Source organism: Homo sapiens, chromosome 17 (assembly GCF_000001405.40).
Source record: "Homo sapiens chromosome 17, GRCh38.p14 Primary Assembly".
Classification (NCBI taxonomy): Eukaryota; Metazoa; Chordata; class Mammalia; order Primates; family Hominidae; genus Homo; species Homo sapiens.
Window position 1 is genome coordinate 35,931,237 of NC_000017.11, and position 140,600 is coordinate 36,071,836.

Sequence of the window (140,600 nt, forward strand, 5' to 3'; positions counted from 1 at the left end):
CAGATGATGTGAGAGGTTGGAGGTACGAGTGAGAAGGAGAGATTAATTTTGAAAAAAGAAAAACAAACAAACAAACAAACAAACCCACAAAGAATAAGTCCAAATAAGGCACCAACATTGGAGCTGATGGTGTCTGAGAAGGGTAGGTGTCATAATCAGCTACGTGGTGGAGGAGTGTAATCAACTGGTGGGTTCATCATACCCACTGCCCAGAAAAGCTGATTTACTGAGACAGTGTTATTGAAATAGGCAAAGAGTTTCATAAGCACAGAACCAGCTAAATAGAAGACTGGAGTTTTACTATTACTCAACTTAGCCTCCCTGAAAATTTGGAAGCTGGTGTTTTTTAAAGGGTAATTTGGCAGTCAGGGGGCCAGGGAATAGGAAATGCTGACTGGTTGGGTCAAGGATGAAATCATAGAGAGTCAGAGCTTGTGTTCTTGTGCTGAGTGAATTCCTGGTTGGGGGCCGCAAGACCAGATGAGCCAGTTTGCCCATGTGAGTGGTGCCAGCTGGTCCATCAGAATGAAGGGTCTGAAAAATACCTAGAACCCCAATATTAGGTTTTACAATAGTAATGTTGAAAGCAGTTAGTTAGCTTGGACACAAAGCAAGGGAAGGGTCCCCGGAGAGATCCCGGCTCACAGGGTCAGTGCCTTACCCCCACATAACATAAAAAGCAGCCTGGGAAAAAATTCAAGCTACCAGCACCCATAAGAGAACTAGCATAGGGTGTTGTGCCTGGAGACATGCCCACGGCTGCACAGATGGAAAAACCTCTGGCCCATTTGGATAAAAGCTTGCACAAAACTTCAGCTCACTCAGACAAAAGAACAAGGCCTGGCATAGAAATGCCTTTGTCCTTTGTATAGTCAGTGGGCTCCCAGGATGAAGTTGCTTCTACTTTTGTGGGCATGGGCATAGTGGGCTCCGGTGAGTTCCAGTGGGCACTCTACTTTCCTTTTTGGACCTGTAAGTCCAGCCTCTATGAATCATCACTTCAGCCCCTGATAGGTCTTGGGCCAAGCTAAGCAGCATCTAAGAATCATTTCAGCTCCTGATTGGTCCTGGGCCAAGGCTCCTTGCCAAGCTGAGTTCTCCAAGACAGCTGTCGGACTAAGCACATTGCTTCCCCTTCCCAGTCCATAAAGACCCCAGCCTCACAGGGGACACCCGTTCTGGCCCCCACGCTCTGCTGGCAGAGAGCTTTCTTCTTTCGCTTATTAAACTTTTGCTGTAACCCCACCTTTGTGTCCACGCTCCTTAATCATCTTGGAGGTAGGACAAAGAACTCCGGGGGTTATATCAGACAACTACAGAGTGTTATATCTTGGTGCATTGCTGAGACTACAACAGTGTTTTGTATAGGAGCAACTGGAGAGGTTAGGAATCTTGTGGCCTCTGTCTACATAATTTCTGAGCCATAATTTCTAATCTTGTGGCTAATTTGTTAGTTTTACAGAGGAGATCTGATTCCCAAGCAGGGAGGTGGTTTGTTTCAGGAAGGGACTATTATCTTTGTTTCAAAGTTAAGCAGCAAAAATTCCTCTCATAGTTAGCTTGGCCTGTGCCCAGGAATGAGCAAGGGCAGCTTGGAGGTTAGAAGCAAAATGGAATCAGTTAGGTCAGATTTGTCATAATTTTTATAAAGGCAGTTTCAGTAACACAAGAAGTAAAGTGAGTCCTACTACTGTTTATTTTAATCCTAGAATGTCAGAGCCAGAAGAGACCCTACAGGACAAGTCTCTTGTGATTTCTGAATAATGATCCTCAGACTCATGCTGTGATAAAGTTTTCACCCCTACTCTACAAAATGAGGACCATATGGAAAATATAATCAGGTTTTTTATAATTTCATAAAATAAAGTAGATTCCACTCCATTCTTCTACAAGTATGACCTCCCTATAATGTTGATACTAAAAATTTTTCTATGAAAAGATGCTAATAGAGGATAGTTGCTTTAATGCTCTTACTTGGACATTAAAATTAAAAATTAGAAACCTCGGCCGGGCCTGGTGCCTGACATCCATAATCCCAGCACTTGGGAGGCCGAGGCAGATGGATTACTTGAGGTCAGGAGTTTGAGACCAGGCTGGCCAACGTGGTAAAACCCTGTCTCTACTAAAAATACAAAATAGCTGGGCACGGTGGCTCATGCCTGTAATTCCAGCACTTTGGGAGGCTGAGGTGGGTGGATCACCTGAGGTCAAGAGTTCGAGACCAGCCTAGCCAACACCGTGAAACCCCGTCTCTACTAAAAATACAAAAATTAGCCGGGTGTGGTCGGGGGGCGCCTGTAATCCCAGCTACTGGGGAGGCTGAGGCAGGATAATTGCTTGAACCCAGGAGGCGGAGGTTGCAGTGAGTGGAGATCATGCCACTGCACTCCAGCCTGGGTGACAGAGTGAGACTCCATTTCAAAAAAAAAAAAAAAAAAGATTAGCTGGGTGTAGTAGCACACACTTGTAGTCCCACCTACTTGAGAAGCTGAGGTAGGAGAATTGCTTGAGCTTGGGAGTTGGAGGTTGCAGTGAGCCAAGATCCTGCCATTGCATTCCAGCCTGGGCTACGCAGTGAGACTCTGTCTCAAAAAAAAAAAAAAAAGAAAGAAATCTCAGGTTTAATTATTTTTTACATTTTATCACCTGTGAAATACAAAAGTCTGGCAACTACTGAATAGTCAAATCCCTCCTTCTATAGTAGAAACAGCTAAGGCTCAGTGGTAGAGAAATAAGTGGTCCAAGATAAAACCCCAGATTGGTCAGACACTACTGACGGTGGCTATGTGTAGGACATTCCTTCAACTGTCACTTTTCTGATTTTGCCTTTTCTTTAAGCATGTTCTACTCCACCTCAGCACCCTCCAGGCAAACCAGATCCTGTCCAGAGCACCTTTTTTTAATCATCTAGATCCTAGCTTATTCTCCCAAAGCACCCCCAAATTATTGGTATCTGCCACTATTTCTCCATCCCATCACTACTTTCTCCACATCAATACCAGACCCCACCCATTGCCTACTTCTGAGTTTTCTCTTTTACTTCAAAAATTGTTCTTTGGAGGAATTACTTGGATGCTGATACTGTTTCAAAGCAATAATTATGGATTTTACTATACATTTAATTACCTATTGTAATGTTTGTGGATGTCTCTGCTTCTCCACCTAGATTATGAACACCTAAACAACAATAGCTGTGTTTTGTCTTCCTTCTACTACCTAGTACACTCCCACTGTCTTAGGTACTCAAATATATGTAGACTAATGAATAAATGGACACAGTCTTTGCAGAGCGAGTGCTTTAATATTTCGATAAATATAAAGATTTCTTTATTGTGGTCCTCAGTTTACAAATAACAGACAGGAACCAGGGGACTGGGTCCAGATGGGAGTAAGGAGGAAGCCAAGAAAACCATTTATTCCTGGGGCTCTGGTCAGTTTTAGTTGTAAATGGGAAGGGAAGAAAATAACATGAAGTGGAGGCAGTAGGAAGAAGAAATGAAGAATCCCTGAGTGAGGACAGGAGTCTTGGAATGACTCCACGGTGCACCCGCACCCTGTTTCATCTCAGGCGGCATCCTGTCAGCCAGTAGAAGAGTGGCCGGCCTGAACAGTGCAACCTCCATTCTACCCTGCGGAGAAAAAAGACATGGTTCTTGCCTCACACTCAGTAACTCTTCCACACACATGACCCAGTTCTTGGTGAGTCTCGCATATGGAGCAACGCCCAGAATCCCCGTCATTGCTAGCTAGCCCTCTGGTCTGTCCTCCACTGTCCCCTCTGACGAATCCTGTAAAACTCTCTCATCTCTGGTGTTTGCCTGCTTCCCTGGATCAACGTTTCCACATTTTAAAATCCTCATATCTCCCTGAAGGGGTGAGCACTGTTTTACAGGGCTGAGAGTTACTTATTAAAAAAAAAAAAAAAGTCCCAGGTACAACCATTGATTCTCCCTCCAGAAAGGATCAGCATAATCATCGCTGTCAATTCTTTTCTGTGGTGTTTTGAGTATGCAGGGGATTTGACTCCTTCCACAGTTGCCTGTAGAGGCAGCCATTTGTGTTACTTATATATCTAGTTTGAAGCTCAGAAAAGGTGACTATCTGAATGTCCACCGTTGGTGAGCTCACAGCTATGTGGGTGTCTGCCCAGCTGATGAATGCCACATTTTTTTGTTGTCGTTTTTTGTTTCTTTTTTTGAGACGGATTCTTTCTCTGTCACCCAGGCTGGAGTGCAGTGGCGCGATCTCAGCTCACTGCAACCTCTGGCTCCCGGGTTCAAGCGATTCTCCTGCCTCAGCCTCCCATGCAGCTTGCCTTAAGGAGCATGGACAGAAAGCAAGGGAAAGGTCCCCAGAGAGATCCCGGCCCACAGGGTCAGTGCCTCATCCCCACATAACACAAAAAGCAGCCTGGGACAGGCACCCACCACAACGCCTGGCTAATTTTTGTATTTTTTAGTAGAGACAAAGTTTCACCATATTGGCCAGGCTGGTCTCGAACTCCTGACTTTGTGACCCACCCACCTCAGCCTCCCAAAGGGCTGGGATTACAGGAGTGAGCCACTGCGCCCAGCCGCCACATTTTTTTTTTTTTTTAAACAGAGTCTCATTCTGCCGCCCAGGCTGGAGTGCAGTGGCGCGATCTCGGCTCACTGCAGCCTCCACCTCCCAGGTTCAAGCGATTCTTCTGCCTCAGCCTCCTGAGTAGCTGGGACTACAGGCAGGCGCCACCATGACCAGCTAATTTTTTGTATTTTTAACAGAGACGGGGCTTCACCATGTTGACCAGGCTGGTCTCGAACTCCTGACCTCAAGTGATCCACCTGCCTCAGCCTCCCAAGGTGCTGGGATTACAGGCGTGAGCCACCATGCCCGGTCCACATTTTTAAATAAAAAAATATTGTCAATTATGGCCACAGGGCCCGAGCGGCAGCCATAATTGTATTGCTTAACTCCTCCCATCCCTACAGTTGATTGGACCAAGGGGGCACACATGGTCCAAGTGGAACCAATCAGATTCTCTATCCCAGGAACTTGGACTGGGACTGAGCCTAGCCAGTCCCTATGGTTGCTTAGGACTTTAGCTTATTAACTTTGCAGCACCCTTTGTCCTTTAGACTGTGGAGCAGAGAAAGTCTGCGGAGAGAGAAGTGAAGCAAATGCACCAAGAGAAGCTGAAACCTGCCATGGACAGTGTGCTGACAATTTCCAGCCCTGGTTCCATGCTCTTCCTGAGGCCCAGCTGCAGCCCTTGAGTGGGCTCAGTGAGACATCTGGGCCTCTCAGAATAAATTTCCCCCAGCTAGCTCAAGTTGTTTTCTGTTACTGCAACCAGAAGAGTTTTGTTTAATACAATATCATAGAAGAACCAGATCTCAGAGTTCCAAGCCCGTCCGCTATCCCACATCTTTCTAGACACTGCAAGGGCGTGCCCGTGAGTCCTTGCCTACTGCCCTTTTCTCTGTCACGTCCTCCTTCGTGGGGCTCTGCCCGCTGAGTCCCACCGTGTCCTCCTCACCAGTTGTTCATCCCCCGTGCTCCGGACACAATCCTTTTTGCGCAGTGGATGCCTGCAAGAAGGTTGGGATTCAGCAGATCTGAAAGGGAGGAAGAGAAAACCTGTGAGGGCACAGAAGACAGCCCCAAAGATGGAGGCAGACACCAGCCCTCCCTGGACAGCCCTATGCCACCTAGAGGCTTCCAGTTGAGGCAAAGGCTGTCTCCCAGGGGGCCCATTTAGACATCCCTACAATGGCTGCTAGAGGTTCGAGGTGAAAGGGGGTGTGGGCAGAAGGGGCAAGAGGCCTGAGATTTGGGCCTGTTCACTACTATTCTTCCTAACCAGGGTAGATAGTGGTTCACTCAAAGTTTGTGGGAGGTTTCCAGGGAGAGGAAATGCCAAAACACCACAGAGGTATGTCCCGCCTAGTGAGCGGGGGTCTTCAGGCGAGGAGCCGAGGGACATCGGTCAGTGTGCGAAGGCAGAGGTGAGGGGCAGAGTCATGGGCCCTGTCGAGCCTCCTGGATCAGCTCTGAGGTAGGGAGTTTGCACTTGGTCTTTGGTCAGATCATTAGCTAAAGAGGGTACTCCGGAATGGTTAAGAGCCTGTGAGGCCATTAGTCTGGCATTCAATGCTGGTTCTCTTTTTGAGCCTCAGTTTGCTGTTTTGTAAAGTAGGGATCATAAATGGTTTCTACTGCATGAAAGTTGGATGAAATAAGCCAAGTATGTAAAGCACTTAGTGTATAATATTCTCTCAATAAACATTGGCTGCTGCAACTGTTCTACTACTACCAGCTGTATACGGAGCCTTCCTGGATCCTACTCAGGGACTCTATAGAATCTCCTAACTGGATGGGCATTAGGGACACTACTCCAGCCCTCTGCTCAGTAAAGGGATTCCCTGATTTTTTGAACCATATTTCTGGGGCCATTCCCAGGCTGTGGGTGGGAAGAGAAGTTCTGTGAGCAGAGCCTGGTTGCTGCTCTCATCTCTCCCACCCTGGGGCCCTGGCCAGACCTTGACAGTCTACGTGGCAAAGGTTTTCCGAGTAACTCTTATAATCGTTGCACCAGTAGTGGCTGTTGATCTGGAAGAGGCCATAGTCAAAGCTTCCGTCTGCATTTTCATTTATCTTTGATATGTTGAACTTGCTTTCCACAAAAGCCAGGCACAGCCCTTAGAGTAGGGAGAAGAAGGTCAGGATTTAGAGGGGACCAAGCTGAGTGAGAAGGGAGATGGAGGAGAAAGGGAGGCAAGGTTTCAGACAAAAGGAACAAGGCCTGGGAGGCAAGATAGGACTAGAGGGCTTGAAATCTCCATTGACTTGCCCTCTTATCCTGTGGTCCATCCACCCACTCATAAGTACAATTACTCATCTGTCCATCTATTCATGTGTTTTGCACTTACTGAGCACCTACTGTGTGCCAGGAACTGTGCAAAGCCTAGTGAGGGACATTTCAGTTGGGTCAAACACAGATGCTGCCTTCAAGGGGCCTGTATTACAAGCTTAAAAATATGTACCTAAGCTTGTAATACAGGCCTTGTAATAAGCTTGTATGTACAAGCTTAAAAATATGTACAAGCTTAAAAATATGTATGCCGGGCGCGGTGGCTTATGCCTGTAATCCCAGCACTTTGGGAGGCTGAGGCGGGCGGATCACGAGGTCAGGAGATCGAGACCATCCTGGCTAACACGGTGAAACCCTGTCTCTACTAAAAATACAAAAATTAGCTGGGCATGGTGGTGGGTGCCTGTAGTTCCAGCTACTGGGGAGGCTGAGGCAGGAGAATGGTGTGAACCCAGGAGGCAGAGCTTGCAGTGAGCCAAGATCGCGCCACTACACTCCAGCCTGGGTGACAGAGCGAGACTCTGTCTAAAAAAAAAAAAAAAAGGTACCTAAAAAACCCACAAAGCAAGATTAAAGGACAAAAGTGTTGCAAGACAGGTGCACACAACTCCTGGGCAAAAGGGAGATATCCCTTCCATGCAGGAGGAGAAAGCCTTTGTACTAGCTGTCCCCTCTGCCTAGAGTGTTCTTCCCCCAGACATTTGGGTGACCAGGTCCTTCATTTAATTCAGTGCTGCTTAATGTCATCTCCTCAGAGAGGCCTTCCCTGACTTCCCCATCTAAAGAATTCACCATTGCTCCCCCTGCTTTATTCTTCTTCATAGCATTGGTCACCACCAGGCAGTACGTTATGAGTGTGTTTGTTGCTGCTCTCTTCCCCTAGGATGTGAACATTATAAGGGAAGGGAATTTGTTTATCTCTACAGCCCCAGTGCCTAAAACAGTTGTTGGTACATAATAAGTGCTCAGACAATAACTTGAGTGAATACAGCGTGTTGGGAAAGGCTTTTTTGAAGGGGGCTGCTTTTTGAACTTGGCTTTGAAAGATGAACAGGAGAGAAAGAAGCTGGCCATATAGGACATGACTAGCAGAGGAGAAATGGCTGGGGAGGGGCGGATGGTACTCACAGTCACTCAGGGAGTAACCCTCAAACCCATCCAAGTCCTCCAGCTGCAGCACCTGGGCCAAGTCACAGCGACTGATGAGGCTGGCCTGATTTAGGGCAAGAAAGCTGCTGACCAAATAGATGAGTAGCGCCTTTGTCATCCTTGGAGGGGAGGAGGTGCAGCTGAGGGCTGATGGTTCTTAGGGTCTTGCAGACTTTCTGCTGATCTTCTCTGAGAGCCTGGGGAATCTGGAGAGGGCAGCCAGGTTTCCTTACTCACTCACTGCTCCAACCTGGCTGTTTCCAATCTCTTTTCTCTTGTTTATTATTTTATAGATTTTTATTTATCATGGAAAATTAAACCTTTAAAAAAGGAAAGAGAATAGTATCATGAACCTCCATATACCCACTTCTGAGCTTCAACATTCAAAAACCAAGGCCAATCTTTCTTTGTTGTTGTTTGTTTTTTATTTTTTTATTTTTTAGAGATGGGGGTCTCACTCTGTTGACCAGGCTGGTCTTGAACTCCTGGCCTCAAGTGATCCTCCCATCTCAGCCTCCCAAAGTGCTGGGATTACAGGTGTGAGCCACCACACCTGGCCAATCTCATTTCATCCATAGGTCCTCTTATATGGGCACCCAGCTATGGGTAGTATTTGGGTATTGGGATGGGGAGTGAGGTTGGCAAAGGAGATTACTGAAGACTATCTTCACCAGCATATGTGTGTGTGTATCTGAGCATGTGCTTTTAGAAAGAGGGCCAGGACACTGGGTGCTAATCTCCCCACAACCCCACTCCCCCAGACACATGACACATGATTTTTCCCAAGGGCATACCCTGCCTGGTACAATTCTTGGTGGGCTGGCTGTAGACGTAACCTTCACTTTCACATTGTGTATGTGTGTGTGCGCGTGTGTGTGTGTTGAATAGCAAGGGCCCTAGATTCACACTGCCTGCTTTCAAATCCTGGGGTGCTATGTGACTTTGGGCAACATACTCAACCTTTCTGGGCCTCATTTGTAAAATGAAGATATGCTAATACCTACCTAAAAGGGTTGTTTTGATGATTAAATGAAATAATGCCCAGATCTTGGTTCACATTCCACACAAAAGGGAACCAGGACTCTAGGAAATATGGCTGATTCCCAGGCTGGAGCAGGAAAGGGTTATGAGATGTCTGGATTATCTTGCTGTACAAGAAATTTAAAAAGTGCTCGAAATATGTATTGGGGCATGTCAAATGGACACAAGAGCTAGCTCAAAGGGGCACCGACTGGCCAGATCTGAAACGATGTTTTTTGGTAACAGCATTATTGAGATATAATTCATGTATCATACAATTAATTCAGTTAAAGTGTACAATTCAGTGGTTTTCAGTATGTTTGCAGAGTTGTACAACTACTACCTCACTTGATTTTAGAATATTTTCATCAATCCAAAACAAAACCCTGCACCCATTTAGCAGTCACTGCCCATCCCCCACCTCCCAACCCCTGGCAACCACTAATCTACTTTCTGTCTCTATGGATTTGCCTCTTCTGGACATTTCATACACACGGAGTTACAGAAAATATGGCATTTTGTATCTGGCTTCTTTCACTTAGCATAATGTTTTGAAGTTTCATTCAGGTTGGAGCATGTAATGATACTTCATTCCTTTCTATGGTTGAATAATATTTCATTGTATGAATACACCATACTTCGTCTATCCATTCATTAGTTGATGGACATTTGGGTTGTTTCTATTTTTGGCTATCATGAATAATCCTACTATGAACATTAACATACTAGTTTTTGTGTGGATATATGTTTTTATTTCTTTGGAGTAGAGTTGCTGGGTCATGGGGTAACCCTAGGCTTAAGCTTATGAGGCCTACCAGATTTCCAAAGTGGCTGCACCATTTTGCATTCCCATCAGCAGTGTATGAAGGTTCCAATTTCTCTACATCCTCACCAACACTTGTTATTATCTGTCTTCTTGACAAAAGGTATCCTAGTGGGTATGAACTGGTATCACCCTGTTGTTTTAATTTGCGTTTCCCAGATGGCTACGGATGTTGATCATCTTTTTATGTGCTTATTGGCCACTGTATATCTTTGGGAAAATGTCTATTCAGAACCTTTGGCCAGTTTCAAATTGAGTTGTCTTTTTATTACTGAGTGGGAAGAGTTCTTTATATATTCTGTATACTAGACCAGCATCAGATATATGGCAGATATTTTTTTCCCATTCTGTGGGTTGCCTTTCACTTTCTTGGTGGTGTTCTTTGAAGCCCCAAAGTTTTTAATTTTGATGATGTGCAAGTTATCTATTTGTCCTTTTGTTGGGTGTGCTTTTGGTGTCATATCTAAGAAACCATTGCATAATGGTTTCCAACCCAATCTGGGACAATTAGACCATCAGAATAAATGACAGTAACAGATTATACATTAAATGCAATAGGAATCCATGAGCCCATAATAATAATAAATTGACAAAAAGATACATTGTGTGGAGCTGAAGCAGAGACCTCTTCCTGACAATAAAAGGCCAACCGATAAGTGTGGAGGAAGTCATGGAGTTGAAAAATAATCACCATTTTGCAACTATCATAGATTGGTTTGAGAACAAATCATCATTGCATGCTAAATCTGAGGTGGTGGGAAGAATGCTGAAGAACTGGATATATCATGATCTTATAGGGTCTCCCCACAGATTGCTTATTAGTTGCACAGAAAGAAAAAACAAAACAGTATACAGTGGATAACCAGACAGTATTTTGACCTTGCAATCAAAATTAACATCTCCAAAGACGGACAGAGGGACATTGTGTGCCTCCAGATGTGATTCCCAAGGAGGACACATCGCTTATGCAATATTCCGTCCAGGGATGCATAGGCTATGTCTAATCCTGAGGAAACATCAAAGCCAAACTCACTGAAAATCTGTAAGATAACTGGCCTGTATTCTTCAAAATGGCCAATGCCATGAAAACTGAAAGACTGGCCAGGCATGGTGGCTCATGCCTGTAATCCGAGCACTTTGGGAGGCTGAGGTGAGAGAATTGCTTAGGCCAGGAGTTTGAGACCAACCTGGGAAACAGCAAGACCTCATCTCTACACTAAAAAGAAATAATACTTCCAATAAATCTGAAAACCTGGGACTATTTCTGTCACTGAGGGAAGGTGTGTTTTTCCCCTTAACTTAGGTATATGCTGCTGAGGGGGCAGAAGCCTGAGTTCTTCCACCCGCCGCCTTCAAGTGTCAGGCGGCTTCTGCTTGGACAAGATGGCTACCCTGGTGGGCTTGTTTCTTCTCTGGTCTTGTTATAGGAGGCAGAAAGAAACTACTTAGGTAGACAGTTAGGGTAAAGTGAATCCCCAGCAGAAAACTTTCCTTTTAACGCAAAGCAGCTCAAAGATAGCTCCCTTTCTAACCTCACGCAGTTCAAGGAAATCACTTTTCTTCTAACAACAACCAGCCTGAAAGAGCAAAGGGTAAAAACAGATAAGAGCTCAGGCACAGAAGGATGGGGGAAGTCTCCTGGGTAATCACCAAACTTCACACTTATACAATGGGCCCCAGTAAAACAGTGGGCCTTAATAACTACATTCCTTTCTCTTTAGGCGCGCTAAGATAGGGAAGCTAAAAGCAGAATCGATGGGTATGCCTACAGCTGCAAGATGTGTGGGAATAGACACAGAAACTCTCGCTCCCAGATAAGCAAGACAAAGAGACACAGACTAAAAGTTGATGTGGTCGGGAATGGGGTGAGAGCCTATTAAAAACTCTGCTCTATACAGATAGCACACCTGGTCCCAACTGAACCATCGGGCTCTAGGAGGATAAGACATCCCCTCCTCATGAATGCCCCTCTCTAGCCCATTTATAAAACCCTGACGTTTTTACTACCACCTGGCAACCTGCCTGGGACCTCTGTCTGTGACAGAGAGCTGTTCTTTCCTTTTGCCTATTAAACTCCTGCTCCAAACTCACTCTGTGTGCGTGTGTGTCTGCGACCTCGATCTCCTTAAACGTGAGACCACGAACCTTGGTATTTACTTCAGACAATGAGGCTGCTTCTGTCTCTTGTTCTATCTGAGACTCGTTCCACACCAGCCTGAGCTTCGGGCCATTCTTTTGCTTCTCCCATCATTCTACCCCCAGAGCTGACAGATTTGGCAAATAAAATTTACAAGATGCCCTGTTAAATTAGAATTTCAGACAAACAACCTACTCCACACTGACTCAGGAGGGTCCCTCAGAGATAGATGTCACTGAGCCTCGGGAAGCAGGAAGCTCCATCCCTGCCCATTAAGCCCCCTCTCAGGGTCCCCTCAAGGAAGACAGTGGCTCCAGAAGGTATGTTCCCACCCCTTCCACAGCTTACCTCTCTCCCATCCCTCTCTGACCCTGGGTTCCACCTGGCCCAGAGATTTCTGGGAGGATCTGTAGAACAAGGCTGTCTACAGTAGGAGCCTCTTCTTCCTCACCACATACACTTCAGCCCTGCCCAACTAACAGCTCTCCATGTTCTAAAGAAGGCTTCTGGAACCCCAGTTCTGTGACGTCATCCATCTCCTGGAAATACACTGGTTTTAACCAGGCAAATTGGCCAAGCATCAGGCAGAAGTAGCAGCTGGGCCTGGGAGGACAGGTGACATCTGTGAGGAAAATGGCCGGGTGGGATAGGGTGGAGAGCACTGGCTGTTTCCTTCATTTTTGGGAACAGCACCACCTTTGGGGGGACTCCTTCCCTCATGGGGTTTTAGTGGGGGCTGCCAGTCCTGGGGTCCTGCCCCCCACCACCCCCCATAAGCATAGGAATGCTTGTGTGCCAGTCACTATATTTGTAAACGGAAGCTGGTGGAGCTGCTCAGCTTCCAACAGGAAGCCCATGTGTGCAGGGCCAGAGGACATAGCCCATCTAAGGTGCTAAGCCTCCGTGAAGAGGGAGCGGAGTCTGGACGGGATTCCAGCCCCAGGGTCCACCCTTTCTGGGACCCAAACACACCCTTCCCCTCCCTTCAATTCTGAGATTCAATAAATGTCCCCACTCACAGAACAAGTTTGAGTTGGGTTTCTGTCACTTGCAGCCAAAAGAGCCAGTTGTAGTCGGCATGGGGTCAACCATCTGTGATATGGTGACCTGACACCCTGTCCCCTCCCTGTGAAGGCCACAACATCCCAACATCATTAGTCACCGAGGAAGTCTGGGAGAAATTTCTACCAACTGTAGCAAAAAAGAGGCAAGGGAGAAAACATCTTGTTACTGACGGCCCACTCTTCCCTCTGAAACAGGGAGGCAGGATCTGACAGAAAAATAGGACAAGGGGCTTCTGAGTGGGCAGTGCTGCCCCGTGCCCCTCCAGACTTCTCTTCCCAGCAGGGCAGCAGTGCATGGCACCCTGGGATAGAAGGCCTGCAGGGGCAGAGGGGAGGCTGAACATGCTGGGGGCACCACTTTATGAGAAACCATTTGTGGCCAAAAATCTACATGGGCTTCAGATGACCTGAATGAACTCGTCTCTGTAGAGTGAGAGTCCTGGGCAGGAGGAAAGGTTTCCATAGCCAAGGACCACATGCTTGGAAATTTGATCTCTGAAACTTAAGATCTGAGAGAGGATGGTCTCCCAAGGAAGTCACATGAGCCTCAGTTTAATCCTGTTGGTTTGCAGAAGTTTCCACTCCCTCTGGAGGCTGGGTTGGGACCTCCTGCTGGGCTGCAGAATATTTAGTCTCTTTGATAGGCTCTGAAGTTATGGTCATTCAAAGGGGGTCCAGAGGGACCCTCCACCTCCAGCCCCCTAGCTGTGGCAAACATGGGTAGATTCCTACCCATTCAAACAACTGGAAAACCCAAGCTGGGACCCATGAGTCAAGTCAGCTCAGGGCAAGAGGACAGATGGATACCATAGGCCATCTGTCTCAATATTTGCAAGTTATAAATTAAACTAACAGACTGTTAAAGTATGTCCTACCCTCATACTCTGACAAATATTCCTTTAAAAGGATAAAATTTTAAAATGTGTATGAAGCTATGATTTGTATTTTTTTTTTTTTAGAGATGGAGTCTCACTCTGGAGTGATCTCGGCTCACTGCAACCTCTGCCTCCTGGGTTCAAGCAATTCTGCCTCAGCCTCCCGAGTAGCTGGGACTACAGGTGCATGCCACCATGCCTGGCTAATTTTTTTTTGTATTTTAGTAGCGACAGGGTTTCACCTTGTTGCCCAGGCTGGTCTTGAGCTCCTGAGCTCAGGCAATCTGCCTGCCTCGGCCTCCCAAAGTGCTAGGATTACAGGCGTGAGCCACCACGCCCGGCCGATTATGTTATGTTATGTATGTTAAAGTATGTCCTATCCTCATCCTCTGACAAATATGCCTTTAAAAGGATAAAATTTTAAAATATATATGAAGCTATGATTTGTATATGACAGAAAGTTAGCAAAATGTCAAAGATCATGAAATTTCATGTTTATTGCGCATGTCTGGGTGCTCTGTTGATGGGCTGACAATATTGGGATGAGTAATAAAGATGTGGAATTTATAAATTACTGAAACTATTCCATGAAATGTATTTTTCTTATCTTTCAGCAAAATCGGTAATTATGTTATTATTATCAAGATTTGAAAATACATGTAAGGATTAAAACAATCATATTCAAAGTACAAATATCTTAATATTTTCATCAAAATTATGTTTATGTAAAAAATTTAATTTTATCAGGAATATTTTCCCAAAAGTTAGTTTTCTTTTCAACTATTGAAAAGTATCCATTAAACCAAAAGGCAACATACAAATTAGAATTAGTCAAATTTTTACGTCAAAATGATTGAAATAAATCCATTTTATTTTGATTTTTGAAAACTTGATTAATTTTTATTAATTTTAAATTCATAATTCTAGCATTCAGTGACCACCAATGTAAAGAACAGGCATCATGGTTTGTCTGAGGGCTAGACATAGATACAAATTTTAGAGTAATGTGTAATGTGATTTGTTTAACCCTTTTTCTGTTTGCCCAGAGAATACTCACTGGTGGCACCTGCAGCTGCAGTGTTTACCCCAAGATAACTTTGCCATGAAATATTTAACACAAAGGGTAAATGCTTGAGGGGATGGATACCCCATTCTCCATGATGTCTTTATTATGTATTGTATGCCTGTATCAAAACATCTCAGGTGCCCCATAAATATATACACTTACTATGTACCCACAAAAACTACAACTAAAATTTTAAAAAGTAATGAACTATTGCCACACAAAACAACATGGATAAAACTCAAAATAATTATACTGAGTGAAAGAAGCTTGACAAAAAAGAGTACACACTGTATGATTCCATTTCTAGAAAGCACTAGAAAATATAAACTAACCTATGATGATAGAAAGCAGATCAGGGCAGGGTACAGTGGCTCACACCTGTAATCCCAGCACTTTAGGAGGCTGAGGTGGGCGAATCACTTGAGGTGAGGAGTTCGAGACCAGCCTGGTCAACAAAGTGAAACCCTGTCTCTACTAAAAATATAAAAATTAGCCAGGCCTGTTGGCACGCACCTGTAATCCCAGCTACTCGGGAGGCTGAGGCACAAAAATCACTCGAACCCAGGAGGTGGAGGTTGCAGTGAGCCAAGATCATGCCACTGCACTCCAGCCTGGGAGACAGAGCAAGACTCCATCTTAAAAAAATAAATAAATAAAATAAAAACGAAAGAAAAGAAAAAAAGAGAGCAGATCAGTAGTTGCTTGGGGGTGGGGAGGTAGAAAGAGCAGGAAGCAGGATCACCAAGGGCAACAAGGAAACTTTTTGTGGGAACGGATATCTTCACTATCTTGATTGTGATAATGATTTCAGGTGTATACCAAGGGTCAGATGTTACCAAATTGTAATCTCTATATATGCACAGTTTATTATATGTCAATACCTCAATACATCTGCCTAAAATGTTTAAAAATTACTGTAATTATACAAAATATATTTTATGAAAAGGAAGTTATGGGTGGGCATGGTTGAGAACCACAGCATCAGATAGATTCAGAAGTGGGGGAAAAGCATCTCCCACTTCCCCTTCTTCAGGCCAGCGTGCTGTGCAATTTATCCAGTGGACACTAGAGGACAGCAGCGACTCAGGTAGAGGAAGTGGGCGTTTCAGGGCTTGAATGCTTAGAATTCTCTGCTCTGTGCTCCCTATCCTGGGCGGTGGGCGGTGGGCGTTAATACCCCCATAATACTCAGTTACCGCTGGGACTTGGGCCCTGGTCTGTGGCTCTTGATTCCACCTTGTTGGTCCCCCAACACCAGGAGAGCTCTCTGTGCTCCCAGATTTTTTTTTTTTTTTTTTTTTGAGATGGAGTTTCGCTCTTGTTCCCTAGGCTGGAGTGCATTGGCGCGATCTCGGCTCACCGCAACTTTCGCCCCCGGGTTCAAGCGATTCTCCTGCCTCAGCCTCCTGAGTAGCTGGGATTACAGGCATGCACCACCACGCCTGGTTAATTTTGTGTTTTTAGTAGAGACGGGGTTTCTCCATGTAGGTCAGGCTGGTCTCGAACTCCCGACCTCAGGTGATCCACCCACCTCGGCCTCCCGAAGTGCTGGGATTACAGGCGTGAGCCATGGCGCCTGGCACTCCCATTTCTTTTTAAAAGGATATCCTGACTCCAGTGAGACAGCAGCCATAGTTCCCTGTCTGTTATCTGCAGGGCTGATATGGAGGATTGCAGATGTCACCAAAGAGTTGTGGTTCTCAGGCTGGGCACAGTGGCTCACGCCTGTAATCCCAACACTTGGGGAGACCCAGGCCGGTGGATCACATGAGGTCAGGAGTTCGAGATCAGCCTGGCCAACATGGCAAAACCCATCTCTCCTAAGAATACAAAAAATTAGCTGGGCCTGGTGGCACACGCCTGTAGTCCCAGCTACTCAGGAGGCTGAGGCAGGAGATTTGCTTGAGCCCAGGAGGTGAAGGTTGCAGTGAGCTGAGATTGCACCGCTGCACTCCAGCCTGGGCAACAAGAGTGAGACTTGGTTTCAAAAAAAAAAAAAAAAAAAGTTGTGGTTCTCAAGGGCCTTTGGAAGGCCTCCCAGCTTGCCTGAAATCCACGATTATAAAGCCCGTCAAAGTTGCATCATCAGACGCTGCAACATCACAGGTTAGCATGTCCCTGAGAAAACGACACACTGAAAGGTAATTTTTATAAGAAATAGGGAAAAGAGAGAAGGTTCAATTGAGGGGTAGGAAAATATGATGGTGGAGCCCCCTTACGGTGCTGCAATAGAAGCTTCCCCCCAAAAAGCAATAGTGGTCTGGGCGCTGTGGCTCAGTCCTGTAATCCAGCACTTTGGGAGGCTGAGGCGGGTGGATCACTTGAGCTCAGGAGTTCGAGACCAGCCTGACCAACATGGCAAAACCCCGTCCCTACTGAAAATACAAAAATTAGCTGGGTGTGGTGGTGTGTGCCTGTAATCCCAGCTACTCGGGAGGCTGAGGCAGGAGAATCACTTAAACCTGGGAGGCAGAGGTTGCAGTGGGCCCAGATCATGCCACTGCACTCCAGCCTGGGTGACAGATAGAAACTCCATCTCAAAGAAAAAAAAAAAAAGAAAGAAAGAAAAAGAAAAAAAAGCAAATTGTGAGCATACATTGAGCCATCCCAGTGTGTGAGGCATGATGCGGAACACTCTATGCAGGCAGTCATCTCATCTTCACAGCACTCTTACTAAATAAACTGCAGAGAGGTGGCGGGGTGCAGTGGCTCACGCCTGTAGTCCCAGCACTTTGGGAGGCCGAGGCGAGTGGATCATGAGGTCAGGAGATCGAGACCATCCTGGCTAACACGGTGAAACCCCGTCTCTACTAAAAATACAAAAAATTAGCCGGGCGTGGTAGCGGGCGCCTGTAGTCCCAGCTACTCCTGAGGCTGAGGCAGGAGAATGGCGTGAACCCAGGAGACGGAGCTTGCAGTGAGCCAAGATCACGCCACTGCACTCCAGCCTGGGAGACAGAGCGAGACTCGTCTCAAAAACAAAACAAAACAAAATAAACCACAGAGAGGTTAAAAAATGCCTAAAGGTCCAGGCGCAGCTCACATCTGTAATCCCAACACTTTGGGAGGCCAAGGTGGGTGGATCACTTGAGCCCAGGAATTCAAGACCAGCCTGCGCAACATGGCGAGGCCCCATCTCTACAAAAAATTACAAAAATTAGCCAGGTGTGGTGGCCTGTAGTCGCAGCTACTCCTGAGGTTGAGGGAAGAGGATCCCTTGAGCCTGGGAGTTTGAGGCTGCAGTGAGCTATGATTGCACTACAGCCTGGGTGTGAGAGTAACACAGTCTCAAAAAAAAAAAAAAAAGAAAAGAAAAAGAAAAGCAGTTGTGGACACACATTGAGCCCTCCCAGTGGGTGAGGCACAATGCCAAACACTGTATGAAGGAAATAATCTCATCTTCACAGCATTCTTACTGAATAAGCTGCAGAGAAGTTAAGAAACGCCCAAAGTCACAGAGCTGATAGGAGGCAGTGCAGGATTTGAATCCAGATTTGACACTAACGTATGGATCTAGCTACTGCTCTGCAGTACCCACTTAAAGGGAAGTGTTTTTCTTTCTTGGTTATTTAGTTCATGTGTTAAACTGGTTGGTGTTGGTAGCAGATGGTGAGTATTATAGTTCAGCCTTCTGGAGAAAGCTTGTCAGGCTTCAAGAGAATGTTAAGCATCTATGATGGTCCTAGAGGGAGGTTCCCCTCTCCACCCCTTCACTGCTTTACATGGAGCACTTATAGTGTGTGAGGTTCTGTGTTAAGGATGATACTTTCATAATGACGGTATCTGAAAGGCAGGTGGGCAGAGGCCAGCAACAAGGAATTGAAGGGTCAGTGATGTAGCAATCCAGTGACATTGTTCATTTGCACACACATGGGTCTGTCACATGCAGCCCAACTCACCTGGAGTCCTGAGAAGGTAACCAGACCAGGATGGAGGCCCAGGGAACTCACCAGAAGTTCTCAAGCATCAGAACACGGTGAAAGCATCCTGGTAGGCAGATAACACATGCCCACGGTTTGTGAGAGAAAGTCCTCCAGCAGTTTCTCTCCTTCCCCTTGGCTTTGACCTGGCATACCTGGGATCAGGCAGTTGATTCTCCAGGCCAGGTGCCTCAGGGAGGTGACCCTTCCTGTTCTGGGTTCTGCAGAAGCCAACAGCTCTGGGCTTGTGCCCATCAAGCACTCTTCTGCCCATTTTACTCTCTCGTGGATGCATGGTGGTGTTGATACAGGCCCTGAGTTAAAGGCTCCATGGCCGCCCATGACAGGAGGACAAAGCAAAAGAAAGCCAGAGTTAAACAGGCCCCTTGGGTCCCCTCCTTCACTTCATAGATGGGAAAACCAAGGTCTGGGCAGGGAAAGGGATTCAGCCAAGGCCACAGCGCACTGATGGCCACGCCAGGGTTAGGATTCCCAGCACAGTCTGTTTCTCTCATACTCCGCAGCCTTCTCTAATAATAGATTTTGGGTTGGGTTCTTCTTTATCAAGCGCTGGTCACACATTATCTCTATCTTTCTTAAAACAATTGTTCTTTAATATCATTATATATTCAGTCAGTGTTCAAATTTTCAACTGTTTTATGTCAAAAAGCCTTTTCTAAAGTTGATTAAATCAGGATTGAAATAAGATGCACACATTATGATTAGTCGATGTCTTTTAAATCTTTTAATCCATGGATTCCTCTTTCCTCTTTCTCTTTTTCCTTTTATTCTTGAATAAGCCACATCATGCCTAAACACCTGAAATCCTTCTCATTAAAGAGAAAAAAAAACACCACAGGAAACGTTACTACATATATAAAGATGAAGATAGGAATTGCTTGTGAGTGAAGCAATGAAGTCTGAGCACAATGTGGAAACTGGAAATCAGAGGTTGCATTTTAAAAATCTCCACTCTCTTCTTTAGATAGATTGGTGATTATTTTACCTATTTCATTTTAACTATCTTAAACACAACGTAAGGAACCTAAAGAGAAAACTTGTCAGCAATTGATCTGTCCTTTCAATGAACAGTGAATGCCACGGCGTATGTCTACCTGGGTACAAATCTCCTTTGCTAATAAGCAAACAGTGAACCTCTAAATCAATGTAAACTTTCATCATGTTTCACTTCAGTTGATTCCACACGTTGAGGCTAAGCACAGCTGAGCAAATCAGCTGTAAAATCCTAAAGTAAGAAGATATCATTTTAAAGATAAAAATTGTGATATTTAGGCCAGGCACGGTGGCTCATGCCTGTAATCCCAGCACTTGGGAGGCAGAGACGGGCGGATCACGAGGTCAGGAGATCAAGACCATCCTGGCTAACATGGTGAAACCCCATCGTCTCTACTAGAAATACAAAAAAAAAAAAAAAAAATTAGCCGGGCGTAGTGGCGGGCACCTGTAGTCCCAGCTACTAGGGAGGCTGAGCCAGGAGAATGGCGTGAACCCGGGAGGCGGAGTTTGCAGTGAGCCGAGATCATGCCACTGCACTCCAGCCTGGGTGACAGAGCAAGACTCCATCTCAAAAAAAAAAAAAATTGTGATATTTAGACAAAGCATTCTTTTACTGATTTCATTTAAAAAACCATCTGTGCTCTTGGCTGAACGTTGTGTGAATTTGATCCTGTCATCACAATGCTAGCTGATTATTTTACACACTAGTTGATGCAGTTTCTTCATAGTGTCACTAGTCTTTATATTTTGGTGTATTTTTGCAGTGGCTGGTACTGGTTTTTCCTTTCCGTATTTGGTGCTTCATTCAGGAGCTCCTGCAAGGCAGGCCTGGTGGTGATGAAATCCCTTAGCATTTGCTTGTCTGGAAAGGATTTTATTTCTCCTCTGCTTCTGAAGCTTAGTTGGGATGGATATGAAAATCTGGGTGGAAAATTCTTTTCTTTAAGAATTTCTTTCTTTTTTTTTTTTTTTTTGAGGTGGAGTCTCACTCTGTCACCCAGGCTGGAGTGCAGTGGCGCCATGTTGGCTCACTGCAACGTCTGTCTCCTGGGTTCAAGCAATTCTCATGTTTCAGCCTCCAAGTAGCTGGGACTACAGGCACAAGTCACCATGCCTGGCTAGTTTTTGTATTTTTAGTAGAGACGGGGTTTCACCATGTTGACCAGGCTGGTCTTGAACTCCTGACCTCAGGTGACCCCAAAGTGCTGGGATTACAGGTGTGAGCCACCATACCTGGCCTCTTTAAGAATGTTGAATATTGGCCCCCACTCTCTTCTGGCTTGTAGAGTTTCTGCTGAGAGATCTGCTGTCAGTGTGATGGACTTCCCTTTGTAGGTGACCTGACCTTTCTCTCTGGCTGCCCTTAACATTTTTCCTTCATTTCAACGTTGGAGAATCTGACGATTATGTGTCTTGGGGTTGCTCTTCTCAGGGAGTATCTTTGTAGTGTTCTCTGTATTTCCTGAATTTGAACGTTGGCCTGTCTTTCTAGGTTGGGGAAGTTCTCCTGGATAATATCCTGAAGTGTGTTTTCCAACTTGGTTGCATTCTCCTTGTCACTTTCAGGTACACCAATCAATTGTACATTTGGTCTTTTCACATAGTCCCATACTTCTTGGAAGTTTTGTTCATTCCTTTTCACTCTTTTTTTCTCTAATCTTTTCTGCATGCCTTATTTCAGCAAGATGGTCTTCAATCTCTGATATCCTTTCTTCCACTTGATCACTTTGGCTATTGATACTTGTGTATGCTTCACGAAGTTCTCGTGCTATGTTTTATGTTCCTTTCTAAACTGGCTATTCTAGTTGGCAGTTCCTGTAACCGTTTATCAAGGTTCTTAGCTTCCTTGCATTGGGTTAGAACATGCTCTTTTAGCTCAGAGGAGTTTGTTATTACCCACCTTCTGAAGCCTACTTCTGTCAATTTGTCAATCTCATTCTCCATCCAGTTTTGTGCCCTTGCTGGAGCGGTGTTGCGATCATTTGGAGGAGAAGAGGCATTCTGGTTTTTGGAATTTTCAGCGTTTTTGCATTGGTTTTTCCTCATCTTTGTGGATTTATGATCTTTGAGGCTGATGACCTTTGGATGGGGTTTTGTTGGGGGGTTGTTTTTGTTGATGTTGTTGTTGTTGCCGCTTTCTCTTTGTTAGTTTTTCTTCTAACAGTTAGATCCCTCTTCTGCAGGTCTGCTGCAGTTTGCTGGATGTCCACTCCAGACCCTGTTCACCCGGGTATCACCAGTGGAGGCTGCAGAACAGCAAAGATTGCTGCCTGTTCCTTCCTCTGGAAGCTTCATCCCAGAGGGGCACCGGCCTGATACCAGCCGGAGCGCTCCTGTATGAGGTGTCTGTCAACCCCTGTTGGGAGGTCTCTCCCAGTCTGGAGGCACGGGGGTCAGGGACTCGCTCGAAGAGGCAGTCTGTCCCTTAGCAGAGTTGGTGTGCTGTGCTGGGAGAATCCTCCTTGTGAGGATCAGCCACTCTCTTTAGAGCCGTCAGGCAGGAAAGATTCAGTCCACTGAAGCTGTGACTGCAGCCGCCCCTTCCCCCAGGTACTCTGTCCCAGGGAGATGAGAGTTTTATCTGTAAGCCCCTGACTGGAGCTGCCACGTTTCCTGCAGAGATGCCCTGCCTAGTGAGGAGGAATCTAGAGAAGCAGTCTGGCCACAGCCGCTTTGCTGCACTGTGGTGAATTCCACCCAGTCCAAACCTCCCAGTCTCAGCACTGTCAGGTGAAAACTGCCTACTGAAGCCTTGGTTATGGCGACCGCCCCTCCCCCAACCAAGTTCCATTGTCCCAGGTCGACTTCTGACTGCTGTGCTGGCAGTGAGAATTTCAAGCCAGTGGTTCTCATCTAGTTGGGCTCCGTGGGAGTGGGACCCGCTGAGCAACACCACTTGGCTCCCTGGCTTCAGCCCCCTTTCCAGGGGATATGTAATATTCTAAAGCCTTTATTGTTATTTTTACAATGCTCACAGCATCTTCACTAAGTATAGACTCCATCTTAAGAAGCCACTTCCTTTGCTCTTCCATAGGAAGCAACTCCACATCTATTCAAGTTTTATCATGAGATTATAACAATTCAGTCACATCTTCAGGCTCCACTTGTAATTCTAGTTCTCTTACTATTTCTGCCACATCTCCAGTTACTTCTTCCACTGAAGTCTTGAACCTCTCAAGGTCATCCATGATGGTTGAAATCAATTTCTTCCAAATTCCTAGTAATGTTGATATTGACCTCCTATGAATCACATCTTCTTAATGGCATTTAGAATGGTAAATCCTTTCCAGATGAAAATCTTGGAAATCCTTTTCAGGCCGGGCACGGTGGCTCACGCCTGTAATCTCAGCGCTTTGGGAGGCTGAGGCAGGCGGATCACGACGTCAGGAGATCGAGACCATCCTGGCTGACATGGTGAACCCCCGTCTCTACTAAAAATACAAAAAAAAAAAAAAATTAGCCAGAGGTGGTGGCGGGTGTCTGTGGTCCCAGCTACTTGGGAGGCTGAGGCAAGAGAATGGCATGAACCCGGGAGGTGGAGGTTGCAGTGAGCTGAGATTGTGCCACTGCACTCCAGCCTGGGAGACAGAGCAAGACTGAGTCTCAAAAAAAAAAAAAAAAAAAAAAGAAACTCCTTTTCAATTTACTTTGCCTAGATCCATCAAAACAATCACTATCTATGGCAGCTCTAGCCTTATGAAATGTGTTTCTTAAATTACAAGACTTGAAAGTAAAGTTACTCCTTGATCCATGGGCTAAAGAACGGATGTTGTGTTAGCAGGCATGACAACAACAATAATCTCCTTGCACGTCACCATCAGAGCTCTTAGGTGACTAGATGTACAGTCCATGAGGAGTAGTATTCTGAAAGTTATGTTTTTTCTGAATAGATCTCAACAGTGGGCTTAAAATACTCAGTAATCCATGCTGTAAATGGATGTGCTGTTACTCTGGCTTTGTCGTTTCATTTATAGAGCACAGGTAGAGTAGATTTAGCATCATTCTTAAGGGCCCTAGAATTTTTGGAGTGGTAAATGAACACTGGCTTTAACTGAAAGTCACCAGCTACATTAGCCCCTAACAAGAGAGTCAGCCTGTCTTTTGAAGCTTTGAAGGCAGACATTGACTTCTCTATAGCTATAAAAGTCCTAGACAGCACCATCTTCCCATAGAAGGCTGTTTTGTCTACACTGAAAATCTATTGTTGCTCTCGAATGGCCCTGGCCAGGAAGATGAGTTGCGTGTGTCACTTCAACTGGCCATAGTGGTGGGAATGGAGGCAGTGGGGCCTGTGTGGCCGCCTGGGTTTGTGAAATGGCTGCTGGCATTTCTGAATTCAGTGGGGCTGATTGCAAAGGAGACCCAAGAAACAGTGCCAAGTTAGATGCTGATTACTCACTTTGAGTCCTTTATTGTGGAGTCTGTTCATTACTAACACACACACAGACACACACGCACACACATAACATATCCATACACATATCACATTTTAAAATTCTGTTTATTTTTTCTTCCAACTTTTATTTTAGGTTCAGGGAGTGCATGGGCAGGTTTGTCACATGGATACATTGTGTGGGGTTTGGTGTACCAATGACTGTCATCCATGTAGTGAGCATAGTACCTGATAGGTAGTTTCTTTTTACCTTCTTTCTTTTTTTTTTTTTTTGAGATGGAGTCTCGCCCCATCCCTCAGGCTGGAGTGCAATGGCGCCATCTTGGCTCACTGCAACCTCTGCCTCCCAGGTTCAAGAGATTCTCCTGCCTCAACCTCCTGACTAGCTGGGATTACAGGCCCCTGCCGCCATGGCCAGCTAATTTTTGTATTTTTAGTAGAGATGGAGTTTCATCATGCTGGCTAGGCTGGTCTCAAACTCCTGACTTCAGATGATCCACCCACCTGGGCCTCCCAAAGTGCTGGGATTACAGGCATGAGCCACGGTGCCCGGCCCCTGATAGGTAGTTTCTTGATCCTCACCCTCTTCCTACTCTCCACCCTTAAGTGAGCCCCAGTGTCTGTTGTTCTCTTCTTTGTGTCCATGGGTACTCTATGTTTAGCCCCCATTTCTTAGTGAGAACATGCAATATTTAGTTTTCTGTTCCTGTTTTAATTTGCTAAGGATGATGGCCTCTAGCTGCATCCATGTTGCTGCAAAGGACATGAATGATTTCATTCCTTTTTTATGGCTGCACAATATTCCATAGTGTATATGTACCACATTTTCTTTATCCAGGCCACCACTGTTGGGCATCTAGGTTGATTCCATGGCTTTGCTATTGTGAAAAGTGCTGTGATGAACACGTGCACACATGTATTTATGGTAGAACAAATTATATTCCTTTGGGTATACACCCAGTAATGGGATTGCTGGGTTGAATGGTAGCTCTGTTTTAAGTTCTTTGAGAAATTTCCAAACTGCTTTTTAAAAAATAATACATTTAAAAAATCCATTCAGCTTGGTTGGTTCAAGTTGGTTCCACAGCTTGGCTACTGTGAATAATGCTGTCATGAACATGGGAGTGCAGGTATCCCTTTGACATTGATTTCCGTTTCTTTGGATATATACTTAGAAGCAGGATTACTGGATTATGTGATAGTTCTTTTTTCAGTTTTTTGAGGAATGTCCATGCTGTTTTCGATAATGGCTGCACTAATTTACATTCCCACCAACAAAGTAAAGAGTTCCCTTTTCTCCACATTCTTGCCAACACTTATCTTTCATCTTTTTGGTAAAAGTCATTCTAATTGGTGTGCGATTATATCTCGTTGTGGTTTAATTTGCATTTCCCTAATGATTAGTTATGCTAAGCATTTTTTTCACGTACCTATTGGCCATTCGTATGCCTTCTTTGGAGAAATGTCTGTTTAGGTCATTTGCCCATTTTTTAATCAAGTTGTTTTCTTGCTGTTGAATTGTTTGAGTTCCTTTTACATTCTGGATATTAACTCCTTACTAGACGTATGGTTTGCAAACATTTTCTCCCATTCGGTGGATTGTCTCCTCACTTTGTTAATTGTTTCCTTTGCTGTGCAGAAGATTTTTAGTTTAGATGTCATCCCATTTGTCTGTATTTCCTTTTGTTGCCTGTACTTTTGAGGTATTTTGTCAATATTTTATCTCAGTTTATCAGTTGTCTTTGTCTTTTGACTTTGTGGTATTTTTTTGGTCATGCAACATTAAAAGTTTTATTTTTTATTTTTTGAGACAGAGTCTCACTCTATCACCCAGGCTGGAGTGCAGTGGCATGATCTTGGCTCATTGCAGCCCCGACCTCTTGGGCTCAAACAATCCTTCCACCTCAGCCTCCCTAGTAGCTGGGACTATAGGCATGCACCATTACGCTTGGCTAGTTGTTTTCTTTTTTTTTTTTTTTTGTAGAAACAGGGTCTTACTATGTTGTCCAGGCTGGTAAATTTTTTTCATGTGGCCAAATTTGTCAATCTTTTCTTCTGTTCCTCTAGATTTAGATCTTAGAAAGCCTTTCTCTTCACCAAGGTTAAATAAAAAGTTACTAAGTTTTCTTCCATTAGTTGCATGGTTTTATCTTTAGATATTCAGACCCTTTAGATCCTTAATCCATTTGTGTATTCTTGAGCATGGTGTGAGATACGAGTTATCTATATGGTTACTTAGTTGTCTCAGCTCATTTAATTAAAAAGCCCACCTTTATCCCAATGATCTGAATGCCACCTTTGTCATACACTAAGTGTTGCATGCCCTTGGGTCTAATTCTGAACTTTTTGTTCTATTCCACTTGTTTATTGTCTATTTGTGTACTAGTAACACACTGTTTTGATTTAGGCTTTATAGTAAGCTTCAATGGGTGGTAGTAAGAGCCCTGTTGTTTAATTAACTATAGCAGAGTTGAGGGTAATGCTTAGCTTTGTTATAATTCTAGATCTAAATAGCTGTATCTTGTAGATTGTTACTATTCAATTATAGATTACTGATTACTTGAGCCAAAGGAGGTTAGGGCCAATACCAAATACAAATTTTAAAGAAAAGTGGCTAATTTATTTAGTTCATCTGGCATTCCTAGAGAAACAGATCTGGCACAATATAAACAGTCTATGTACATTCAATCCCCAGTTTATGAAACTCTCTCAGAGGATTGGTGGAATTCCATATTCTCTAACAAGATTCATTCCTGGGGCACATGAATCTGATTCTGATTTGACTTATACATTCGTCGAGAACCACTATTATGTATAAGCACCCAGCTGAATGCTGCAAGATTTCCTAATGGAAAATACTGGCATTTTCACTCATTTGCAAATATTAATTGAACATTGTATGCCAGGCATTGTGCTAGGTTCTGGAGCTATAATAATGAATAATATAGTTATGACCCTTGTCTACCCTCCACAGTTTAGCAGGAAACAGAGGCAATTAAACAAGTAATAATAATAGTGTGATAAGTACTAGAAGAGAGGAAATATAGTGTGCTGGGGCAACACACAGCTGGGGCACCTTAAGGTAATTTAGGAGAGTCAGAAAAAGCTTCTTAGAAGAAGCAATATTTAAGCTGAGACATGAAGGAGGACAAGGAGTGAACCAAGGTGTGGTAGTTTTCCAGGCAGAGGAAAACAGTGTGTGCAAAGGCCCTAAGGCAAGACATAGCTTTTTACTTTCAAGGAACTAAAATCAATTTCTGTGTGGTTAGAGTATAAGTGAGTGGGGAATGATGGAAGATAGGGCATGGTAGGGGTTTTCCACCTGCACTGGTTTTGCTCCCCAGGAAACATTTGGCAATTTCTGGAGACATTTCTTGTTGTCTTAACTAGGGGTTGAGACAGTGCTATTGGTAGTAGACAGAGATCAAGGATAGTTCTTCTAAATATCCTACAGTAGACAGGACAACATCTGCCTTGCCCTTGCCCCCCTCACCCCCGCCCCCACACACAAAGAATTATGTGGTCTAAAATATCTGGTCCTGGCGAAAGCAAAGGTCCTTTCATTACAATTCATATAATATTTTAAGAAGAGAGTTTGGATTTCATTCAAGGGCAAGGAGGAGCTATTTGCTGGCTTTAAGTAGCAAAAGCAAATGTTTTAGAAAGATTACTCAGTACAGAGAATTGACTAGAGTTTCTTCATTCAAATATTTATGTGCCATGCATTGTGTAGGAGCTGGGGATACAGTGGTGAACATTTAATCACTGACCCATTCCAGTGGAAGAGGTAGAAAATAAAAATAATATGGAAATTAACGATGAACAACAAGGCTGTTTTCCCATATTCAGTATCCCAAATGTAGATGAAATCTGGGTCTGAAAATAAAACTTCAGTATTAATTTTTAGAGAAAAGCCCTAGACAAATTTTATAAAACATCATCTATGGGGTATTTGTTGTTTAGTTTGGATCTCATTTCTCCTAAATGTAAATATTTAAAAAAAAATCGCCACAACACAAATAAAATCTTGTTCTTCATTATTGTTCTTCATTTTCTGTGTATGTATGTGTGTGTGTTTCTGGCTTACTTTTCCACATTATGTTTAAAATGCTTAATATTATAGGATTACTGAAATGATTACTTCTTTGGCTGACAGCTTTAATAGTGACAGCAACAATTTTGGGAACCATGATCATTTGACACCCCCCAGTATAGTACAGAACTTGTCTCTTGGCAAGGATGACATTTAATTTTTTCTTACATAGGTTTCCTTGGGGGAAAATAAAAACCTTTGCTTTTTGTATCTCTGTGACTCTTCTTAAAATTAGCTATTTTCTAGAATGAGCTCATTTCGATATATTAGCTTCTTAATCTAAGCAGTAAATCAGTGACAACTTGTTTAATGTGTTGGGAACTTCTAGTTGCATAAAAACCTTTTTTAAAGAACTTTAGGTCAGCAAAATGACTGAAAGGTACACCTTCATTATAACTTTCTTGCTTCGAAGCCACAATCAATGATGGATGGATTTTCCAGAATAGCACTAAACAAAAATCCTTCCTGCCACACTAGAGAGGCAGCATCGCGTAGTGGTTAAAAGTATAGACTTGGAGGCTGCCTGCCTCAGTTTAAATCTTGACTCAGTCATGTACTAGTTTATGGTCTCAAGCAAGTTATTTAATCTCAGAGCCTCTGTTTCCTCATTTGTAAAATGGGGATAACAATAGTATTCACCTTATAGGGGAGAATACTGACTCTGAATCCTAGCTTTGACATTTATTAACAGTATGACGTTGAAAAAATTAATCACTGAAGCCACTGTTTCTTCCCCTGTAAAATGAGATAATAATGTACCTCATAGGGTTAAGGTAAAAATGAAGAAATGATATAACAAATATAATGTAAGTAGCACTAAGCCACAATACACATTAATTCTTCTGTAGACAGAAGCCAAGTTCTCCTTGTCTTGTGAATTCTGTGTGTATTCCCACAGGGTAGCAACAGATTCAAAACCTAGAGAAACCACTCGGATCACTGCAGCCTCCGCCTCCCAGGTTCAAACGATTCTCCTGCCTCAGCCTCCTGAGAAGCTGGGACTACAGGCGCCTGCCACTGCGCCTGGCTAATTTTTGTATTTTTTTGGAGACAGGGTTTTGCCATGTTGGTCAGACTGCTCTCAAACTCCTGACCTCAGAAGATCCACCAACCTTGGCCTCTCAAACTGCTGGGATTACAAGCATGAGCCACCGTGCCCAGCCAGAAATCTAATTTTTGACTAATACGAGTTGTAGAAGGAGAGAATAGAGGAAAGGGTGGTGAGGAAATTATCATAAATAATACAAAAGCATTACTCAGAATTAAAGAATATCCTCAGGGCTTGCTACGTACCAACAGAATAAATGAAAAAAGACCCAAGAACAATGGTGATAAAAATAAGATTCTAGGCCGGGAGCGGTGGCTCACGCCTGTAATCACAGCACTTTGGGAGGCTGGGGGTGGGGGCGGATCACGAGGTCAGGAGATCGAGACCATCCTGGCCAACACGGTGAAACCCCCGTCTCTACTAAAAATACAAAAAAAATTAGCCGGGCGTGGTGGCGGGCGCCTGTAGTCCCAGCTACTTAGGAGGCTGAGGCAGGAGAATGGTGTGAACCTGGGAGGCGGAGCTTGCAGTGAGCCAAGATCGCGCCACTGCACTCCAGCCTGGGTGACGGAGCAAGACTCCGTCTCAAAAAAAAAAAAAAAAAAAAAAAAATTCTAAAAGCTTCTGGAGAGAAAACAAGGTATATATAAAAGATTGGGAATAAGAATAGTACCAGAGTATTTAATAGCAATATTGGAAGCTCAAGACAATGGAACAATGCCTTCAAAATTGAGAAAAAATAATTTTTACCCTAGAATGATATACTGTGTCAAACAAATAAGCAAGTATGAACATAGAAAAAAGATGCTTTTAGAAACAGTAAGTCTCAAAAAACTTACGTCCTATGCATTTTTTTATTAGGAAGCTACTGGAGGATATGTTCCACCAAAATGAAGAATCAAATCGAGAAACAATATGACATAGATGAAACACAGAAGAGAACTGACAGGAACTTCCAGGAGAACAAGGTGGAAAGCCCTCAGAGTGTCCTAGGCCCAGACTAAGCTCGACGGAGGGCTCTAAGACGGATGACTCATGAAACCCCATCTCTACTAAAAAGACAAAAAAAAAAATTAGCTGGGCGTGATAGTCCCAGCTACTTGGGAGGCTGAGGCAGGAGCATCGCTTGAACCCAGGAGGTGGAGTTTGCAGTGAGCCGAGATCGCACTACTGCATTCCAGCCTGGCGACAAAGCCGGACTCCTTGTCAAAAAAAGAAAAAAAAAAAAAAAGAAAAAAGAAAAAAAAGATGGATGCCTGCCAGGTTAAAAAGAAAAAACGTAACTGGTAATGTGGAAAATTGTATTGAGAGACATTTTACAAAACTACATTAGGGTTATGAAATGACTTAGCCAATGATGTGAAGAAAAATAAGCAAATTTTAAAACGAGGCATTTCATAAACCCCTAGGAAAAACAAAGTCGTTCAAGAAGGAAATGTTACCCTTGGCTCCAGGGAGAACTATATTTGCATAGTATTAATACTGAAAATACTATAATATGGTTCAGCCAAAAATCATGAAATAATTGTGTTGGGATGGTGGTAGGAAGAAGGAAGGTAAAAGAGCTGTAATTTCCATCATCTATAATAAGAAGCAATAGTTAATATGTAAAATAATAAAAGTTTTAGCAGTATACAAGTAGAATTTAGAAATATCGAGGTGAAAATCAGAGAAACTTCCTTAAGAGTTGAAAGTGGCTGCCTTTGGGGAGAAGATGGGTGGGGTAGAGGAAGAGAATTGCTGGTTTTGAGCATTATTTGGTTTTCTATGTGCTTATGTTATTTTGAGAAAAATATGAATTTCAAACCCAAATGTATAAAAGATATTATGGACAGTGTAGTATAGCAGGAAGAGTTTTAAGTTAGGAATGAAAATTAAAAACTGTTGATTACTTATACCCTGATGTTGGGTAAAACATATCCCTTTTGGCCAGGCGCGGTGGCTCATGCCTGTAATCCCAGCACTCTGGGAGGCCGAGGCGGGCAGATCACCTGTGGTAAGGGGTTTGAGACCACCCTGGCCGACATGGCAAAACCCCGTCTCTACTAAAAATACAAAAATTAGTCTGGGATGGGGCCAGGCGCTGTGGCTCACGCCTGTAATCCCAGCATGTTGGGAGGCCGAGGCGGATGGATCACGAGGTCAGGAGATCGAGACCATCCTGGCTAACACGGTGGAACCCCGTCTCTACTAAAAAATACAAACAAAATTAGCCGGCTGTGGTGGCAGGCTCCTGTAGTCCCAGCTACTCAGGAGGCTAAGGCAGGAGAATGGCAGGAACCCGGGAGGCAAAGCTTGCAGTGAGCCGAGATCGTGCCACTGCACTCCAGCCTGGGCAACAAAGCGAGACTCCGTCTCAAAAAAAAAAAAAAAAATTAGTCTGGCATGGTAGCACGCACCTGTAGTTCCATCTACAGCTACTAGGGAAGCTGAGGAACGAGAATCATTTGAACCTGGGAAACAGAGGTTGCAGTGAACCGAGATTGCACCACTGCACTCCAGCCTGGGCAATAGAGCAAGACTCCGTCTCAAAACCAACCAACCCACTTCTTTGGGTCTCAACTTCTTTATTTATTCACCAGAAGATTTTATTTCTAAGGGTCTTTCCAACTCTAAGGTTCTGATCCCAACATAATATTTTTCTAGGAATAGTAAAGAAAGAGAAACTTTCCTCCACGCTTTCATGGTGTACCTTTATGTATTTTTGTTCACTTTGGCAAAGGTCTCCCTATCTTTGCTTCCTTAATGTTAAAATGGAACTACCATGTCCCCAACATGGGAATCCCATCATACTTGTGAGGCTAGTCTTCGCATAGCCTCCTGCGCATTTCCAGAGTTCCTGGGCAGCTTCCGCTGGTGATAGATGAGTGGGCTGAAGGTGGCTGTGTGAGTGGCAGCTCTCTGTTGGCATCCACATCTGGATCAAAAAGATTTAGATGGTTGCATCAGATAATCATAAAACTTTAAAGGAAAAATGACTAAATTCCATTTGTTCTATGATCCAGCAATACTGCTCCTAAGACTATACCTACGAGAAATAAAAACACGTGTCCACCCAAAAACGTGTACACAAATGTTCTTAGAAGAATGATTCATAATAGCCAAAAGTGGAAACAACCTAAATGCCCACCAACTGATGACTAGATAAAACACAGTATACCCACTCAATAACTATTACTCAGCAATAAAAAGAAATAAGATACCGATACATGCTAGAACGGGGATAACCCTTGAAAATGTTATGCTAAGTCAAAGAAGCTAGTAACAAAACAAAACAAAACATATCTTGTATGATTCTATTTATATGAAATGTCCAGAATAGGAAAATCCGTAGAGACAGAAAGTAAATTAGTGGTTACCTAGGGCTAGAAATAGAGGGTTAAGAGGAGAATGGGCATTGGCTGCTAACAGGCATGAGTTTCTTTTAGGGGGATGAAAATGGTCTAAAGCTGGATTACGGTGATTGCTGTACAACCCTGTGAGTTATACTAAAAATGCTGAATTGAATACTTTAAATGGGTGAATTACATGGTATGTGAATTATAGCTCAATAAAACTGTTGAAGATTTTTTTGAAAAAAATTCAATTTGTTCTTGTTATTTAGAAAATGTATTCTTACTAGTAGAAATTATAGACTATATTTATGAATAAGATCATACTTTAAAAATGGATACCAAAGTAAATATTAGAAGTTGTTATTTGATGGCCAATAGCTATTGAAAAGAAGGAGGAATAGGAAAAAGTAGTCCTCATTTAACTCCCTACCAGTAGGAGTGAATTTAGACTTCTTTCATTCAACTGGTACATTAAATTCCTTGGTCACTGAATAGAGTTCTGGATAACTGCAGGGGGGTGGATATGGGAGATGGCAGGAACAAAAGCCTAAAGTAATGTGTGACATTTTGAGTTGAGGTGAAGTTCAGTGATCGTATGTCATGTATTATTTCTGCTCTTCCCTTCCTCCTCCTACTGTATTCCCCTTTATCTGGTATTTGATTTTGTGGGTAATTACTGTCTTCACCTCTGAATTAATAGTCCTCACATGGGCTGGGTGCGGTGTCTCACGCCTGTAATCCCAGCACTTTGGGAGGTTGAGGCCAGCAGATCGTGAGGTCAGGAGATTGAGACCATCCTGGCTAACACAGTGAAACCCCATCTCTACTAAAAATACAAAAAAAAAAAATTAGCCAGGCATGGTGGCGGGCGCCTGTAGTCCCAGCTACTCGGGAGGCTGAGGCAGGAGAATGGCATGAACCTAGGAGGTGGAGCTTGCAGTGAGCCGAGATCGCGCCACTGCACTCCAGCCTGGGCGAAAGAGCGAGACTCCGTTTCAAAAAAAAAAAAAAAAAAACAAAAAAACAAAAAACACAAAAGGTCCTCACGTGGAAGTCAGGTTTTACAGATCAGGAAATAAAAGGATGTATGACTTAATATAAATATGTCAGAAAAACTTCAGTGCCAATGAAGCAGGGAGTTATTTAAAAAGGAAATATACATTTGGGGGAGGCACGTGGGCTGTCTGAGGTGATCTGTCTCATCTTTGTACCATGGCAGCTGAGGGCCACCAGTCTGGAGATGGTGGCAGTTTTGCAGAATCCAGCGTTTCCCACAATCACTACTCCGTGGTTCACGCTGGCATTTGAACGTTGAAGTTGAGCATCTATTTCGTGGAAAACCCAATCTTGGCCGACAGACACTGACTCTGTAGTGATGCTGGTACTTCAAAGAGAAGAGGCTTCAAGGAGATATCTGGAGGCCTATGAGGTGCAAAGCGAACTGAGAGGAACAAGAGAATACAGAACTTAGGTCACACTGTCAACATTGAGAGAAATAGAGAAAAAAATGCAGTGTGGTTTAGGAGACTGAGTTACAGTATGATGGCATCCTGGGCTTATTCAGAAATAATGCAACTCTGAATGTTGATTCTATACAGATAAGTAACACAGGTGAGCTAGAGCTATTTGATACTCTAGATTGCAGAACACAAACATTGATAAGATAGTAACGATTTACTCTATTAGTCAGAAAGTCAGGGTGATATTCAAAATTGTTACATGGAAGGGATGACCCAAGCACCAGCAATCAGTATGGATGCAAGCCTAGTGAAGAAGAAGGGTCCTAAAGGCCTCCTGCTATGCCTCGGGATAACCTTTTAATTATTGGATTGTGGGGAGGTACAGCAATGAAGTGCCTGTTGGAAAGGCGAGGCTGTGGCGGGCATGCAGAGAGCTTACAACGGCGGCTCTTTACCAACCAGTAAGAACATATTTCGGTATTTAGCAACCAATATGGCTACACCCGTATATATCAGTTGAAAATCAGTTCTGAAGAAAGCAGTATAGAGAGGCTTGTTTGTTTCTTTAAAAACACCAATGAGAATAGTAATTCCTTTAAGTTCATGGATGGTATTTTTAAAAATCTAGTAGGTGTATTGTTAAGAGAAGCAGACTTTAAAAGCTCGGATGGTTTAAAAGATCTTAAACATGTTAAGCAGTCGGGCAGAAAGCAGGCCTTCACTCACTGTCTTTGCACCTGTACTGCTTATATTGTTTGCAAAAGAGCATCACTAAGAAGCTTAATAAGGATTAATGACATACATGACCCTGGACCATGGACAGAGGATAAAAATCAAGCTTTGATAGCAATAAACATAGTCTCTTTTTATCTCTAAACAGACAGAAATACTATGCAGGTATCCCTTCTTTGGTAACAGGGCTGGTTACCAAGTTAGTTATTTTGTAATTAGTGAAGAGTTGGGGCATTTCTGATATGTGCTTACTTAGTGTAAACATTTCTAGCTCTACCACTTAACCATCATTTTAAACATCTGTTTTAATATAACAATTCCTGAAATGAAATCCTCAATACCAGTCTATTCTCTTGGTAGCGTTAATATTATTTATGTATTTCAGCTGCTTAATCTTCAATATTTATTTATTTATTTTATTATTATTATATTTTGCGACACAGTCTCACTCTGTTGTCCAGGCTGGAGTGCAGTGGCACGATCTTAGCTCACTACAACCTCCGCCTCCCAAATTCAAGCAATTCTCCTGCCTCAACTTCCTGAGTAGCTGGGATTATAGGCACGCACCACCATACCTGGCTAATTTTTGTATTTTTAGTAGAGATGGGGTTTCACCATGTTGGCCAGGCTGGTCTCCAACTCTTGACCTCTGATCCACCTGCCTTGGCTCCAAAAGTGCTGGGATTATAGGCATGAGCCACTGGGACTGGCCTATTTAATATTTAAATGTTAATTTAATTCAGATTAAATTACCAAAAAATTCTGGATTAATGATGTTGAAATTAATGTGGGTGGTCTGTATTTTCTTCTCCTTTAGGCAACAATCCGGAGTTAACTTTAATTCCTTTCATTTTACTAAACCAACTTTTTCAAATCTTTTTTTGGGAAGGTCAGATAGTAAATATTTTAGGCTTTGTGGGCCACATGTGGTCTCTGTTGCTTATTTCTTTTTGTTTCTTTGCTTTTTCTATCACAGTTCTTCAAAAATGTAAAAACCATTCTTAATGGGCTATTTAAAAATAGACCATAAATTAGATTTGCTCTATTGGTTGTAGAGTGAATATAAGAAGATGGTACGTGAACACTTTTTATAAAACAAGGTTCATATGGGTGTCAGTCACTGCTCAGATCTTATTACCATGTGAAATATTTCTCCGTATTTTGTCTATATAGTTTAAAAATTGAAAATGCATAGGAGGTAGTTAATGCTAGAGATGGGTGGAGACCCTGTAGAAACTTACAGAATTGCAGAATTTTATTGCTGGAAGAAATCTTAGAGATTATTTAATATAAATCCCTTATTAATTTTACAGATAATATGACTAAAGGCCGGGCGCCGTGGCTCACGCCTGTAATCTCAGCACTTTGGGAGGCTGAGGCAGGCGGATCACGAGGTCAGAAGATCGAGACCATGCTGACTAACATGGTGAAACCCCGTCTCTACTAAAAATACAAAAAATTAGCTGGGCGTGGTGGCGGGCGCCTATAGTCCCAGCTACTCGGGAGGTTGAGGCAGGAGAATGGCGTGAACCTGGAAGACGGAGCTTGTAGTGAGCTGAGATCGCGTCACTGCACTCCAGACTGGGCGACAGAGCGAGACTCCGTCTCAAAAAAAAATAATAATAATAATAATATGACTAAAAGCTTGTAAACTCGTAAATATGATTAACTAACTAACTTACAAATCCTGGAGGGATAGCAGGCCTTCAAATGAATTCTTACGTAATTCAAAGAATTTTCACTGAGAATTCTGAAAAATGAAACAGTTATGGCTAGATCAAAATGCAAACTACAACTATTTGCTACACAGGACTAACTCCTGTATGTGGAGGAAAGCCGGGTAATGGTAATTTCTTTTTTTCTTTCTTTCCTTCCTTCCGTCTTTCTTTCTTTCTCTCTCTCTCTTTCTTTCTTTTCTTTCTCTCTTTCTTTCTTTTTTTTTTCTGAGACAGAGTTTCCCTCCATTGCACTCCATCACCCAGGCTAGAGTGCAATGGTGCAATCTTGGCTCACTGCAGCCTCTGCCTCCCAGGTTCAAATGATTCTCATCTCTCAGCTTCCTGGGTAGCTGGGATTGCAGGTATGCACCACCAGGCCCAATTAATTCTGTATTTTTAGTAGAGACATCACACCTGGCTAATTTTTTCTTTTTTCTTTTTTTTTGAGATGGAGTCTCGCTCTGTCGCCAGGCTGGAGTACAGTGGCATGATCTCCGCTCACTGCAACCTCCGCCTCCTGGGTTCAAGTGATTCTCCTGCCTCAGCCTCCTGAGTAGCTGGGATTACAGGCATATGCCACCACGCCTAGCTAATTTTTGTGTTTTTTTTTTTAGTAGAGACGGGGTTTCAACATGTTGGCCAGGATGGTTTCTATCTCCTGACCTCATGATCTGCCCGCCTCAGCCTTCCAAAGTGCTGGGATTACAGGCGTGAGCCACTGCGCCCGGCCTAATGTTTGTATTTTTAGTAGACACGGGGTTTTACCATATTGGCCAGACTGGTCACAAACTCCTGACCTCAGGTGATCCTCCCACCTCGGTCTTTCAAAGTGTTGGGATTTCAGGTATGAGCCACTGTGCCCAGCCCACAAACTTTCTGTTAGGTTTAGCCAACCCTTAGGCCAAGGCCACAAAAAATAGGAACTCCCTAAATGCCTGTTGCTGGTTCCAGTTTTCAGTGTGCCTCTGACATCTGTCCATTTTTGTGTAGTCACCCAAGTTCTCAGTTATATTTTAAATTTTTGTCTAGAGTTGATGGCTTTGACTTGCAGAATGGTCCGTTTGTTAAGTGTGTGAGGGGCTCAGTTTCCCATGCTGGAAGCGACAAGTTTAATATGAACTTTAATCATCAGATTCTTATTAATTTTTTTTTCCAGAGGGAGTCTTGTTCTGTTGCCCAGGATGGAGTGCAATGGCACGATCTCGGCTCACTGCAACCTCTGCCTCCCAGGCTCAAGCGATTCTCCTGCCTCAGCCTCCCAAGTAGCTAGGATTACAGGCACCCACCACCATGCCCAGCTAATTTTTGTATTTTTAGTGGAGACAGGGTTTCACCATGTTGTATACATGTTGGTCAGGCTGGTCTCAAACTCCTGACCTCAGATGAACCACCCACCTCTGCCTCCCAAAGAAAATTGTTCTTCTTGGTGGGTCCTATCAAACAGTACAAAGGTGTTTTGTGTACTCCTCGCCATCACTTTTACTCTGCTCTATTCTTCGTTATAGAACCTGATGATGTGTATGTTTGTGCGTGGTCTCTCTTCCCACTTTTAGTGGGAAGGAAAGCTCCTTGAAAGCACTGTGCCCTCACTGTGTACTGAATACCTCAGCTCTCTTCAAAAGGGGAGAATACAAGGAGAGGTGGGAAGGTGGAAGGTGTGCACACCAGGAAGGGGCTATCTCAGCAACTAGGCTTATGTACGAGCCAGCCCAATGAGCTCACAGAGAGATAAGTCATTGTGGCTTTTAACCACTGGGTGGCGCTGCTCACTAATTTTCCTAAAATCATGTCAAGACAGCAATTGCTTTTCAGCAACTCAATCCAGAACTCCAAGACCTAAATCCACACTCCAGGACCTGGCTTAAACTGCCATCTCGGTGGAGACACATCCCTGCACTGATCCCCTCACTCACAGCCAAGGGGCCCTATCACATTGACTTCCAACCCCTGCCCCCATGCCTAAGTGTGAAATTCATGATTAGACATTTAGTGAGGCCCCCCAGGTACAAAGGGCCCTGGATGGGAACAGGGTAAATTCGAAGACGTGGCCCCTGCCCTGAGACAGGCTTTTTGAACTGGCTTAAGATAAGCAGTAGATGTAATGGGTTAACCTCCCTCCTGTGCATCCAGAGTGGTGTTGGTTATGCATCATCCTAGGAGAACTGAGAAAGCAGTCACAAGTTGTCTGTGTTCTGTGGCTCGGATGAGAAACCTCACGCATATGATCTGGAGGGGACAGGGAGGATTCCTTGTTTTTTTTTTTTCTTTGGAGACAGAGTTTCAAGTGCAGTGGTGCAATCTTGGCTCACGGCAAGCTCCACCTCCTGGCTAAATAGAGATGGAGAACTTAAGAGACTTCATAGGAAGATTACATTTGCTGTAGCAAGTTGACTGAAACTGATGTTAAGAGTCCTGACCAGTTAGACATTAACCATATTTATGACTACCTTCTCATGGTAATTAGTTATCTGCAGTCTCCTGGAATTCCCTGCAAAAGACAATTCTGCCAACATTGAAGAGGTGCCACATTATGAAAAAAAATGTATCTTTGAAAACTGCAGTAAAGCAAAAAATTACTATGGTTTTTTACTATCTCTTTGAACTTTTTTTTTTTTTTTTTTGAGACAGAGTTTCACTCTTGTTGCCCAGGCTACTGGAGTGCAATGGTGCGACCGTGGCTCACCGCAACCTCCACCTCCCGGGTTCAAGCAATTCTTCTGCCTCAGCCTCCTGAGTAGCTGGGATTAGAGGCATGTGCCACCATGCCTGGCTAATTTTGTATTTTTAGTAGAGAGAGGTTTTCTCCATGTTGGTCAGGCTGGTCTTGAACTCCTGACCTCAGGTGATCTGCCCACTTCGGCTTCCCAAAGCTCTGGAATTACAGGTGTGAACCACTGCGCCCGGCTAAGACTCATTTTTTGATCAGAATGCAAGGGAGGAGCGAGGGGGAAGTTCTGAGTGTGTGCTAGGGGTGGAAATAACTGTTTCTTGATTCAAGTGATTTCTTGATTCTTTTGCTCATTACATGATTCCTTTTCCATCAGCATTTGTGTTGTAGTTGTGGGAACCGATAAGTGTCACCTGACTCTGTCTTGCCTCTTCCAGCAAGAACTTGCAAGACAGAAGCAGCGTTTCTCTGGCAAGGGAACCCATAAGCACCCAATCTCTGCTGTGAGCCAGGTCCAATACTAGGCACTTTACTTATGTTAACCAGTGTAATTCTCCCAATAACCTGTAATTGTTGGTGTTTCCATCTCCATTTTTTTTTTTTTTCGAGATGGAGTCTCGGTCTGTCACCCAGGCTGGAGTGCAGTGACATGATCTCGGCTTGCTGCAAGCTCCAGCACCTGGGTTCAAGGGATTCTCCTGCCTCAGCCTCCTGAGTAGCTGGAATTACAGGCATGCACCACCACGCCCAGCTAATTTTTGTATTTTTAGTAGAGATGGGGTTTCACCATGTTGGCCAGGATGGTCTCAAGCTCCTGACCTCAGGTGATCCTCCCACCTCGGCCTCTCAAAGTGCTGGGGTTACAAACAAGAGCCACTGCGCCGGCCAGGAAGCAAAATAATTGATGGCACTTTTGAGGACTCCAGGAAGGAGGGCAGTCCTGCCGCTCATTGCACAGCCTCTATCCCCTTCTCCAGCCCTCTGTCTCCCTCCCCTCTGGCTCTCAGGGGCAAAGCTGTTTCTCCTGGTTTGCTTGGAACAACTTCAGCCCTTCCTGTGAAGTCTCAGCTCCATGTCCTGGGGGAGTGTCCTTCCTTAACCAGGGTTGCCAATTCATTTTCTTAACAAAGGTTATTTCCTCCATGATAGGAATTCCTGCTTTAGCTGCTAAGAGATTAATACTGTTTTCCATTTTATTATGATGTTTGTTCCAGATCCTGTACCAGAAGCTGGCAGTTGTCACAGCAGCCCTGTAAGGTATCAGCGCCATTTTGCAGAAGAGGAAACTGGGCTCATAAATACCAGGCTCTGGAGAGATTTGAGGTCCCTTTCTGCATTTGCCCATTCCTTCTTCAAAGTCTCCTTGGCGAGAATCAAAGATACATGAATGGAGGCCAGGCTCTCCAGGGAGACCAGGTCATGCAAAAGGAGGTCTCAGGCTTTGAACTATTGCTTCTTTAGTCAGATGACCCCAATCTTTCATATATTCATACCAGCCTCAGGCTTGTGTAGATCAGAGGTTTCTTCTTTTTAAAGTATAGCCTCCAGTTCTAGTGCCAGATCTTCTGTAATTTGTAGCATGACCTTTGCTAAATCGCTTTCCATCTCTGGCCTTTAATTCCCTTATCTTCATAATGACAGAAAGCTCCTTTCTGTCTTATGTTCTGTGGTCCTAGAAAAAAGTCAGATTCTGGAACAATAAGGCCTATTGAGCACTTATCTGCTAAGCACTCTCTCACATTGCCTTTTCATCCTTTCAACACTGGGGGGTAGGTATCATAATTGATCTATTTTACAGATGAGGAAACCAAGGCTTAGGAGGATTAGTAGTTACCCAAGACCTCACAGTGAGTGACAGAGTTGGGACTCAAACATAGATGGTCTGTCAGAGTCTGAGTGTGGAGATAATACTCTTTTTGTTTTTAAATAAAAGATATGGGGTCTTCTTGCTATGTCGCCCAGGCTGGAGTGCAGTGGCTATTCACAGGCATAATCATGGCACATGACAGCCTCGAACTCCTGGGCTCAAGTGATCCTCCTGCCTCAGCCTCCTGAGTTACTGGGACTATAGGCATGCACCACTGCACCTGGCTTGGAGACAGTGCTTTTAAACCATTGCATCAGCTGTGTCCCCAAGTGCCAGCTCAGGCTGCTGATGACTCTCAATAGTTGCTCTCACACGTGCAAGCACATGTATGCTCTCATGGGAAGAAAATATGTGTTCATGCGGCCCATCCGAGAAAGACTAATAATATTTCAAACAGGCCTGCTGAAACCAGCCGCAGGACATCTGGTCATCTGCTTCAAGGATTCATGGTGTCTAAGACGGCTGTGTAGAAAGAGGACATGCGAGCCGTCCTCTGTGACTCCCAGTAAAATGCTCTTTGTAGTATCCAGAGTTGTTCTCTCATTTTCTTCCCTTCCTGTTCCAGTTGGTTCCCCCATGTACCCAGCCACCTGTATTCTACAAGGCAAAAGGTCAGTCATACAAGTTGTTCAAGAAAAGGTTTATTTGCTTTAGGATGACCACAGCTGGAAAACTCTGTATATCAGAATGACCGAAGTCCTTTCTGTATTTGTGTGTGTTTAAGGTCAGCCATCTATCTGCCTGCCTTGAAAAGACTGGGAATATCCTTCTTGAAAAGCAACTGAATGCACGTGAGAAAAGCTCTTCCAGTTCTGAACCATCAGAAGTTTCTGGCAGGCTTTTTATTATGTGCTAGGGTGGGGATTTGACTTTGTGTATATAGACTCTCGATTACTCAGGTTTTCAGACTGACACCTCAGTGCTCCTGAATTTAAAAACAAAACAAAACAAAACACAAGACAACGACATTCTGTTCCAGCTTGCCAGAACCCCGGCCCTGAGCTTCCTGTTTTTAGCCTTGTCCTGTTTTTTAGGCCTTTGAACTCTGACTCCCTGGCTTTGACCCTGGTGCTGGCTAAGGACTTTGAAACTTCTTGCCGCATCTGATGTTGTCCTGACTTTTCTGTCAACCTAGGCCCTGCCGGCCTCACTCCCACCCCCATGTTTGCTTTGGCCTCTGCAAGCAAAGGTCTGGGCCTGACTACATTGTATGTTATTGATTCTGTCATCCCCAGGCTGGGAGCTCCTGGAGGAAGGAGTTTGATCATATTTAGCTGTAACCCCTGATAGCAAGGAGGGTGGAGAGAAATTCCTGGATCAAGGAGCAGGGACTCACAGTCCAGGGAGGGACCAAAGCAGGTAGCACTGCCTCTGTGGAGGAGCAAGAGCAGCAAGCACATGGGGCTCCTCTGAGTCAATGCCCGGGTGATTGATGGGTTGTTGCCCAAGTTCAGGTGCTTTTGGTGCAAGTGACAGAAACCAAGATCTGCAAACTCTGGCTAGCAAGAAAAGAGAGATACCCACACGTCCATCAGCAGATTAGCTGGATAAACGAAATGTGGCAGATACATACAATGGAATGTTAGCCTAATGACTAACAGGAATAACGTTCTGAAGCATGCTACAACTTGGATGAACCTTGACGACACTATGCTGGTGAAATAAGCTAGTCACAAAAGGACAAATGCTATGTGATTCCCCTTACATGAAATACCTAGAGCTGTCAAATTCATAGTGACAGAAAGAAGAATAGTGGTTACCAGAGGCTGGGGGAGGAGAGAATGGTGAGTTAGCATTTAATGGGTACAGAGTCTCAGGTTGGGACAATGAGAAAAGTCTGGAGATGGATAGTGGTGATGTTTGCCTAACAAAGTGAATGTAGGATTGTACACATAAAAATGTTTAGAATGGTAAATTTTGTCTATATATATATATATATATATACACACACACATACACACATACACACACACACACACACCTATATATATATATGTATTTTTAGGCAGAGTCTTGCTCTGTCATCCAGCCTGGAGTGCAGTGGTGATATTATGGCTCACTGCAGTGCAGTCTCAACCTCCTGGGCTCAAGCAATCCTCCTACCTCAGCCTTCTGAGTACCTGTGACCACAGGCACACACCACCGTGCCCAGTTAATTGTTTTTTTTTTGTAGAGATTAAAAAATATGTAAGATCTCACCATACCGCCCAGGCTGATCTCAAATTCCTGGACTCAAATGATCCTCCTGCTTCAGCCTCCCAAAGTGCTGGGTTTATAGGCATAAGCCACTGTGCATGGCCTTGTTATGTGTGTACACACACACACACACACACACACACACACACACACATGTTTTTTGAGACAGGGTCTCATTCTGTCACCCAGGCTGGAGTGCAGTGGCACGATTTCAGCTGACTCCCCAGCTCAAGGGATCCTCCTGCCTCAGCCTCCTGAGCAGCTGGGACCATAGGCCCAGGCCACCATGCTCGGCTAATTTTTTTTTTTTTTTTGTATTTTTGGTAGAAGTGGGGTTTCGCCATGCTGCCCAGGCTGGTCTCGAACTCCTGGCCTCAAGTGATCCGCCCACCTCAGACTCTGGAAGTGCTGGGATTACAGGCGTTAGCCACCTTGCCCAGCCCCTGTTATGTCTATTTTAACACACATACATCCATCATCCCCCGCCAAGAACTGACCTAAACCAATAAGTTATTCCTGAGGTGCTAAATTGCCACCATGGCCCTTTAGGAATTTTTTTTTTAAATTGAGATGGAGTCTCGCTCTGTTGCCCAGGCTGGAGTGTAGTGGCATGATCTCAGCTCACTGCAACCTCTGCCTCCTGGGTTCAAGCGATTCTCATGCCTCAGCCATCTGAGTGGTTGGGATTACAGGCGACCACCACCATGCTCAGCTAATTTTTGTATTTTTAGTAGAGATGGGCCATGTTGTCCAGGCTGGTCTCAAGACTCCTGGCCTCAAGTGATCTGCCCGCCTTGGCCTCCCAAAGAACTGGGATTACAAGTGTGAGCCATCGCGCCTGGCCTAGAAATTTTTTTAAAGGAAAGATGCTGGGACATCTCATGGAACTGAAAGACCAGCTGAAGCTCCCAGCCTGGAGCTGGGGCAGGAAGTGAGGCAGTTCCAGGGACCTCAGGACAGAAGTTCATAGACCTCTTTCCTTGGGACACTGCCAGAAACTCACTTCTGCTCTAGCAGCAACCAGACTGAGTTTCTCAGGTCCAAATTTCAAATCTCTCTGAGAGTCTGATTGGCCAGCTAGATGAGATGGCCATCCTGGGAAGATGAGCTTGGGCTGGGGAGGCAGCTCGTTTTTTTTTTTTTTTTTTTTTTGAGACAAGAGTCTCTCTCTGTCGCCCAGGCTGGAGTGCAGTGGCACGAACTCGGCTCACTGCAAGCTCCGCCTCCTGGGTTCATGCCATTCTCCTGCCTCAGCCTCCCGAGTAGCTGGGACTACAGGCGCCCGCCACCACGCCCGGCTAATTTTTTTGTATTTTTAGTAGAGACAGGGTTTCACCGTGTTAGCCAGGATGGGCTCGATCTCCTGAGCTCGTGATCTGCCCCCCTCGGCCTCCCAAAGTGCTGGGATTACAGGCGTGAGCCACCGCGCCGGCCAAGGGAGGAGGCTCGGGTTTTAACAACATGGCCACTGGGGGGCAGTTATGAGTCAGTTTACCAGAATCCAATTCATTGGCCCGTTTTCAGCTTGACACTTCACTGCATTTATTTGTTTCTCTTAACCATCCGGTCTTAATTACCTGTCTTAACCATCCGGTCTTAATTACCTGGCTTTTGTTTTGTCTTCACAACAGCGTTTTGGGAGAATGTTGAATCCAAGCGAGCTGAGTCAGCTGTCTGCTGTTAAGCTGGAGACAGAGGGGAAGATTGAATATAAATGGCCCCCAACCTTGACAAAAGTCTCAAGAAATGTGGAGAAGCCCCTGAAAAAAACTGAGATTAAGCTTCTTTCACCCTAGCAGAAAAAAAAGCAGGAGGTTAGGAATCAAGCTGTCAAATAAGGGAGTTTTATTTATTGCATGTTTGGGTTTTGGACTAAGAGTTTACCCCTAGCCGTGTCTCATACCCTTTCTTTCCCTGTCCTGCAAAGCTTAACATGGGAGGTAGAGATTTGTGTCTCTTCTTCTTCTTCTTCTCTCTCTCTCTCTTTTTTTTTTTTTTCCAATCAGGCACTCTCTGTACCCCTGCCACCCTGAGGAAGACAAAATATGAGAGGATCTAGCAAAGTCTCTGCAAAAATGATTAATGTGAATATTCCCATCCGGACTTCCTATGAAAAAGTTGCATTATAAAATGAAAGAATAATTGAAGAAAATATAGATCCAGAAAAATCCATAAAGATGGACAGGAAAAATCAAGAGTTCTATGGGGCTCTTAATGGGTCAAGACCCAGAGGGCAAAGATCATCTGGAAGGCTGGAAACTGGCTAAGTATTTAGAATGGCTTGTGTACTGGTGTGAAGTGAGGAATTGAAAGAGAGCAGGAGAAGGATGTGAAATATATTTTTCTGTGTATTAAGAGTGCACTGGCCGGATGTGGTGGCTCACGCCTGTAATCCCAGCACTTTTGGAAGGCTGAGGCAGGTGGATTGCTTGGGCACACGAGTTTGAGACCAGCCTGGGCAACATGGTAGAATCCCGTCTCTACCAAAAATACAAAAATTAGCCAGGTGTGGTGGCGCAAGCCTGTAGTCCCAGCTACTCGGGAGGCTGGGGTGGGAGGATCACTTGAGCCTGGGAGGTGGAGGTTACAGTGAGCCAAGATCAAGTGAGCCAAGATCACACCACTGCACTCCAGCCTGGGTGACAGAGTAAGACCCTATCTCAAAAAAATAAAAATATAAATATAAAAATAAAAGAGCGTACCTCTGCCCACGTCCCTTAACTTTGGTATTTCCTCCTAAGATTGAGAAAATATTCGAAATACTTCTCCTTTATTTTGATCATTGTTCTGCTTCTCTCAATGTGACTGGCTAGTTTCAGCCTAATAAGGCTTCCCCTGTTTTCATAGGTTTACCCCTCTCTTCTGTAAACAAGGGCTTCCACTAAAGCCTGGTCATCACTGGGAGTTGAGGAGCTGGGGTTGACCATTCTTTGCTGTAATAATTTTAACCGTGGACAAGTTCCTGGTAGGCAGCAAAGGTAGGTTGGGATCCTTGATGTACTCTTGGACCCAGTCGTCATTGGGGTTGGTGCAGACTTCTCGGTTCCTCTTGGTGACGAAGCTGCAGAGGCAGAATTAGACCGTCATGGGCTGCAGACTCGGGCAGGAGTCCGGTGCCCACCCCCACCTCTGGTTCACATGGAGCTCACCTTATGTTCTTTAAAGCTTCCCTGGGCCTGTCCTGGCTGGGTTCCCTCAGACAGCCTCTCTCTCTGGCCTCAGAACCTTACCATCCCTTCTCTCAGTCCCTTCTCCACTCAGCCTAGACCCTCAAGCTTGGGTTTCATAATGAACCACATAGCTAAAAGTGGCAAAATTAGGAATTAATCCCAGGCCCCTGAGAGCCAAAGGCCAAACCCTTAGCCACTGCTCCACTGCTTCTAGCATGGAGACCTCTTGATCCCATGTATCTCATTCCTGCCCCTGGGCTCCCTGTCCCTCTCCACAGAAATATCTAAAAGGACGTGCTTACATGATTGCTGGCAGGTGACAGTTGAGGGCCTTTCTGTATCCCACCACTAGTCTCCTTGGCAACACTTTCTCATAATACTTCAGGCAGCAGGTGGATGGGGTGTTCACCCACTCAGGAACTTCTGAAGGAATCACATTGCAAGCTGAGCCAGGGAAGCAGAGGGGAGACCACAGCTGCCCACCTCTGTCTCCCACCATTTGTGTTTCACTCCTCTGATAGCAAAGCCGTCTGTTAGAGGAGACCAATGATAGCTTGACTGGTAATGAAGTGCATAAGATGAATCCCTTTGGGGGACATACATTTAGAACCCTCAGCCTCTGAGCTGAGTGTCAACTACAAATGACTTAGTTATTCACACTTGCCAAGGAACCGGGAGGAAGCTGGCTCATTCTTTTGTTTATTGGTGACTTGATCGGGCAAACATGTGTTGAGCTAGTATTATATGCTGGGCTCTATGGGGGTAAAAACATGAGGAAGATACAGTCACTACCCTTAAGTAACTTACAGACTAGTCAGGGTTGAAAGAGAAATTGAAAAGTTAAACAAACACTACCACAGAATGTGGTCCAGGATAGAACAGACTTTGGCATAAGGTGCTATGGGAACAGAATGAAGGGCCCCTAACCCATCCTTGGTGGTTGAGGAAGAAGTCTCAAAGCAAGTGAGGCCTGCATTGATTCGTAAAGGATGAGTAGGATTTAGACACACGGCTGGGTGTGGTGGCTCATGCCTGTAATCCCAGCACTTTGGGAGGCCGAGGCGGGCGGATCACCTGAGGTCAGAAGTTTGAGACCAGCCTGGCCAACATGGTGAAACCCCGTCTCTACTAACAAAAATTAGCCAGGCATGGTGGCACATGCCTGTAATCCCAGCTATTCGGGAGGCTGAGGCAGGAGAATCACTTAAACCCGGGAGTCAGAGGTTGCAATGAGCCAAGATTGCGCCACTGCACCCCAGCCTGGGCGAAAGAGTGACTCCATCTCAAAAGAAAAAAAAAAAAGGATTTAGACACACAAAGGACTTGTAGAATCTGGAAGAAAGAAATGCAGGAAAGCCTGAAGGTAGGGGAAGCTCAGTGTGTCTTGGGAGTGCTGGGCAGTTTGGGTGGCTGGCATGCAAGGTAGGAAGAAATGAATGGGCAGAGATGAAACTGGAGAGAGGAGGAGGGTCTGGTCACATACCTGCTGAGCTACTGAGGAATTTGGACTCTATCTTAGAGGTATTGGAGAGGCGGAGGTTAGGGGGAAGGGTGAGAGAGTAGAGCCTTTAGAGACAGAAGTTAGAGCAGGAGGAAAAAGTATATGATTTAGGCTTTGGGGTCAGACAGCTTGGGTTGGAATTTTGACTTGATTTGAATTTTGACTTGAATCATGGGCAAATTTCTTAATCTCCCTAGGTTTCAGTTTCCTCATCTATTAAGTGGGGGTAAATGATACTTACTTGTATCCTAGGATCATGGTTAGAATTCGGTGAGAAAATGATTGGAAAGCCCTTAACTCAGAGCCTGGCACACAGAAAGGCTCAATCAGTGCTTATTATAATTAAGAGCCAATGGTAGTAATGACTGCTCTTCTTGCCTTGGAAATGGCGCTTCCCCCCATCTCTTTGATGTATGCAGGATACTGGACTTGATTGGTTATTGTCACTGTGTTTCCTTTGAGCTGTCCTGACTACCCATCAATTGGGGATACTACACAAGAGGTCAGTCCAGAGATCTCTCCCAGCCCCCAAACCTTCAGAGTGCAAATCTTTTTGTAGCTTGACCCCTTTGCCTCCAGTGAGTGGCAAAGCTTGGGACATCTTGAGAGCACCATCTTGCTGATCCATGCTTTGGGTGGGCCATTTTCTCTTTCTTGAAGCCTGAACCCACTGCACTGGCCTGATTGACTCTCCCAAAGAGCACTGTTCCCCCCTCCCACACAGTCCCTCTGTAAGTGATGCTCATATCACTGGTTCTCAAAGCAAAGTTTACAAAGACCAGGGTCATCCTGAGAGTATGTGGGCAGATTACATGGTGCACTTGACCCTTGCTCCTTTGTGTTTACACAGGCAGAGTCAGGCCAGACTACATGCCAGGGTGACCTTAAGAGAGAAAAGAGGCCAGGCATGGTGGCTCATACCTGTAATCCTAGCACTTTGGGAGGCCGAGGTGGGCAGATCACGAGGTCAGGAGTTTGAGACCAGCCTGACCAACATGGTGAAACCCCGTCTCTACTAAAAATACAAAAATTAGCTGGGCGTGGTGGTGTGTGCCTGTGATCCCAGCTACTCAGGAGGCTGAGGCAGGAGAATCACTTGAACTCGGGAGGCGGAGGTTGTGGTGAGCCGAGATCGCGACACTGCGCTCCAACCTGGGCAACAAGAGCGAAACTCCATCACAAACAAAACAAAACAAAACAAAACACAACAAGCAAACAAACAAAAAAACAAAAGCGAAAAGAATGGCTGGGGCAGCCTAGGGCAGGTACACGTCTTTGTCCTCCCCACCCCCGTCACCAGGTCCTCGTAAACAATGATAGAGGGAGGAGATACGGAGGGGCAAAACAAACCCCCTCCTCCATAGGCCCCAATTCTCCCTTTCCCCACAGCTCCAAAACCTTTCAACCCCTTTCCTCTTTTCTGCAGATTTTATTTAGTCATAGGCTGGGGGATGGAGAAGGGGACCATAGATTCCCAAGCAGCCATTCCACTGGGACTCATTTTGGTTGTCTGATAGTCCCAGCAACCTGTGCCAGCCATGTTGAGGAAGGGCTCTCTCGGTTCAGACTCCCAATTCCTGGACTTAGACCCACATGATTGTTTGAACCTTCCTTCCTCTCGCCACTCATTCTTCCAGGGCACCTGCCACTTTTCTTTCTCATCCGCGTGCCTCCCCCTCCCTTTCATTGCATGCACTTCTTGTTGCATTTTCTGCTGCTTTCTTGGCCTCTCCTCCTGAATGATCATTCCTGCTCACCACGCTTGGGACTCCTGAGGAAATGGTGACCCAGTTTCCTGGAACTACTTACCCCAGAAAGATCCGGACCAACCCCAGCTCTACTTACAAAGGGGAGAATTGGAGGTCAGAAGCTATGCATGAAGGTGGGGAGAGCCCACAGGGTCTTATGAGGCCAGAGACCCGACAGCGCCCTTGGCACTACCTCCCTGCCAGCTGCTCCATCCCCCTTTCTCGTTCCTGCCCTACAGAGACAAGTGGACTCACTTGGCTGGCTGCGAGAAGCCGAAGTAATGATAAGGATGAGGACAAGGAGAGACAGGGCAGCCTCGGAGACCTTCATCCTCTCAGCGAGGCAGTACAGCTTCAGGGAGAGCCGAATGAAGATGTTGTCTGTTGCTGGTGGTCCGCTTGCCAACTACTCAGCTCTCTGGACCTTGACCGCATCAGAGCCGGTAGAGGAGGAGAAACAACAGGCCTCAGTGTTTGCTGAAACAGAGGGCAGCAGAGGATGGGACTTGGTGCAGAGCTGAATTCAGTAGAATCTGAATTCACGTGAAGAAATGGGCGAATGTGTGTCAGCTACCTTACATGCCCTATCTTATATAATCCTTAAAATAGTGAATAGCGATTATTACTTCCCTGGGACTACTGAGGCCTAGAGGCTAAATAAATTGTCCAAGGTCACCTGGGTGGATAGGCGGATGAAAAACCAGATCTGTTTGATTTCACCATGTTACCTGCCACCATCTGTATGTTGGGGAAGGGCAGGCAGGGTTGAACCACCCCAGCTTCCCCCAGGTGATCAGTCTTGGGGAGATGAGCACAAAGCAGGATTACAGAGCCCAGACTGAGGCAAAGGTAGGGCTTAGTTGCCTCTGAGAAGGAAATGCCCTCTCCCAGTCCAAGGCCACATGATTGAGCTCACACTCTTTCCTGTCACAGTGTATGCTAATACTCCAAAAAAAAAAAAAAACAATGTGCCTGATCCTTGGGTCCCCATTTGTTGCTGGACCGTTTGACTTATTTGTCAATGTTTTTATTTATCTCTTTGGACCTCGGACTTTGGACTGATTTTTAGGTGTAGCCAGCTCGCTGATCCCTCCTGGGTGCCCCCATGGCCAACCATGACCAGCAGGGGACCCTCCAACTCTGTGCACCTGACAACCTGCGTCTGTGCTCCAGGACTCCAGCTTCTGCCCCTCTGGCCTGGGCTCTGGCTGGACCTGTCCCACAGCTTCCTCTCTCTTCAGGTGCCTCAGGACCCTTTTCCATGTTGAAAGCTGCATTTAGAGAAGAGATCAAAGATATAAGGGATTTTGCTGTTGATGGACAGCAAGCTTTAGAGGCATAGGTGATGTGTTTCAGGTGTTGAGGGCAGTGGGAGGCAGGGGCAGAAACAGGGACTGTGCAGATCCTTATGGGGCTTTCTGCTTGGCATGACTGCTCATAGATAGGTAAACCGTATAATGCAGTTACTCCTGGTGGGTTCAAGGCTTCACCTGGTGGTGAAGCTGTGGCTTTTTGTGAGGGCAGGGAGGGTACGTATGTGGGGCATCCTCTTGACCTCTGTTTATGGAGGTGACAAGGCCTGAGAAGCCTGGTTGTGACTTTGGCATGCAGGCCCCCATATGGCCCTTAATGTGGCCCACAAGCCCTTCCTTATCTGTGGAAGGCTGGAGGCCAGGAAAGGGTGGTCATAATCCCTACTCTGGGCAAGCTCTTATTCCAAGTACACAGAGCTCCTCCTTGGGCCCTGAAGATAGGTTTGAGAGCTTATTCTTGGAGCATAGTCCTCCTCTTGATTTCTGTCTTATTCCATCTGTCCCTCTATCCCTCCCTCCCTCTTTCTCTCCATCCATCCATCCATCCCTCCCTCCCTTCCTCCCTCCCTTCCTCCCTTCCTCCCTCCCTTCATCCCTCCCTGCTTCCCTCCCTCCATCCATTCCTCCTTCCCTTCATCCTTCCATCCACACATTCTTCCCTTCCTTCATCCATCCATCCATCCATCCATTTCCTGAACACCTGGTATGGGCTAGGCTTTCTGCTAAGCCTTCTAGGGGATAAAAAAGTTAGTAAAACAATATAGTATAATCTGATGTGTGTAAGCGAAGGGGAGGGGTTGGATAAAATGTCTTCATGCATCATTCCTATTCCAGACAGCAGTGAAGAAAGGCCTTGAAAACAGCACAGAAAAAAGGACTATGGAGTTTGACTGCTATAGAGAGCCCTTTATGAAGTGTTACCTAAAAAATCAAATGATGATTTGTAGCTTTTACACTTGTCATGAAGCTTAAATAAGATAATGCATACAGACTGCCTAGCAGAGTGCTTGGAGTATAGAAAGCATTAAGAAAACGGGGTCTGCTACTGTTGTTGCTGAGGAGGAGACGGTCTTTACACTGCTTTTCTTTCTCACTTTCTGCTTCTCACTACCTGCATTGCAGGCCTGACCTATTTTTTGTACCAGGCTCCAGCAAAACTTCTGCAGAGCGAGGCTTGATGCCGAGGGTGCCACACCCTGGTGTCCTCAGTGCATGGCCAATGAGTAAATCCCGTAGAAAGGAATGAGGCCAGGGAAGAGCATGAGTGGTCTTTAATTCAAAGCAGGGAAGCTCCAAGAGGGTGACTGGGGCTGAGAGTTAGCGGTGGGTGGAGGAGGGGGCCTTGGCATCTTCTCTTTATGTCTCTGAGCTGTGCCTTCGCCACCCCTTCTGGGTCACTCAGTTCTCCTTCATGTCCTTGATATAGTCCTGGACCCACTTGTCACTGGGGTTGGTACAGACGGAATGGCCCCTTTTGGTGATGAAGCTGTGGAGCAAGAGGGAGAAGGATCACAAACCGAGGGGCCCAGTGGCCGGAAGAGACAGCCCATCTTCCCTCCCTCCTAAATTCCCCACCTGACCTATACTGCTTTTCCTTTCTTCCACAGAGGCAGCTTAGAGCCAGTCTCCTCTCTGAGACATACTCTTCGGTTCCTAGGACCCCTAGACCCATCTAGTCTCTGTGTCCCCCTGAGGAAGTGCCCTCTTGCCTTCTTCTCCCTTCTCTGTCATCTCCCCATCCATGGGGTCAGTTTCCCCATGGCTCCTGCAGGCTCCAGCCAGAAAGCGCTCAGATTGCCCCTCAGCTGCCTCTCCCCATGTAGTCACACCTGGGAGGTACGCTGGGGGTCCCCATTCCACCACCACTCCCTGCTTCCCTCCAGGAGGCCCTGCTGGCTCCCTCTCCCCCCAGTGTGATGTGTGTGTACCACCTACACAATTCCGGGCTTGGAGCACTGGCTGTTGGTCTCATAGTAATCCATAATCCGCTGACGCGGGATCTTGTAGGTAGTGTAGGTGAAGCAGCACTCTGAGGGGTGGTAAGGTCCCCCTGAGGAGAGAGCATCAGATGCTGAGGAGGGGCCCCTTGTTAAAGGCCATACCATTGGCTGCTCCTGCAAGCTGAGGGCATGGAGGAGGGAAGGAAGGAGGAGACAGCCCCTCAGAACTTGGAGGGGAGAGTAGGCTTTCCTCATCTTCTCTTCTCCTTCTCCATGGTACTCCTGGGCTCTTCTTTTTCTCCTCCCTCATCATCAATCACCCTTCCTCCTTTTCTTCAACCCCTCTTGGAAAGACTGGTGGATGACTTTCAACTCCAGGATTGAAGAGCAGCACACTCAGATCTTCTTACACCATCTCTGGGGGCCGACTGGCAGAGAAGGCTAGGGACTTGGCCAATATCATGCAGCCTTCATGCCTTATTCGGGAAAGGTGCTCCAAATAGGAGGAATATTTGGAAGAAATCCCAATAGGGATTTGGAGACATGCCATTTGGGAATGCAAACCCAGCCCCTCCTAGTGCTCCACCCTGCCCATGTCCCCATTGAACCGACAACCTGCAGAGAGAGCAGGATGCCCACAGCAAGCCCCAAGGACAAAGGCCACAGAGTCAGGGCACCCAAATCCTAACCTAACCTTGCCTGTGCTTCCTGTGTACTGTGGCCATTTTACTTTCCCCCTGTTCCCTCCTCTGTAAATGAGGCCCTTGGACTGCATCAGTGGTTTTTACACTGAGCTCCCTGGAGCTCTGGGGGCCTCAGGGACTATTGTGGAGGCCTTGCTGCATTTGAGAGTGGTGTCTTGTACCCTACTCAACCCATTTTTTCTGTTTTACATATTGGGCCTCTGTGGAAGATATTGCTTGAAGAAAAGGTTTTGTGGTCTAAAAAGTTTTAAAAATCACTGGATTGGGTGATTTTTTCATCTATTTTCTGATTGAGAAGTTTCATGGCTTTTATAGGAGAAGCAAGGTGACAGCAGCCACCCCAAGCTTGAATTATAGAGGTAGCAGGAAGGACATTGTAGGCCAAGAGCCCTGTACAAACAGGCACATGTTGTGGTTATGGAGTGGAGAAATCAGGTGTGTGCATGTTATGTGACCCTGCTTCATAGAATCATGGATGTGCATCACAATGGCCTCAGAGGTCACTGAGGGTGGCCAGATGTCTGGGTGGAAGGGTCTCATCCTGTTTTCCAGCTCCATTCCAGGCAGCATCCTCACGATCCAAAGAACGGCATAAGGGGCCCCTGTTTCCTGAGACCCAGTCAGAGCTCCTATACTCTCCCACCTTGTTCCTCTGAGCTGACAAATGACATCGGAGAGGGCAAGTCAAACTGTGCACATACCCACCAACTTTAGCTGTATTTTAACAACCTTCGGTTTCCCCCCAGTTTCTGAAAAGGAGAGTAGGTAAAATGGAAGAGTGATAAATAGTTTTGGTTATCTCTAAAGGCAGCTTATTCTAAGAAATCAGCTGAGAAAAGGGGGCCTAGGATGGACCCCACACTGTCGTGTTTCCCCCCAGCCCATACCCAAGCAATGCTGCACTCACTGGGCACAGGTGACGCTGGAAGCAGGCTGGGCCCAAACCTCAGGAGGCCAATAGAAAAATGCCCTTGAGGGGCTCAAGACACTGCTCCTAATCTCCCTGAGGAAATATACCCCAAATGGGGTGGGCCACTCTTTTGCTTAGCGGCAAAGAGAGAGAAATTGAGGGAGTAGAGAGGCAGGCTGGTCTCACTCCATGTCCTTGAGGGCAAGGGGGGACTGGTCCTGGGGGGCAATGATAAGAGATCAAGGCCATGTGAGGCCTGGAGATTCAGGATCTGTTTATTTGGAGACTAGAGGGCATTTGGGGTAGTGGAATGAAGCCTGGAGTCTCCCAAGTCAAGTCTCATTGGTCAAGGCTGGAAGATCCCAACTTAAACTCTTAAGCAGAACCTACAGTCCTAAGTCTCATCTCCATCCTGCTCACCACACCATGGGGTGAAGTGCTGTGGTGCTCAGTAGATAATTCATTTATATAATGTTGCTATACACACAATTTCAAGAAGATACCAGCCCTCCTTTCTGAGTCCCTGCTCCTGGTCTTCCCCTGAGCCCCAACCTCACTCCTGCTTATTTCCCTGCAGGCTCTAGGTTGGAAGGAAGACAAGGCATTGCACTCACGTGAGGAGGATTCAGTCTTGGTCCCTAGGGCGATGGTGATGAGGAGGAAGAAGGGAATGGCAGCCACGGAGATCTTCATGCTGTGGGAAGCTGTTGTGGGAGGAGAGCTGGCCTGGTGGGAGCTTCAGAGGCTCCTGCGGTGAGGAATTGTTGAGAAATGATCATTGAGGCCAAATATTTTTTAAAATAAGGGAGCTGAGACTTGGAAGGGAAGTAGGAAAGCAGTGATGCCTCAGCAATTTCATATCCTGCACATGTGTTGTTGGTGGCCTGAAGGAAGCAGGGAGAGCCAAGGTTTAAGGGAGGAAATGGTCTTCCATCCCCAGTGGGAAGAAGTTCAACTCTTTTGATAGAAGCCTTTCCCTAGGCATGAACATGAGCACAGGGCTGGGGGCACTGTGTCACACTTAGCAAAAGATCTCAAGGCTGGATGTGTCCTGTATCCAATTCCATCTCAGGCCTTAGAACAGGCCACGTGGGGCCTGGACATTCAGGATCTGTTCATCTAGAGACTAGAGGGTGTTTGGGGTAATGGAATGAGGCCAGGACTCCTCCAAGTCAGGTCTCATTGGTCAAGGGAAATCCTAACTTAAACTCGAAGCAGAACCTGCAGTTCTCTGTCTCATCTCCATTCTGGTCACCACACCATGGAGTGAAGAAGTGCTGTGGTGCTCAGTAGATAATTCACTTATATAATGGTTGCTATACACACAAGCCACTGTCCCAGTTGCCTTATGAATATTAGCCTATTTAATCTTTAGAACAGCAGTTGAGGAAACAGGCTCAGAATCAAAGCCTAAGCTTTTGACAGTTGGTAAATGGAACTGGGGTTCAAATTCAGGTGGTTTGGCTTCCAAGTCTGTGTTCTCACCCATTATGCCATAAAGAAACATGGGACTCCCAACGGAGCTCTGTAAAAGCTTATGGGTTTTCTATAAAGCCTTTAGTCTTAGTCCTTTCTGAAATCAGATAGTGGATCTCTTTGGGACCTTCTCCTGGTTTCTCTGACTTTTGCTGCAAAGAAGCTTGGTGGGAACCCTAGAAAATGTCTAATTCAGGGATAGCTAGTAGGTTTCATTGATTAGTGGTGGACTGGAGCTCTGTGTTGGAAATGATTCTGAGGCCATATCCAGGCACATTGGGAAGATACGCTGTGACCAACGTGCAGTTTCTGTTGCAGTGCAGCTTGCATGCTATGTATCTGCCATTTGATTTGTCTAAACTGGCCATTTACTGAATGGAAGCTGGGAATCAGAAAGGACCAGTGACTTTCTCATGTGCACACAGTGATTTGGATGCAGGACAGATCTCATCTCCGCAGGCTCTCAGCTTAGTGCCCTCACCATGCTGTTCTTGGAGGTACATCCCCCATTCTGCTTGCTGATGTGGTTAGATGGTTATTTAATCTCCTCTCCTCATCTGAATCATCAGGATGGAGAACATCTATTATTTATCTTTGCCCATTCACGCAGAACCTAGTGTATACCAGGTGCTTTATGAATATACATTTTAAAAGAAGGATGAATAAACAAATTGAGCCAGGTCTACATATGTGTATCTTATAGGAAATGGCTGAAATCTCATGGTTAGTTGTGGAGACAGTCATCAATTAAAAATTTTCTATATTTCTTATCATCAATAACAACATTATGTAAACCCTTCAAGTTAAATGATAATAATTGTTATCAGGAACAATCTCAGGAAACAAGTTGTTTATAGGAAAAGTGAGTTGGAAAGAAATAATGCTTACTTCTTGTTTTTGTGGAAACTAGCCAACCTGCCAAGTTGTTTCTAGGAGACTTACAGGAAGTTCCTGTACTTTTCCAGCAAGTATTGAGTTCCTACCTACATTAGTCTGTGTGTGCCAACTGCTATCATAAACAATCCAGCAGACTAATTAAATAAAAGTTTATTTCTTGCTCATGTTACAGTCCAGTGTGGGTCAGTAGTGGGATGATGGTGTGTGTGTTGGGATCCTCCATGTACTCATTCAGGAACCAGGCCTTTTTCTACCTTGGATGCCACCATTTTCAGCACAAGGCCTCCAAGCTTGATACAAAAAGGGAGAAGCAGAGGAGGATTGGGAGATTTTTGTGGATCAGTTCTGAAAATGGTACAAATTACTTTCACCCACATTCCATGGCCAGCATCAAGTAACCTGGCTCCAACATAATGACAAAGGGATGGAAAATATACATCATCTGTATGCTTAGGAAGAAAAAGGAATAGGTTTTGTGACCACATCACTTCTTTGACACAGTATCATATGCCAAGTCCTGGGCTAGGCTTGGAGGGAGGGATTGAAGATGACCCTGATCCCAGAGGTCTCAGAACTCAAAGAGGGACTAAAAAAAGTAAAGGAGAATTGCAATACAACCAGATGAATGAAATTTGATGGCAACATAATTAGAGACCTTAAATGTCCTCCTGTTGCCCCCTGTTGAGTATGAAGAGCCTATTTTAAAAATATTTAAAATGTTTTTCAAAGCAACACATACATATATTGGTTTAAAAAACTGAATAGTACAGGAAGGATCTGTAGGACATAAACCTTCTGAGTTCATGCTTGCCTGAAGAAGTCATTATTTAGCCTTCATACTTGATTGATATTTTTGTTGGGTATAGAATTCTACAATGGAATATAAGAATATGTTTCTTCTGAAACTCATTTGTGGTGATCTGGTGTTTCCCCTCTCTAGAAAATTTTAGGGTTTATTCTTTAATCTTGTTTTCTTACTTTTTGGCACAAATAGATGTTCCAGACTCATCTTGTACTTTCCTTGGCCCAGCTCTGGAATTAGCCATTTCTTCCATGAGTCTCAGTTTCTTTTACTGAAAAATGATTTTGAGAAACCAAAATCTGAGTGCTTGGTGTGTTCATTGCTATGGGAATGGCATCACTTTTAGATCTGAGCTTTTAGTGGCTAGAACCTGGAAATATATGTAAGCATATGTGTATAAGTATGTATTTAAATTTATGTCTATTTCAAGTATATCTATTTCATATATTATTAGCAATTTGTTTTTGTTTTTGTTTTTGTTTTTGAGATGGAGTCTCACTCTGTCACCCAGGAGTGAGGTGGTGCATTCTCAGCTCACTGAAACCTCTACCTCCGGGGTTCAAGTGATCTTCCTGCCTCACCCTCTGGAGTAGCTGGGACTGCAGGTACAGGTCACCTTGCCCAGGTAATTTTTGTATTTTTAGAGATGGGGTTTCACCATGTTGGCCAGGCTGGTCTTGAACTTCTGACCTCAGGTGATCCACCCGCCTTGGCCTCCCAAAGTGCTGGGATTACAGGCGTGAGCCACTGCGCTCGTCCTATTATTAGCAATTTCTATGTCCTCTTTCTAGCTATATGAAAAAACAAAAGTTTATACCACTATGTCCAATTCCAAGTAAACACCACAGAGTTATTTCAGTCTTTCCTGTTTCTATGTTTCCCTCCCTCCTCTAACAATGGGGACTCCTGCTCCCATTAACCTCAATGTATGTACTTATTTGCTGAGTTCCCTGTATGTAACAAATCTCCTGGCCACACTGGCTGTATTCTGGCCTCTGGTCCCACTGGCCTCAACCATGTGCATCATCTTCTCTGCCCTGGCCCTGGTTGAGCCCTCAGTTGAGGGGATGAGTTATATTACTTTTAAATCTTGTCTCTGGTTCTAAAAAGAATAAAAATATGAATGTTTCTATTTCCTATTTTATGTCTTGATGATTTCTGTGAAGCTCTGTTTAGATTTTTTTTTTTTCTTTGAGACGGAGTTTTGCTTTGTTGCCCAGACTGGAGTACAGTGGTATGATCTCAGCTCACCGCAACCTCCACCTTCCACGTTCAAGTGATTCTTCTGCCTCAGCCTCCCGAGTAGCTGGGATTACAGGCGCCTGCCACCACACCTGGCTAATTTTTGTATTTTAGTAGAGACGGGGTTTCACCCTGTTGGCCAGGCTGGTCTTGAACTCCTGGCTTCCCAAACTGCTGGGATTACAGGCATGAGCCACTGTGCCCAGCCCTCTATTTAGATTTTTAAGATGACTTTTATGCACTTTTTTTTCTAGCTATTTTGTACAATTTCCAATTTTTTTTTTTTTTTTTTTGAGACAGGGTCTCACTCTGTCACTGTCACTCCAGGCTGGAGTACAGTGGTGCGATCTTGCCTCACTGCAGCCTTGACCTCTCGGGCTCAAGTGATCCTTCCACCTCAGCCTTCCAAGTAACTGGGACTACAAGTGCGCACCATCACACCTGGCTTATTTTTGTATTTTTAGTAGAGAGGAAGTTTTTGCCATGTTGGCCAGGCTGGTCTCAAACTCCTGGCCTCAAGGGATCTGCCCACTTTGGCCTCCCAAAGTGCTGGGATTATAGGCATGAGCCACTGCACCCAGCTCAAGATTTTTACTTTTAAAAATTCCAAATTGATCGTCAGACTATTTAACCATGTGTAAAACTTTTTCCAACTCCATATTTCTTTTATAATTAAACAGCTTTGATGAGCTTCATCATAAAAAAATCAGATATCAACACAAGTGAAGAGCTGGCCCATTTTGTTACACATCCTTGAAAAGACAATTAAGACGCATTTTTCAACTCTTTTATTTTTTGATTACTAAAGAAATATGTGCCTTTCAGAATACTGCAAACAATGGTGAAGTTACAAAGTCCTCTTCAAATTTCCACTGCATTCTGCAGCATCAGCGTTACCTGGAAACTTGTTAAACATGCTGACACTTTGGCCCTACCCCTGTCCTACTGAACCAGATTTCTAGGGGTGGGAGCCCACAATCTGTGTTTTCACAAGCCTTCCTGGTGGCTTTTATGCATGCTAAAGTTTCAGAAGCCCTATCTATCACACAGCTTTCTAAATGCTGTGGTTCAATCTTATGTTGGTCCCTTCAGTCACTGGCCAGTCCAACTAGGGCCTGGGGATACTTGAGTCCCAGGTTGGTTGCCTCTAGTATAAATGTCCTCCTCTTTTTGCTCCGATGTTGCATAAAAATGTGGAGACTTAGCAATGAATTAGATATGACTTTTTGCACCCAAGCATCATTCTTATTCCTATTTTCAGTCTTCTCTATAAACTGACATATTCTTTTTTATTTTTTATTTTTTTTGAGACAGAGTCTCACTCTGTCACCCAGGCTGGAGTGCAGTGGCATGATCTCGGCTCACTGCAACCTCTGCCTTCCAGTTTCAAGCAAGTTTCCTGCCTCAGCCTCCCGAGTAGCTGGGATTACAGGTGCACACCACCACGTCTGGCTAATTTTTGTGTTTTTAGTACAGACGGCGTTTCACCATGTTGGCCAGGCTGGTCTTGAACTCCTGACCTCAGGAGATCTGCCCACCTTGGCCTCCCAAAGTGCTGGGATTACAGGCGTGAGCTACCGTGCCCGGCCCTGGACTGACATATTCTTGAAGGGCAATAGTCTACTTTGTTTGGTTTTCATGGTTTTCCTAATGCCTAGCACAATGCATAACCTAAAGCAGCCACTCAATAAAAATCTTTTTGAGTGGCAATAAATACATGTTTCAAGATTCCAGAGAAATGGAGGTGGGTCCTTCTGGCTGGGATGAAGGGGGAAGGTTTTATGGTAGCATTTAATCTAAGCCATTGAGGTTGGGTTGAGTTTTGCTGGGCAGAGTTGAGAGGAGGGCATGCCTGGCAGAGGGCACCACACAAAGCAAGGAAGCAAAAAAGAACATGCTGTTTCTGAGGAACTGCGAGAACAGAGTATGTATTATGCAATTAACCTGCACATAGCATGTTTTTTTCCCCTTCAAGACCTCAAAGACCTTCTGTGAGTGGCTAGATGCTTGGTTAGAATGGAAAATCTTGGGCTGGGTCTGGTGGGTGGCTCACGCCTATAATCCCAGAACTTTGGGAGGCTGAGGCAGGCAGATCATTTGAGGCCAGGAGTTTGAGACGAGCCCAGCCAACATGGAAAAACCCCGTCTCTGCTAAAAATACAAAAATCTGCTGGGCGTGGTGGTGGGTCCCTGTAATCCCAGCTACTCAGGAGGCTGAGGCAGGAGAATCACTTGAACCCAGGAGGTGGAGGTTGTAGTGAGCCAAGATGGCACCCCTGCACTCCAGCCTGGGTGACAGAGTGAGACTCCATCTAAAAAAAAAAAAAAAAAAAGAATGGAAAGTCTTGGTTTTCATCCCTCATTTCTGTTGAGTTGCCATGACCCAACACCTTCATAAGTGGCCCTTTGGCATCCACACTGCCCAGACGCTCTCCCTCCTCATTTCATCCTTCTAAGCTAAAAACCTGACCTGTCAGAGAGAACCCAGTGAAACCACATGAATCCTACTTAGGTCTAGGACAATTTTAATTGAATAACCATTTAAATTTTTTTCTAAGGCTCTGAGACAAAATCTCCATGGAGAATCCAGAAGCTTCCGGATTGCCATCCCCTAGTCATATATTTAGGTACCAGTGAGCTGCTTTCAACTCAAAGCTTCTGAATTCAACAGCATTCAGTGGAGCAGTGAGAGAGACATAAAAGGTCATAACTGGATCAAAATGTATGCCAGACGCCAGGTGTGGTGGCTCACACCTGTAATCTCAACATTTTGGGAAGCCGAGGCAGGAGGATTACTTGAGCCCAGGAGTTCAAGACCAGCCTGGGCAACAAGTGAGACCATGTCTCTAAAAAAATAAACAAAATTAGCTGGGTGTGGAGTGGTGCACGCCTGTAGTCCCAGCTACTCAAGGGCCTGAGGTGGGAGAATCACTTGAGCCCAGGAGGTTGAGCCAAGGTGAATGAGCCAAGATTGTGCCACTGCACTCCAGACTGGGTGACAGAGTGACAGCCTGTCTCAATAAACAAAACAAAGTAAGCCAGAACTCTGAGCATCTGTGTTTGTCTTTTTCATCTCTGTAAATCTTGTTGAAATGACAGAAGAAATATAAAAATAAATAGAACTCATAGTAGCAGTAAGGAGTCAGAAAATATGACATTGGTCTACCATAAGGTGAGACATTTCTGTTTTATATAAAGAACATGGGGCCAGGTGCAGTGACTCACACCTGTAATCCCAGAACTTTGGGAGGCCGAGGCAGGTAGATCACTTGAGGTCGGGAGTTTGAGACCAGACTGGCCAACATGGTGAAACCCCATCTCTATAAAAACTACAGAAATTAACCGGGAATGGTGGCAGGCACCTGTAATCCCAGCTACTCAGGAGGCTGAGGCAGGAGAATTGCTTGAACCCGGGAGGTGGAGGTTACAGTGAACCAAGATCACGCCACTACACTTCAGCCTGGGCAACAGAGCAAGACTCCATCTCAAAAAAAAGAAAGAACAAAAAAAGAACATGGGTCAGCTTGATGGCAGATCACAAGAAGGCTGAAAAAACATGTATCCTCATATAGGTCAAGGAGAAGATCATAGAAAAAGAGGATTTTCCCAGCAGAACCCTGGATAATGTGAAGATCAGAGTCAGTGGGTACTGGGAGAAGACATTTGCATTGAGTGAATAAGCTATGACCTTGCTAGTTCCCATTCAGGATAGTCAGGTAGGGCATTTGCCCCAGGATAAAGCTACAAGCACAGTTTTCAAAATAAAAAAGGATATTTGCTGTGGGAACCTCTTGGAGGGGACAGTGGACCAGAGAGAGAATTGGGCAGTGCCCTGGATAACTTCTGGTCAAGGACAAGAAAACTACTCCCATCCCTATCCCCTTACTCTGTCTGCCAGACATTAAGCTGACAACCTCACCAATGATATGAAAGTCCTAAAGCCTCTGCCAAAAGTCTCCTGGAACTGATAAACAACTTCAGTAAAGTTTCAGGACACAAAATCAATGTGCAAAAACCAGTAGCATTTTTATACACCAATAGCATTCAAGCTGAGTGCCAAATCAAGAATGCAATCTCATTTACAATAGCCACACACACACACACACACACACACAAACGTAGTAATACATGTAACCAAGGAGGTGAAAGATCTCTACAATGAAAATTACAAAACACTGCTGAAAGAAATCATAGATGACATGAACAAATGGAAAAACATTCCATGCTCATGGACTGGAAGAATCAATATCATTATAATGGCTGTATTGTCCAGGCAATCTACAGATTCAATGCTGTTTCTATCAAACTACCAATGTCATTTTTCATAGAACTAGAAAAACTATTCTAAAATTCATATGGAACCAATAAAAAGAGTCCAAATGGTCAAATCAATCCTAAACAAAAAGCAAAGCTAGAGGAATCATATTACCAGACTTCAAAGTATACTATAAGGCTACAGTAAACAAAACAGCATGGTATTGGTACAAAAACAGATACATAGACCAGTAGAACAGAATAGAAAATCCAGAAATAAAGCTGCACACCTACAGTCATCTGATCTTTGACAGAGTCAACAAAAATAAGCAAAGGGGTAAGGATTCCCTGTTCAATAAATGGTGCTGGGATAGCTGGCTAGCCATGTGCATAAGAATGAAACTGGACCCCTATTTTTCACCATATACATAAAATAACTCAAGATGGATTCAAAATTCAAATATAAGACCTTAAACTATAAGAACCTTAGAAGAAAACCTAGGAAACACCATTCTGGACATTGGCCTTGGCAAATAATTTATGACTAAATCCCCACAAGCAATTGCAATAAAAACAAAAATTGACAAGTGCTCAAGTAAACTCAAGAGCTTCTGTACAGCAAAAGAAACTCATCAACAGAGTAAACAGAAAACCTACAGAATGGGAAAAAATATTTGCAAACTATGCATCCAGCAAAGGTCTAATATCCAGAATCTGTAAGTGCCTTAAACAGTTGAACAGCCAAAAACAACCCCATTAAAAAATAGGCAAAAGACATGAACATACGTTCCTCAAAAGAAGACATATAAGCAGCCAACAAACACATGAAAAAATGCTCAATATCACTAATCATCAGAGAAATGCAAATCAAACCCAAAATGAGTTACTGTCTCACACCAGTCAGAATGGCTATTAGTAAAAAGTCAAAAAAATAACATGCTGGTGACGCTGTAGAGAAAAAGGGAACAGATATACACTGTTGGTGGGAATGTAAATTAGTTCAGCCACTGTGAAAAGCAGTTTGGTGATTTCTCAAATAACTTAAAACAGAACTACCATTCAACCCAGCAATCCCATTACTGGATATATATTAATAAAAATCATTGTACAGAAAAAGACACAAGCCCTCGTATGTTCATCAGAGCACTATTCACAATAGCAAAGACATGGAATCAACCTAGGCGCCCATCAGTGTCGACTGGATAAGAAAATGTGGTACAGATACACCATGAGCTACTTCTTATGTAGCCATAAAAAGAATGAAATCATGTCCTTTGGAGCAACATGGATAAAGTTGGAGGCCATTATCTTAACTGAATTAATGCAGGAACAGAAAACCAAATACCACATGTTTTCACTTGTAAGTGGGAGCTAAACATTGGTTACACATGGACATAAAGATGGCAACAATAGGCGCTGGGGACTACTACAGGAGGGAGGGAGGGAAGGGGGCAACGGTTGAAAAACTATTGGGTGCTATGCTCAGTACCTGGGTGATGGGATCAGTTGTACCCCAAACTTCATGCAATATGCCCAGGCAACAAACCTGCACGCGTAACCCCTGAATCCAAAATAAAAGTTGAAATTATAAAAATAAAGACAATAGAAAAAGAAAAAAATTCTAAAAATTCCCAGAGGGTCTAAAAATTTTTTTTCTTACTAAGGAATAAGAAATCAATTGGCTTTGGAATTTTGGCCCTGTCTGAGATGCTAGAAGACAATTGAAGAATGTCTACATTATTCTGAGAGAAAATTATTTTCAACATGAACTTTCATATTCAGTTGAACCATTTTCACACTTAAAGACCAAAGTTTTTAGACCTTCAAAGTCCCAGAAAGTTTATTGTTCATATCAGTTGGAGTTTTTTGTTGGAAAGCTATACAAACTGACTCTGGTTGATTAAGCAAAAAGGACTTTACTGCAAAGATTTTAGGTAGTATCAGGAAGGCTTGAAAAGTAGGTAGAGGCTGAGTGCAGTGGCTCATGCCGTTAATTCCAGTACTTTGGGAGGCCGAGGTGGGTGGATCATCTGAGGTTAGGAGTTTGAGACCAGCCTGACCAACAAGGCGAAACCCTGTCTCTACTAAAAATACAGAAATTAGTCAGGTCTGGTGGCAGGCACGTAATCCCAGCTAGTAGGGAGGCTGAGGCAGGAGAATTGCTTGAACCTGGGAGGCCGAGGTAGAATCCTAGAGAGACCAGCTCCAATGCCACATCCAAAATCATGCCACAAGAGTCAACTGGTGTGAGTCCTCTCTTTTTCTGCTTCTCTGCAACACCTGTTCCAGGCTCAGATCTCTGAAAGGGAGCATAGGTTGGCCAAGCCTGAGTTGGGGATGCCTGCCCTGGCACCCATGGAGCAAAGGAGAGTGTTTGCTTTTGTCATCTTTTAAAGCAGAAGGCAGTTCAAAGATATTCTAGCAAAATGAAAAATAAACCCTTTTAGGAAGGAAGGAAGAGGAAGAGGAAGTTTTGGGCTACGTGTCATGGTGGAATGAACTCAGGTGTGTGATGAGAAGAAATCCCAGTATGACTTATTATTATTATTATTATTATTATTATTTTGGCAGGTCCAGAAAGCATTTCTGCAAGTTGGAATAGGAAGTTAGAAGGTCCTTGAAGACTGTCTCGAAGAATGAAGTAGTTACCATGAAACCGATGGTGTAAATATGCAAGTGCAAATGTGGAATGATAAGGAAACAAAAAGTATTTCTCTTTGGGTTAATAGAAAAATATCAAAAGGAAATTATGAGAAAAATAAGAATTGTTATGGGATTATAATGGATCAAATGTTAAGTAAAGTAGAAAATGGTGTGAACTGGGTAAATGATGGAGTAAAAGAAACTTTCTTGAAATTGTAGCCAACCCTTTGAAGATTAGCTATTTCAGTAGAAGGGAGAAGATGAGATATAAGGTGAATTTGTATTTAATCATGTTGGGGCTCAGCAGTTGCTTCAGTTTTATATTAGTTTATTTCCTCTTAAAACTCAAGCAAAGTTAAAAAATTGAATACTCTTTATTAGATGCATTACTTTCATTACCAGACACAACAATATATATATTTTTTAAGTATTTCAGACCAAGAAACTCACAGGAGGTGTTGGAGGTGGGTGGCTGGCCTCTTTTGTCTCTTTATTATTATATTGAGTAGGGCTTCAGCTTTTTCATGCAATCCTGAACTCCCGGACCACTGGGTTTGGCACAGACTTGCCGCCCCTTCTTGGTGAGGAATCTGGGGAACAAGGGAGAGAAAGATTACAAACTGAGGTGTGGGCAGATGGAGACAGGGGGCCCCATCCTCCCTGCTCCTCAGATTTCCCAGTCAACACAGCCTGTTTTTTCCTTTCTCTGCTGATGGCAGCTCAGGGACAGTGTCCTTTTGAGACCCTCTCAGCCTGTGGGACTCCTTAATGACTCATGGAAGTGTCCTTGGGAAGCCTTGTGCTTGCTTTCTTCTTCCTTCCCTATCTCCTCTCCACTGGGAGTGTCTCATCCCTGATGCCCTGCAGAATCCTCGTAAGGACACAGCTGCCCTGTATCTGGCAGGATCCAGAGGGTGGAACCCGATGGACGCCCATCCGTCGTGTCCTCCCTGCAAGATGCTGTGGGCTGCTTCTTCCCCAACACATGGTTGGTGAGCTTGGCACTTACATGACACCTGGCTTGGAGCACTCGCTGCTCGTTTCAAAATAACTTTTCATGAGTGAACACGGGATGCTTTGTGAGATGTAGGAGGTGCAGCAGTCAGCAGCAAAGTGAAAGCCTGCAGCAAGAGAAAGCGTCATCTGAGGGCAAATCTTTCTCCTCGAAAGCACAGTGGAGGGTGAGAAGGCACAAGCCTCTGAAGACATGTTTCTCCTCCTCGGCTAGCACTTGCTGGCCTCTCCCTGCTTCAGACCCTCCCCAGGGTTTTGCCATGTGTCTGAGGGCACTCAGGGTGGGCCACAGCAGGACCAAGAAAATTTCCCCCAGAAGGGGAAGGCATCTGCAGACACCTGCAGGCATCAGAGAGCACCTTCTTCTCCAAAGGAGCAGGCTCTTGGGGCAGCCAGAGGGGAACAGAGAAGGCATCTATGGAGGGGGTCCCCCTACCCTGTCCTGATCTCCCTTGGAGATATTCACCACCCTCAGGACCCTCTCATTCTCCTCCCATTCTGTAAACAGGGACAATGGATCCCATAGTGCAGACCTGCACCTGCTGGCTGCTTTTAAATGTATGCCGTATCTGATCACTTACTGTTCAGAACTACTGGATTTTCCAGTGGAAGCTTTGACATCATTAACTCTGTCTCTGCATCTGAAAGAAACAGTACAGGGAAGGAAATCACTGGGTGGCAGCAGTATGTTTCAACATCTCCACCCACCCCATTGCTCATCCTCCTCCTGAGGCAGAGAGGCTCTGAAGCTGGACCACCACCACCTGTCTGGGTTCTAGGCCTGCCTCCTGGCCCATTTATTCCATTAGGGCCCTGAGACTTTTCAGAGACCTTTTGAAAATGTAGACATGAAAACTTTGTATTGACTCTGAAATACTAAAAGCAACTGAACCTCACACGGTTCAGTTAATGGAATGTCTACATGATGTGACACAGTCTACAAGTTTTTCTACACATTTCTGGAATAATTTTTTATTATAGGGCTCTGGAAACAGAGAGGTTTTATCAGCGTTTATGGTGGCACAGTATCCCCTTAAGTGAAGTGAGTCTATTATGGTATTTATTCATCCCAGTTAGCAGAAATATTCATGTGTTTGCTACAGAAAAATTGCTGTGTTTGATTGAAATAGTCTTCCTTGGCCCCACCAAGGATAAGTACCATCTAGGTATGTATTACTTTTTTTTTTTTTTTTAATTGAGACAGGGTCTTTTTCTGTCACCCAGGCTGGGGCGCAGTGGTATGATCATAACTCACTGCAGCCTTGAGGTCCTGGGCTCAAGTGATCCTCCTGCCTCAGCCTCCTGAGAAGCTGGAACTACAGGTGCGAGCCACAATGCCTAGCTAATAGTTTACCTTTTTGTAGTGATGAGGTCTTGCTATGATGCCCAGGCTGGTCTTGAACTCCTGTGGTCAAGCAATTCTCCTAGCTCAGCCTCCCAAAGTGCTGGGATTATAGGTGAGCCACCATGCCTAGCGTGTATTACCTTTTAAAAACCAGAGAAATTCTGTATTCCAAAATACATCTAGCCTGATAGGATTTTGATAAGGGATTGCATACCTGTATTATGCTAAATAGAAAAATGCAGCCAGGCGTGGTGGCTCAGGCCTGTAATCCCAGCACTTTGGGAGGCCGAGGTGGGCAGATAACGAGATCAGGAGATTGAGACCATCCTGGCTAACATGGTGAAACCCCATCTCTACTAAAAATACAAAAAATTAGCCGGGCGTGGTGGCAGGCGCCTGTAGTCCCAGCTACTCGGGAGGCTGAGGCAGGAGAATGGCGTGAACCGGGGAGGCGGAGCTTGCAGTGAGCTGAGATCGTGCCACTGCACTCCAGCCTGGGCGACAGAGTGAGACTCCATCTCAAAAAAAAAAAAAAAAAAATCTTTACAGTGGCCAGGCGCGGTGGCTCACACCTGTAATCCCAACACTTTGGGAGGCCGAGGTGGGCGGATCACCTGAGGCCAGGAGTTGGAGACTAGTCTGGCCAACATGGTGAAACCCCGCCTCTACTAAAAAGACACAAAAATCAGCTGGGCTTGGTGGCGCATGCCTTAATCCCAACTACTCTGGAGGCTGAGGAAGGATAATTCATTGAACCTGGTAGGCAGAGCTTTCAGTGATCCGAGATCGCACCACTGCACTCCAGCCTGGGAGACAGAGTGAAACTCCATCTCAAAAAAAAAAAAAAAAAAAAAAATCTTGACAGCTCGGGAGAGACTGCCCATTGCAGGGCTAACCAATTCATAGAGATAGCTAAGGGTTTAGACCTTTCATATACAAATCAAAAAATCCTGAGCCCATATGCCCATCCACCTCCTTTGCTAACTCACACACACCAAGCCAGTATTTCCACTGCTCTAAATCATCCTAAGGATGAGTACTAGACAGCTAGAGACTATCCCTATACCCCAAAGCCTGAAAGGCTTATTCAGACTACCCAGCCCTAAAGTGTATGCTCTGTGCTGCCTTGCTTTCCCCCGAGAAACCCCAATAAAGGTTCTGGCATAGGTTGTCCCTTCCCTCCTGTTTGTGACTCCTGCCCGTGACTCCTGCCCGTGACTCCTGCCCTGGATGCTTCCCTTGGGGCCCCGTGTGTCACGGTGTACCTCCTTCTCTTGGGAAATGTAAATAATACATTCTTTTTTCAATGTCATTGACCTCTTTGCGTTGACATTCACCTCCACAAATTAAGATTCCACAGGAACAAGTGAGACAGTGATCTTGGGTGAGTCACTTACCTGGCTGGTTCCTTTTCCTCTCACAAATCATAATTTTACACCAGATGGTAGATAGCAGTTCTAGCACCATAAAATTGTATGATTCTTTTTACAAATTTACAATTTAATTACAGTTCTTTTGTTCCAGCTAAAATATCAGCTAAGGGAAAAAATCAGATAATTTTTGCTGTGAAAAGGGAAATAATTGGCCCCAAATGGGACCAGTCATCTGTGTACCTTTCCCCGCCAGGGTCCAAAGGCTGCAGACAGAGCCAGGTCTATACCCTGCTGGTGCTTTTTAAATAAGTTCCATAACCATGTCTGGGCTGGAGAGTAGTCACAACATGTCTCCGTCCCAGAGCTTGAGTTACCATGGACCTGGTCACCTGGGAGAAAGCTCACTGGACTCACCATTTGTGAACTGGGCCTGGGATCCAAGGACAGCAACAAGCATGAGGCAGGAGAGGGCAGCCACGGAGACCTTCATCCTCCTGGTGGGCAGGCAGGGCTGGCCGAGGACTCCTGGGCTCACTGCTTCCTGGCTCCCCGGGATACCAGCTCTGCCCTTGTATTTATAAGAAGAGGAGGATCCAGGAAGTCCCAGGGCAGAGGTCAGAATGCTCTTCTTTAGCTATATAATAGTTACCATGCAGTTTCTAAAAAGAGAACAAGGCTGAGAGTGCAACAGAAAGTAGAGGACAAAGATGACTTGAACTGTCCCTGTGGATTTCCCGAATTATCCCAATAGCTACAGGCAGATAAAAAAAAATGTTTCAAGGAAGAGTCTTCCCTCCAGGAGATTAATCTAATCCTCTAAGCCTGAGATAGGAGTGGGGGACTATCTTAGACTCTTGGATTCAGGATTGGGATGTGGTGAATGCTGCCTTTTTTCCCTTTCCAGTTCTATTCCTGTAGTTCCAACCAGGAGGTGTTAGCAGTGGTGAATCCATATCAGTCTGCAGCAGCCTCAGTTCTTGCCTCCTCAGAAGAAATAATTCAACTGAGGGGTATAAGGCAGAGTGAGAGACCGAGACAAGATTTAGAGCAGGAATGAAAGTAAAGAACACTTGGAAAAGTGCCAAGCAGGTGACTGGAGAGATTCAAGTGCCTGGTTTGACCTTTGGATTGGGGTTTTATATGCTGGCATTCCGCATGCGCAGTGGTCTGCCAGCACTAGGGAGGGGCTGCATGCACAGTGTGCTTACTGGAGTTGTACGCATGCTCACTTGAGGCATTCCTTCTTGACCAGTCAAGTGTTCCTAGGTCACATACCAGTTGAACTCTGCCATTTTGCCTCTTAGTGCACATACTTGAGCCTACTTGCCTGACTCCTGAGATCTTAATGGGAAACTGTTGATCACCAGTTTGAGATATTTCTATCTATTGGGAGACTGTCTTTGCTGGTGCTGGCTTTGACCAATTACTGTTTTAGAGAGACAGTGTAACAACTGCCTGACCATCATCTGATGGTTGTCTGACATTCATGGTGGGGCAGGGGGCTCTCCCGCCCTGCTCATGTCTGAATAACTACCTACTATGAAACAGGGATTTTTTTTTTTTTTGAGACGGAGTTTTGCTCTTGTTGCCCAGGCTGGAGTGCAGTGGTGCATTCTCACTCACTGCAAACTCCACCTTCTGGGTTCAAGCGATTCTCCTGCCTCAGCCTCCTGAGTAGATGGGATTACAGGCATGTGCCACCACACTCAGCTAATTTTGTATGTTTAGTAGAGACGGGGGTGTTCACCATATTAGTCAGGTTGGTCTCGAACTACTGACCTCAGGTGATCCACCTGCCTCGGCCTCCCAAACAAAGGGACTTCAAAGGTAAGAATGAGTCAAGCTGGCCACGAAAATGGAGAACTGGAAAATCTCAAGATTAGAGGCTAGAAGACCTTCCCAGGCACTGATGATGCCACGTCAAGTTCTAACCACCCCATCTTGGACCTTCAAGTGCCTCCAAAGCCTATGATAAAGGGTGGCCACCAGAGGGAATTCTCTAATCTGCGAACTTGGCTGTGATTTTTCAAACAGAATCTGCCAGTGGCTTCTCATGGACTTGAGTCAACTCCAAGGTTTGTGTATGAGTGTAGAAAGTCCTTCAGAATAGGGTTCTCCTTATATGCACAACTCCTCTAGTTTCTAATGTAATGGCATTTAAATGCATATTAAGTTTAAATAGTGATGCACCTATTAATTTAGATTTTATACTTTTTTCTTTTGGAGTTAATTTTTTTTTTCAGGACCCCAATACTAAATGCCTAATGGGTAAATTGGCCCTGTGCAATACTAATTCCTAGCAACCCATTAACTCTACTCAGCAGTCAGCTCTGCCAGAAAGACTTCTTGGCTGTCGCTCCCACGAGGCTGGGCCAGGTGTCCCTTTTCAGTGTTTCTGGTACAGCATCTATCTGGTACTTAAATCTACGATAGCACCAGTCACATTCTATTTTAAGTGCTTATTTATTTAATGGCTCTCCTCATTCCCCCGCCCCCATACAACAGGCTGTGTGTGTGTGTGTGTGTGTGTGTGTGAGACATTAAAAAAAAACATGGCCAGGTACAGTGGCTCATGCCTGTAATCCCAGCACTTAAGCTTGAGCTCAGGAGTTCCAGACCATCCTAAGCAACAAAGCGAGACCTCATTTCTACAAAAAAAAAAAAACAGGCTTGGTGGCACGGGCCTGCAGTCCCAGTTACTTGAGAGGCTGAGGCAGGAGGATTTCTTGTGCTTGGGCGTGCTGCAGGCTGCAGTGACCTATGATCACACCACTGTACTCCAGCCTGGGTGACAGAGTGAGACCCTGTGTCAAAACAAAACAAATCAGCCACATAACATGAGATTTACCCCCTTAACAAACTTCCAAGTGTGCAGTTACAAGGTCCTTGAAGAATGTCTCCAACGGTGAGATAGATACCGTACCTGCTGCACAAAAACCATCGCATTGCAGTAAAGAGTTATTACTCAGATCAATCTCATCGAAGGCTCACAGGTTAAAAGTTTTTGAAAGGTAGTTTGGGGGAGGAGATGAATGTGGCTAGGCAAAGGGAGCTTGCTGCTGACTGCTTGGGGGGTGCAATCATAGAGGTGTGGGAAATTCACCTCCTGTAGGCTGAATGGCTTCTGGGTGGTGCCGCAGGAGCTGTTGGTGGGTCCAGGTGGAACCATCATCAGTATCTCAATGCAAAAAAAAACCTGAAAAGGTATCTCAGAAGGCCAAACTTAGGTTCTACAGTAGTGATGTTATCTGCAGGAGAAATTGGGAAGTTGCATATCTTGTGACCTCCACAATAATGGCTGGCAATCATTTATGTCTGCACTTTCACCTTAGCAAAATTCAGGCTCCTCTATCCTCCTAGCCTGGTAGTCTCTCATTAGCTTTACAAAAGTGGTTGAGTTTTGGGGAAGGGCTAATCATCTAAACTATAAACTAAATGTCTGGCAGCTTGAAAGCTAAAGGCAAGAAGAGAGTGGGCTAGATCAGATCTTCCCATTGTCATGGTTTTCTCACTGTTATAATTTTTGCAAAGTTGGTTTCATTAGTATAAAACAAATGGTGTGAGTCTGCAAGTACAAATGCAGAATGATGATAATGAAAGGAAGACAAGTATTACTCTCTTGGTTAATAAGAAAAAAGGTTGCTAAAAACCTTAGCCAAATTAAATTTAACAGAGTTTAACTGAGCAAAGAACAATTTGCGAATAAGGAAGCCTCTTGAGCCAGAGTAGGTTCATAGAGACTCCAGCACAGCCACGTGGTAGAAGATTTATAGACAGAAAAAGAAAAGTGATCACAGGAAATGGAAGTGAGGTACAGCAACAGCTGAATTTATTACAGCTGGGTGTTTACCTTATTCAAACATGGTTTGAATAGGTGGTCCCCTTTGACTGGACAAAACTCAGTGATTGGCACGAGAGTAGGTTACAGCCTGTTTACACCTCGATTCAGGTTACAGTTCACTATGTACAGATTAGGCTGAACTTAAAATAAGTGAGAAGGCAGCTTTAGGCTAAAGTTGATTTAACAAGGTCAATTAAAAATTGCTGGAAAATAAGAATCTACATGAGGTTATCATGGGTTAAATATTAAGTAAATGACAATGTTGTGTCATCTGGGCAAATGATAAAAGACAGTTTTTATTTTTGTTTTTTAATTTTTTTCTTGAGCTAGGTCTTGCTCTGTCACCCAGACTGGGATGCAGTGGCTTGATCATAGCTCACTGTAACCTCCAACTCCTGGGCTCAAGTGATCCTCCCACCTCAGCCTCCCAAAGTACTGGGATTACAGATGTGAGCCACCACACCCAGCCAAAACACCGTTTCCTAAACTGTAGTTAAAACTTCAAGATTAGCTCTTTTAGTAGGGAGGATATAAGATGTAATATGAATTTGTGTTTACTTTCTTAAGGGTTATAATAATTTCAAGCTTTTATCACCTTCTCAGGGCATTTTTCTAACACAGTTGTGATTTAGTGTTATAAAAGTTATTTGGTTATTGATCAGTTTTCTCCTGTTGATTTCTTAGACAAATCACACTAAAAGTAAGCATAGAGCTTAAACTTTTTTTTAAATAAAAAATGTTTTGTTGTTTGGAATTGTTTAGAATTCAGTGCTGTCTTTTGAATTTTATGAGACAGTTTTCCAAGGTGTACTAATTATACATATAAATTTATATACTTTAATAGAGATGTATATAAAATTAATATTAACTATATCTTTAAATGTTTTTCTTAATGTTCTTTAAGTTTAGAGGCGAAATCTCTTAGAAATTGTTACTGTAGGTAGCTAGTCATACATAAACAGGGCAGGAGAGGCTCCTCCCAACCAGGAATGTCAGGTGACCATCAGGTGATGGTCAGGAGGTTGTTAACTGTCTCTCTAGAATAATAATTGGTTGCAGCCAGCACCAGGGAAAGGCAATGTGCCTATAGATAGAAAAAACCTGAAAATGGTCATCAGCATCTTCCTGGTAAGATCCCAGGAGTTGGGCGAGTGAGCTCATGCATGCGCGTCAAGAGGCAAAATGGTGGAGTTTAACTCATCTAGGACCTTCTGGGGGCATTCCATCAGTAAAGGGAAGAACACCTCAAGTGAGCATGCGTACAGCTCCAGTAAACACACTGCATATGCTCCCCTCCCAAGTAGGGCATTGTGCTAGTGCTTCCTACCCCAAGGGAAGAATCAGGGGAGAAGGGACCCAAGACCCCAGAAGTATGCCAACATGTAAAACCCTGATTCAAAAGGTCAAACCCCACACCTGACCTCCAAAATGTCTGCTTGGCCTGCTTCCAAACGTACTTTACTTTCTTTTTATTCCTGCTCTAAATCTTCTCTCTCTCTCTCTTTTTTTTGAGATGGAGTCTCACTCTGTCACCCAGGCTGGAGTGTAGTGGCGTGGTCTCAGCTCACTGCAACCTCTGCCTCCTGGGCTCAAGCAATTCTCCTGTCTCAGCCTCCCGAGTAGCTTGGGTTACAGGCACCTGCCACTACACCCAGCTAATTTTTATTAGAGATGGTGTTTCACCATGTTGAACAGGCTGGTCTCAAACTCCTGACTTCAAGTGATTCTCCCACCTAGGCCTCACAAAGTGCTGGGATTACAGGTATGAGCCACCACGCCCGGCCTGTACAGCTTCTTAATAAACTTTCACTCCTGCTCTAACACTTGCCTCAGTCTCTTCTCACTTAGGCCCCTCATTTGAATTCTTTTTCCTGAGGAGGGAAGAATTGAGGTTGCTGCAGACCTGTACAGATTTGCCACCCGTAACTCGAATAACTTCCTCTGCTAACTAAATTTATATCTAATAAAAAACTTAGAAATAGATAAAAGGGTCCAGGCGCAGTGGCTCCCACCTGTAATCCTAGCACTTTGGGAGGCCGAGGCGGGCGGATCACAAGGTCAGGAGTTTGAGACCAGCCTGGCCAACATGGTGAAACCCTGTCTCTACTAAAAATACGAAAATTATCTGGGCATGGCGGCATGCGCCTGTAATCCCAGCTACTAGAGAGGCTGAGGCAGGAGAATTGCTTGAACCCGGGAGGCGGAGGTTGTAGTGAGCTGAGACTGCACCGCTGCACTCCAGCCTGGGTGACAGAGCAAGACTCTGTCTCAAAAAAAAAAAAAAAAAAAAAAACAGGTAAAAGGATGACTGCATGGTTTTCAAGGTCATATTACAATGTTGACTAACAGGCCCAACCCGGCATTCCTTAAATCTGTAGGGGAATGAACTTTTGATTGATTTCTGTTTACCATTGATCAGGCCCTAGATTCTGAGAAAGTACATGTTAAATTTTAAACTTGTGTGTAGCCAGATGCAAATGATTTCTGTCTATTAAAAAAGATAATCCCAGAGGTTACAGGTTTTTTTATTGCCCTATCCACAGGATATTAATGTGTGCTCTAATTTAACAAACTTATTTCAGAACGTCATCCCCAGTAAACTATACAAATCTCTGTTACTCAAATGATCTTTGAATTATTTTAATAGTTCTCTCACTAATGAGTTAAATACATCTTTGATGCATATTCAATCTAAATTGGATGAGTAATATTTTTAGTTTTGTAAAAATTGTATTATGATGTCCCTTGTTTTGAAGATAATGATTATCCAAAGTTCAGTAATTCCTTTAGTTTCTTTTTCCTCTTAAAATTCAAGTAAAGGCTGGGCATGGTGGCTCACACCTGTAATACCAGTACTTTGGGAGGCTGAGGCAGGAGGATCGCTTGAGCCTAAGAGATCAAGACCAGCCTGGGCAACATAATCAGATCCTGTCTCTTCAACAAATAAGAATTAGTGGAGTATGGTGGCATGTACCTGTAGTCCCAGTTGATATGGACGGGAGGCAGAGAAACACTGGGTAGAAGAGGGCAGTTCCCTGGCAAATGCCCCACCCTCAAGCCTGGGAACCCACGCCCCTAAATTGGAACAGGCATTCCTGTTTTTGCACCCAAATGTTGCCTTTTCCAAGACTACTCTGGCCTGCCACGCCCCTATCCTGTGTCCATATGACAGCTAGGCCTCCATGAAGGGAAAGAGAGCCCATATTACTTTTACCCAAAGGAAAGAGAGAGGCGGCAGGATCTTGGAAAAGAGACAGATCCAATAGTTCTGCCTCTTTACCTCTTAAACCCCAAACTCCATGAGCAGAGGAACAGAACGGCAGTGGCAGAGAAGGAGAGACGAGAAGGAGCGTCTGAATGTCAGGAGAAGTTCGGCTGGGGACAGTTGAAGAGGAGATCAGCCGCGGGATGGCTGAACTCCAAGGGAAGATCATCTTCCCACTCCATCCATTCTCCAGCTCCCCATTCATCCCATAAGAGCCACATCCATAACTCATTAAAATCTCCACATTCACCATCGTTCAAGTCTTCTTGAACGATGACCTGATTCTTCCAGGATGTCAGACAAGGACCTGGGTACCAAGAGGGCAGGGTATAAAAGGCTGTCACCCTGACTCTCCACTGAGACGAAGTAGCCGTCTGCAGATAGCAACTGCTAAAAGAGTATTAATTGTAACACACCTTTGGATGCTACCATGGGGCCAGAGCCCAAAAGTGCTTGCCCCAGCTCCTGCACCTTCCCATCTGTGTGTTCCCCCTCCTATAAGGGGTAAAGTGTGTGACAGTGGAGCAAATGAGCCACACCCCTGTCGCAAGTCCCGTGAGGGGGTCAGGGAACTCTCCCATTTCATCTGGGGGCTCGTCTGGGATACAGCACAAGGATGAGTACAGATTTAGAACTGTCGGATCTGCCTCTTTTCCAAGATTCTGCCACCTCTCTTTTTCCTTTGGGTAAAAGGAATATTGGCTCTGTTTCTCTTCATGGAGGTCTAGCTGTTGCACGGGATGGAATAAAGTCCTGGGGCAACAGAAGCCATCTTTTGTTGCTGGAAGGCTCCAAGACTGAACTCTGTAGGCCAAGAACCCCAGACTTTGCTGTGGTATCTTCTTTCATGGCTTGAAATGGCTCCTATCTCTTCTTTTATAGTATTAAGGGCTTTGCTGCAACTACCGAGATGTTACTAAGTACAAGGTATGCTTGGTTCAGCCATCAGATGTGCAATTCACAACAATGTAGTTTCTGTTTCTTCTTAGAGGTGCCATCCCCAGCCGCAGGTGTGCGCAGTGCATGAGTGACTCCCCTCCTTCTCCCTTCCCCTCCTTTTCCCCTCCCCGCCTTCTCCCCTCTCCTCCCAGCTCTGCACATGAGCTGCACCCAGTGGCCACGAGGGGCGGGAGAAAACCTTGGCTGCCGCTGGGGCCCTAGTGCAGCTGGCTGGCCGGTGCCTCCCACTCACTGCACCAGCAGAGCCTCTCCTCCCATGGTTGAGGGGTCCTTACTGGTCTGAACCAGGGGCGGAATACAATAAAGGAACCCATTTGCACAGAGCAAGAAGTTCCTTCCCTCTTTTTTAGTAGTATAAGCGGTTTCCTTTTTCTTTTCTAAGTGAGAGGGTTCCTTTCCCCGGCACGCTGCTTTTAATAGGGAAAATAACAGAGGAGCGACCCCTGCTGGCCAATAGCTGCAAATTCGGCAGGGCCCCTTTGAGACTTGATCTAAACAGATTCATGCAGCCCCTGAAATACCTTTTTTGTCTGAAACTCAATTCCAGCCTTCAGGTTGAGGCCCTAGAAAGGAAAACCAGATCTGAGGGATCCAAAGCCTGGCAACAGGCACAATGTAAATGGGAAGGGCCAATTCCTGCTGACTAAAACCTTGCTTCATGAAAGGAGGCCATGCTCCATGACATAGATGAGGCCCAGGGAACTCAAAGGTTGTTGGCAGCAAGGGAAATAGGGCATAATGTGTAAGAGTGGATACTCTCACCCCCCCAGGCCCCCCTGTTAACATGAGTAAAAGCCGCTTCAGCACCCATGGGTGGCATCTGCCAAGGTCACTGGTACATGGGGACAAAAAGACAGAAAACGGGGATGCCTGCTTTCTCTCCATCAAACCCTGAGTTATCACTAAAAGAAGGGAAGGAAATGAGGGTCACCTCTATTTCTTGTCTTTCAGAATGGGCGATCAGCTGTCTTCACCACCCCCAGCTTATACTCCTCTAGAGTGTATCCTGAACCACTGGGACTGCTTTGACCCTCAGACTCTGGAGGAAAATGGCTCATAGCCCTCTGCACAAAGGTTTGGGCAAATTATGAAGGACTGGCTTGGCCTCAGGAAGAAACCATTCATTTCGATATCATCCAGCAGTTGGAGCTTTTCTGTAAACGTGAGGGCAAATGCTCTGAGGCCCATATGTGCAGGCTTTCTATACCGTGCAGGGCAATCCAGACCTTAGCTGACAATGTAGAATTAATCCAGACCGGTTTGCCATCTCGGGAGAGGCTGCAAGGGGCAATCCCAGGGAACCAAAAAAACAAATCCCAGAGGCATCCCCAGCAGAGGAGCCAGCTCCCTCCAGCCCTGCTCCGCCAGGTCCACCCCATCCCCCCTATCCAGCTTCAGTCTCTCACTTGCCCCCTCCTAGAAATTCTCACCCTAGACAAGCCCCAGTCTCATTCTTTCCCCTCCAACAGATGCCTGGTGAATTTACCCCATAAGGTCCAGGTACTCTTCTCTCTACAGAACTTGAAGCAAATTGAGGGGGATCTTGGCAAGTTTTCAGATGACCCTGAGAGATATATAGAGGCTTTTCAGAACTTAACCCAAGTATTTGAGCTCTCCTAGGAAGACGTCATGTTACTTTGAACCAAACCCTGACTAACACTGAGAAGCAGGCCACTCTGCAAGTGACAGAGAGATCTGGGGATGAGGTTTGTATCATACGTAGCACCCAGGAAAGGGGGTGAATATTATCCAACTGGAAGAGAAGGAGTATCAATGAATGTCCCTAAATGGGATCCCAATGACAAGATGGGAGAATGCAAGAGGAGAGTTTCAGGTGTGCATAATAGAGGGCTTTTGTAGGATTAGAACTAAGCCTCTCTACTATATCAAGATATCCATGAGAGACCAGGGATTTAATGAAAATCCCACTGCCTTCTTGGGGAGGCTAAGAGGGACCTTTGTAAAGCATAGGTCTCTGTGTCCCGATTCCATCATGGGACAACTAATCCTAAATGATAAATGTATTACTCAGGCAGCCCCTGATATCAGAGGGAAGTTGCAGAAATGGGCCCTGGCGTCGGGGAGTACTTTAGGAGACCTCCTGAAAGAGGCCACCTTGGTCTTTTACAGTACAGATAGGGAGACACAAGAAAGAGGCAGAAGCTTTAAGGGTCACCATGCAAACCCACAAACCCCAGAATTCCTAAGGTGCATCTGTTAACTCCTACAGATGTGGCAAGAACAGTTATCTCTCTTCTAAAATTTAACCACACCCATGCAAGTCTTAATTTCTTTCACTAAGGTGAAACAGCTCAGGGTACAATGTTGTTAGTATATTACACTTCCTATTTCGGTAATCTTTGGTGGCAAGAACAGTTATCTCTCTTCTAAAATTTAACCACACCCATACAAGTCTTAATTTCTTTCACCAGGGTGAAACAGCTCAGGGTACAATGTTGTGAGTATGTTACATTTCCTATTTCTGTAATCTTTGGCACTAGATTATTTCTTTGTATAATACACGTTTAACCCATGCATACTTAACACCTTATAAAACTTGTTTTTTTCTCTCAAATTTGAGGTCATGAAAATCCAAATGGTCAGGCAACCGGAGCCTTGGATGATGACTCCCTTTCCCCAGGGATCCTTAGATAGACCTCTGGGAGGAATCTGACTTCTGTTTTCCCCAAAAACAATGTCCTCTGTCAGCAGGAAGTAGCTAAGATAGGTCATTGTCCATATTCTAATGGCAATTAGATGGGCCTCTTAGAGGGTGGAAATGATACAGATACAGGCAAGGAAATACTGGGTAGAAGAGGGCAGTTCCCCAACAAAGGCCCACCCTGAAGCCTGGAAATCCATGGCCCTAAATGGGAGCAAGCATTCCCATTTTCATGCCCAAATGTTGCCTTTTCCAAGACCACTCTGGCCTGCCACACCCCTATCCTGTGCCCATATAAACCCCAAGCTCTACAAGCAGAGGAACAGAAGAGCAGCAGAGTAGCAAAATGGCATGGCAGAGGAGAGAAGAGAAGGAGCATCTGAATGTCAGGAGGAGTTCGGCTGAGGACGGTTGGAAAGCAGATAAGCCGGGGATGGCTGAACTCCAGGGGAAGATCATCTTCCCACTCCATCCCCTTTCCAGCTCCACATCCATTCCTCTGAGAGCCAACTCCATCACTCAGTAAAATCCCCACCTTCACTATCCTTCAGGTTGATGTGACCTGATTCTTCCTAGATGCCAGACAAAGACGGATACCAAGAGAGCAGAATATAAAAGGCTGTCACCCTGACTCTCCACTGAGTGGAATAGCCATCCACGAAAAGCAACTGCTAAAGAGCACTAATTGTAACACACCCCTAGATGCTACCATGGGGATGGAGCCCAAAAGCGCTCGCCCTGGCTCCTGCACCTGCCTGTCTGCATGTTCCCCCTCCCACAGGGGATTTGAACGTGCAGCAGCCTTGCAAATGAGCCACACCCCGTCACAAGTCCTGTGAGGAAGTCAGGGAACTCTCCTCTGTTAGCCCAAGTGGCGCCATCAAGTAAACCCCTGCCATTTTGTACACCCTGATCAGGGAGGAAACTTCCATAGGGGCTCAGGCCATGAAAAGCATTTTGCCAAGCAGATCCCAGGCCACACTGCCTGACTGCAGGAAATGGCTCCCTTATTACATCCTGCCAGGCAGCTAGCCACACTGCCCCACCTCCCCTGTCCAGACCTATAATTGCCCCAGTCTGTACGCAGGACGGGGGCTCCAGCACTCGCTGGTGTTCCCCTTCCACAGGTTTCTCTGTCCAATAAACCTATGTTGCTGTCGAGCTTCCCCACCTTGTATGTCTCTTTTCTCTGTCCTAACACCCTGTTTCACAGCTACTTGTGGGGCTGAGGTAGGTGGGTTACTTGAGCCCAGGAGATTAGGCTGCAGTGAGCCAAGATGTACCAGTGCACTCCAGCCTGGGTGACAGAGACCCTATCACACAAAAAAAGTGAGAAACTGTTTATTAGATGAATTGCTCTAAATCCAGAACACAAGAATAAATGCTTCTTAAAAAAATAATTCAGGAAGGTAGTTGAGGCAAGAAAGTTGGTGGCTGGCAACTTGTGTCCCTTCACCTTGACAAGTTCAATTCTTCCTGGTCTTGATCCGTGTGTCCAGCTTCAGCATTCTCATGCAAACCTGAACTTGCTTATCACTGGGGTTGGCACAGAAACGTCGCCCCTTCTTGGTGAGGAAGCTAGGGAACAAGGGGGAGAAAAGTTACAAACTGAGGTGTGTCCAGCACATGGGGACAGGGGGCCCCATTCTCCCTGCCCCTCAGATTTCCCAGTCAATATAGCCAGTTTTTTTTTCTTTTTTTTTTCATTCTCTGCTGATGGCAGCTCAGGGCCATTGTGCTCTTGAGACCCCCTCAGCCTGTGGGACTCCCTAGTGACTCATGGGAGCATCCTTGGGCAGACTTGTGCCTGCTTTCTTCTTCCTTCCCCACCCTTTTCCCCCTGGGAGTGTCTCATCCCCGATGCCCTGCAGGATCTTCCTAAGGACACAGCTGCCCCATACCTGGCAGGATCCAGAGGGTGGGCCCTGATGGACACCAGTCTATCAGGTCCTCCCTGCAAGATGCTACAGAGTCCTTCTCCCTCAACACATGTTTGGTGAGCTTGGCACCTACATGACACCCGGCTTGGAGCACTCGCTGTTCGTTTCAAAGTAACTCTCCAGGAGTGAACACGGGATGCTTCGTGGGGTGTAGGAGATGCAGCAGTCAGCACTAGTAGCATGGAATCCTGCAGCATGAGAAAGGGTCATCTGAGGACCAATCTTTCTCCTCCAGAGCACTGTGGAGGGTGAGAAGGCACATGGCTCAGAAGAGATGTTTCCTCCTCCGTGACCAGCACTTGCTGGCATCTCCCTGCTTCAGACCCTCATCAGAGTTGAGCTGTGTGTCTGAGGGCACTCAGGGTGGGCCAGAGCAGGACCAGGAAAATTTCCCCTAGAAGGGGAAGGCATCTGCAGACACCTGCAGGCATCAGAGAGCACCTTCTGCCCCAAAGGAGCAGACTCTTGGGGCAGCCAGAGGGGAACAGAGAAGGCATCTATGGAGGGGGTTCCCATAGCCCGTCCTGATCTTCCTTGGAGATGTTCACCACCCTCAGGACCCTCTCATTCTCCTCCCATTCTGTAAACAGGGACAATGGATCCCATAGTGCAGACCTGCACCTGCTGGCTGCTTTTAAATATATGCCGTATCTGATCACTTACTGTCCAGAAGTACTGGATTTTCCAATGGAAGCTTTGACATCATGAACTCTGTCTCTGCATCTGGAAGAAGCAGACAGGACAGGGAAGGAAATCACTGGGCGGCAGCATTGTTTCAGCATCTCCACCCACCCCATTGCTCATCCTCCTCCTGAGGCAGAAAGGTCCCTGAAGCTGGACCACCACCACCTGTCTGGGCTCTAGGCCTGACTCCTGGCCCATTTATTCCTTTAGGGCCCTGAGATTTTTCAGGGACCTTTTGAAAATGTAGACATGAAAACACTGTGTTGACTCTGAAATACTAAAAGAAACCTCAAAATCTAACATGGTTCAGTTAATGGAATGTCTACATGATGTGACACAGTCTACAAGTCTCTCTACACATTTCTGGAATCCACAGGGCTCTGGAAACAGAGAGGTGTTCATCAGCTCATATGGTGGCACAGTATCCCTTTAAGTGAAGTGCAGCTATTATGGTCATTATTTATCCCAGTTAGTAGAAATATTCATGTGTTTGTTACAGGAGGTTGCTGTGTTTGATTAAAATACTGTTCCCAGGCCTCATCAGGGATAAGTACCATCAATATATGTTTAAGTTTTTTACTAAATCATTTTTAAATCGTGGTTATATATATATATATATAACGTAAAATTTGCCATTTGAACTATTTTAAGTATACAGTTCAATAGCATCAAATACACTCAAATAACTATGCAGTTTTCACGGCCGTTCATTCATTTTGTGAAACTGAAACTCTGTATTCATTAAACAACAACTCCTCATGCTTCCTCCCCTTAATCCCTGACAATCACTATCTGTGTCGTGTCTCTGTGGATTTGACTAAGTACCTCATGTGAGTGGAATCATACACTATTTGTCCTTTTGTGACTGGTTTATTTCACTTAGCATAATGTCCTTGATGTTTATCCATGTTGTAGCATGTGTCAGAATCTCCTTACTTAAATTTTTATTTTTTCTTACTTCAACATTCAAGGGAATCTCCTTACTTTTTGAGGCCAAATAGATTCCATTGTATGTATGAACCACACTTTGTTTATCTACTAACCTTTTGATGGGCACTTAGTTTGCTTCTACTTTTTGGCTACCGTCATCAATAATGCTGCTATGAATATGGGTGTATAAAAATCAATTCATGTACCTGCTTTGAATTATTTTGGATATATACCCAGAAATAGAATTGCTGCATCATATCATATTAACTTTTTAAAACCTGAGAAATTCTGCATTCCAAAATTCATCTAGCGCCAAGTGCTTTGGAAATGGGATTGTGGAGCTGCCTTATGCTTGTTAGGCAAATGAAACTAAGCTTTAAACATTTTTCCTTTCTTTTAAATTTTAATCCTTAAAGTTAGTTTATTTCCACAATTGACTGTCTCACAGAATAAAGCTAGCCTTAAAATTTGGCCGGGTGCGGTGGCTCACGCCTGTAATCCCAGCACTTTGGGAGGCCAAGGCGGGCGGATCACTTGAGGTCAGGAGTTTGAGACCAGCCTGGCCAACATGTTGAAATCCCGTCTCTACTAAAAAAAAAAAATACAAAAATTAGCTAGGCATGGTGGCATGTGCCTGTAATCGCAGCTACTAGGGAGGCTGAGGCAGGAGAATCGTTTGAACCCAGGAGGTAGAGGTTGCAGTGAGCCAAGATGGTGCCACTGTACTCCAGCCTGGGCCACAGAATGAGACTCCAACTCAAAATAAAATAAAATATAATAAATATTTACTTTTAATATAATTTAATAACTATTAAATATATTTTAAATATAATGTAATAACTATTAAATAGACTTTTTCTTTTTTTAAAGTTAAATTAAATTAAATTTTATTTGACTTTAAGTTCTGGTATACCTGTGCTGAACGCGCAGGTTCATTACATAGGTATACATGTGCCATGGTGGTTTGCTGTACCTATCAACCCATCATCTAGGGCTGCTGCATGCACCAGGTATTTGTCCTAATGCTCTCCCTCCTTTTACCCTCCACTCCCCGATAGGCCCCAGTGTGTGATGTTCCCCTCCCTGTGTCCATGCATTCTCAGTGTTCAACTCCCACTTACGAGTGAGAACATGTGGTGTTTGGCTTTCTGTTTCTGTGTTAGTTTGCTGAGGATGATGGTTTCCGGCTTTATCCATGTCCCTGCAAAGGACATGAATTCATTTCTTTTTATGGCTGCATAGTATTCCATGGTGTATATGTGCCACATTGTCTTTATCCAGTCTATCATTGATGGGCATTTGGGTTGGTTTCAAGTCTTTGCTATTGTGATTAGTGCTGCAATAAAGATACATGTGCATGTGTCTTTTAATATAATATATGTGTACTTTTCATATATTTAAAAATAAATATACTTTTAATATAATTTAATGACTATATTAAATATCTTTTAATATAATTTAATAAGGATATTAAATATACTTTTAATATAATTTAATGACTATGCATTTAATATAATTTAACAATTATATTAAATATACTATTAATAATTTTAAAGCTGGCTTTAAAGTTGATATTTACTTAACATTTTGAAACATAAAGACTTGGCAATAACGATTCAGCTGCCGAATTAGTCCCCCAATTGCTTTCCAGTGTTTTCAACTTATTTCTTATATGGTTACATTAAATGAATTATATGTAATGAGACATGTGGGTATATTTTAATATGCTCAATATGGTTTGGGTAAGGTAAAAAAAAGATCTTAAATGGCCTTGTCGTTCCATAACTACTTCCTAATTAGCTCATATTTTAATTCCACCGCTTAATAGTTGTGTGATCTACCAAGTTATCTAAGGTTCTGTGCCTCAGTTTTCTCATTTGTAAAATGTCAATAATAATAATATGAAAAACCATATAAAAGTTGATGTTTTGTTTCTTCCCTACAAAAGTAAAAAATTTGCATTTTTTAAAATCTAATACATATCCCACAGGGTTGTTAGGTGGAACTGATGTGTTAATATCTGTAAGACACTTAGAACAGTGCCTGCCCTGTACATAGGAAGTACTAGAAGTGCATTTGTTAAACAAAAAAATACGATGGTTAGGTGACCTTGGTTGAGTCATTTGTGTGGCTTGTTCCATTTCTTCTCCAAAATGATATGATAGATACTACTAGATGGTATGTAACAGTTTTAGCATCATACAATTCTATGCTTCTTTCTACAAATTTGTAATTTTACTACACTTCTTTTAATCTAGCACTTAATAGTCCTATGTCTGCTAAGGGAAGGTATCAAATAATTTTTGCTGTGAAAAGGGAAATGATTGGCCCCACATTGGACCAGCCATATGTGTATATTCCCCTCCCAGGGTCCAAAGCCTGCAGACAGAACCAGGTCTATACTCTGGTGCTGCTTTTAAATGAGTACCATGACCACGTCTGGGATGGAGAGTAGTTACAGGAGGGCAATGTGTCTCTGCCACAGAGCTTGAGTTACCATGAACCTGGTCATCTGAGAGAAAGCTCACTGGACTCACCTTTTGTGACCCGGGCCTGGGATCCAAGGGCAGTAACAAGCATGAGGCAGGAGAGGGCAGCCACGGAGACCTTCATCCTCCTGGTGGGCAGGCAGGGCTGGCCGAGGACTCCTGGGCTCACTGCTTCCTGGCTTCTCGGGATGCCAGTTCTGCCCTTGTATTTATAAGAAGAAGAGGAAGTTACAGGGCAGAGGTCAGAATGCTGTTTTTTGACTTATGATAGTTAACAGGCTCTTTCTAAAAAGGAAACAAGGCTGAGAATGCAATAGGAAGTAGACGACAAAGATGACTTGGACTGTCCTTGTGGACTTCCCGAGTTGTTCCAATAAGTACAGGCAGAGAGAGCAAATACTTTATGATGGATACTTCCCTCTGGGAGATTCATTCATCCTCTAAACAGTGGAGTTTTTTTTCCTCAGGAGCTAACCACCTTCAGATGCTCAAATAGCCTGTACACATGGGGACCACCAGAGAGAACACTTCAACTTGTAGAGCTGTGATCTCTGCTGGTAAACACAGCTCATACGACATCCCGTAATGTACAGCCCATGATGTGTACTCACACAGCATGATTGTCTAGCATAAGCTGAGCTACTCTAGAATATAATGGGGAGAGTGTAGGGCAAGGATGAGCACATGGGAGCTAAAATGTCGCCTTGTTGGGGTAGCCTGCCTTCCTTCTCAGCCCTGCGCTTAGTCTCTGGGAAAGGAATAGTCCTCGTCCAGTGTCTGGAGATATCCTTGACTCCTCTGTTTATCTCATACCCCATATCTAATTCATTAATAAGTATTTTTGGCCCTAATTCCAAAAATATAGCCAGAATCTTATTATTCCTTCAAAAGAAAACTCCCATTTATTCTCTACTACTATTCTCAATGCTTCACTTCTGAGACTACCTGGTGTTAGCATAGACCACACAGGTTAAGGGCTCGGTCCCGTGAGGCTGGCAACACTTCAGATGCCAATCTCAAATAGTGGGTCCCCAGGTTACCCACAACTTCTGTTTGACTTGGCTACACATCAGAATTTCCCAAGACCCCCTCCTCAGATTCCATAATTACTAAAGTAGCTCTCAGAACTCAGAAGAACAGTTTACTTACAGGGTTATATTATAAAGCATACAACTCAGGAACAGCCAGGTCAATGAGATGCATAGGGAAAGGCATGGGGAGTGGGTTTGGAGCTTCTGTGTCCTCTCCAGGTGTACCATCCTCTCAGTGCCTCCACTGAACACTGTTCCAAGTTCACCAACCTGGAAACTCTCTAAACCCCATTCTGTTAGGTTTTTATGGAAGATTTATTACATAAGCATGATTGATTAAATCATTAACCATTAGTAATCAGATCAATCTCCAGCCTCTCTCCCCTCCCTGGAGTTTAGGGGTAGAGGCTGAAATTTCCAATCCTTTCATGGTTGGCTCCCATGGCAACCAGTTCTCATCCCTAAGGCTTTCCAAAAGTCACTTCATTGACATAAACTCAGGTGTGGTAGGAACTACTTGTCCAGACTTCCAGGTTGTACGTGCCTGAGTAATGAGCTGATCCTTCTTATACCTCAGCATCAGAGAATCCCCGGTGCAGGAAAAGTGGGGTGTGCATGATGGACAAGGTGAGGTGCTGTCAGATTATACCGTCTTGAGCTGGGCAGAGCCTGGGTGCAACTGGCTGCTGTAGTGGTGGCTAGAGTCAGAGATAAAGCTGATAGAATGGAAGTGGTGTACAGAGGAGCCTGACACAGTATTAGATGCATATTTTTTTAGTGAAAGAATATAAGGAATAGATTTCACAATATTCACCAATCAGTATGTTGATTACACAACATATTGTCATTTCTTGACAGGGATTGCTTTCAGCTTTTGCTCATTCAGTATGATTTTGGCTGTGGGTTTGTCATAAACAGCTCTTATTATTTTGAGATATGTTCCATCAATGCTAGTTTATTGAGTGTTTTTAGCATGAAGTGTTGTTGAATTTTATCGAAGACCTTTTCTGCATCTATTGAGATAATCATGTGGTTTTTGTCATTGGTTCTGTTTATGTGATGGATTACATTTATTGACTTGCATATGTTGAATCAGCCTTGCATCCCAGGGATGAAGCCATGGATAAGCTTTTTAATGTGCTGCTGGATTTGGTTTGCCAGTATTTTATTGAGGATTTTTGCAATGATGTTCATCAGGGATATTGGCCAGAAATTTCCTTTGTTGTTGTTGTTGTTTTGTCTTTGCCAGGTTTTGGTATCAGGATGATGCTGGCCTCATAAAATGAGTTAGGGAGGAGTCCCTCTTTTTCTGTTGATTGGAATAATTTCAGAAGGAATGGTACCAGCTCCTCTTTGTACCTCTGGTAGAATTCGGCTGTGAATCCATCTGGTCCTGTGCTTTTTTTGGTTGGTAGGCTATCAATTACTGCCTCAATTTCAGAACTCGTTATTGGTCTATTCAGGGATTCAACTTCTTCCTGGTTTAGTCTTGGGAGGGTGTATGTGTCTAGGAATTTATCCATTTCTTCTAGATTTTCTGGTTTATTTGCATAGAGGTGTTTATCGTATTCTCTGATGGCAGTTTGTATTTCTGTGGGATCAGTGGTGATATCCCCTTTATCATTTTTTATTGTGTCTATTTGATTCTTCTCTCTTTTCTTTTTTATTAGTCTGGCTAGCAGTCTATCTATTTTGTTAATCTTTTCAAAAAACCAGCACCTGGATTCATTGATTTTTTGCAGGGTTTTTTGTGTCTCTATCTCCTTCAGTTCTGCTCTGATCTTAGTTATTTCTTGTCTTCTGTTAGCTTTCGAATTTGTTTGCTCTTGCTTCTCTAGTTCTTTTAATTGTGATGTTAGGGTGTCAATTTTGGATCTTTCCCACTTTCTAATGTGGACATTTAGTGCTATAAATTTCCCTCTAAACACTACTTTTGCCGTGTCCCAGAGATTCTGGTACGTTGTGTCTTTGTTCCCATTGGTTTCAAAGAACTTATTTATTTCTGCCTTAACTTTGTTGTTTACCCAGTAGTCATTCAGGAGCAGGTTGTTCAGTTTCCATGTAGTTGTGCAGTTTTGAGTGAGTTTCTTAATCCTGAGTTCTAATTTGATTGCACTGTGGTCTGAGAGACTGTTATGATTTCTGTTCTTTTGCACTTGCTGAGGAGTGTTTTACTTCCAATTATGTGTTCTATTTTAGAATAAGTGCTATGTGGTGCTGAGAAGAATGTATATTCTGTCAGGGTGGAGAGTTCTGTAGATATTTATTAGGTCCGCTTGGCCCAGAGCTGAGTTCAAGTCCTTAATATCCTTATTAATTTTCTGTCAAGTTGATCTGTCTAATATTGACAGTGAGGTGTTTAAGTCTTCCACTATTATTGTGTGGGAGTCTATGTCTCTTTGTAGGTCTCTAAGAACTTGCTTTATAAATCTGGGTGCTCCTGTTTTGGGTGCATATATATTTAGGATAGTTAGCTCTTCTTGTTGCAGTGATCCCTTTACCATTATGTAATGTCTTTCTTTGTCATTTTTTATCTTTGTTGGTTTAAAGTCTATTTATCAGAGACTAGGATTGCAACCCCTGCTTTTCTTTGCTTTCTATTTGCTTGGTAAGTATCCCTCCATCCCTTTATTTTGAGCCTATGTGTGTCTTTGCACGTGAGATGGATCTCCTGAATACAGCACACTGATGGGTCTTGACTCTTTTATCCAATTTGCCAGTCTGTGTCTTTTAATTGGGGCATTTAGCCTGTTTACATTTAAGGCTAATATTGTTATGTGTGAATTTGATTCTGTCATTATGTTGTTAGCTGGTTATTTTGCCCATTCATTGATGCAGTTTCTTCATAGTGTCAATCATCTTTACATTTTGGTATGTTTCTGCAGTGACTGGTACAGGTTTTTCCTTTCCATATTTAGTGCTTCCTTCGGGACCTCTTGTAAGGCAGGCTCTCTTGTCTGTAAAGGATTTTATTTCTCCTTCACTTATGAAGCTTAGTTTGGCTGGATATGAAATTCTGGGTTGAAAATTCTTTTCTTTAAGAATGTTGAATTGGCCCCCACTCTCTTCTGGCTTGTAGGGTTTCTTCAGAGAGATCCACTGTTAGTCTGATGGGCTTCCCTTTGTGGGTAACCAGACCTTTCTCTCTGGCTTCCCTTAACATTTTTTTCTTCCATTTCAACCTTGGAGAATCTGATGATTTTGTGTCTTGGGGTTGCTCTTCTCGAGGAGTATCTTTGTGGTGTTCTCTGTATTTCCTGAATTTGAATGTTGGCCTGTCTTGCTAGGTTGGGGAAGTTCTCCTGGCTTCCTGAAGTGTATTTTCCAACTTGGTTCCATTCTCCCCGTCACTTTCAGGTACACAAATCAAATGTAGGTTTGGTCTTTTCACATAGTCCCATATTTCTTGGAGGCTTTGTTCATTCCTTTTCATTCTTTTTTCTCTAATCTTGTCTTCATGCTTTATTTCATTAAGGTGATCTTCAGTCTCTGATATCCTTTCTTCTGCTTGATCAATTCGGCTATTGATACTTGTGTATGCTTCACGAAGTTCTCGTGCTGTGTTTTTCAGCTCTATCAGATCATTTATGCTCTTCTCTAAACTGGCTATTCTAGTTAGCAGTTCCTGTAACCTTTTATCAAGGTTCTTAGCTTCCTTGCATTGGGTTACAACATGCTCCTTTAGCTTGGAGGAGTTTGTTAGTACCCACCTTCTGAAGCCTACTTCTGTCGATTCATCAAACTCATTCTCCATCCAGTTTTGTTCCCTTGCTGGCGAGGAGTTGTGATCCTTTGGAGGAGAAGAGGCATTCTGGTTTTTGGAATTTTCAGCCTTTTTGCAAAGGTTTTCCTTCATTTTCGTGGATTTATCTACCTTTGGTCTTTGACGTTGGTGACCTTCAGATGGGGTTTTTGTGTGGGCATCTTTTTTGTTGATGTTGATGCTATTGCTTTCTGTTTGTTAGTTTTCCTTCTAACAGTCAGGCCATTCTTCTGCAGGTCTGCTGGAGTTTGCTTTAGGTCCCCTCCAGACTCTGTTTGCCTGGGTATCACTGATGGAGGCTGCAGAACAGCAAAGATTGCTGCCTGCTCCCTCCTCTGAAAGCTTCATCCAAGAGGGGTACCCGCCAGATGCCAGCCGGAGCTCTCCTGTATGAGGTGTCTGTTGACCCCTGCTAGGAGGTGTCTTCCAGTCAGGAGGCATGGGGGCAGGGACCCACTTGAGGAGGCAGTCTGTCCCTTAGCAGAGCTTGAGTGCTGTGCTGGGAGATCTGCTGCTCTCTTCAGAGCTGGCAGGCAGGAATGTTTAAGTTTGCTGAAGCTGCGCCCACAGCCACCCCTTCCCCCAGGTGCTCTGTCCTAGGGAGATGGGACTTTTATCTGTAAGTCCCTGACTGTGGCTGCTGCCTTTTTTTCAGAAACGCCCTGCCCAGAGAGGAGGAATCTAGAGAGGCAGTCTGACTGCAGCGGCTTTGCCGCACTGAGGTGGGTTCTGCATCCAGTTCGAACTTCCAGGTGGCTTTGTTTACACTGTGAGGGGAAACTGCCTACTCAAGCCTCAGTAATGGTGGGCACCCCTCCCCCCATCAAGCTTGCATGTCCCAGGTAGACTTCAGACTGCTGTGCTGGCAGCGAGAATTTCAAGCCAGTGGATCTTAGCTTGTTGGGCTCAGTGGGTGTGGGATTTGCTGAGCAAGACCACTTGGCTCTTTGGCTTCAGCCTCCTTTCTAGGGGAGCGAACTGTTCTGTCTTGCTGGTGTTCCAGGTGCCACTGGGGTACAAAAAGACTCCTGCAGCTTGCTCAGTGTCTACCCAAATGGCCGCCCAGTTTTGTGCTTGAAACCCAGGGCCCTGGTGGTGTAGGCACCCGTGAGAATCTCCTGGTCTGTGGGTTGCGAAGACCATGGGAAAAGCATAGTATCTGGGCCGGATAGCACTGTCCCTCACAGCACAGTCCCTCATGGCTTCCCTTGGCTAGGGGAGGGAGTTCCCTGACCCCTTGTGTAATTTATACAGACCTAGGGGGACTGAACAAAGGGGGTGAACGTGGGAATAAAAGACAAGAGACAAAAGAATATATTTAGTCAGGGGCCACTTTGCCTCTAGTGGACAAGGGCCCTGAGCTTTACATAGCCCTCCATCTTTATTAGGCAAAAGAGATAGTGAGAAGGGGGTTGGAAGAAGGGGTCAGCCGCTTGGTCCAGAGTAGGCTTGTAAGACTGTGTTGTGCTTCCAGGGTGAGGCAATGCCCCACCCTGCTCCTGCTCACCCTCCATGGGCTACACCCACCGTCCAACCAGTCCCAATGAGCTGAACTGGGTACCTCAGTTGGAAATGCAGAAATCACCTGCCTTCTGGGTTGGTCTCACTGGGAGCTGCAGACCAGAGCTGTTCCTATTCAGGCATCTTGCCTGGGAATCCTTGTGCATGATCTTAAATGGCCTATTACACGAGAAAAACTTTCTTCTTAAGTGATAAGGGGAATAACAGAGCCTGCCAACTCATCTTCTTGTTTCTTGTGTAAGACTGGGCCCAGGTCCTTTTTAGAGAAACAAAACCAATCCAAACAATGTCTCCTTAAAGAGGCCTGTAGCTAAAGTCTGCGCTATGCCATGCAATTGAAACTGCTCTAGGGTTGCACAGAGATGGAGTCCCTTAAATATCTTCTGACCATTCCTGTATACCAGCCACTGTATGTGTATTTGGTGATACCAAGTCAAATGAATTGGTTTCAGTTTTGCGCCAAATGTTTCTCCTAACTCACACTGGTTATCTGAAATTAGATCTTGGTTTAAATATTTAACTAATTCCTTCCTTTGATAGACTGTTTGCAAAAATGGGTGCAGTAATTCCTACCACCCAGTGTGCCTACCCTTGGGAAGTCCCTTCGCCTACTGAATCTGGTCTTTGCTATGTGACTGTCTTTGGACAATGAGACAATAGAAAATGTGATGAAAACAGAGGCCGGAAAAGTGCTGGTGCATTGATACTTGCATTATTAATATTTCACTGCTGAGAACTTTTATACCACCGCATGTGCCAGCCTATGCTAGCCTACCAAAGGAGGAGAGACCACAAGGAGAGAAAGGTCCCCAGACATCCCAGCTGTCCCAGCTGAGAGGTTATCCTAGGCCTTCAAACCCTGGCTGAGCTGGCTCAGACCGGGAGAACTACCCCTCCAACCTACAGAATTGTGAGAATAGCTGTTTGCTGTTTTAAGTCACTACATTTTGTGGTGATTTATGATGTAGCAAAAGCTAACTGATAATCCTCCTTTTGGGCCATAAGGATAGATTTATCTTTTTTATAAATTTGCTGAACGCAAAAGTAATAGTTCCTTATTCAAGAGGAGGCTTGTTGCTTTATTTTTAAAATTTTTTTGAAACAGGTTCTTCCTTTGTTCACCAGGGTGGAGTGCAGTGGCACAATCACGGCTCACTGCAGCCTTGACCTCCCAGGCTCAAGTGGTCCTCCCACCTTAGCCTCCCAAGTGGCCCGTACTGCAGGCATGCACCACCATGCTTGGCTAACTTAAAAATTTTTTTTTTTAGAAATGGGGTCCTGCTATGTTGCCCCCGGCTGGTTTTGAACTCCTGGGCTGAAGTGATCCTCCCACCTCCACCTCCCAAAGTGCTAGGATAACAGGTGTGAGCCACTGTGCCCGGCTGAGGCTTGTTGCTTTTAATTAAACTAGGTACTTGTTAGAGAAGGACTACATAAATCTTAGTAAAGATGCTTTATTCTAGTTAGGGTAGAGATAGAGGATTGAGGAAGTTTCTGCCATCCAGAGCTGTGGAGCCTTTGTGCCCATTGGAGATTTCAAGGGAGGTCCAGATGCATCCCTTTGGACTGGGATGAAGAGAAACATTTCTGAAAGGGATAGCATTTGATGCAGGTCTCAGAAATAGGACAGAGACTGTATACTGCTTCAAAAGGCAGGGAAGGGAGGAAGAAGATCCTAGTCAGCTGTAACTGCCAATAAGGATAGTAAATAGTTGCAATGAGATATGGGCTACTTACTGTTTTATGTTTTACAATTATTATATAATTAAATCTTAACTACAATCTTGTGAAATAGGCACAGTCATTAGCTCTTTTTCCAGATGAGGCTATGGAGACATACAGCAATAGAGTAATTTGCTAATATTTGCTATATGCCCACATGGGTAGTAAAGGGCAAAGCTGGCATTTGAACCAAGGTCTCTCTAATACTAGACCTCACTATTTAAGACAAAGGCATGGACATGATCAAATTGAGGCACATTTTGGATGTGTCTATAGTATACAAATAATGTACACATAAGCATGATCATTAATGTTTTTAAATTGGACTTTTTTATTTTGAGGTAATTGTAGATTCACATGCAATTGTAAGAAATAATACAGAGAGATCCTGGGTAGTGTACTCTTTACACAGTGTAAAAGTTGACCATACAATTGGGTCATTCTTGTCATACCCAACTAAAACAGAGTTGAGATGCCAGGGGGAGAAAACACTGAGGGCATATAACATTGGTCTAGGCCGGGCACAGTGGCCCACGCCTGTAATCCCAGCACTTTGGGAGGCCAAGGAGGGTGGATCACGAGGTCAGGAATTTCAGACCAGCCCAATAGACATGGTGAAACCCCGTCTCTACTAAAAATACAAAAATTAGCTGGGCATGGTGGCGGGTACCTGTAATCCCAGCTACTCAGGAGGCTGAGGCAGGAGAACTGCTTGAATCTGGGAGGCGGAGGTTGCAGTGAGCCGAGATCACGCCACTGCACTCCAGCCTGAGCGACAGAGCGAGACTGTCTCAAAAAAAAAAAAACAAAAACAAAAACAAAAAACCAACACTGGTCTAATAATGTAATTCTCTGCATGCAAGCCTGTCTGGGACATATAACATTGCTCCAAGAATGTAGTCCTCTGCAAGCCTGGCTGCTGAAGTTTCAGCCTGTGCTATCCTGAAACCCATTTTATCTAATAGTTACTGAAACAACCTGCTGTGGTTCTAAGACTAGTCTTACCCACTGCTATCACTCACCAATCACAACTTGCCAGTTTCCTAAAACTTTACTAGTGCCAATGAACTTTCTTGCAAAACAATATGTAACTTTTCTCTTTTTAATAAAACCTCTAGCTTACTCTTTGGTCTTTGGACATACTAAAGACTACCCAGACAGTATGTATGTCTTGAATTGTAATTCTTGCGTCCCAAATAAGACATTTTAAATTTAGAGATTCATCTCTATATTTTGTTTGACTTTGACACCAGTTTCTCCCAAAAGTGACATGTTGCAAAACGATAGTACAATATAGTAGAGGATATTGACATTGATATCATCAATATACAGAAAAGTTCCTTCACCACAAGGCTCCCTCATGTAACCCTTGTATAGCTACACTTATCTCCCTCCCACCCATCCCACCCCTTCCTCAATTCTTGGCAACCACGAATCTGTTCTCCATGTTTATAATCTTGTCATTTTATGAATGTTATGTAAATGGAATCATATGGTATGTCACCTCTTGGGATTGGCTTTATTCACTCAGCTGAATTCTCTGGAGATTCATTCAGGTTGTTGCATGTGCCAATAGTTCATTCTTTTTATTGCTGAATAGTATTCCATGATATGGTTGAACCACAGTTTGTTTAATCATTTATCCACTGAAGGACATCTGGGTGTTTCCAGTTTTGGGCTATTATAAATAATGCTGCAATAAACATTCATGTACTGCTTTGTTTATGTGAATGTAAGTCTTCATTCTCCAGGATAAATGCTCAAGGGTACGATTAACATTTAGCATGGCTATCAATACTTTAAGACAAGTTCTGTGATCAAGTATTTTCTTTTTAAGTAAAGTAGGGGGCATGTGTTTGTTTTTTTCAGCACCTTCCTTTCTTCTGGAAAGATGCCCTCTTCTTGGAGGAACTGCCCATGTAGCTATTAGGTTCTGTGAGGCTCTTGCCCATCACGGTACCTCCTCCTTTGCAATAGATGTGCACCTACCTCCCCAGTCAGACAACTGGGGTCCTTCCCAGGGATTTTTCAGATTTTAATGACAGAAAAGCAGCAGCTCCTTCAGGAAGTGGAGGTCCTGTGGTCTGCCTTCAGAAGAGCAATGCCATTGATACCAGGATCCTGTGGAACTGCATGCCCTGGGGCTGGTTTTCCCTGAGCTGTACGCCTGCCATCCACTCTGAATTTATGAGCTAATAAACTATTTCTGGTTTTGCTCGAGGAAATTTTGAGAGAGCTTTCTGTCACATAAGACTCAAAGTATAAAGAATCTTTCATTCCCCACTCCTGGGCTCTTTCTGGCTTCGTGCTCATGGTTCTGACTCTCCTCTCCTTCAGTTCTGAGGTCCCAACTGTCAGGGCCCAAAGAAACCGCTCAAGTTCTTGCTGTGTCCAGCACAATTTTCATGGAACAGCCCTTGGTGTTTTCTCCAAGGCTCTGATACCAAATCTACACTGAGACCTGGAGCCTATGGCTTCCTTGGGCCCCCAGAGGGCTGGGAGTCATAATTTGGCACAATGAGTGAGAGCTGAGAGAAAGTGGGCCTGGGATTAAATCCTGGGCAGAGAAATTCCCAAGGGCTGGCAGAGGTGAGGGGATGGGGTAGGAGCCTTGGGCTCTGCTCCTGCTGCATCCTGAACTGGGATACCTCAACTGCAGTGTGGCGACTGTGCTGTGAGCTCTAGATCACGGCTGGCATCATGGGCGTGTGACCTGTGCAATTACACAGGTCCTTGCTCTTGGTTTCAGGCTCTGCTGCCGTTGTTGTTTAGGAGTTAGTAGTTTTTTAACAAGGGGCCTAACACTTTCATTTTTCACTGGGTCTTGTGTAGTCATGGCTTCAGGCACTGTGGAGTTGTCACTAATGTACTGCACCCTTTGGATGATGAAGATGAGGCACAAGAGGCTGAGGAGTTGAGACTCTGTACAAGTTCCTACCTTCCCCATGGAATCCTGGAGACTTCTGGCTTTGGGCAAGTCTCCTTTCCGAGGGGTTGCTCCCTATTCCCCAGGACCCTATACACACCTGAGCCAGTGTCCTCCACGGTGATTCATGCGATCCTTTCAGGCAGTTCCCTCTTTCTTCTTCTTTGTCCCAGACTTGGCCCCTCTCTACCCACTGGGACCACCTCCTCCATCTCTTTGAAGGCTCAGCCCAGGCCAAAAGGTGCTCAGCTTCTCTCTGTGTCTGCACACCTGATAGGTGTCCAGAAGTCTTCCTCTCCCTTGGGAAGTACCCAGCCTTCCTCCTCTTTTCAGGCCCTGCTAGCTTTTTTCACCCCTGAGGTCAGCAGTTGGAACCCAAGTTCCCCAAGGTCAGTGGTTGGAGCCCAAGTTTGCCTGACTCTAAAGCCTGTGATTGTCTTATTATATCTTGCTCTTCTTGTTACAACAGTGATTATTTTAACAATCATTATCATTTATTAAGTGCTTACTATGGGCAGGTCAGGACCAGATGGTGGTAAATGAGGCACTAGCCTTGCGCTTGTGTTGAAAACCCAAGGGGACACCAAAAAGTTCAGTAGTAAAAATAAGTAATATTTTAGTGAACTATTTAAAAAATCAAAATTACTACTGAAAAAATCACAATGAACAAAACACAAAAACACTTAAATAAAGACAGGATCGGTAACAGTGCTGTGCCGAGCCATATTGGAACTTGAGGAAAAAGGTAAAATCAATGGGAGCTTCCTGTTAGAATATCCACCCATCCATCTGTCCATTCATCAATATGTCCATCCATCTATCCATACATCTGTCCATCCATCCATCCATCTCCCATCCATCCATCCATCCATCTGTCCCTCTGTCCATCTGTTCATCCACCCATCCACCTCTCATCCATCCATCTGTCCATCCATCCATCCATCCATCCATCCATCCATCCGTCCATCCATTTAATATAAATTTACTGAGCATCTACCACGTGCTGGGCATTCTGCTCAGCACCAAGAGTATCACACAAAGAGCCAAAAAGATTATGTTCCTTTCCTCCTGGAGACAAAATTAAATAATCACACAAATAAACATGTACTTATACACTGTGATAAGCAACACCATGGAAAAGAATATATTGGGGGCCCAGAGAATGCCTCTCTGAGAAAGTAGCATTTAAGCTGAGAATTATAAAATGAGCAATGTTTGCTAAGTTGACAAGTGAGGAAAAGGGAGACAAAGGTAAGGGAAGTAGTTTGTGCAAAAGTCTTGAGGCAGGAGGTACTAGCACATATCAGGGACTGGTTGGTATTAGTTGAGAGCAACTAGAAAAATCATGGGTCCTGCCTTGAGTTTTATACAAGGGCAGAGGAAGAACCAGCCCTCAAAATTAAAGACACAACGGGAGACCAAAATGAAAGCTGCTATATAGTTTCCCCCCAAAGTTGTCCTCGTTCAAGCTATCAGTGACACATACGCAGGGGCTGTTGATTTATGCCTATCATGAGGCATCTGCCTCTCTTCCTGGGAGTGTGAGACTCATGCCAAAAGCTTAGCGGTGGTCTGCAGTGGCCTCATCTAGGGCTGCTCCTGGGAATGCACTGGAAAGAGAAGCCCCCTTCGAGGCTTCTCTGGGTTCATTTCCTTTAAATCCAAAGCCCTTCTTTGGGTTCATTTCCTTTAAAGCATGGCCAGGTCAGCTTCAGGCTATAAGATATGATGAAGTTTCTCTTCAAATAGCCTAATCAATCCTTTATTCTTTAATAGTACCTCCCCACCCCTTTTTCCTTTTTGTCTTTTTTTCTTCCTTTCTGCCTTTGTTACATGCCCAGACACGCCACAATACCAGGTGTTAGCAGTACCAGCTCACATTCCTTTCCTTATTAAAAAAAAAAAGACTAACTCTCTAGCTCATTACAGACACCCCTTCCCCTTTCCCCTCTCTCTCTTACATGCCCACCTTATCTGAAACAAAAAAGTTCAAATATTTAGCCAAACAGAATTAGTTTAAAGCGTACAACCCAATCCTGGCCAATGAAAAAAAAAAATACAAAAGCAAGACTTGCGTCAGAAATAAAGGCTTTCATGCCCCTTTATTCAAGTGTGCTCCCATGGCGACTGGCCAAGGAGAAACACCCCTCTGCGCAAAAGTAAAATTGCTTTGCTAAAAATCCTTTGTTTAAGTGTTCAATTTCCTTAGAATTTTAAATATTATTCCCAAAAAGGCCTTAGCATCATCTTAAGCAGTCACAAACAGACCTGTCAAATTCCTACCAACCTTTTCTTTCCTCTTCTTTTCTTTGCCCTGACATTTCCTGTATTTGGGCCTCTGAAGATTCAAAGAATAGAGTCCCTAACTTACCCAGCCCATCCCTGCCTTGAGTTGGTCTTTGACCCTTTAATAACTGCGCCCTTCCATTTAAAAGTAAAATATTTCCTTGTTAAGAAGACATGTGGTTGGATTATTGCTTCTGCTTTTCACAAAGCCATAGAGTAAAAGCCAAGCCTCAGGATCTGGAGAGGAGGGATGAGGTTGAATTTTATGATCTATACTTCTCTCTTGGCAGCCAGGCAGGATTTGAGGGAGCAGGACCCTGTTAGAGATGAGGCAACCCAGGGAGCTGGAAAGAATATGGTGACTGCCTGGACACATGGAAAGGAATACTGCATAGGCTCTGCCACTGGGTTAACTGTAGTTGGGATTGAAATTTACAAAATAGCCCTGAGTGTCTGCCATACCAGGCAATGAGGGACAGAGGACAAGTGAGCAGCATCCCTCTGCCCCCTGCACTCATGCGTCCATCAATAAGTTGGTTCTTTCTAAAGAATATCTGCAATCTGTTGCCTCCTCTCCATTCTCAGTGCCCCTGCCTTAGTTCAGTCTTTTACCTGGACTATTGCAATGGTCTCCTAATTGGTCCCCCTGCTTCCCTTCTTGCTCCCCTCAAACCCGTTCTCTGTCCTGAAGCCAGAGTACTCTTTCTAAAACCCAAATCAGGCCATGCCCATCTACTGACAACCTTTGGCTTACAAGGCTCTGACAGGTCTACTGTTCTCGCTGAACTTCCAGTCCCACTGGCCTTCTTTTCATTAGGCAAACACAATCACCCCAGGGCCTTTGCCTTTTCTGGTTTCTCTGCCTGGATGCTTTCCTACCTCTGGCTTGTTTTATGGCTGAATCTTCCTCATCTTGTAGGGCTCAGATTAATTGTCACCTTCTTAGAGAGGCCTCCTCTGACCTTTCCTAAAGAACCCACACACCATAGCCTGTTTTAGGTCTTTCAAAGCATTGGTTACCATTGGAAATTACTTTGTATACTTGTTCGCTTGAGGATCATTTCCCCCTTTCCCATTCCACCCCCTAGAATGTAAGCTCCTGAGGGCTGGGATGGTACATGTCTAGGTTACCCCAGTATCTGGCACTGGGAGCAGTGCCCAATAAATGTGGAATGAGGGTGTCACAGGCTGTGGTGTGTCAGAGGAGGTGGAGATGGGCCACTTTGGTCTGGGAGGATCGGAGAAGATGTAGCATTTGACAGAAATCTTGAAAAGCAGACAGAGAAAGCAGGAGAGAGAAAGCAGAAGAGAAAGTGGAGTTTGCAAACTCCATGGATAGAAAGAACCATGAGAGACAAATGCCTAGAAGTAAGAAATCCATATTTGGGTTTGCGGTTTGGCCATACAATCTAACTTTCAAGGAGCAGATCTATATCTAATATGCTGCATATTATTTCAAGGCCACCCAAAGTCCATATATAGGGGCCCTAGTCCCCACCTCATGGGTCCTTCTAAGCTTTTTGCTTCACGTGCCAACTCCCTCCTCTCCAGCCTGACTTGCTGGAGTCCAGTGATCCAGCTGGGTCCAATACAGCTTTCTTCCAATATCCTTCTTTACTTTCTCCAAAGCTCAAGTAACATGTTCACAAGTCAATGTCTAATATTGCTACCAACAGCTCACTGGGTCCCTGAGCCTCCACATACCCCAAAGAGGGTGTCAGAGCCAAGCTTCAGAATAGAATGGAATTCAGCACAGTGGAGGAGATCAGGAAAAAACTGTCATTGGGGATTAATCTCAGGGCAGGACAGCTACCATGCAGTGGCGGGGGCTGTGGGATTAGCGGTTGGCCATGACTAGATCCTTTCTCTCCATGCTCAGAGTGTTTCAGCTCATCCAATTAACCCTGAACTAATGTTTACCTCAAACCCAAGCAGGCGAGACATTTACTTGTGTCTAAATTATGAGTCAAGGGGTAGAAGGATCAAAAATGGAGGAATGCAAAAGCTGAGGAGGGATCATCCCATCTTTCTTCCATTCTCTGGTAAATTTGGGGGCTTTTGTCTCCTTCCCGAAGGATGAGCTCCAACCAGGGTCAGAGCAAGACCTGAGTGGTCCTAGGCTCTAAAAAGGTTATTCTGTGTTTCAGCATGTAATTTCAAATACCCAATACTAACTGAAAAGTAATGATAAGACTGTATAAGGGACTTTTGATTTTTTTAAATAATAGCCACTTTGATCACTGTGTACATGCATGAAGTTGCAAATATTGTATTCTTTCAAAAGCATTATTTGTTGATTTCCTAAGCACCTGCCGGTTGCCTATTGGGCAATGCAGCACTGATTCCATTCACTTGGACTCCCAAGTCCACCCCACCCCACTTCTAGCAGCCTCCTTTCAGCCTTCTCCTTCCCTTCCCCACCATGCTGCTCCATTTACTGGGAACTGCTTCCACCTGGAAGACTCCAGCCCAGGCCAGAAAGCCCCCAGGCTGGCCCTCTACTGCCTCTCCCTGTGTCTGCAACACCTGGCAGGTGCTCTGACGGTTGGTGCTTCTCTCAACAGTCTCCATCCCACTGAGTCTGATTAATGGAGTGAGACTCACAGGGTGGTGGGTTTGGGACACACTTCATGAATTAGACAGATAATAATGTATCACATACTTGCATGGGATCCTCCAGGTGATGTAGCAGCACTTACTGATGTTGTCATTCATATCTGGAAAGAAGCAGGTGGAAGTAGGGCTAAGCCATGCTCTAGGAGACTCAGACATGCTACTCCGTGCACCAAGAATGGGAGGCAATGCCTTTCACTCAGACAAGAAACACACCTAAAGCCAAAATACTAAATTACCTACAGCCACTGGAATCTGCCATTTCTCTTGTGTAAGTTGTTCATCATCATTGAATAATAAACCCACTCACACTTTATCCCTACCAGGAACCTCACTCTCGCTTGACCAAATCCACTATCCTTTTTTTTGTGTAGGAGAAAAAATAAGGATCTTTATTTGTGAAGGAGTTAAGAATATGCCGCCCAAAATTCACTGTTCTGGCATATTTTAAATTAAAGGCATGTAAAAAAAGAACCCAGCAGGTGCAAGAAGATCCTTCTTTATTTTGACCTTTATTGTCTTTATCAAAGGCAGGAAATGAAATGCCCATGTGAAAGATGTCCTCCTTATACCGAAAGAAAAATAATATTCTTATTAAGGATGGGAAGCTGAAGCCGAGAGAAGTCTACACAAACAAACCTTATCACCTTAGTCATTTCTGTACCCAATTAATCACCCAGCGCAGCCCCTTTGCCTTATCACATTTCACAACTTCCTATTTTTTGTCCAATTCAGTGTATAAGTAACTGACCCTAACTGCTTCTTTGAGTTTCTGTTCCTTATGAGGGATCTTGTGTCATGTAAAACTTGTATTAACTAAATTTGTGTACTTTTCTCCTATTAATCTATCATATGTCAATTTAATTCTTGAGTCCAGGTGGGATCTTAAGAAAATGGAGATGGATTTTTGCCTCTCCTAAGTTTGGTAGGTGCTTTCTATATAATGTGTTATTTAATTCTCCCCTAAACTCTAAGAGGTTGATGTTCTTGTTCCATTAGGAACATAAACTTGGCAAGCCTTGGTAAGGTTAAGGAACTTGTTGGCGTTAACCCATTGTTAAGTGGCTGAGACCTGAAACCGGGATGTCAATTCCAAGTCCCAAGACTTAACTTCTTCACCAACATTACTAACTCGTTTGGCTGCAAGTGTCATTTACCCTCTGAATGAGTTTCCACACCTGTGAAGAGGAGATTGATGCTTTCTCTCTGGCAGGGTAGTTGTGAGATTAGAAATAATGTATGTAAAGCACAAACCTGGCATGACTACCATTTTTATTAAGCATTTATTCTGTGCCAGGTGGTGTTCTATGAGCTTAAATGTATGTATTAATTAATTTAACCATCACAACAAACTTGCATTGTAGATGTTATTATCATCTCCATTTTATAGAGAAGCAAACCAAGGCATAGAGAAATTAGGTAACCTGTGAAAGCCACATGGGAGAATAAGTGATAGCTATTATTTTCAAAATTGTGATTTCCCATGCATCAAGCCCTTTCTTTGTCCTTCCTTGAGAGCCTCTCTCCTTAATTTAAGCTACCAGGGAAGGAGCAGCCCAAGAACTAGCCCATTCTGGCTCTTGCTTTTTTCACGGGAGGTTTTACTTTGCTTTTTTTTTTTTTTTTTTTTTTTTTTTAGGTAGGGCCTTGTTCTGTCATTCAGGCTGGAGTGCAGTGGCACAATTATGGCTCACTCCAGCCTAGACCACCTGGGCTCAAGCAATCCTCCCACCTCAGCCTCCTGAGTAGCTGAGACTACAGGAGTGCACCAGTATGTCTGGCTAATTTTTAAAATTTTGTAGTAGAGATGAGGTGTTACTATGTTTCCCAGGCTGGTTGTGAACTCCTAGGCTCGAGTGATCCTCCTGCCTCGGCCTCCCAAAGTGCTGGGATTACAGGCATAAGCCACCACGCCCAGACCTGTTCCACCTTGATTATTCTGTTTCTAGCCCAGTCTCAGGGCACCCTCATGAATCTCACATAGAGTTAATGTTTAGAAATTACCCGATATTGAATTACAACTTTATGACTCCAAATATTGATTTTGAAGATAATAAAACTGTTTAAGTTACAATAATGATGAGGAAATAATTTTTTCAGGTCATAAAGAATCTTTTGTTTTTATGGTAACTTTTTATTTTAAAATAACTTTACACTGACATAGAAATTGCAGAAATAGTACATAAAGTTTCTGTGCAATCTTGACTCAGCTTCCCCCAATGGGAAGCTTATAAAACTTCATATACAACCGTATAAAAAATGCATTATGATCATCAAAACTAGAAAATTGACAGTTCTACAATATCATTATCATTATTATTTTTTGAGACAGAGTCTTGCTCTGTCACCCAGGCTGGAGTGCAGTGGCACCATCTTGGCTCACTGCAACCTCCGTCTCCTGGGTTCAAGTGATTCTTCTGCTTCAGCCTCCTGAGTAGCTGGGATTACAGGTGCTCACCGCCATGCTTGGCTAATTTTTGTATTTTTAGTAGATATGGGGTTTCTCCATGTTGACCAGGCTGGTCTTGAACCCCTGACCTCAAGTGATCCGCCTGCCTCAGCCTCCCAAAGTGCTGGGATTACAGGCATGAGCCACTGCGCCCAACCAGCCATCGTGCCCGGCCTCTACAATATTATCAACAAAACAGATCTTATTAAAATTTTACCAATTTTTACATGCAGTCATTTTTCGTTGGTGTATAGTTGAATCATATGATCCCTTGGGTGTCTATGCCAACTTCTGGCCTCCCACATCTAAGTTACTGAATCATCTGCCTCCCATGTTTTGGTAAATAACATTCACCCTCCTCCCAGAGCTGCGGTCTTGCTTGACTGGCCCCACTTCCCCTATTCAAAGGAGAAAGGCTGGAGTTGCAGAAGGAGGCATGGGGAGAATTATGGCTTTATTTTTTATTAGACTATTCTTATTTTAGTAAAGTTGTTTTTGCACACTGGCTCATGCAGCAGTGTATATAGTTATGTGCCACATAATGATGTTTTTATCAATGACAGACTACATATATGACACTTAACAACATGCATATGTTCTGAGAAATGCTTTGTTAGGCAATTTCATCATTATACAGACATCATGTACTTACACAAACCTAGATGGTGTAGCCTACTACACATCTTATTATAAGATTATAATACCATAATTTGTTCAGCAGCAATACATTAAACAAAAATTATGCTACCTTATTTTTACTGTACCTTTTCTATGTTTAGGTATGTTTAGGTACACAAATACTCACCACTGTGTTACAACTGCCTACAGTATTCTGTACAGTAGCATGCTGCACAGGTTTGTAGCCTAGGAGCAATTGCTGTACCATATAGGTGTGTGGCAGGCTCCACCATCTAGGTTTGTGTAAGTATGTGATGTCTGTACAATGAAATTGTCTAATGAAGCATTTCTCAAAACCTATGCCCATCGTTAAGCAACATACGACTGTATCTGTTTCCTGAATTTAATTGTTTCCCCGGCTGATTCCAGAGTATTTTCTATTGACCATTGACTATGAGGCCCTCTGTCTACACCCTTCCCCAGATGTTCATTGCTTCCAGAGAAGGAAATGGGGTTGGTCCAGCTTGATTCGGCCTAACTGCACCATGCTGACTTGCAGTGACTACTTCCTTTCTGAAGTGCCAACAAGAGGTTTTTTAAAATAAGAATTATAGGCCGGGCATGGTGGCTCACACCTGTAATCCCAGCACTTTGGGAGGCCGAGGCAGGCGGATCACGAGGTCAGGAAATCAAGACCATCCTGGCTAACAGAGTGAAACCCCGTCTCTATTAAAAATACAAAAAAATTAGCTGGGCATGGTGGCGGGCGCCTATAGTCCCAGCTACTGGGGAGGCTGAGGCAGGAGAATGGCGTGAACCCGGGAGGCGGAGCTTGCAGTGAGCCGAGATCGCACCACTGCACTCCAGCCTGGGCGACAGAGTGAGACTCCGTTTCAAAAAAAAAAAAAAAAAAAGAATTGTATAGGTATATGTAGAATCTTGACTAGTCTAGAGGCAGCTGACCACTCTGAAGTTGATGGAGTCTATCGTCTATTTTCTTTCTCCCTCCTTTTTTGGAAAGCTGGGTGCTATTTTCTCATCTTCAATATTCCACAACCTGTCTGCCTCCCAAGAATCTGCAAAGATCATCAATCTCTACCATGTGTTTTCTCAGCTGATAGAGAGGACTTCATCCAAGTCAAGGGACTGAGAAGCCACCCATCTTGGGCTTCGATTTCTTCGTATCTTTGGGAATTATCCCCATTCTAGCCTATAATGGACAGAGAATGAATGAATAAAAATTGGAGACCACATGTTCTGCTTTATCCCTTCCATCTGTTCAGTTAACACTCTTTATTCATTTACTCATTCATTTATTCTGTAAATATGTATTGAATACATACCATGAGCAGAGCACTGGAGATTCAGCTGCAAACAAGATGCATAGGGCCTTCTGTGAGTTTAAGCAAACAGTAAGCCTCTGGCACCTTCTTCCTAAAGTAAAACAAAGCAAACACTTTTACCATCATTCACTATTAAAAAAGCAACACTATGGAAAAATTTTGAAAATATTTAAGCAAAAAGAAGTCAGCAAAAATCCCCTGTGATCCCACAATAACATTCTTAGATGTGTCTTCATCTTTTTTCCCTGTTTGCTTTCTCCCTACGTGGGATCATACCAAAAAAAGTCATATTCCATGTTTTCACAAGTTGTGTACAATTTCAATTTCATTGTAAAATTCTTATATGCAATTTAAAATAATTTTTAACAAAAAAGATGCCTGCTTTTTAACAGAATTTTTAAGAAAATCAAATAAATGAAAAAAATCTCTTTACTATCAATATTTTGATGTGTAAGTTTCAAGTCATGTTTTTGTATGTAGTCATTATGTATAATACAGATATACAGTTAAACAAAAATGAGGTAATAATAACTGTTCTTTTCTACAGCCTGATTTTTACAGGTTTTTTTTTTTTGAGACGGAGTTTCACTCTTGTTGCCCAGGCTGGAGTGCAATGGCGCGATCTTGGCTCACCACAACCTCCGCCTACCGGGTTCAAGTGATTCTCCTGCCTCAGCTTCCTGAGTAGCTGGGATTACAGGCATGCATCACCACACCTGGCTAATTTTGTATTTTTAGTAGAGACGGGGTTTCTTCATGTTGGTCAGGCTGGTCTCGAACTCTCGACCTCAGGTCATCCGCCCTCCTCGGCCTCCCAAAGTGCTGGGATTACAGGTGTGAGCCACTGCGTCTGGCTAGCTTTTTTTTTTAATTATTTTTTTTGAGATGGAGTTTCGCTCTTGTTGCCCAGGCTGGAGTGCAATGGCACGATCTCGGCTCACTGCAATCTCTGCCTCCTGGGTTCAAGTGATTCCCCTGCCTCAGCCTCCCGAGGAGCTGGGATTACAGGCATCTCACACCACGCCTGCTAATTTTTATATTTTTAGTAGAGATAGGGTTTCACCATGTTGGCCAGGCTGCTCTCAAATCCCTGACCTCAGGTGATCTGCCCACCTTGGCCTCCCAAAGTGCTGAGATTATAGGTGTGAGCCACCATGCCTCGCCCATAGTTTTATTTATATATTTGTTTATATATATATATAAATATTATTTATATATTTGTTTATATATATATAAATATTATTTATATATTTGTTTATATATATATAAATATTGTTTATATATATATTTATATATAATATATATTTTTATTTATATATTATATATAAATATATATAGAATATATATATAATATTTATTTATATATAATATATATGTATTTTAAATTATATATAATATATATTTTGATATTAACTAGGCATAAAATATGGACTGAGAATAAAGAGTAGCAATACAACAAGCATCCCTGTACCCGATGCCTGGGATGGTCCCTGAGTGGTCATTTCCACAGAGTGATCTCTCTCCTGAATAATGTTTATAATATACTCTTGCCTTTCTGATCATTTCACCATATAGATTTGAATATTAATATATTTAACTTTGTATGTTTTTAAACTTCATTTCATTTTTTTGAGACAGGATCTCACTCTGTCACCCAGGCCGAGGGCAGTGGCACGATCATGGCTCACTGCAGCCTCGACCTCCCTGAAATCAAGAGATCCTCCCACCTCATCCTCGCAAGTAGCTGGGACTACAAGTATGTGCCACCATGCCTGGCTGGTTTTTGTATTATTTTTGTAGAGATGGGTTTTCATCATGTTGTCCAGGCTGGTCTTGAACTCCTGGGCTCAAGCGATTCGCCCACCTCGGCCTCCCAACGTGTTCGAACTGCAGGTGTGAGCCACTGCTCTGGGCTGTTTTCAAACTTACATAAATGGAATTATTATATGTTTTATTCCATAGCTTTTTTTCCCTCTCAACATTATGCTCCTGAGATTCACACTATTTACTATATGTAGCTGTAATGTGCTTGCTTTCGTTCCTGGTAATATTTTGGTTTATGAACATACCGTGATTTATTTTCCATTTGCCCCTTTTATTTTTGCTAGTGCCAACAGCACTGATTGGAGTATTCTTGTGTATGTTTCCTGCTGTGAACGTGCAAGGGTAACTGTGGCTCTCTCTAGGAGTGTGACTGCTAGGTCATCGGCCATGCACACCTTTGCTGCAACAAGATGACAATGGTATTTTCCAAGGTGGGAGGACAAATTCACACTCCCTGCAGCAGTGTGTGCATGTCAGTTGCTCCACATCTTCACTAATATGAATACTTTTCAAACTAGTGTTTATTAAATTTGGAGCTAGAGAGACAGGGAGACAAGGAGACAGGGAGGGAGGAAGTTAGGAAGGGAGGAAGTGAGGAAGCAAGGAAGAAAGAAAGAGAGGAATATTTTATTCTTTCAAAGCCTGAACCCAGCACTGGCTACTCATAGTCAATAAATATGTGCTGGTTTGATGAATTTCTTACAATGTCTGCCTAGATAGCTCATTGCAGCCATGAAATGGAGTCAATCCCTTTGTGACTGAAGGGGAAAGGTGGAGGGAGACAAGAGAAGGCCATCTGACTTCCCAGAACATTTAGTAAACAACACAATTCACAATCAAAAAGGGATTATAAGTAAAATAGCATACGTACATTTAAAATGAAGTTAGACCCCCAGATCTGGAATCAGTTTCTGAGGTTGCAGAGACTTTTGCCTGTTTTGGGTCCCTGTGCCCAATCTGTTCACATCTCTAGCACTTTTCTTGCTGGGTCCAGACCTTGCCGGGGTTTAATTCCAGTTGCTGATGTATTCCTGGACCCACACCTTGCTGGAGTTGGCATAGACCTTTCCAGTCTCCTCTGTGGAGGAAGCAATGGTAAGAGAGAGAAGTGAATAAAGAAGAGACAATCCTGCAGCAGAATGCCTGTAACCTCCCCATGTTTCTCTACCCTGGGGATCTCAGAGACAGTTTATTTTCAGAGCCAGGAGCATCCCGCAAATCCCAAGACCTAGACGATGATGATGATGATGATGATGATGATGATGATGATGATGATGATGATATTATTATTTTTGAGAAGGAGTCTTGCTCTGTCGCCCAGGCTGGAGTGCAGTGGCGCTATCTCGGCTCACTGCAAGCTCTGCCTCCCGGGTTCACGCCATTCTGTCTCAGCCTCCGGGGTAGCTGGGACTACAGGCGCCCGCCACCATGTCCGGCTAATTTTTTGTATTTTTTTAGTAGAGACGGGGTTTCACCGTGTTAGCCAGGATGGTCTCGATCTCCTGACCTCGTGATCCGCCCGCCTCGGCCTCCCAAAGTGCTGGGATTACAGGCGTGAGCCACCGCGCCCAGCCCCAAGACCTAGATTTTTTAAAAAATTGTTCATGAGTTTCTTCTCGGGTTGACTTCCCTCTGCTATCCTTTCCTTTCCTCTTCTCTGCATGAAGGTGGCTCTTCCTTGGCTCCCTACAGGCTGTGGGTCCATGCAGAAAACACCACAGGGACCTATCCCTATGTCCTGCATGTCTAATGAGTTCCTGGAGGTCTGGGTGTCCCAGGTTCCCCCTCCATCTCTTGAGTCTTGGGGGCTGTGTGTCCCTCCATGTCTCTCCCCTACGAGTGGCAAGAGGGCTACACCTACATGCTGAGAGCATCCACTGCTGGTCTCTAATGCAAATTTGTGAATAACCTACTGGAAAATGTTTGAGAAGCAGCAAGAGTTTATTAATTTTATCAATCTTTCCAATGACTCATTTTGACTTTGATGATTTTCTTTTTCTTAGTCTGTTTTCTGTTTCAGTGAATAACAATCTTATTATTTTCTTTCTTCTGTTTCCTTTGGGTTCAGTTTCCTCAACTCTTCCTAGCTTCTTAAGGTGGAAGCTTCATTCTTTTATTTTACACCTTTCTTCTTTTTGAATAGAAGCATTGAACGCTACAGATTCTCTTCTAAGTGCTGCTTCAGCTTCATAATGCCGTAGTTTTTCATGTGACAGGTTTTCATCATTCAGTTATTTTCTAATTTCCCTTGTGATTTCATCTTTGTCCCACAGATTATTTAGAATTACATTCTTTATTTGCAAATATTTGGGGGGGGGTTAAATATCTTCTTGTTATTGATTTCTAATCAAATTCCATTATAGTCAGAGAATATACTCGGTATTATTTTGATTCTTGAACATTTACTGAGACTTGTTTCTTGGGCCAGCATACAGTGTGTCTTGGTGAATTTTCCATGTGTATATGAAAAAGTATGTATTTTTCACTTGTTGGATGTAATAACCTATAAATGTCGGTTAGGTCCATTTGGTTCATTGTGTTAAGATTTACATATCCTTATTGATTTCTGTTTATTTAGCAGTTACTAAGAGTTGGGTACTAAAATCTCCAGATATGATTGGGAAGTTTTTGTTTCTCCCTTTAGTTCTTTCAATATTTGCTTCATGTATTTTGAAGTTCTTATACTCATTAAGACTCATATCTTCTCGATGAGTTGATCCTTTTATTAGGAAATCTCTCTCTTCTTCTTTAGTAATATTCTTTTTCTTGAGGTATACTTCGTCTGATATTAATACAATTTTCTGATGCTTACCATTTGCATGGTGTACCTTTTTCTTTCTTTCTTTCTTTCTTTTTGTTTTTTTTTTTTTTTTTGAGACAGAATCTCGCTCTGTCCCCCAGGCTGGAGTGTAGTGGCGTGATCTCCGCTCACTGCAAGCTCCATCACCCGGGTTCACGCCATTCTCCTGCCTCAACCTCCCGAGTAGCTGGGACTACAGGTGCCCGCCACCACACCTGGCTAATTTTTTATATTTTTAGTAGAGACAGGGTTTCACCGTGTTAGCCAGGATGGTCTCGATCTCCTGACCTCATGATCCACTTGCCTCTGCCTCCCAAAATGCTGGGATTACAGGCGTGAGCCGCCATGCCTGGCCTGGTGTACATTTTCCAATCCTTTTCTTTTCAACCTTTGTGTGTCTTTAGATTTAAAATTCGTTTTTTAATAAACAAAATATAGTTGGGTCTTGCTTTTTTTGAAAACTAGTCTGGTGAGATTAATCCAGTCATGTTTAATGTAATTATTGATACGGTTGGGTTTAACTCTAACATTTTGGCATATAAGATGTATGTATATGTGTGTATATATCTTTATTGAGGTATATAATTGACACAAAATAAACTGCCTAAATTTAGAGAGTATAATTTGATAAGCTTTACCATATGTGTATACCTGTGAGACCATCTCTGCAATCAAAATAATGAACATGGCCATGACCCTAGAGAGTTTCCTCATGCCCGTTTATAATTCCTGTCTTCTACCAACTCCTCCTGAGTGAACAACTGATCTACTTTCTGTCACTGTAGATTATTTTGCATTTCCCAGAAATTTATATAAATGGGATCCCACAGTACATATTTTTTTTGATCTGGCTTCTTGTACTTAGCATGATTATTTTGAGATTTTTCTATATTTTTGCCTTTAAAATTTTACTTTATTTGTTCCTTTTCTTTTCTTATTTTTTTGTGACTCAAATATCTTTTAGTATCTCTTTTTATTTTTTGCTTGATTTTATACTACCTTATAAATAATAAGAGGCTCTTACCACAGTATTCAACAATTTTCCCCATCCCATGATTTGCACTTTTGTCTTATAAACCAAAATAACACTAATGCTATTTTTGCTGAAATGGTTGATATTATTATATAATATTATTATTTTATGTAAAGATGCTAAAATAGAATCTTTAATATTTACCTAGATATTTCCTTTTCTTAGTTCTCTTTATTACTTTTGCATGTCTTACATTCTATCTGATATTATTTCCCTTCGGACTTAAGACCTTCTTTTAACAGTATTTGTGGTCTAAAAATGTCTTTATTCTGTCTTCATTTTTTTTTTTTTTTTTGAGACAGGGTCTCCTTCTGTCACCCAGGCTAAAGTGCAGTGGCATGTTCAAGACTTATTGCAGCCTTGAACTCCTGGGCTTCTAGTCATCTCTCCACCTCAGCCTCCCAAATAGCTGGGACCACAGGCATGCACCACCATGCCCAGCTAATTTTAATTTTTTTGTAGAGACGTAGTCTCCCTAGGTTGCCCAGGCTGGTCTTAAACTCAAGCAATCCACTCACCTCAAACTCCTGAAGTATTGGGATTACAGGAGTAAGCCACTATGCCCAGCCCCTACCTTCATTTTTGAAGGCTATTTTAGTTGGACATAGAAATTCTAACTTGACTTTAAAGATGTTCTCTTGTCTCTGCTCCCATCATTTGTGGTGAAATGTCAGACATCATTTGTATTATTGTTTCCCTATATGTAATGTATCTTTTCTCTCTGGCTACTTTTAAGGTTTACTCTTTTTCTTTCCTTTTCAGCCATTGCTTATGTTGTGCCTAACTGTCATTTTATTTGATTTATCTTGCTCGAGGTTTCCAAGGTTTTGGGATCTGTAGTCTGATGTATGTCTTTTGTCAATTATGATTTCCAATATTTTTTTCTTTCCATTCTCTCACTCCTCTCTGCCTAGTATTCTAAGTACATGTATGGTACTTTATTTTATATTTTCCTATGTGTCTTGGATGTGCTCTTTTTTATTTTCAGCATGTTTTTGTGTGTGATTCACTTTAGAGTCTTTCTATTGAACCATCTTCAAGTCTACCAATTTTTTTCTCTGCCCGGTCTCGTCTGCTGTTAGCCTAGCTAATGCAACCATTTATCAGATATTATTTTGCATTTCCAGCTTTCCTTTTTTGGGTTCTTTTGAAAGATTTCAGTGTCTGCGGTGAAATTCTCATCCCTTCGTTCACATTGGCCACCTGTTCTACCAAATCTTTTATCATTTTTACCATATATATATATATATTTTAAAGTCCCCATTCGATCATTTTAACATCCAGGACATCTCTGTCTCTGCTTCTATTAGCTATTTCTTCTCCTGATCACAGGTTACATTTTCTTATTTCTTTGCATGTCTCATAATTTATTGTATTGGGCATTTTATATATAAAAACAATTAGGATTGAAGCAAATAATACACCCAAAATAGGCATACCTCTTCTTTTAGGCTGCTAGAGTAAGGGACTGATTCAGTCTAATCTGTAGTTGAGCTAAATCTGGGCTTTAGTTTGACTCAATTTGCACTGGGCTTTAAACGTTTTGAGGACAGGCTCAAGACTTTCCCTTCAGCAGGGCTTGGGACCTGAGTATTAGCAAGATTCTTAAGATCTCTTTGTGTTGCCAGATTTCTGAACCATAGGAAATTAAAAAAAATTTACTGTCTATTTGCCCATCAGGGTCACTGGTAATTTCTCTTTATAGTCCTGTTCCTAGCTTTCTGCACCTCAAGAGATTTTGCTTTGCTTTTACCACGGATTTTGGAAGGCAGCTACTTTAAATTTTTCAAAGGGCTGGAATGCCCCCAGAGGGATTTCTTTAAACTCTCCTGCACCTGACTTCAGTAGCTGAAGGCCCAAGTGTTCCAGAATGATTCCTCTTAGCTTTCCTGTCCCCTATTTTCAGTAGCCTAGAGTGCCTTGGATGGATTTATCTCAGATTTCCTGCCATGCCCTCTACCTTCAGTAGCTGAAAATTTGGTGAACCTTGAATAGACAAAACTCCTTTCTATTTTCTGTTCCCTGCCTCTGGAATGTAGTTGTTTTGAACTTAGTGGAGGCCCAACACAACTCAAGGGTTTCTCTCTCAGCTCTGTTGCCCCCAGCCCTTAGTATGCTAATGATGCTCTTGGTGGGGACTTGTAGGAAAGAGTTGGCAGATGGGTACAGTCTTGCTCTGCATTTGGGGCTCCTTGGAATTCTAATCTGTCATGTTAACTCAGACATAGCTATTGAAAGTTAAAGTTCAGTGCATCACTTTTTGGAGTTTAGTTCAATTTGCTTTACCCACCCCCCGGCCCATATCTGCAGTCCTCTGATTTTGTGTGTGTGTGTGTGTGTGTGTGTGTGTGTGTGTGTGTGTTGGGGGAGTGGCAGGGAGTCAGGTTTATTGACATATAATTTAAATACAGATATAGTTAATCATTTTTATGTATACAACTTGATGAGTTTTGACAGATGGACAGTCATGTAACCACCACTACCATCAAAATTGATAACATTCCCATCACTCCATAAAGTCCCTTTGTGTTCCTTTTGTAGTCACTTTCTCCTATCCCCAGTCCTTGGAAACCAGATCTGACTTTTGTCTCTATAGTTTTGCCTTATACATTCTATTATGTAAATGGAATAATACTGTTTGTAGCTTTTTCCCAGTCTGGACTCATTTGTTTATCATTCTGCTTTTGAGATTTATCCATACTTTTGTATGTATTAGATCATTCTCACGTTGTTATCAAGAAATATCAGACACTAGGTAATTTATAAGGAAAAGAGGTTTAATTGGCTCATGGTTCTGCAGGCTATACAGGTAGCATGAAGCTGGTATCTACTTGGCTTCTGGGGAGGCTTCAGGAAACTTACAATCATTGTGGAAGGTGAGAGGAGATCAGGCATATCACAGGGCCAGAGCAGGAGCAAGAGAGAGAGGGGGGAAGTGCTACACAGTTTTAAATGACTAGATCTCATGATAATTAACTCACTATTGTGAGGAAAGTATCAAAGAGAATAATGCTAAATCATTCATGAGAAATCTGCACCCATGATCCAACCACCTCCCACCAGGCCCCAGGTCCAACACTAGGGATCACATTTCAATATGAGATTTGGTTGAAGACACACATTCAAAACATATCATTGTATGTATCAGTAGTTGGGTCCTTTTTCTTGCTGAGTAGTACTCCATTGTATAGATGTATAGTCAGTTCTGCTATCATGCATATTTATAAAATGCAAATTATTTTCAATTTAATTTAAAAAAAAAGGCTGACTAGGAATGTTGGATGCGAGTTCTTTTCAGAAAGAAGATCGAAGTTACCTGTTAATGGTCATGATCCAAATGGAAAACTGAGGGAAGACAGCCAGGACCTGTCAGAGAACCCATGGGAAGAAGCTGGGGCACAAGAAAGGAAAGCAGCAAGAGTCTGGCAGACATTGACCTATGAGGAACTTGGGGTCCCATGGAAAAGGTCAGTGGGAATGCTTCTCTGCTCCCTTCATCCCTGCAATAAACTGCTGACCACTAAGCTGTTGGGGAGCCCCTCTGCCCTCACAACCACAGACAATTCTGTTGGTGGCAATTTGGTAACTTTCCAGGGTGAGAGAATTGGCTGGCCAGCTTGTGCTGGTGGATCTGCACTCCACTCAGGTCCTACCTGAAACAGCAGATGCCATACTTGTTGTTCACCCATTATGGGCCACTGCCCTGCCAGGGAACCTCGGCCCTTACGTTGCATTACCAGATCCCCTGCAAACATACTCCAGAACTCACTCTGAATTTGGCACCCACAGGGGATCAGTGGGTCCCTGGAGAGCTGTGAGTTCCCCTGAGATCTAGCCCTCAGTGTGGGCATCCCTAGGGGAGGATGCAGTGCAGCCTGTCAAAGCCTCCCTTGGGACAAAGGAAATGTGGAAATGGTGTTGATCACTGAAGGGGGAGGCACTGGTGGCCGAGAATAGGTGTGGAGAGGGATCATTTCCTTCTCCCTCATCCACTGTTGCAGACACAGCAGAGGCTTTCCCCACTGGAGGCTGGTGCAAGCACACGTGGAGACAGCCTTTCCAGGTGCCACTTGCAGAAGCTGCACCCCCACTGAAAATAAGCCTGTGCTACCTGGACATGCACAAAAGTCAGGGCCCATCTCCCTCTTCCTACACTGAGAAGCAGGCAATGGAGGGCAGACAAGTCACAGAGCTGGACCGGGGGAAGAGGCTTTGCCCTGAGCCCCTTTCAGTGGTAGCCACCAGAGGGGTTTTTCTGCAGAACTCAGTCACACTGCAGCCAGGAGCCAAAGGACAATGTCTGTATGAACTGAATATTGCAGGCCCTGTGGCAGGGGCATGATAGGGAAGCAGATTGTGTTCCTGCCTGCCCAGGGTGATGAGTTGGTGCTGTGACTCTCTCAACCTCACCTGTCCCTACCCCAAGACTTCAGCATATCCCAACACGAACTCCCCAACCACCCTCCATCTGGCAGGTGCCTCTCCTTATCACTTGGCTACTGAGGGTGAGTTGGCTCTTATTAAGTGCCACTTACTAGACTGGAGACTGAACTGCTCCACCAAATAAAAACCCGCTATCAGAAGGGCATAGTGCTAGTGTATGAGATAAGCTTCCTGAGACTTCCACACTCAGCCCCACAGAAGATAGTGAGTCAGCTCATACTCCCAATACATTGCTAAAACAAGCAACATTTTAGAAAAACACTGCACAAAAGCTGTCTATAACCAAGGAACCTATACAGAGCCTTGGCCCCCTGAAAGCACCAAGAAATGAAGCAAATAATCACAGCATACATGACAGTCATACCCTCAAGGGAAAAAAAAGATAAAATTCCCATCCAAATAATAGCACATTCAAAAATAAAAAGCAACAGTACTTTCAGATGAGGAGGAATCGGTTCAAGAACTCTGGTGGTAGAAACAGACAGAATGTTTTGACAGCCCCAAAGGCTCTCACTAGCTTTCTAACAATGGATCTCAACCAAAATGAGGATTCTGAAATAACAGATAAAGAATGCAAAATATGGATTGTAAGGAAGCTCAATGATATCCAAGAGAAAGTTGAAACTCAACAGAAAGAAACCAGGAAAACCATTCAGGATATGAAAGACAGCTATATTAAAACAAACAAACAGAACTTCTGGAAATGAAAAAATTTAGTAAAGGAATTTCAAAATATAGTGGAAAGCTTTAGCAATAGACTAGACCAAGAAGAAGAAAGAATTTTGGAGCTTGAAGACTGATCTTTTGAGTTAATCCAGTCAGAAAAATATAAAAGATAATTTTAAAAAAGGAACAAAGCCTTCAAGAAATATGGGATTAGGTAGAGCAACCACACCTACAACTTATAGGCATTCCTGAGTGAGAAAGAGAAAAAGTAAGCAATTTGGAAAACATACTCAAGGGAATAATTCAGGAACATTTCTCTTATTGCTAGAAAGTTAGACATCAAGATACAAGAAATTCAGAGAAAAACTGTGAGATTCTATACAAGATGAACATCAACAAGGCACATAGTCATGAGACTATCCAAATACAGTGCTAAAGAAAAACGCTTGAAGGTAGCTAGAAAGAAGGATCAAGTCACCTATAAAGGAAGTCCAATCAGACTAACAGCAGACTTCTCAGCAGAACCTTATAAACCAGAAGAGATTGGGATCTTATTTTTAGCCTTCTGTTGTCCAGGCTGGAGTGCAGTGGCATGATCTCAGCTCACTGCAAGCTCCGCCTTCTGGGTTCACACCATTCTCCTGCCTCAGCCTCCCAAGCAGCTGGGACTACAGGCGCCCACCACCATGCCCAGCTAATTTTTTTTAATTTTTTTTTTATTTTTAGTAGAGACAGGGTTTCACTGTGCTAGCCAGGATGGTCTCAATCTCCTGACCTTGTGATCCACCCGCCTCGGCCTCCCAAAGTGCTGGGATTACAGGTGTGAGCCACCGCACCCAGCCTTTTATCCTTCTTAAAGAGAAGAAAAGCCAACCAAGTATATTATATCCTGCAAAACTAAATTTCATAAACAGGGGAGAAATAAAGTCTTTTCCCTAAAGGAAAAAAAGTCAGCCAAGTATATTATATTCTGCCAAATTAAATTTCATAAACAAAGGAGAAATAAAGTTTTTTCCGGACAAACAAACACTAAGGGAATTTGTCACCACTAGACCAACTGTGCAAGAAATACTCAGAGGAGTTCTAAACATGGAGACAAAAGGATGATACTTGCTACAGTAAAAGGACACATAAGTACAAAATTCACAGATCTTATAAAGTGATTACAAAACAACTAGTTAACAATACTATTACAGGAACAAAACCTCACATGTCAATATTAATCTTGAATGTAAAAGGCCTAAAAGATATAGATTGGCAAATTGTACCCTACAAGAGACTCATTGAACATGTAAATACACCAATAGGCTCAAAGTAAAGGAGAGGAAAAAGAAACATCATGCAAATGGAAAACAAAAAAGAGCAGAGGTTGCTATTCTTATATCAGATAAAACAGACTTTAAATCAACAACAATAAAAAAGACAAAGAAGGGCATCATATAATGATAAAGGGTTCAATTCAACAAGAAGATTTAATTATCCTAGATATACACATACCCAACACTGGGTTCCCAGAGGTATAAAACAAATACTACTAGACCGAAGAAAAGAGATAGACTGTCATACAATACTGACGGGGAATTCAACACCCCACTGACAGCACTAGACAGATCATCAAGGCAAAAAACTAACAAAGAAACTCTGGACTTAAACTGAACACTTGACCAAATGGACCTATTAGACATTGAAAGAACATTCCACCCAACAACTGCAGAATATAATTTTTTTCATCTGTGCATGGAACATTCTCTAAAATTGACCATATACTTGGCTATAAAGCAAATCTCAATATATTAACAAAGTGAAATCATATCCAGTATTTTGTTGGACCACAGTGAATAAAATTAGAAATCAATACCAAGAGGAACTCTCAAAACCACGTAAGTACATGGGGCCGGGCGCGGTGGCTCAAGCCTGTAATCCCAGCACTTTGGGAGGCCGAGGCGGGTGGATCACGAGGTCAGGAGATCGAGACCATCCTGGCGAACACGGTGAAACCCTGTCTCTACTAAAAATACCAAAAAAAAAAAAAATTAGCTGGGCGTGGTTGGCCTGCAGTCCCTGCTACTCGGGAGGCTGAGGCAGGAGAATGGCGTGAACCAGGGAGGCAGAGCTTGCGGTGAGCTGAGATCGCACCACTGCACTCTAGCCTGGGCGACAGAGTGAAACTCGGTTTCAAAACAAACAAACAAACAAAAACAAACAAACAAAAAACAAAACCACATAAGTACATGGAAGCTAAACAACTTGCTCCTGAATGACTTTTGGGTAAGCAATGAAATTAAGGCAGAAATTAAAAAATTGAAGCTAATGGAAATAGAGACTGAACATACCAAAACCTCTGGGATACAGCAACAGTAGTGTTAAGAGGAAAAATTATATCATTACATGCCCACATCTAAAAGATAGAAAAAAAATCTCAGATTAACAACCTAACGTCATACTTCAAGGAACTAGGAAAACAAGAACAAGCCAAACCCAAAGCTAGAAGAAGAAAAAAATTAACAAAGATCATAGATGAACTAAATGAAATTAGTTCCAAAATAATCATACAAAGGATCAATGAAAGGAAAAGTTGGTTCTTTGAAAGTATAAACAAAAATTGATAGAACTCTAGCTAGATTAACCAAGAAAAGAAAAGATTCAAACAAACACAATCAGAAATGATAAAGGTGACATTACAATTGATACCACAGAAATACAAAAGATCACCAGAGACTACTAGGAACACCTCTGTGTTCCTAGAGAACTTAGAGGAAATGGATAAATTCCTGGAAACATACAAACTTCCCAGGTTGAACCAGGAAGAAATAGAATCCTGAATAGACCAATAAGGAGTAATGAAATTGAATCAGTAATGATTAAAAAAAATCTACCAAGAAAAACAAAGTTCAGAACCAGATGGATTCATAGCTGAATGTTACCAATTGTACAAAGGAGAGCTGGTATGAATCTTATTGAAACTATTCCAAAAAATCGAGGAGGAGAGATTCCTCCTTAATTCATTCTATGAGATCACCATCATCCTGATATCAAAATCTGGCAAAGAAATAACAAAAAAAGAAAACTATAGGCCAATATCCCTGATGAACATAGATGCAAAAATTCTCAACAAAATACTAGCAAACCAAATCCAAAAGCACATCGAAAAGATAATTCACCATAGTACAGTGGATTTTATTCCAGGGATGCAAGGATAGTTCAACATATGCAAATCAATAAATGTGATTCACCACATAAATAGAATTAAAAATAAAAACAATATGATCATCTGAATAGATTTAAAAAAGCATTAGATAAAATCCAACATCTCTTCATGATAAAATCCCTAAACAAAATAGGCATTAAAAGAACATATTTCCAAATAATAAGCACCATACATGACAAACCCACGGCCAACATTATACTAAATGGGGAAAAATTGAAAGCATTCCTCTTAAGAACTGGAACAAGACAAGGATGTCCACTCTCACCACTTCTATTCAACATAGTACTGGAAGTCCTAGCCAAAGTAATCAGGTAAGAAAAAGAAATAAAAGTCATCTGAATTAAAAAAGAGGAAGGCAAATTATTTCTGTTCAGTGATGACATGATCTTATACCTAGAAAACCCTAAAGACTCTGCCAAAATACTCCTAGACTTGATAAATGACTTCAGTAGTTTCAGATATAAAATTAATGTACAGAAATGGTTGCATTTCTATACACCAACAGTGCTTAATCGGAGAACCAAATAAAGAACTCAATCCCATTTACAATAGCCACAAAATAAAAATGTATTCCTATACCTAGGAATACATTTAACCAAGAAGGTGAAAAACCACCATAAGGAAAACAGCAAAACACTGATGAAAGAAACTGTAGATGACACAAACAAATGGAAAAGCATCCCATGCTCATGAATAGGAAGAATCAATATTATTAAACTAACTATATTGCCCAAAGCAGTCTACAAATTCAACACAATTTGTATCAAATTGCCAATGTCATTTTTCACAGAACTAGAAAAAACAGTTTTTTTCCTATGGAGCCAAATTTATATGGAGCCAAAAAGGGCTCAAATAGCCAAAGCAATCCTAAAGCAAAAAGAACAAAATCAGAGGCATCACATTGCCTGACCGCAAACTATACTACAAGTCTGTAGTAACCAAAATAGCATAATGGTACAAAAGTGGACACATAGATCTATGGAACAGACCAGAGAACCCAAAGGTAAAGCCACAGACTTAAACAATAACTGATTTTCAACAAAGTCAACAAAAATAGAAAATAGGGAAAGAACACCTTAATCAATAAATGGTGCTTGGAAAACTGGCCAGCCTCACGCAGAAGAATGAAACTGGACCCCTATCTTTCACCATATACAAAAATTATAATAATACTAAAGATGGATTAAAAACTTGAATGTAAGACATGAAACTATTAAAATCCTGGAAGAAAACCTAGGAAAAATTCTTCTGAACATTGACCTAGGCAAAGAATTCATGACTAAGACCTCAAAAGCAAATGCAACAAAAACAAAAATAGACAAATGGGACTTAATTAAACTAAAAAGCTTCTGCATAGCAAAAGAAATGATTAACAGAATAAACAGATAACCTACCAAATGAGAGATATAATTGCAAACTATGCATCCAACAAAGTACTAATATCCATAATCTATAAGGAACTCAAACAAATCAACAAAATCCCTCAGGTAGCCCTACTAAAGAGTGGACAAAGGACATGAACAGACACTACTCAAAAGAAGACATACAAGTGGCCAACAAATATACGAAAAATGCTCACATCACTAATCATCAGAGAAATGCAAATTAGAACCACCATAGGATACCACCTCACACTGTCAGAATGGCTATTATTAAAAAGTAAGAAAATAACTGATGTTGGTGAGGATGCAGAGAAAAAGAACACTTAGACACTGTTAGTGGGAAGATAAATTAGTTCAGCTTCTGTGGTAAATAGTATGGAGATTTCTCAAGGAATTGAAAATAGAACTACCATTTGCCCAGCAATCCCACTACTGGGCATCTATCCAGAGGAATCATTTTATCAAAAAGACACCTGCACTCATATGTTATTGCAGCACTATTCACAATAGCAAAGTCATGGAATCAACCTAAGTGTCCATCAATGGTTGATTGGATAAAGAAAATGTGGTACATATACACACCATGGGAAACTATGCAGCTGTAAAAAGAATGAAATCATGTCCTTCGCAGCAACATGGATAGAGAGAAAGACCATTATCCTAAGTGAAATAACTCAGAAACAGAAAATCAAATACCACATGTTCTCACTTTTAAGTGGGAGCTGAACCATGGATACATGTGGATATAAAGATTGAAATAATAGAGAGTGAGGACTCCAAAAGCAGGGAGTGTGGGAGGGGGTGAGGGCTGACAAATAACCTTTTGGGTAAAGTGTGCACTATTTGGGTGATGGGGTCACTAGAAGCCCAAACCTCACCATTATGCAATATATCCATGTAACAAACCTGCACGTGTACCCTTCCTGCATCTAAAATAAAATAAAATAACAAAAAAAGGAAATGTGAATTTGTTACAATATGACTGAGATGTTAGAAAAAAATTGAGCATAACACAAGTTTTTCCATTTGCTTACAAGTGATTTTATCCATGAAAAACACTAAGTGAATAAGCCATATAAGAATACACAAAATGGGCTGGGCACAGTGGTTCGTGCCTGTAATCCCAGAACTTTGGGAGGCCGAGGCGGGTGGATCATAAGATCATGAGTTCAAGACCAGCCTGGCCAACATGGTAAAACCCCGTCTCTACTAAAAATAGAAAAATTAGCTGGGCATTGTGGCATGCACCTGTAGTCCCAGCTACTCGGAAGGCTGAGGCAGGAGAATGGTGTGAACCCAGGAGGCAGAGCTTGCAGTGAGCTGAGATCGCACCACTGCATTCCAGCCTGGGCAACAGAGCGAGACTCTGTCTCAACAAACAAAAACAAAAACAAAAACAAAAACAAAAACAAAACAAAACAAAAAAAACAGGAATGTATGTGTCATGTTATAGAACTGACTGTACCACAATTGGTTCACCTATCAACCACTTGACAGACATCTGGGTAATATCTTGAATAAAGTTTGGGGCTATTTTGAATAAAGCTTTATAAACATTTGTGTTGGAAAGGCAGAGGAAGCACACTTAAAGGTCCCAGTGTGGGTGGAGCCTGGACCATGTCTGCATAGAGGAGGACGTGGCATTGAGCTCGCTCTTCATTTGTACCCCAAGACCCCTGGCTTCCTCTTGGATTCAGTGCCACCAAGACCTCCTCTGGATGGCCATTTTCAACTCTATAGTGAGGAGGGAATAATGGGAAAGGGAAAACGTTAATTTCATTTAGAAGCAAAATTACAGTGTTCAATACAATTAAGTATGTAATATGTTTTGTTATATTCTTATGAATTTGTTCTTAGTATATGAAGAATATTAACTCTGACATAAGTTGCGTATATCTTTAAAAATTCGGGGAAGTAGAAGTGGATTTTCTATCAAAGTTGCAAAGTTCTGGAGTAATTTGATGAGTAATTATTTTCTTTCATTTTTCAGCATTAGGCAGTTTCACTGCCCTCTCTCTCTTCCCAGAATTTTCTGTGTAATTTAACAAGATGCTGAATGGGATTTATCTTGCTGCAAAAAGCTATTTTCTTATTCTAAAAAGACCATAACATACTACCTCCAGGGATAATATTCTCTGGAGATGGCAGGACTAGCCCTAAGTTTCTCCCCATCCTTCCTATCTATAGACGTAAAGAAAAAAAAAAGAGAGAGAAAAGGGAGGGAGAGGAGAGAATCATAGCCAAGGGCAGGGAGTACTATAGTGCTATAGTAGTCCCAGCTACTTGGGAGAGTGAGTTGGGAGGATTGCTTGAGCCTGGGTGATTGGGGCTGCAGTGAGAGCCATGATCATAAAATGGTAATGGTATTGGATCACAGCAGAGCTGTGATCTGTGCTGCTCCCATAAAGGCAAATGAGAGAACTCCAAGGGAAAAGTCTGTAGAGATTGGAGGTGCCATCAAAGAAAGAAGGAGTGTTCTCATCATCTGGTTACATTTTACGTAGGCTACTTATTTGTTGATGTGCCTCAGTAGTACCTGGATAGGGGGAAGAAGAAGGGAGAGAGATGGCAAGCAGAGAGTCTTGGCCTGCACTCTGACCTTTGGCTTGATAAGCAGGAGAAAAGTGAAGATGTGGTAATAGATAGAGGGATTTGAGTCATTTTACTTTGCCCACCCAAGAGGATGACCTGGCTGATTGGAACCAGAATGCTCACATCATGGAACAGGAAATGTCAGGTTAAATCTGTTCTAGGTGTAATAACACGTTGAGAGGCAGAGATCTGATGGTTAAGAGCATAGGGTATGGACCCAGGTTTAAATCCCACCACTGCTAATTATAGAGTTATGGGAAATTCTGTAAACTCTCCAGACTCCTGTTTCCCCATCTGCCAATTGGGTAACAATGGTATATGCGTCATAGTGATATTTTCAGGAATAAAATGAGCCAATACACGAAAGTTCTTAACTCATATTAACTTCTCTATAAATTTAAGTCATTTTTTATTTTTTTTCTTGTTTTTTTTTTCCTACTCTGTCACTGAAGCTAGAGTGCAGTAACATGATCACAGCTTACTGCAGTCTTGACCACCTGGGCTCAAGCGATCCTCCCATCTCAGTCTCTCAAGTAGCTGGGAGTACAGGTGTCCGCCACCATGCCAAGCTAATTTTTAAATTCTTTTATTGAAATGGGATCCCACTATGTTCCCGGGCTGGTCTTGATGTCCTGGGCTCAAGTGATCCTACTATCTCAGTCTCCCAGAGGGCTGGGATTATAGGCCTGAGACACTGCGCCCAGCTTCGTTTTTCTTAAGAAAGCTTGACTTATTTTTTAAAAAAGTAAAGATGCATATGAAGGAAGGTCTTCCTTTTTGGTTCATATAAAGTGCTGATTTTATTTTAGGGAATATAAATTATAGTTTAATTTATAACATCATTACTTCAGTTTTGGCTTTCTAGGCTGCTATCTCCATTGTAAGGCCTGACAACATTACCAGGTAGCATGTCTTCTCTTTTTTCTGTTGTTTCTTACATTTCCAGTTTTCCTCAACTTCCCCCCTCATCCCACCAAACCAATATTCCTAATGTTCAAGACAGCAATCAACATAATAGCTAGAATTCCATGGCTTACTTTTAAATAAAGGAAAGTATTTTTATTATATTAGAAACATTACAACATAGTGCAAAGATCAAATATTCATTGAAAAATGCATATCCAGAAATTCTGTGGTTGATGAATTTGGTCGAATATCTAGAGAGAGGATTTAGCACAAACATTCAGCACCATCTAGAATCACTGTGTACTATGTGGTTTCTTAGAGAAAACATTCAATAAAAACAATTTAAAATTGGAAATACACAATAAAAGTGAAATAAATTAAAATTTAAGTTTGGTTTGGTTATGGGGGGACTAGACCATAAAGGAGGTAGCTTCTGGGGTTGTAAGTGCTATTCTTCTGGCTCAGCTCCCTGTTCCCCAATCTACTGATGGATTTAATTTTTTTTTCTGGGCTATTCAGATTTAGCTCTGGGTTTTGATGTATTCCTGGACTCAGCATCTCTGGGGTTGACACAGACCAGCTGACCTCTTTTAGTCTGAAAGCTATGGGGAAAGGCAGAAGATTAAGAAGAATCTAGCCAGCTGGGAAATTTCTGGACCCATTGTGGCCCCTCCATCCCTCTTTCTGACTTGTCCTCTCAGAGTCTCTCTCTTTCTCAGCAATCAGCTCCCATGCCTTAGGGTTCCAGTTTCCCAGAGTATCTCATGAGAATCTCTTCAGTCAGCACCCTCCTGCCATCATGTCCTCCCTCTCTCTTCCTCTGCCCCTGGCCAGCCTCTCCTGTCTCCCTGATGACCCTGGACTGTTCAGAAAATACCTCAGAGACTCTTCTGTGCCTGTGAGGGGCCCAGAGAGCTGGGTATTCCCAGGATGGTGTCCAATCCACCTCCTTACACCCATGGGGGCTGCTCCAGTGTCTCCCCCAGGAATGGGAAGGAGGAATGGCCCTTATACAACACTGGGCTTAGAGCACAGGCTGCAGGTTTTATAACAGTCTGCTGCAAAATCTTGAGGGATCTTCTAGGGGGTATAAGGGAAGCAGCAGGAGGCTGTGGAGTCAACACCAGCTGTAGGAGAAGGCACAGCAAGAGACTGAGTTATTGAGAAGCCATAGAAAACCAACTTCCCCTCTCCATGCCCCCTGCTCTCCCTTTAACCCAAAAAAGATCAGAAGGAACTAGAAGGAACTAGAAGGACACAGCATTTCTTAAGTTGGGGAATTCAGATGAACTGGGACACACATGTCTTTCCTACAAATTACTTTGCCTTTGTCTATATCACTCCATTTTTATTTTTATTTTTACTCTTTTAGGGATTTAGCTCACTAAAATGTCTCATCTTCCAGTTCATCTCTTTTGGGAGGGAAATTTGTCTGTCCTGTGATATCGCAATACTAAAGAGATGAAGCTGGGATATGTCACATATCACCAATAGGACAGGCCTCTACGGAATAGCTGACATGAATTTAGGCTTACATGCACCAGTGGGAAATAAATAGAGCTGCCAGTTACTCTGTGAATTGGGCCTCAATTATCTTATCAGGAAAGTGGAAATTAGCATCTCCTGCTCCCACTCTCTGAACCACTTGGTGGAATGTGATAGCCTGGACCCTTTTGAAAAAAAGACTTTTTGAAGAGAATGGCCAGGGCGATTTGAATTCCTGTTTTGAGTGCTCCATTTTCAACTCTGGTGATCTTTATTTTCAGGGCATGTTTGGTGTGGTCTCACCTGGGGCCAAAAAGGGTAACATCTGAATAAGGCAGAAGAGATGACACTCTCCCACAGTACCAAGGAGGTCTGGGAGCAGAGGACCACAATAGGGGGAGGAGAATGGTGGAGACAGTTGAAAATGCCTGTGTGATGCTGGGCAGGCAAGGGATTCTGGGCTTGAGTGTCAGCATAGTTAAGACAAGCAAGCTTGCGTATTTGAAGCTGGCACCTCCTTCTTGGGTTCAAGCCATTGCCCCTTCTCTTTATAGAGAGTTCCATTTTGTGGGAAGATAGAAACTGGGGATGATTGGAGGAAAATATTTTAATCAGAATGTTAGTGTCATGTTGGGAGTTACATAATTCAGGGGTTGCCAACACCCTTTGGTCAACACAGAAGTTCCAAGTATATGCAAGAATAGCTTACCTTCAGCCGGGCGCGGTGGCTCACGCCTGTAATCCCAGCACTTTGGGAGACCAAGGCAGGCAGATCACGAGGTCAGGAGATTTAGACCAGCCTGGCCAACATGATGAAATCCCGTCTCTACTAAAAACACAAAAATTAGCCGGGTGTGGTGGTGCGTGCCTGTAGTCCCAGCTACTCAGGAGGCTAAGGCAGGAGAATCTCTTGAATCCGGAAGATGGAGGTTGCAGTGAGCTGAGATCGCGCCACTGTACTCCAGCCTGGTGACAGAGCAAGACTCTGTCTCAAAAAAAAAAAAAAAAAAAAAAAAAAAAAAGAGAGAATAGCTCAGCTTCTCCATCGAATGGGGACACTTCTGAGAAAATTGCTTGCTCAGTCCATTCAAGTTGTTCTGAAGAAATAATTTCCTCAGTGAGTGGGTGATCGGGACTTGGTATGGCCACAGGCTCCCTCACAAAAATGGATATATCTGTGAACCATGGGCTGCCTATTTCTCTCCTGTAGAGTGGAAGGTGCTGATGCTCTTTCACAACTGCTCTAACTATACGGATGTGATATAACTGATGATGTCACAATAGCCTGTCATAAGTAACCTTCACTATCTGGATTGTAAGATCCTCTTCTAAGACGATATCCTCATTCACACGTCTGGCGCCTGGACTGGGATGTTTGAAGGACAAGCTCTGCTGGAGCTGTCAACTAGAGCCGTCAACATGCCCTTTCAAGATGGCAGCCTTGAGACTCAAAGATGAGTGTTCCTAGTAAACTAGGGTCATACTTATGGCCTTTTATGACCTAGCCACAGAAGTCACAGCATGTCTCTTCCACTACAGTCTGTCGGTGAAAACAGCCACAAGCCTGTCCAGATTCAAGGAGAGAGAACCTAGATCTCATCTATCAATGAGAGGAGTGTCACAGAAATATGGCCGTCTTTAAAAACCACTACAACATTATTTTATCTGTAAATATTTATTTTAGTTTCTATTGCTTCTGTAACAAATTACCACAAATGTAGAGGCTTAAAACCACTTGAATTATTCTCTTACAGTTCTGGAGGTCAAAAGTCTGAAATGGGCCTCACTAGGCTAAAACCAAGCTGTTAGTGGGGTGGCAATTGTTTTTGGAGGCTGTAGGAGAGATTCCAATTTCTTGCCTTTATTGGCTTCTAGAGGCTGCCCACATGGATTGGCTATAGTGGGCAATGGATGGTCCAGTTCTTCTCACATTGTGTCAGTCTGATACTGACACTCCCTTATAAGGATCCTTGTGATTATGCTGGGCTTACTCAGATACTCCAGGATATTCTCCCTATCTCAAAGTCAGGATTAGCAACCTTAATTCCTTCTGGCTGTGTACAGGTCTCAGGGATTAGGATGTGGATATTCTTTTGGGGGAAATGTTATTCTGACTACCACAATATTTCAGTATGTATCTTTAAAATAAGGATTTTAAAACCCGACACAATCAAAATACCATTACTTATTTGCCATCTGTGTATTCTCCTCAGTCTATTCATGTTTTTTGTCCATTTTCTAACTGGATGGTACATTTGCTTACTTTCGAGTTTTGAGAATTATTTATATATTCTGAATACAAGTCCTTTGTCAATTAAGTGGTTTGCAATTACTTTTTCCCAGTCTGTAGTTTGTCTTTTCATTCTCTTGACAAGGGCTTTTTGAAGAGCAAGATTTTAAAATTTTGATGAAATCTAATTTGTTGCTTTTTTCTTTTATGGATTATGCATGCTTTTGGTATCAAATGTGAATTTTTTTTTACCTAGTCCTAGGTCCTAAAATTATTTTTTCTATTTATTTTATTGTTATTTTACTTTATTTTTTAAGACAGAGTCTGGTTTTCTCACCCAGGCTGGAGTGCCCTGGCGCAATCTTAGCTCATAGCAACCTCCACCTCCTGGGCTCAATTCTTATTTTTTTCTAAATGTCATGTCTTACATAACACACATGTCCCAGTTTATTTGACTTCCCCAACTTTAATGGGAGTTTGAATCACCCTGATCATGAAGTCTATGATCCATTTTGAGTAATTTTTGTGGAAGGTGTGAAGTTTACGTTGAGATTTGTTTTTTGGTCTTTGATGTCCAATTGTTCAGGTACTATTTGTTAAAAAGGCTGTCTTTCCATTATTTTTTCCATAAATGTTTGGTAGAACTTGCTTATGAAACCAGCTAGGTATGAAGATGTTTTCTAACCATGGTTTTTAATTATTGATTTAATTCCTTAGTGGAAATGAAACCATTCATATTTTCCATATCTTCTGGTAACACATTCTTGTGTCAATAAATTATATTCCTAATAAGGGAGAAAAGGGACTATACTCTAAAGCACTAGCAGAATTTAGCAAGCATGTGTCAGCCTGAGCAGGGGAAGTAGACTTGGGTTTGGATTTTGAGGTGCTTGATAAAAGGAGTTGGAATATAAGCCTCGATAAGAGACAACTTACTGACTTGGGAGTATTCTTTCCGGATATAGGCTGTAACCTCTTGAGAAGGACCCCAGGGGTTGGTACAGATTTGTTGTCAGAAAGGCTCCAGAAGCCTGAGAAAGCAATGGCTCATGCCGAGTGAAGTTAAAATACCCGAATTGCCATGACAGATGGAGAAGGAAGGGATTAAAAGAGTCATGGAAGTGGTCATGCTGGAGTGGATACATTACATGAGGCCAGAAGACTCACCAGATTATGTTCCATGGGAATGCACTATTCACCAAAGCCACCAGGACTCCCTGGTGAGAGGAGCACCAGCATTTCTAAGAAGTTAGTGGTCCCGCCTTCTTTATAGGCTAGGGCTGATGGTAAGAGTGGCTGTCACAAAACTTGGCCCATTGATAGCTCTTCCTCCTTGAAGCAGTGGGGCCCTCTCTCCTTGAAGCAGTGGAGCTTTCTTGCCTTGAAACAGTGGAGGCTAGGTAGCAGCATTTAACAAACAGAAGCCAAGGGGTTCTAAATATCGTTATAGCCAGCAAGGTTGGAGTGACAATCAAGGGGTCTTGACCCATGGAGAGTTGTGGCAATGGTTAATAGAACAAGCATCTCTAGAGGGAAGGTGAAGTGGAAATCTCTGAAACTGCCCCCTTCTCCCAGGAAAAAAGAGTAGATTAGAAACAATATTGCAATCTAGTGGAGGGGATGGTGGAGACTAATGCCACCCTTAAGGATACAAAAAATGCAAGGAAAATGGTTATTATCATATCTATTTAATTTGCAAGTCTGGCTTCTGCAGAAACTGGATGGATCCTAGAGAATGACTGTAGAACACTGTGAGCTCAACCAGGTAGTAACCTGATTGCAGCTTCTATAACCAGGTACTGACACATGCCAGGTATTAAGTACATGTTATGTACCTATTGATTTGGCAAATGCATTCTGTCCCATAACAAGTAGGAAAGAGGATAAGAAAAAGTTCCCATTCATAAGAATGGAAAATATTCACTTACAGTTTTCCTGTAGACTATTAACTCTCATCTTCTGCATACTGTAGTCTGAAGAGATCTGAATTTTCATGTATCTCTCAAAACAACACATTGATCCATTACATTGGTGACATCATGTTGATAGGGCATGATAGACAAGAAGTGGCCATATGTTGGACACTCTGTAAGACATATGTATTCCAGCTGGGTGCGGTGGCTCATGCCTGTAATTCCAGCACTTTGGGAGGCTGAGGCGGGTGGATCACCTGAGGTCGGGAGTTCAAGACCAGCCTGACCAACATGGAGAAACCCCATCTCTACTAAAAATACAAAATTAGCCAGGCATGGTGGCACATGCCTGTAATCCCAGCTACACAGGAGGCTGAGGCAGGAGAATCGCTTAAACCCAGGAGGTGGAGGTTGCGGTGAGCCGAGATTGCGCCATTGCACTCCAACCTAGATGACAAGAGCGAAACTCCATCTCAAAAACAAAAAGAAAGAAAGAAAGAAAAATACAAAGAAAAAAACGTATGTATTCCATGAGGTGGGAGATAAATCTTTTAACTATTTATGGACTTGTCATTTCAGGAAAGGTTTTATGAGTCCAGTTGTCAGGGGCATACAGGGATATCTCCTTCAAAGTGAAAAACAAATTAACATAATGTATTAGCACAAGGATAGGAAAATAAACCATTGGAACAGAACAGAAATTCCAAAAGCAGACCACAAAATCATTGAAATCAATAAACCGAGTAAAGCAGATTGCCCTCTCTAATGTGGTGGGCTTCATTCAATTAGTTGAAGTTCTGAATACAACAAAAAGCCTGACCCTCCTGCCTGTAAGAGGGAATTCCTCTTGCCTGATTGCCTTCACACTGGGACATAGGTTTTTCTCCTGCCTTTGAACTTAAACTGAAACATCATCTCTTCCTGGGCCTTAAGCCTGCCCATTCTCAGGTCTTTGAACTCAAACTGGGACTACACTAGCAGCTCTCCTGGGTCTCCAGCTTGCCAGCTCACCCTGCAGATCTTGGAACTTGTCAGCCTTCATAATTAAATGAGCCAATTCTCTAATTTCTTATTTTTTATACACACACCATTGGTTCTGTGTCTCTGGGGAATCCTGACTTATACAATGGTCTTACCAATGAGTTGCCAAGGTCCATTGGGTATTCATGTGGCAAAAAATAAATCTTGAATCCTTCTTCACACCAAACATAAAAATCAACTCCAGATGGATTGTAATTTAAATATTAATGCTAAAACAATAAAGCTTCTACAAGTTAACATAGGAGGATATCTTTATTGCCTTAGGATAGGGGAAGATTTCTCATTAGATCACGAAAGGCCTAACTGTATATAAAAGATTGAAGCATGTGACTCTCTTAAAAGGAAAAACAATTGTGAAAATCCATTAAAGCATTCTGCTCTATCAAAGGAGGCTGTGACCACTCATTTCTGAGAAATATCTGTCATGTGAAAACATAATCACATGATTATGCATAATCCTAAGCATAATCCCTGGGTGCTTCCAACTCCTGGTCACCCATCTGGAGATACAACTTCTCCATAAGCCCCTCAATCAACAAGTGAACCACTCGTTTGTGTACCCTAAACCTTTCAAGTAACCATAGGCAACCCTGGGCTGAGAACTCACATGACACCACCATAGTTAAAATGTCTTGCATCAGCACCTCCAATGTTCCCATGGTCCAGTCTGCCTATAAAAAGGAGAGACAACAGCTCATACCCCAGAAGGAGGCCAGGAGTTGTGAGTTTCCAAGCCCCAGCTCACTCTGACCACTTCTCTGCCTGCCCAGCATCATGAAGGGCCTTGCAGCTGCCCTCCTTGTCCTCGTCTGCACCATGGCCCTCTGCTCCTGTGCACAAGGTGAGTCTGTCATCCATGTGCTTTGATGGCTCCCTGGGCAGAAGTCAGGCGACATCTTCCAAGTGCTGTGGCCTGAAAACCCTCGTGTGAAATTAGGGATCCTCAAATGGGGTTTCAAAGTGACATCATTGTTTTCTTCAAGAAGGTTGAAAAGCAGTCTATTGATCTGGGCAGCAGGATGGGAGTCAGAGAAGTTTTATCCTACTGAGATAAATGAGATGGTTGAAGTCTAATTCATTGGGTTATTAGCGTGAGGTAGAATCTAGGTCTATTTAGTTCTCACTGGTGCTGGTAAGTTTTACAATGACCTCAGCAGTCTCCTAGAGTTCAACCCCTTGGGTAACATAAAAGATGTCTATACTTTTCTCAGCTATCTTGTGATTTAATCTATTAGAAAAAAAATTCCCCAAGGAGAGTTAGGAGAAGGGCATAGACTATTCAGGGAGCTTGATTCCCTGTAGCGTAAAATAAAGACTAAAATGGAGAGACAAGACTAGGGAAATTAAGGAGAAACAAACAAAAAGCCAGATTATTTCCAGCTTTCTTTTCCTGCAGGCCTCAACTCTGAGCTATGCTGTCTCCCTTTGCTCCTTTGTGACCCGCCTGGGCTTCTTCTCCTGAGCAACTCCTGTTGTCTTTGTTCCCTCAGATAAGATTCACACCCCATGCATCTGCTGCTTCTCCTACACCTCCCAGTAGATGCACTGCAAATTTTCGGTTGCCTATTATAAAACCAGTGGTGAGCGGTCTTAAAATTAAAATCCTATGATATATTTTAATTACTTTATACAGTCAATATTCATTTAGTTTTCATCACATATTTGCTCTTCCTGTCCTCTTAAATTCTTCTGCATCTCTGAGCTCCATCTGCAATCACTTTTCTTCTGCCTAAAGGAATCCTCTTAGTATTTTCATTACTGTGGGTCTTCTGATAGTGAAGTCTCCATTTTTTGCTTGCTTGGAAATGTCTTCATTTTACCTTCATTTTACCTTCACACTGGATATGAAAGTCCATAGTAGCTCCCACCTCCTACTTGTGCTTACGTGCTCCTTGTCCCTTGTCCCATGGGTTGTCTCCTCCATATGCCCTATTTGCAGACAGAAGGACTGATGCTGACATTACGCCAGGGTAAGAGCACCAGCTGCTGGAGTCAGCAAATTTGCAGTGGATATGGAGAAACATAAGAGAGGCAGGAGACAATGGGGTGCCTTAACCGTGAGGGAACCAGCATCCAGAACCTGAGAAAAACCAAGTAAATTTCTTCCACTCTTGAAAAGGGACCAGCAAGAAGTTGATGAAGACCTCACTGCTCAGGACTGTGAAGTAGGGCACAAAAGGAACTAAGGAAGTCAGGCATTCATCCTTGACTTTGAGTGTTTCTTTTAAATCTCTGCCTCTGTCTTACTCTCACTCCCTTGCTCCCTCTTCAGGGAGTATAGCTCTTGGAATGGCTGGCCTTTGTTCCATCTCTTTTGGGTAGGAACTTCATTCAGTCTACAGAGACTTTTCCCAGCAAGAGACCATCGTCTCTAAATCGCTGTAGGAGTAGAGCTTCTCAGGAGAACTGAAGGAACTCTGCCACTTCCTCACCCTAGGAACCAACTAGACCCAGAGTTTGCATCTTGTGAATGACTGAGTTAGGCCCCAGTTTTCCCAACTAACAATGGGTCCTAGCCCTCTCCTGCCTTTCAGATCTAGGTTAGATATCTAAGTCCTCAGAAAATAGCCCAGAACATTTTGAAACCTTTTGTGAAGTTCTTTGATTTTACTTAGAGAATCTTAATCCACAAGAATTAAGTGATATGGCTTAAATGTCTGTCCAGAGCATAGGGAAACAACTCTAAAATGAAGAAAGGACAAGGGTCAAGAGAGTCTCACGGGACAGATGAGACTTGTGAGCTGAGGGCCATGGAGAGGAGATGGAGGGCACCAAAGAAGACCTGTTCAGTGTTGGGCAGGCAGAGGAGTGTAGGCAATGCCAAAACAGGACTGGGCACTCACTGCCACCTACATCGTTCTGGGGTCCAAGCCATGTCCTCAACCCTTTACAGGCAACTCTAAACCATGAGGAGCTGGAGACTGGGGATGACCAGAGGGGAAGATGTTAAGTGCATGGTGTCTTGCTCTGAGTTGTACATGTTGGGGTACCTTGGGTCCCCCAGGGGTTCAGGATGTACAAGAGCAACTCAACTGCTCACTTGTTGGGGCTGAATGTGCAGAAATGTTTTTGACAGTGAGAGAGGGTGAGATGTTAGTGTTGAAGTCATACGTACAAGGAGAGATCTTCAGATTAACACTTCCACCACAGAGCAGCTCTCTAATGCTGTGCTGCAGCTCCTCTGACCACATGGTGTGATGTAAATGGTCATGCCACAGCGTTCTGGGCAGCACAAGTCACATTTAAACCACACCCTGGGTGAAAAGGACCATTACATCGTGTTAATCGGAGTGCTTCTAAGAAATGCTTAACTCATGAGGAGGACGTCAAGAATTGGTGTTACCAAGAAGCCAAGCTTAGCTGGTACCTTCTATCAAGAACAGATCTATTTGTGAATGGCACCATGGTCATTTCCTCCTATGGAACAGATATTTCTAGTGTTGTGTTTCCATTGCACAGAAGTGACATGTAAGATGATACCCCAGAATCTTAAGTAGTTCGAGTTGTGTTTGATCCAGACCCAAATGGACAGAATGGAATAGGGAAAGTCTGGACTATGGGAATGACAAGAATGATGGGGCCAGGCTTTTAACTGCTGTTTGATTCATTGAACATTCATAGCTCCCTACAATATGCCATCATTGGGTTTGACTCTGGGTAATAGACATGAATATGCATGACATATGGGGTGTCTATATAGATCAGGAGCCTTAGATGCCCTTATTTTTTCACCCAGGAAGCCCACAGCTAGGAAAATATCCTACAGAAATAACCTCACTTATGGAGAAAGTTTTTTGCATACAGATGTTTGGCACAACTTATAACAATGAAAAATTGGCCAGGTGCAGTGGCTTACACCTGTAATCCTAGCACTTTGGGAGGCCGAGGCAAGCAGATCACCTGAGGTCAGGAGTTCGAGACCAGCCTGGCCAACATGGTGAAACCTCATCTTCACTAAAAATACAAAAATTAGCTGGGCATAGTGGTGCACGCCTGTAGTTCCAGCTACTCAGGAGGCTGAGGTAGGAGAATCGCTTGAACCTGGGAAGTGGGGGTTGCATTGACCTGGGATCACACCACTGTACTCCATCCTGGGCAACAGAGTGAGACTCCATCTAAAAAAAAAGGAAAAATTGAAACCAACCCACATATGTTACAGTAGTGCATGACAATATTAATGCACTAGGCTTAAGTAAATTAGGCAGTTCTTAAAAATACTGGAATGATTTGGAAAAGTCTTTTAATATTAAGCACAGTCATATGCTGCATAACAATGCTTTGGTCAATGACAAACTGCATATATTATACAGTGGTGGTCCCATAAGATTATAATTCTGTATTTGTACTATACCTTTTCTATGTTTAGATATGTTTAGATATGCAAATACTTAACATTGCATTGCAGTTGCCTACAGTATTCAGTACAGTGGCATGCTGTACAACTTTGTAGCCTAGGAGCTACAGGCTGTACCATACAGTGAAGGTGTACGGTAGACTACACCATCTAGGTTTGTGTAAGTCTATGATATTCCCACAATAACAAAACAGACTAATGACAAGTTCCTCAGATGTATTTTTGTCATTAAGTGATGCATGGCTGTATAAATAAAAAAATACAAAATTAAAACCTGTATCATGACAACAGTAATGTCTTCCCCCACCAGACACAGTAAGAAGAAGGAAAAAAGCAAATGAGCAAACAGTACTATCATAAGCCTAGAAAAAAACTGCACTGGAAAGAAATATACCAAACTGTTTTTTAAAAAAAAAAAGTGGCTAGGTTTGGGTACTAGAATTTTTCCTACCTTCAATGAAATTTTTTTTTCAGGTTTTGCATCAGAATGCACATATGCCACAATAGGGAATGTAGAAAAAAACTCTCACATTCCTGCCTCCGTTTGCCTGCTGCCTACCCAGCTTTGAGATTCTAAATGAGTTTTTATTCTTTTCTGTATTTTATGTGTTTTCAAAATTAGCTTTACTGCTTTTTGGTGTAATCTATAGTTCACATAACAAATCATATAAAAAGCTATTTGAACTAAAAACACTAGTAACATTGCTCTTCCTGTACTCCTATGAGACTCCCTCGTATGCTTGTGGATGAGACATTATGAGGATGTGATGACTGAGAAAGCAGCGGCCATTTTGGGACCACGAGGTGACAAGCTCAAATAAGAAAAGCCAACAAAATGGTGGGGGAAGGGGAGATGTTTTAAGAAGCCTGAGTTCTTGATGACACAACTGAGCTGTTAAACAAACTCAGGGAGGACCACCTGTTTAAATTTATTTATTTACCTAATTATTTATTTGAGACAAAGTCTTACTCTGTTGCCCAGGCTGGAGTGCAGTGGCATGATCAGAGCTCACTGTAGGCTTGACTTTCCGGGCTGAAGCAATCCTCCTGCCTCAGCGTCCAAAGAAGCTGAAACTACAGGCATGCCCAGCTACTTTAAAAAAAAAAAAATTTATAGAGACAGGGTCTCACTATGTTGCTCAGGTTGGTCTCACACTCTTGGCTTCAAGCAATCCTCCCACCTTGGCCTCTCCAAATGCTGGGATTACAGGCATGAGCCACCATGCCTGGCTCTGATGTCCATGGTACATCTATGCTGTTGGAACAGCTGGGGAGGCTATCAGAAGGTTCTGCTCAATGGGAGAAAGGCTTTATCTAAAGACCTGCCCTTGTGAGAAGGCACCAGCTAACCCAGTCTCAGGGTGACACCAGCATCTCACCTCCTTTCACTGTGGAAACCATTTCCCCACCAAGGGATCAACTGAAGCATTCTTGCAAATAGCCTGAATCTTTGTGGTGAGCTGAAGCTCTCCTGGTTTGTGCAATGCACAGCATGACACCAGTATCATGATTAAAAAATTTTCCCCTTCAGAGAGGATCAGGAAAAACTAATGGGTACTAGGCTTAATATCTGGGTGATGAAATAATCTGTATAACAAACTCCCATGACATGAGTTTACCTATGTAACAAGTCTGCACATGTACCCCGAACTTAAAAGTTTAAAAAATGAAAAAAGAAACAAAATTCCTCCTCAGTCTCCCCAAGTTTATATCTTCTAATACCCCAAGGCTGCCTGTAAAGAGAAGAGATGGCTGAGACCCCAGAAGGAGGCAGCGGCTACAAGTCCTGAGTTCAGCTCTTCCCGGCAGCCATGGGAGCTCACACTCTGCCCAGCATCCTGGGGACCCCTGCAGTTGCCCTTGCTGTCCTTTTCTTCACTGAGGCCCTCTGCCCCCAGGCCCGCTGTCCCTTGTGTGAATTTGTCTTTTGCTCTTGTGCCCCTACTGTCTGGCCATGGCTTGGACCCCACTGCCCGAGTCTATCTCTAAGACCTCCAAATACAGAACATCAGAGGGATTTCAGGGACTATTTCCCGAGGAGGATTTTTCTTCCTAAGAGGTTTCAGCAACTCTGTTCTCCACCTCTGGGAGACAGAGGGAGAGTGAGTCCCATTCTATGGATGAGAAAATGGAGGCCCACGGGGATTTTGACAAGAGGTAGGATCTGGGTCCAATTGGTTCTCAGTGGTGTGGCCTTGGCTGTCCTTATGAATTCAGATGGAACTCCCCAAGGAGAGATGGGATGGGAAATAGTTTGCTCAGAAAACTAAATTTCCAGTAAAGAGACATAGAGACCCAGAACCAAGACAGCCAGAGAATGAGAAACACCAAGAGAAAGATGCAGAAATTAAAATGTCAGGGAAAAGAAGAAATGCCAGCTTCCTTCTGGATCTCTTTGTCCCTATATCCCCACCCCAAGCGGTGATATCTCCCAGTTCTTCCTGACTCTCAAGGAAAGGGACCAGGAGCAGCTGGCTTGCCTTGTGAACAATGACTTGGGATCTTTCTGTCCTGTCTCTTGCAGTTGGTACCAACAAAGAGCTCTGCTGCCTCGTCTATACCTCCTGGCAGATTCCACAAAAGTTCATAGTTGACTATTCTGAAACCAGCCCCCAGTGCCCCAAGCCAGGTGTCATGTAAGTGCCAGTGCTCCTGCCCACCCCTCGGGAGGGAGGATGGGAGGTTTGGGGTGAGGTCCCCTCAGAGTACTCAGCTCTCTAAGGCCCATCAAGGTAAAGGACTCCAGGGGAGGCCCCTGCAGTGTTTTGTGACCTGGCCTGGGGCCTGCAGAGTCCTGAAGGGCCTGCCCCTGGGCAGAGGGAAGAGAGCAGACATGACAACAGGAAGTTTGCTTCCTGAGGAACCCCATCTGAGACATTTGGGGAAGGCCTGTGAACCCCGAAGTTAAGGGGAAATTTTACGGGCACGAGGACAGGCCCTGAGATGCCTGGGACAGAGAAGGACGCAGGGGCCACAGGATTCCCCTGATGAATTCGTCAGTTCTTAACTCTTCCTCCCTTCTCCACAGCCTCCTAACCAAGAGAGGCCGGCAGATCTGTGCTGACCCCAATAAGAAGTGGGTCCAGAAATACATCAGCGACCTGAAGCTGAATGCCTGAGGGGCCTGGAAGCTGCGAGGGCCCAGTGAACTTGGTGGGCCCAGGAGGGAACAGGAGCCTGAGCCAGGGCAATGGCCCTGCCACCCTGGAGGCTACCTCTTCTAAGAGTCCCATCTGCTATGCCCAGCCACATTAACTAACTTTAATCTTAGTTTATGCATCATATTTCATTTTGAAATTGATTTCTATTGTTGAGCTGCATTATGAAATTAGTATTTTCTCTGACATCTCATGACATTGTCTTTATCATCCTTTCCCCTTTCCCTTCAACTCTTCGTACATTCAATGCATGGATCAATCAGTGTGATTAGCTTTCTCAGCAGACATTGTGCCATATGTATCAAATGACAAATCTTTATTGAATGGTTTTGCTCAGCACCACCTTTTAATATATTGGCAGTACTTATTATATAAAAGGTAAACCAGCATTCTCACTGTGACGACTCTGTTGATTTTGTTTCACTAATCGGAATCACAGACTGAGAGGAATTCTGGGGGAGGAGTAGGGAAATATGAAAAGGGGCAGAAACAGCAAGATAGGGACCAAGTACTTCTACAGTCATACCAGACATTTCCCTGGAGATACTTTCCTGAAAAGTTGAAACAGACACCATTAGTTTATAAACCATATTGTAACTGAAATGTGATAGAAAAATTTTCTACTTAAATGAATATCAAGATGACGCTGCAATGCATATTTACGCACACAAGCTCATTTTCATAAATGAAGCTTTCCTCAGAATGATGGCTAACATCTGTTGAGGTCTTACCAAGTGCTGGGTTTTGGGCTAAGTA

General features: G+C 43.6%; 6 protein-coding genes and 3 long non-coding RNA genes across 14 annotated transcripts in view, besides 4 other annotated features; 2 read left to right on the forward strand and 7 right to left on the reverse strand.

Annotated features, from left to right (window-relative positions):
• Positions 1 to 3,281: 3,281 nt before the first annotated feature.
• LYZL6 (lysozyme like 6) lies at positions 3,282 to 12,477 on the reverse strand. 2 transcript variants are annotated; one of them, NM_001199951.3, is made up of 5 exons: positions 12,331 to 12,477; positions 7,982 to 8,208; positions 6,522 to 6,680; positions 5,519 to 5,597; positions 3,282 to 3,629 (listed from the first exon to the last, which is right to left on the reverse strand). In NM_001199951.3, the coding sequence occupies exons 2-5, from the start codon at positions 8,118 to 8,120 to the stop codon at positions 3,560 to 3,562; spliced, it is 447 nt and encodes a 148-aa protein (NP_001186880.1). In that variant the 5' UTR covers positions 8,121 to 8,208; positions 12,331 to 12,477; the 3' UTR covers positions 3,282 to 3,559. The 2 variants fall into 2 exon arrangements, with proteins under 2 accessions (NP_001186880.1, NP_065159.1); NM_020426.4 differs by having other exon boundaries at positions 7,982 to 8,322.
• Positions 29,763 to 29,981: a silencer, noted in NCBI's record as "fragment chr17:34288003-34288221 (GRCh37/hg19 assembly coordinates)". NCBI's record gives its function as "represses an EF-1alpha promoter that drives an FKBP-Casp9 reporter gene in an ReSE screen in K562 erythroleukemia cells {active_cell/tissue: K562}" and the evidence as "EXISTENCE:reporter gene assay evidence [ECO:0000049][PMID:32094911]".
• On the reverse strand, positions 45,263 to 50,261 carry CCL16 (C-C motif chemokine ligand 16). The gene is made up of 3 exons (NM_004590.4): positions 50,109 to 50,261; positions 46,907 to 47,027; positions 45,263 to 46,495 (listed from the first exon to the last, which is right to left on the reverse strand). The coding sequence occupies exons 1-3, from the start codon at positions 50,182 to 50,184 to the stop codon at positions 46,330 to 46,332; spliced, it is 363 nt and encodes a 120-aa protein (NP_004581.1). The 5' UTR covers positions 50,185 to 50,261; the 3' UTR covers positions 45,263 to 46,329.
• Positions 50,776 to 51,071: an enhancer, noted in NCBI's record as "tiled region #10414; HepG2 Activating DNase matched - State 5:Enh". NCBI's record gives its function as "activates a minimal TATA promoter and a strong SV40 promoter by Sharpr-MPRA in HepG2 cells {active_cell/tissue: HepG2}" and the evidence as "EXISTENCE:reporter gene assay evidence [ECO:0000049][PMID:27701403]".
• Positions 50,776 to 51,071: a silencer, noted in NCBI's record as "tiled region #10414; K562 Repressive non-DNase unmatched - State 20:ReprD". NCBI's record gives its function as "represses a minimal TATA promoter and a strong SV40 promoter by Sharpr-MPRA in K562 cells {active_cell/tissue: K562}" and the evidence as "EXISTENCE:reporter gene assay evidence [ECO:0000049][PMID:27701403]".
• On the reverse strand, positions 52,052 to 55,493 carry CCL14 (C-C motif chemokine ligand 14). Of its 2 annotated transcripts, NM_032962.5 has the most exons (4): positions 55,335 to 55,493; positions 54,512 to 54,559; positions 53,102 to 53,216; positions 52,052 to 52,652 (listed from the first exon to the last, which is right to left on the reverse strand). In NM_032962.5, the coding sequence occupies exons 1-4, from the start codon at positions 55,411 to 55,413 to the stop codon at positions 52,565 to 52,567; spliced, it is 330 nt and encodes a 109-aa protein (NP_116738.1). In that variant the 5' UTR covers positions 55,414 to 55,493; the 3' UTR covers positions 52,052 to 52,564. The 2 variants fall into 2 exon arrangements, with proteins under 2 accessions (NP_116738.1, NP_116739.1); NM_032963.4 differs by lacking the exon at positions 54,512 to 54,559.
• Positions 52,420 to 70,802, reverse strand: CCL15-CCL14 (CCL15-CCL14 readthrough (NMD candidate)). Of its 2 annotated transcripts, NR_027921.3 has the most exons (8): positions 70,181 to 70,802; positions 67,630 to 67,689; positions 67,044 to 67,155; positions 66,485 to 66,624; positions 55,335 to 55,468; positions 54,512 to 54,559; positions 53,102 to 53,216; positions 52,420 to 52,652 (listed from the first exon to the last, which is right to left on the reverse strand). It is a non-coding gene; the product is annotated as a CCL15-CCL14 readthrough (NMD candidate) (long non-coding RNA). The 2 variants fall into 2 exon arrangements; NR_027922.3 differs by lacking the exon at positions 54,512 to 54,559.
• On the reverse strand, positions 66,346 to 70,317 carry CCL15 (C-C motif chemokine ligand 15). Its single transcript, NM_032965.6, has 4 exons — positions 70,181 to 70,317; positions 67,630 to 67,689; positions 67,044 to 67,155; positions 66,346 to 66,624 (listed from the first exon to the last, which is right to left on the reverse strand). The coding sequence occupies exons 1-4, from the start codon at positions 70,254 to 70,256 to the stop codon at positions 66,531 to 66,533; spliced, it is 342 nt and encodes a 113-aa protein (NP_116741.2). The 5' UTR covers positions 70,257 to 70,317; the 3' UTR covers positions 66,346 to 66,530.
• LOC107985068 (uncharacterized) lies at positions 70,293 to 81,664 on the forward strand. Of its 2 annotated transcripts, none has more exons than XR_001752854.2 (2): positions 70,293 to 70,380; positions 78,784 to 81,664. It is a non-coding gene; the product is annotated as an uncharacterized LOC107985068 (long non-coding RNA). The 2 variants fall into 2 exon arrangements; XR_007065725.1 differs by lacking the exon at positions 70,293 to 70,380 and adding an exon at positions 70,671 to 71,841.
• CCL23 (C-C motif chemokine ligand 23) lies at positions 81,822 to 86,736 on the reverse strand. 2 transcript variants are annotated; one of them, NM_145898.4, is made up of 4 exons: positions 86,586 to 86,736; positions 83,098 to 83,157; positions 82,508 to 82,622; positions 81,822 to 82,072 (listed from the first exon to the last, which is right to left on the reverse strand). In NM_145898.4, exons 1-4 carry the CDS (start codon positions 86,659 to 86,661, stop codon positions 81,961 to 81,963), a joined length of 363 nt encoding a protein of 120 aa, NP_665905.2. In that variant the 5' UTR covers positions 86,662 to 86,736; the 3' UTR covers positions 81,822 to 81,960. The 2 variants fall into 2 exon arrangements, with proteins under 2 accessions (NP_665905.2, NP_005055.3); NM_005064.6 differs by having other exon boundaries at positions 82,508 to 82,673.
• Positions 91,854 to 92,355: an enhancer, noted in NCBI's record as "H3K27ac hESC enhancer chr17:34350127-34350628 (GRCh37/hg19 assembly coordinates)". NCBI's record gives its function as "activates a minimal SCP1, AML or CMV promoter by ChIP-STARR-seq in primed H9 embryonic stem cells {active_cell/tissue: H9 hESC(primed)}" and the evidence as "EXISTENCE:reporter gene assay evidence [ECO:0000049][PMID:30033119]".
• Positions 106,587 to 109,591, reverse strand: LOC105371746 (uncharacterized). The gene is made up of 3 exons (XR_001752856.2): positions 109,505 to 109,591; positions 106,810 to 106,900; positions 106,587 to 106,676 (listed from the first exon to the last, which is right to left on the reverse strand). It is a non-coding gene; the product is annotated as an uncharacterized LOC105371746 (long non-coding RNA).
• A 23,444-nt stretch (positions 109,592 to 133,035) lies between these two features.
• CCL18 (C-C motif chemokine ligand 18) overlaps positions 133,036 to 140,600 on the forward strand; it is a 7,761-nt gene continuing 196 nt past the window's right edge. The window contains exons 1-3 of the mRNA NM_002988.4: positions 133,036 to 133,173; positions 139,211 to 139,322; positions 139,715 to 140,600. The exon at positions 139,715 to 140,600 is cut by the window's right edge and continues 196 nt beyond it. Of these exons, the coding sequence (NP_002979.1) occupies positions 133,107 to 133,173; positions 139,211 to 139,322; positions 139,715 to 139,805 (270 nt within the window). The 5' untranslated portion in view covers positions 133,036 to 133,106 and the 3' untranslated portion in view covers positions 139,806 to 140,600. The remainder of the gene's footprint in view (positions 133,174 to 139,210; positions 139,323 to 139,714) is intronic.

Bases quoted from the DNA above. Each gene is read 5' to 3' on its own strand.
- CCL15 (NM_032965.6), bottom strand. From the start codon at position 70,256: ATGAAGGTCTCCGTGGCTGCCCTCTCCTGCCTCATGCTTGTTGCTGTC. The intron at 67,690-70,180 runs GTGAGTCCAGTG...TGTTTCTTTCAG, and splicing joins CCAGGCCCAGTTCACAAATG to ATGCAGAGACAGAGTTAATG. The intron at 66,625-67,043 runs GTAAGTGCCAAG...CTTGTTCCCCAG, and splicing joins TGCTCCAAGCCAGGTGTCAT to ATTCCTCACCAAGAAGGGGC.
- CCL23 (NM_005064.6), bottom strand. From the start codon at position 86,661: ATGAAGGTCTCCGTGGCTGCCCTCTCCTGCCTCATGCTTGTTACTGCC. The intron at 83,158-86,585 runs GTGAGTCCAGTG...TGCTTCTTCCAG, and splicing joins CCAGGCCCGGGTCACAAAAG to ATGCAGAGACAGAGTTCATG. The intron at 82,073-82,507 runs GTAGGTGCCAAG...CTTGTTCCCTAG, and splicing joins TGCTCCAAGCCGGGTGTCAT to CTTCCTCACCAAGAAGGGGC.
- CCL16 (NM_004590.4), bottom strand. From the start codon at position 50,184: ATGAAGGTCTCCGAGGCTGCCCTGTCTCTCCTTGTCCTCATCCTTATC. The intron at 47,028-50,108 runs GTGAGTCCACTT...TGATTCCTTCAG, and splicing joins GGCTTCTCGCAGCCAGCCAA to AAGTTCCTGAGTGGGTGAAC. The intron at 46,496-46,906 runs GTAAGCACGTCC...CTGCCTCTGCAG, and splicing joins TGTCACCTGCCAGCAATCAT to CTTCGTCACCAAGAGGAACC.
- LYZL6 (NM_001199951.3), bottom strand. From the start codon at position 8,120: ATGACAAAGGCGCTACTCATCTATTTGGTCAGCAGCTTTCTTGCCCTA. The intron at 6,681-7,981 runs GTGAGTACCATC...CCCTACTCTAAG, and splicing joins GGGTTACTCCCTGAGTGACT to GGCTGTGCCTGGCTTTTGTG. The intron at 5,598-6,521 runs GTCTGGCCAGGG...CCTCCCTTTCAG, and splicing joins TTGCCACGTAGACTGTCAAG to ATCTGCTGAATCCCAACCTT.
- CCL14 (NM_032962.5), bottom strand. From the start codon at position 55,413: ATGAAGATCTCCGTGGCTGCCATTCCCTTCTTCCTCCTCATCACCATC. The intron at 54,560-55,334 runs GTGAGTGCAATG...TCTCCTTTTCAG, and splicing joins CAAGACTGAATCCTCCTCAC to AAACTGGGGGGAAACCGAAG. The intron at 52,653-53,101 runs GTAGGTGGTACA...CTTGCTCCACAG, and splicing joins TGCTCCAAGCCCGGAATTGT to CTTCATCACCAAAAGGGGCC.